Here is a 144,179-nt window from a genome sequence, read left to right on the forward strand (position 1 = left end):
TAAAAATTGAATGGTTTATTTTTAATTAACAGAGAAGTATTAATACAATCATAATTTTGGTCCACTAAAAATTGAATACTATTATAATGAAACAAAACTTCAGACTGCAAAGAACCAACACTGTCTCTCTTGACATAACAGAACTAATTTGATCCTAACCATATCTATGGAAATGAAACAGAATGAGTATTATTAAGTTTAAAATAAGGAAAAATAGGCTGAAGCACATAAAAATCCCCAAAACCTGGCTACAGCAAGTGAAAAAGTGGAATCTTGTTTCAGGGATTTTTCTGCTTCATAGTGAGTGTTCTGTTCACAGACTAAAATTTCATCCTCCACAAGAAATTTCCATCCTTATATTTATGGGGACCACTATGGGGTCTAGTTAGACTTCTGATGCAGTTTTAAAATTACAGTTATTTACATTCTAGTTGGCATGGCTGCTTTCTCTTGGGGATACATGGGGCAAAAAAATGCCCAAACTGCCAAGGGACATGCATGCATGGAGGAATGATAATCAGGGGCAATTCCCTGAGTCTCCTGATCTTTATCCCCTAGTGGAAACCTGTTTGTTGACATTTGTATTTATCATCTTCAGACTTTTCTCACTCAGAATTGGAAATTCTAACAGGGAAGAGAATCAGTCACCCTCCCGTCAGCTCATCATTATTATTTTGAGCCAACTCAATAATTGGCTGTGTTTAAAGATCAGTCTAAGACACCATGTGTGAAATACAACTGTGTGTCATATTTAGAATGAAGAAAGTGGCCCCGAAACTATGAAGCAAATGAAATTTCCTAAACCATAAGGTGAAATGAAAAAATCCTGTGCAATTCACATCCCCTCTGAACATCAGCTCATGAAGGATTGAACTGAAATCATGACAAAAGCCTCTCAAACTTGTCACATAGCATGTGAATTTTTACATGTGTGCTTTGGCAGATTGATTTATCAAGTAACATATTAGAAGTTAAAAAAAAATGTGTTTCCCTTCCTTTTTTTTTTTTACTGAGGAAGTGTTGAGAGCCACAGCCAAAGGGACCCCAGCAAACTTCCAGCTGCCGGCTGATGATTGGTTCACAGCGGCCCCAGCAACATCTAGCTGATTGGCTCCTCTGCGGTGATGTTCACTGGGCTGTTTCCCCGCCCTTCAGACTGCAAAGCTGATGATTGGCTCACAGCGGCCCCAGCAACATCTAGCTGATTCGATCCTCTGCAGTGATGTTCATTGAGCTGTTTCCCTGCCCTTTCAGACCACGGAGCTGCTCATTGGGGGACTTCTTTGGCTCCTCCCATGCGACCCAGCCAATCGGCCTCAAAAGCAGGAGGATTGTGGGAGGTGGTGAGGCTTGTGTGGGTGAGAGGCTTGTGGGAAGCCGGTGGTGGCAGTTGGGCTCTGAGGGTTTTTTCCTGAGGAGCTGTTTTGTTTGGTGTTTGTAGTTCTAAAAATAAAGTTCGTTTCTTTTGACAAGTGGCTCCTGAATTGTGCCCAGCCAGACTGTGGCAAGGAAGGGCAATCAAATTCATTACCTGAAGCTGTACTTAAAATAATGTTTTTATAGTGGCAGTCAGACATTTTTCCACCCCTCTATCTTTGGTATTCCCAACATATTTGAGGCAAGCCCACACACAATCCTCAAAGGATAGAATTTGGAAGGCTAACTAATGAGTTGAAAATAACATCCACACTCATAATCTACACTTGATCTCTTCTCTTGTTAAACCTCATAGCAACTTTCATAAAGAATAAATTTGTGACAAGCAGGAAAGTGTTGTCTATAATGTAAAAATATTGAATTAATGTAGTCTTGGCCTTCTTCTGAATAGAAACACATTTAAAATGATGATCATTTTAGTTTTTAAACAAAAATTTTATTTCAACTCAAAATCACTGTGTAATTTTCATCATAAACAACAACTGCCAAAGGATGAATTTAGCTCAAATGTGTACCCAATGGCCAAGAGTCTAGAAGTCCAGCACCAAAGCATGTTTAGTTTACTATCAAAATCACTGATAACACACCACTCAAGCCCCTCACATCTCATCCATCCCATTCCATCCTTTTCAACGGGGTCACAGAACAGAACCTCATTCCTTCCCAGTCTTGGCTCTGCCCTTGTTTATTTTAATCAAGTGCTCTAACTTATACTTCTCATGACTATATTCCTCGTGCACATTCCTAAAATCAAAATTCACACTTTCCTAGAAAATACCTGAAATACCTATGATTTTATCATTAATGTTCCAACTCTGCAAAATAAGTTGTATTCCCTATTTAGTGATTGATTCATGCTTACACTCTGAAACATTGAAAAATCATTTCCTGATGGCATTAGTGGCAATCACTGTATTTTCTGAGGAGCCTTAATGAACAATATTTTCCATCTAGTGGAAAACTTTTACTGTAGAGAGCTTGAGGTATCTTCAGAGCAAAGGAAAATTGGTCTCTGTCCCTAATTTTGCTCAACTCAATTTTCCATAGACAGCCACAAACAGGATGTGAGCCTCTAGCATGAAAACAAATCTGGACTTGATATCTGAAGCAAAAAAAAATCTAAATTAGTTTTATGATTTCCCTTTCTATTCCTTGGGTACCAATATTACACCTGAAATAAAATCACTGAAATGCGCTTTGGAGCATGTGTGTGTTTGGGGGGGGGGGGGTATGTGCATATACAAATTTATCAAGAAAGCAAATTGTGTTATAATTTTTTTTAAAGAAAGAGTGGAGAGAGAGAGAGAGAGAGAGAGAGAGAGAGAGAGAGAGAGAGAGAATTTTTTTTTAATATTTACTTTTTAGTTCGCGGCAGACACAACATCTTCGTTTGTATGTGGTGCTGAGGATAGAACCCGGGCTGCACGCATGCCAGGCGAGCGCGCTACCGCTTGAGCCACATCCCCAGCCCATAATTTTTTAAAGTTGTGATTGTGACAGTTGGACTTAATTTCCTTCATAATTAACATATTTGGAATATTCTATATTGGTTATATAAGTAAAGATGAAAAGAAACAAAGAAATTGAAGCAATCAATACAATGAAGATGAAATTATATTAATAAAAAACAGTGAAACGCATGAATCTGCCACCTGAACTTTGATGGCTCTCACATTTATCTTTCTCTCAAGAAGGTGCCATTGTTAAGTCATGACCTCAAAATCAGCAAGCCCGAGAGGAAAATTTTTCACCTCATCCTTGAGGCGCATTTCAAAGTGTTTTTCTAAGCAGGATACCAATAAGCATTCATAATAAAAGAAAACAGTGATAATATAAGATGGTGAAACTCCAGGTAAGTCAAGATTCTTATTTGACAAATTGCTCAGAACTTGAGTACATTCATGTATATTATAATTCCTCAAAGGAAGAAAACAAACACTATGAGGCATACCCCCTACTCAAGAATCCTTTTCTCAATATTGTACCTTACAGTATTATGTTCCATGTAACACCCTTTAGAGACCAGGTCATAGAGAATTATAAGTCCATTATAGACTGAGAGAGGGAAAAAAAGTAAATAATTGAGATGCTAGAATAAATTAGGGATGAAAAGTGGAAATAGGTGAAGTTTTCCAAATTTATAAGCTAATAACCCTATATATAATGTCTATAGGAGACTGAGGCAATAATCATCAATGGCTGCTGATACTATTAAGACAGAAGCTGATGGCAAACTTTATAACAGATCAGGCTGGCAACATCTGAACCCAGGGATAAATCTTAACATCTTAAAGAGAGGAAACAGACATTGTGTGTGTCACATGAGAATGCAATAGGAAACATACAATACCATCCATGAAGATATTTTCATGTCAGAAAAATAAAACTTGGATTGCATCCAATCTCTGTTTCCAAATACCAGTTTATAGGAACTAAGGAGGAGAAGAATACATTAAATGAAACCATGGGAATGTAACCAGAAAAGTCCAGAGTATGGGAATATTTTTAGAAAAATAAACCAACGACCTGGTCTTTCAACAAATGAATAATGTAATCTTTTCTGCACATAAATTATAAGATTAAAGAAAAGAGAACATTAAAGGTATCTTAAGAGAGACAGCAACCAAACACAATGTATGAAATTATTTGGATCCTAATTTAAAGAAGCCAAGGGGAAAAGGCATTTGTGAAACAATCAAAGACAAGTACTGACAGCATGATTTTAAGTAGCAATTATCAATATCATTTTAGATATGATAACAATATTATGGATATGTTTACAAAGCAAGTCATACTTTTAGAGAAAGATACTGAAGTATTTTGGGGTGAAATTAAAAGATTCCCTGGATTCATTTAAAGATAACTCAATATGAAAGAGATAGAAAAGGACATCCACTCAAGACTGGCTGCAAGTTGATAATTGTCAAGTTCAGTGTAGGCAGATGGGATTCATTAAATTATTTTGCTTTTGTATGTTTGAAATTTTCTATGATAACATTTTAAAATCAATGGCCTTCCATACATTTGGACTACGATATTATAAAGGCTTCTCTGCTATTCCAACAATGTAGCTTCTATACATCTGATATAAATGGAACACTGTGGTGATAAATGAGAGGCTTCCTTCTGATGCTGAGCATGTTTGTATCAACTTTAAGGCAACTGTATGACAAGTCATTGGCAAGTGTGTCTATAGGCTTCTATCTATGTAGAAAGATACTACAAATAGTGTATAAAATGAATATGGTTCATTTGAGTTTATAGCTACGATAAAAATGATACTGATTTAGGTATAGTTCTTGCTCTTGTCTAGAAAATACAATAATACCTTCTAGGTGATTCTAAAAATAACTTATTTTATACCCTGGGTGTATTTTCCCTTAGCAATAAATTGATAACGTTGTTTTGGAATTTTGGCTTTTAAAGTTTGAATTCATTTAAAATTTATAAGTAACATTTGAGCCAGGTGCAGTGGTGCACCCCTGTAATCGCAGTGGCTTGGGAGGCTGAGGCAGGAGCATCACAGGTTCAAAGCCAGCCTCAGCAACAAAGTGAGACTACAAGTAACCTAGGGAGACCCTGTCTCAAAATTAATAATAATAATAATAATAATAATAATAATAATAATAATAAAAAGAGTTAGGAATGTGGTTAAATGCCCTTGGGTTCAATCCCTGGTGCCAAAGAAGTAACATTTAAGAAATAAAATAGTACAGCTAGTTCCAACAATATATATTGTCAAATGAGTGAATGAGTTGTGAATATTTGGCTCAAAAATTCTATCTACTGTGGTGAGAGTCACAGGGAATCATTAATGTGGAATTATTATGCTTAGAAAAGACCTTAAGAACAGGTAATTTCAGGCTGCCGTTCGCCTGCGTCTCGCAGACAAATTACTCAGGCGCAGGAAACTGCTTCTTGGGGCCTGCTCCTATCAGAACATACACGGAGCCCGGGGCAGCCGAATTCTGGCTCCCGGAACTGCTCTGGCCCAGGGCTAAGGAGCCCGCGGAGGCTGCTTCTCAGTCCAGATCCTGCTGAGTGCTGTGGGGGCCAGAGGGGCAGAGCAGAGCTGCAGCCCGCGTCTGGAACAGCCCCAGCAACCCGCCAGCGTGGTATCACTTCACCCCAACTGCGGTGGTGGCTGAGCAGAGCTGCCGCCTGAGCCCGCAAGGTAGGCAGACCACCGGCCGATCGGCAAAATGGGCCCAGTGGTCTGCCAGCGTGGTAGACACGTCACACCAATGGGAGTAGGGGCACAGCAGAGCCGCCACCCACGCCCGGAGTGGGCCTAGTGACCCGCCGGCGTGGTATCGCTTCACCCCAACTGCAGTGGGGGCTCAGCAGAGCTGCCGCCCGAGCCCACAAGGTAGGCAGACCTGCGACCTACTGGCGGGACAGGCCCAGCGGCCTGCCGGCGTGGTAGACACGTCACACCAATTGGAGTAGGGGCAGAGCAGAGCCGCCGCCCACATCCGGAACAGACCCAACGACCTGCGGGCGTGGTAGTCACGTCACCCCAATTGGTGTAAGGGCAGAGCAGAGCCGCCGCCCGTGCCTACAATGTAGGCAGACCTGCAACCGATCGGCAGAACAGCCCCAGGGGTCCACGGGCGTGGTAGACACGTCACACCAACTGGAGGAGGAGCACAGCCGCTGCCCTCCCTGCAAGGGAGACTTTTCAACTATACAAGAGTAATATAAATATATAGGGGGAAAATTTCAAAAACACAACAGTTTCACCAAGCAGAAAGAAATGCGAGCAGTATGAAACGACAAGGAAAGAAAGGACCACAAGCAATGCAGGTCAACTCAACTTTAGAAGAGGTAATAGCTGCAGCAGATGGAATGTCAGATAAAGAATTCAGGATATACATGCTTCAGATGATCTGGAGTCTCAAGGAAGACATTAGACAACAAAATCAGACAATGAAAGATCACTTCGACAATGAATTACATAAACAAATCCAAGAAGCAAAAGATCAACTATACAGGGAGATAGAGGTAATAAAAAACAAACAAACAGAAATCCTAGAAATGCAGGAAGCAATAAACCAACTTAAAAACTCAATTGAGAATACTACCAGCAGAGTAGAACACTTAGAAGATAGAACATCAGACAATGAAGACAAAGTATTTCAACTTGAAAAGAACATAGACAGCTCAGCAAGACTGTTAAGGAACCATGAGCAGAACATTCAAGAAATATGGGACAAGATAAAGAGACCAAACTTAAGAGTCATTGGGATACAGGAAGGTATAGAGGTCCGAATCAAAGGAATGAGCAATCTATTCAATGAAATAATACGAGAAAACTTCCCAGACTTGACGAATGAGACAGAATCCCAAATCCTAGAAGCCTACAGGATGCTGAATGTGCAAAATCAAAAGAGATCCACACCTAGACACCTTATAATGAACATGCCCAGCATACAGAATAAGGAGAGAATTTTAAAAGCTACAAGGGAAAGGAAGCAGATTACATTTAGGGGTAAACCAATCAGGATAACAGCTGATCTTTCAACACAGACTCTGAAAGCTAGAAGATCCTGGAATAACATATTTCAAACACTGAAAGAAAATGGGTTCCAACCAAGAATCGTGTATCCAGCGAAATTAATCTTCAGGATGGAAGATGAAATTAAAACCTTCCATGATAAACAAAAGTTAAAAGAATTTGCAGCTAGAAAACCATCTCTTCAAAACATCCTTGGAAAAATATTTCAGGAAGAGGAAATGGAAAACAACAATGAAAACCAACAGTGGGAGGTAGGACAGTAAAGGGGGGAAAATAATCAAAGAGGAAAACAAACCATGTTTAGTAACATAAATAAACAAATATGGCTGGAAGAACAAACCATATCTCAATAATAACCCTAAATGTTAATGGCTTAAACTCACCAATTAAGAGACACAGGCTAGTGGAATGGATCACAAAACAAGATCCAACAATATGCTGCCTACAGGAGACGCATTTGATAGGAAAAGATATACATAGACTGAAGGTGAAAGGTTGGGAAAAATCATATCACTCATATGGACTTTGGAAACAAGCAGGAGTGTCCATACTCATATCAAATAAAATAGATTTCAAGCCAAAGTTAGTCAAAAGGGATAAAGAGGGACACTACATACTGCTCAAGGGAACCATACACCAACAAGACATAACAATCTTAAATATATATGCCCCAAACAATGGTGCAGCTATGTTCATCAAGCAAACTCTTCTCAAGTTCAAGAGTCTAATAGACCACCATACAATAATCATGGGAGACTTCAACACACCTCTCTCACCACTGGACATATCTTCCAAACAAAAGTTGAATAAGGAAACTATAGAACTCAATAACACAATTAATAACCTAGACTTAATTGACATATATAGAATATACCACCCAACATCAAGCAGTTACACTTTTTTCTCAGCAGCACATAGATCCTTCTCAAAAATAGATCATATATTATGTCACAGGGCAACTCCTAGACAATATAAAGGAGTAGAGATAATACCATGCATCTTATCTGATCATAATGGAATGAAACTGAAAATGAATGATGAAAGAAGGAAGGAAAAATCATGCATCACTTGGAGAATGAACAATAGGTTACTGAATGATCAATGGGTTATAGAAGACATCAAGGAGGAAATTAAAAAATTCTTAGAGATAAATGAAAACACAGACACAACATATCGGAATCTATGGGACATATTGAAAGCAGTTCTAAGAGGAAAATTCATTGCTTGGAGTTCATTCCTTAAAAAAAGAAAAAACCAACAAATAAATGATCTCATACTTCATCTCAAAATCCTAGAAAAAGAAGAGCAAAACAACAGCAAAAGAAGCAGAAGGCAAGAAATAATTAAAATCAGAGCTGAAATTAATGAAATCAAAACAAAAGAAACAATTGAAAAAATTGACAAAACTAATAGTTGTTCTTTGAAAAAAATAAATAAAATCGACAGACCCTTAGCCATGCTAACAAAGAGAAGAAGAGAGAGAACTCAAATTACTAGCTTATGGGATGAAAAAGGCAACATCACAACAGACACTTCAGAAATACAGAAGATAATCAGAAATTATTTTGAATCCTTATACTCCAGTAAAATAGAAGATAGTGAAGGCATCGATAAATTTCTTAAGTCATATGATCTGCCCAGATTGAGTCAGGAGGATATAGACAACCTAAACAGACCAATATCAATTGAAGAAATAGAAGAAACCATCAAAAGACTACCAACTAAGAAAAGCCCAGGACCAGATGGGTATACAGCAGAGTTTTACAAAACCTTTAAAGAGGAACTAATACCAATACTTTTCAAGCTATTTCAGGAAATAGAAAAGGAGGGAGAACTTCCAAATTCATTCTACGAGGCCAACATCACCCTGATTCCTAAACCAGACAAAGACACTTCAAAGAAAGAAAACTACAGACCAATATCTCTAATGAACCTAGATGCAAAAATCCTCAATAAAATTCTGGCAAATCGGATTCAAAAACATATCAAAAAAATTGTGCATCATGATCAAGTAGGATTCATCCCTGGGATGCAAGGCTGGTTCAATATACGGAAATCAATAAATGTTATTCACCACATCAATAGACTTAAAGATAAGAACCATATGATCATCTCGATAGATGCAGAAAAAGCATTCAACAAAGTACAGCATCCCTTTATGTTCAAAACTCTCGAAAAACTAGGGATAACAGGAACATACCTCAACATTGTAAAAGCAATCTATGCTAAGCCTCAGGCTAGCATCATTCTTAATGGAGAAAAATTGAAGGCATTCCCTCTAAAATCAGGAACAAGACAGGGATACCCTCTCTCACCACTTCTGTTCAACATATTTCTCGAAACACTCGCCAGAGCAATTAGACAGACGAAAGAAATTAAAGGCATAAAAATAGGAAAAGAAGAACTTAAATTATCACTATTTGCAGATGACACAATTCTATACCTAGCAGACCCAAAAGGGTCTACAAAGAAACTATTAGAGCTAATAAATGAATTTAGCAAAGTGGCAGGATATAAAATCATCACGCATAAATCAAAGACATTCCTGGATATCAGCGACAAATCCTCTGAAATGGAAATGAGGAAAAACACTCCATTCACAATATCCTCAAAAAAAAATAAAATAAAATACTTGGGAATCAACCTAACAAAAGAGGTGAAAGACCTATACAATGAAAACTACAGAACCCTAAAGAGAGAAATAGAAGAAGATCTTAGAAGATGGAAAAATATACCCTGTTCATGGATAGGCAGAACTAACATCATCAAAATGGCGATATTACCAAAAGTTCTCTATAGGTTTAATGCAATGCCAATCAAAATCCCAATGGCATTTCTTGTAGAAATAGATAAAGCAATCATGAAATTCATATGGAAAAACAAAAGACCTAGAATAGCAAAAACAATGCTAAGCAGGAAGTGTGAATCAGGTGGTATAGCAATACCAGACTTCAAACTATACTACAGAGCAAGAGTAACAAAAACAGCATGGTACTGGTACCAGAACAGGCGGGTGGACCAGTGGTACAGAATAGAGGACACAGAAACCAATCCACAAAACTACAACTATCTTATATTTGATAAAGGGGCTAAAAGCATGCAATGGAGGAAGGATAGCATCTTCAACAAATGGTGCTGGGAAAACTGGAAATCCATATGCAACAAAATGAAACTGAATCCCCTCCTCTCGCCATGCACAAAAGTTAACTCAAAGTGGATCAAGGAGCTAGATATCAAATCAGAGACACAGCGTCTAATAGAAGAAAAAGTTGGCTACGATCTACATACTGTGGGGTCAGGCCCCAAATTCCTCAATAGGACACCCATAGCACAAGAGTTAATAACTAGAATCAACAAATGGGACTTACTCAAACTAAAGAGTTTTTTCTCAGCAAAAGAAACAATAAGAGGGGTAAATAGGAAGCCTACGTCCTGGGAACAAATCTTTACTCCTCACACTTCAGATAGAGCCCTAATATCCAGAGTATACAAAGAACTCAAAAAGTTAGACAATAAGATAACAAATAACCCAATCAACAAATGGGCCAACGACCTGAACAGACACTTCTCAGAGGAGGACATACTATCAATCAACAAGTACATGAAAAAATGCTCAGCATCGCTAGCAGTCAGAGAAATGCAAATCAAAACCACCCTAAGATACCATCTCACTCCAGTAAGATTGGCAGCCATTAGGAAGTCAAACAACAACAAGTGCTGGCGAGGATGTGGGGAAAAGGGTACACTTGTACATTGTTGGTGGGACTGCGAATTGGTGCAGCCAATTTGGAAAGCAGTATGGAGATTTCTTGGAAAGCTGGGAATGGAACCACCATTTGACCCAGCTATTCCCCTTCTTGGTCTATTCCCTAAAGACCTAAAAAGAGCATGCTACAGGGACACTGCTACATCCATGTTCATAGCAGCACAATTCACAATAGCAAGACTGTGGAACCAACCTAGATGCCCTTCAATAGATGAATGGATAAAAAAAAATGTGGCATCTATACACAATGGAGTATTACTCTGCATTAAAAAATGACAAAAATCATAGAATTTGGAGGGAAATGGATGGCATTAGAGCAGATTATGCTAAGTGAAGCCAGCCAATCCCTAAAAAACAAATGCCAAATGTTGTTGAGAGCCACAGCCAAAGGGGCCCCAGCAAACTTCCAGCTGCCAGCAAACTTCCAGCTGCCGGCTGATGATTGGCTCACAGCGGCCCCAGCAACATCTAGCTGATTGGCTCCTCTGCAGTGATGTTCATTGGGCTGTTTCCCCACCCTTCAGACTGCCAGCTGATGATTGGTTCACAGCGGCCCCAGCAACATCTAGCTGATTGGCTCCTCTGCGGTGATGTTCATTGGGCTGTTTCCCTGCCCTTCAGACTGCCAGCTGATGATTGGCTCACAGCGGCCCCAGCAACATCTAGCTGATTGGCTCCTCCACGGAGCTGCTCATTAGGGGACTTCTTTGGCTCCGCCCACACAACCCAGCCAATCGGCCTCAAGAGCAGGAGGATTGTGGGAGGTGGTGAGGTTTGTGTGGGGGTGAGAGGCTTGGGGAAGCCGGTGGTGGCAGTTGGGCTCTGAGGGTTTTTTCCTGAGGAGCTCTTTTGTTTGGCGTTTGTAGTTCTAAAAATAAAGTTAGTTTCTTTTGACAAGTGGCTCCTGAATTGTGCCCAGCCAGACTCTGCATTAAAAAATGACAAAATCATAGAATTTGGAGGGAAATGGATGGCATTAGAGCAGATTATGCTAAGTGAAGCCAGCCAGTCCCTAAAAAACAAATGCCAAATGTCTTCTTTGATATAAGGAGAGTAACTAAGAACAGAGTAGGGACGAAGAGCATCAGAAGAAGATTAACATTAAACAGGGATGCGAGGGGGAGGGAAAGCAAGAGGGAAGGGGAATTGCATGGAAATGGAAGGAGACCCTCATGGTTATACAAAATTACATACAAGAGGAAGTGAGGGGAAAGGGAAAAATAATACAAGGGGGAGAAATGAATTACAGTAGAGGGGGTAGAGAGAGAAGAAGGGAGGGGAGGGGAGGGGAGAGGAGGGTGGATAGTAGAGGATAGGAAAGGCAGCAGAATACAACAGACACTAGTATGGCAATATGTAAATCAATGGAAGTGTAACTGATGTGATTCTGCAATCTGTATACGGGGTAAAAATGGGAGTTCATAACCCATTTGAATCAAAATGTGAAATATGATATGTCAAGAACTATGTAATGTTTTGAACAACCAACAATAAAAAAAAATCATAAGACTAAAAAAAAAAAAGACCTTAAAATCTCATTTTGTTTGATCCTTGTTCTCTTGGCAGAATCAAACTGAGATGTAACAAAGCTAGAACTGCATAATCAGGCTTCTCCCACTAAGCTACTACTATTGTTTGATCTTAGGTAACCATATAGTGAACTTTCATGTCCTTATTTCTCTACTGAGGCATGTGAACTAGGTGGAAGGCCTCAAATCTCCCCACAACACGGGATGATGTTCACAGCAGAGCACACAACCACATATTTGTTGAAATTATTGGGGGTCCCACACATAAAATAGGTCACAAATTATTAGTAATTCCTGAGCTACTAAGTACATCAGGATGCAAGTGAGAACTGCTCCTGTAAAGGCAAACCTGAATTTTCTCCAACTTCAAATGATACATGTCAAATGTCAATAGTTTACAAACTTAAGCAATTTCTCCATTATTTCTAATGTATTATTCAGGCTACTTTTCACAACTGATCAAAACAGATGAAGGTTTATATATTTTGAACTGAAAAATTTCTTAGATTTCTCAGAATGCTAATGTGGTTTATGTTTTCATCATTTTTCTCCTGTAAAGTCTCAGTATTTACATTTATTTTTTAAGGTACTTCAAAGTGATCTATAAATATCCAGGCATGTGAAAAGCCTTTAAAATGACAAAAAAATTCATTGAGTACTTGTTAAATTCCAGGCACTCTTCTACATGCACACATCTCTTATACAAATGGTAGGTATACTATGGAACATGGCAGAGGAAGCCTAAAATAAACACAGACAAATCCAACTAGAAAAGTCAAGAACACAACTCAAGAATGTGGAAAGCAAAAGGAAATTTCCCCAAATCATAATTATTATCTTCAAAGAAATATTTAAGAGAACTTTCAGCCACAAAACAAGATTCTGTAAAATACTGACCCCTAAGAAACAAGGAAAATGTCTTAGAAATTAAAATTACAGTAGTGATTTTTTCTTAATTGACGGAACAGCAGAATGTTCAGGAGAAAAAAAAGAGCTGGGGTTGTGACTCAGTGGTAGAGTGTTTGCCTATCACATGGGAGGTCCTGGGTTTGATTCTCAGCACCACATATAAATAAATAAAATAAAGGTCCATAACTAAAAAACAAAAATGATAAAAGAATAAATTTTTTAAGAGAGAGTGAGAGAGGAGAGAGAGAGAGAGAGAGAGAGAGAGAGAGAGAGAGAGAGAGAGGGAGGAGAGAGAGAGAGAATTTTTTAACATTTATTTTTTAGTTCTCGGCGGACACAACATCTTCGTTGGTATGTGGTGCTGAGGATCGAACCCGGGCCGCACGCATGCCAGGCGAGCGCGCTACCGCTTGAGCCACATCCCCAGCCCCAGAATAAATTTTTTTTTAAAAAAAGGAGAAAAAGCGTGCTACCGCTTGAGCCACATCCCCAACCCAATCCTTGGTACATTTTCTATCTACTGCAGGCATGCTGCCAAATGTTTAAAAGCTTTCTACTTTGAAGCACAAGGCAATAGAAAAAGATGGCAGACACACAAAACAAGTAAAAGAGAAATACTTCTCTTAAACAAAAGCTGAATGTGGTTAAACTCAAACTGAGCTTTTGAATTATGTCAAAGCCAGGATGCAAAACCACACTGGAAAAAACATAAAGCCCTGTAAGTAGCAAGTTAATGAATCAGAAGAGCAAAGCAACATGTGCCTAGAAAAAAAGCACCCTGAAACATTTTACTGTCAGTGATTTATTTCAGGTCTATGTGGCCAGCCATTTGTTTATTCTATTGCATATCATCTGTTTTTCAGTAGAGAGGTTTCAAGTTCTTCTCATTACCTACCTCATATCCAACAGAAAACAATTTATGATAGACATAGATTTAAATCATCTGGATTCACGTTCAGTTGGAAACTCGAGTTGCCCCTCCTTTATATTTGGCAAATGCTTTAATGGGATTAGCAAATTGTGTTATTATGAGGTACTTATGGAGAGACCTTTTTTTACAATGACAAATGATGTTAACAGTTTCATTTTGGGTGTTTAATAGCAGTACAGAAGATTTCTCTAACATTACAGAAATTGCTGTGATAGACCATAAAGTCTTATTGCAAACACTGTTCATATCTTTTATTTCTGAGAGTCAATGGATATGTGTACTGGGATATAGCAGGGTCTACAGTGGGGAATAAAGAACAAGTTGCTTCACTTTTAAGGGGACATGACCCTTTGGGCCATGGGCCTAAAAACCACCTGGTTCTTATGTGTTTGTCTCATTTCCTAAACCCCACAATTGTGGCTTTGTTTGTCTAGATGCTTCTGAGAGAAGGCCATCCCCAGACTTCCCCACAGAAAAGTGTGTGCTACAGACTCCAGCTCATCATCACCAATTGACTTCCATATTAGGGCTCACTTTGATTCAATCTACAGAAGAGCCAATCATTCAGAGAATACAATTTCTTGTTGAAACTACACAGGCGATGTGTAAGGTATTAATTACCATATTTATAAGAATCCTTGCTGCTTTCATGGAGAGGAGGTATCTGATGATAGGGCCCAACAGCTGTCCACAGTTCATGGTTGACATCTGAAGGCTGAGAAACTTCCGTCTTGAGGTTTACTTGATTTTCACTAGTCCTCACCAAATCAGAATTAGATATATTTGGGGGGGTAAGTGGCATCCTCGTGGATGTCTGATGGACTCGGTTTACTGAAAGTGTTAAGTGACATTTGTACTAAAGCTTCATGGATGAGGAGTGAATTTTCATGACACAAACCCTCAGATCAATTAAATTCCATTGCCTGTGTAAAGAAATACAGAAAAAGTACTATAATTTATCCAGCAACTTAAACAAATGTAGTAAAGTGTTTATTTCTACTAGAATCTCACAATCAAGACCTCAATAAGAGTGACATCAATAAGAATATCACCATTTACTCTTTCTTCTCATTCCATTTAAATGAGCTAGAAACCAAAGCTTTCAATTCTCACTATGTACAATGTATTTTATAACAAAGCTGAAGTGTCCTAGACTATTAAAGAGTTTCTACTTTATTTTAATCAAAGACAGAACATTTTAATTTTTACTAAATAAAAATTGAAAACATATCCATATATACATAAGGAATTTGCAATAAATGTAATTTAGCAAACTTGAAAGAAAAATCAGATGCAACACAGTTCTTATATACTCATTAGCTTTTACAACTTCAAGCATTACAATAAAAAGCATACATGCAACACATATAGCACAGAAAACTAAACTCCTGGGATAATGGAATTGCCAAGCCTTGTCAGAGAGCATGCAAAGAAAACACATAATCTTCTGAGAAAGATTTCATCCTACTCAGACACATCCTATGTCATTTATTAGCATTGAGGCAAGATAGAAAAGATAGGTAGAAAGGAAACAAAAGGGTGAGGAAAAGAAACTGTATCTTTAACTCCAGAGCCTATGGGAAAGCTCCTCTCACCTTTTATCCTCAGGCCAGTTTCTCCTCCACACCTGGAGCAAACTGAATCCAGCAAAGTAGAAAATGAATAATTACTGACAAATGTATGAATTGTAGAATTATTATCCTATAAGAATAGATTATATAAACAGGGTCCTTCAAATACTGGAAAAATGGCATGGTCACAGTGAACATGCTTCTAAGGCAAACCTGCCCTCACCTCACTGGGTCAATCTGATTCTATGTTCCTTCCTCAGGGGGTGTCTCTGAATACAATGATCCAATAGAACCTTGGTCTTTAAAATTTCCATGTTTTAAGCCAAGACACATGCATTGCTTCTGAAAGCTCCTAGCTTTTATTATATACCAATTTGAGACGCTTTTGTGAGCTCTTACACAACAATGAGTAACACCAGTGTTTGTATAGCATCCTGGGAGGACTGAGCTTGCCTTTGAAAGCTGCTTTGACACCCTGGAAGAGCCATACCTCCTTGCTTCCTGGTGGAAAGGCTGCTGGGAGTCTACTCTGCCAGCTGTGCTTCCAGAGACACTGCAGGCCCTGTTGGGTGCCCATGGTCTCTCTCTCTCCCTCTCTACCACACTCTGGCCCTCACTCAGCCACTCCAGGTTTTGCTGGTACTCCTGGAGCTGATGGTCCAGCTCACTGCAGTTCTTCAGCAGAAGCTCCTCCTGTGTCTGGCACTCCCATTCCCTCGCCTGCAGCCAGCTCTCCTTGGCCTCCTGCTCCTGCTGATGCTGGTCACACCTGCGGTGCCAGGTGCCAGGTGCCAGCGCTGCTGTTCCTACTGGAACTGGTGTTGGAGCTTATGGATGTTAGCCAACTCCTCACGCTGCTTCTCCAGGTTGCGGGACTTTTCCTGGTCTTGGAAGGAGCCACCTCGCAAAGAACGGCTGGGAGCCAGGCTCTCCTGATGGAGAATCAGCTTGTGGATCTCAATGTGGCTATCCTGAATGGTCAAGGAGGCCTATAGGGCAGCAGAGGACAAATGAATAAACAAGCTTGTGTATTGTTTGCCTCTTGGGTTGGAAGCATCCCTGAACACAAAATGTATAATCAAACTATTTCTCTTAATATTCTGTGCTTTTTCCAAATTACATGTAAAGACAGACTTTGGCATTTCAAATAGGTTTATCTTTAGTTCTTAATGACATTATCTGGGAAATTACAGAGAGAAGAAATCATGCACAGAATCAATATCATTTTTCCTTAGTGTCTGAGGGGATTGGTTCCAGGATTCCCTTAGTGTTTGCACATAACCTACACACATCCTCCTGCATACTTTGAATCATCTCTAGATGACTCATAATTCCTAATACAATGCCCACATATCACTTCATGTGCACAAAGCCAGTGTAATACTCAGCAAGATGCAAACTCAAGTTTTGCTTTTTGGAACTTTATGAATTTTTTCCCTACATTTTCTATCCTATGTTGTTTGAATCAAAGGATGCATAAAATGTGGTTACAGAAGGTTCATTTTACTCAATCCCTTTTCTGGAAATGTCATTGGTTGCCAGCTGTTGGATAATATTTAAGTAAGTCTACTTAGTAATAATACAGTACATAAACACATAAGACTCTACATTCTCATTCTAGACCTCATTCTCTTTCTGAGTTCTCCCTATTAATAAATTAATAGTCACATTAATTTTAAAATCTATGTAAACCTAGTAATATCTTTTATTTGAATCCCAAACCAGAAATTACTTGAGTCACATAGGTTGCTTTCATAAAGACATAAAAATAAAAGTCAACTATTTTGAGAGATTTGATAAATATCTCTTTATAGCATAATGTTTAAGGATAGCAAGTTAATGCTATTTTCAGGATATATGTAAATGGCTGAATAGTCTACTTACTGTTATGTCTTTTCATTTTCACAGGAAGGTCATATGTAAAACACTAAGCTGAAATTCATTTGTTTAATAGATTGCTAACAGGAGGCTGGAATGATTAAAATAGATACTCTAAATCCCAGAGGACTTAACAAACATATTTTTTAAAAAAAACATTTTGAGTTATGGTATCTGCCTATGAAAAGTTTGGCAACATCACAGAATATAATTGCCAAGATTTGGATAGATACCACTAAGCCAAAAAATTCTCTGTGAATGTCCTTGGAAGTTTTTCATTTTGAAAGTTCCCATTTAAAGTGCAAAGATGTACAGAAGGGACAGATTGAAAATGGACACATACTGGGTATCTGGGTATGTGTGTGTTTTGGCTCATATGAGAAATCATTACTCTCTATTTAGGAATAAATTCACATTTTTCCTTTCTAAGAATTTTTTAAACAGTCCATGTAACATATGCTGGGAAGATGGGGGTTTGAATATTATTAGTTCTTTGTTAGTTCAGAAGTTTTCTATACTTTTGAAAGTTAGAGAAGTAAAATATATTTTAAATGTGTACCCATTTTAGAGTAAGACTCAAAAAGACATTAATGGGGCCTTTTGAAATGAAATTCATATTTTTAGATTTGAGAATTATTTTTAAAATTTCAGGCTCCCTTGAATATTTGGTTAATGACCTTTAAGGGCTGTTAGAGAACAATGATTATCATTGAGAATAGATGATATTTAAAATGCTCTTTAAATATGAAATAATTAGCACATAATAAACCACTCAGGACTCGCTGACCTGGCAGAACACGGGCAATGATAACTCTCATGTAAGGATTATCATTAGAATAATTCAGCATGAATATGAAGACTTCTTTGTGTCTACTTATCATTTGGGATAAGACTATTTTCTTCCCTAACACAGAGGTGGGATTCAAAGATTGGATATTCATTTCCCAAATTAAAGTTTGCACTTATATTTAGGAGAGAACAGCACTTTTTTAGGAATCCACAATTTATTCTCTCTTTACTTATTTTGCCAGAATATCTGTGCCTTTTCCTTTTTTCACTCATTCTACCTATTTTCTGACCCTATTCTCAAATGATCAAATTTCATTTTCATCTCATTCAGACACGCTTATAACATTAAGCATGGATAAGAAATTCAGCTTCTAAAGAGATGACTGTACCATGAACGAAAATCTTTCAGAGACCATATCCTTATTTTTTTATCTTTATTTATTTATTTATTTATTTATTTATTTATTATTAGTTGTTCAAAACATTACATAGCTCTTGGCATATCATATTTCATACATTTGATTCAAGTGGGTTATGAACTCCCATTTTTCCCCCCATATACAGATTGCAGAATTGGGAGGGAAAGGGAGAGAGAAGGGAAATTGCATGGAAATGGAAGGAGACCATATCTTTAGAGCAGCCAAAAAGTTTTAGCCTGGTTGAAAAAGTCTACTGTAGACTTTGGTGTTTCCCACGTGGCTTCAACCTAATGCATTGAAAAAATGAGGTCATTTAGGTCACAGGGCATTTTGAAACTTGAATCCACTTGGGGCTGCATTCAGAGTTGAATAGAAGAGAGATGAACTTGTATTTTACCAGGTAACACAACCCAGGATGCTCAAGTTTTTTCATTCCTTAGTTGACATTTAAAAGAAAGCATATTTTTAAACATATTTGTTTTACATGATAGATTCATCTCTAAGAACACCTATTCCAGATCAGCATCTCTGATGTAAGACACTAAAGGCAATCCCACAAACTGTGAATAAGGAACTTACTATCACCACTGTTAATTAACAGACTTTCAGAAGTTTCATCTGAAGCAATAAATTAAGAAAATGAAATTGATAGGACTATTAAAGAACAGTTAAATAACTAATATTTTCAAATTTTTATTTTCTACCTGGGATATACTTTAAAGAATCAATGGGAAAACTATTAAAATAAAGAAGTTAATTGAGTAGACCAGTTAAAAAATAAATACATAAATATCAATACCTTTTCTTACAATCATTAGGGAAACATATATATAGTGCCTATATGAAGATATTCTAAGCTTTCTAACAGAACATAAAATAAGAGATAACTGGCCCATGTTCTTAGACAAGAGGACTGGTTATGGCAGAAGTTCCAATTCTCTCCAATTTAATTCACAAATAAAATAAAATTTTGATTTTGTGGCCTTGGTAGGAAATAATTGACAGAGTGATTCAAAAGTTCTGGTAAAAGTATATGTAAATATATGGAAAAATAAGAGGAGACTAGCACTGTCATATATTCAAATGTAATCCAAAGTTTTATTCATTAATCAATGTGATAATAATGAAGTCTTGATGTAATTGGGTTGAAGTATAAATAAGGACACAGCAAATGCAGTATGATTTAACATTTTTTGGTGACAAATTAGACTTAATTTCTTTTAAGATTCAAAAGGTATACAAATTGAAATATGAATGAATAATAAACCAGGAAGGGTTAAGAAGTTTAGTCTCACTAGTAATCACAGAAATGCAAATTAAAATAATCAGATTCTTGACCCATTTTCAAATTGAAGAGAGAAAGACAGAAAGAAAGAGAAAGAAAAAGAAAATAGCTCTAGTAATTTATCCTGAAGAAACTGGATAAATTATGGCTACAGAGATCAACGTACAAGGATGTTCACATTTTGTGTTATTAATAGTACAAAAGTGTAGCTAATCAGTGATTGCATAAATTTCAAAGACTTGAATATTACATATTCATTGAAAATCATGCTGTTGCAGGATAGAGGATGGCACAGACAGGTGTTGCTAACATATATACACAAAACAATCCAGAAATCTGGAGGGATGTGCACCAGATGATGGTGGTGATTCCTCTCCACAGACTCACAAGCCATTTCTTTTATCTATTTGTATTTCCAAATTTCTTCAAATCCTTTTTACTAGATAAACATTGATTTTATAGCATTACAATTTTTTAATCAGTAAATTAAGCAACTGGGTACCCTGACCTTCTTTTTTTGTGTATGACCTGAGGGATCCCTCGGCACTCTAATCCTCAATTCAGACATATTTTTATGCTTATTTTTCCTTGAAAAAGAATAAGACCTTTGAGACTAGTCTTGTGGTCCTTTTGCTTTTGTGGACTTAACCCTCAGCACAGTGTCCAGCACAGACAGAGGGGATATTCAAAAAATGTTAAGCGATGGGGAAGGGAAAAAAAAAAAAACAAGACAGCGGATGGATTATTTAACTCCTAAGTGCTCCTAAGGCCACATGTGTAAGTGAAAAAGTTTAGGTGTGGATTTAAGTTTTCACCAGAAAATGTGAAGTCATGCTACACTCACCTAAGAGCTTCATTGTAAATGTAAATCCAGAACATATTCATCACTATTTTCTAAAGATATGAACTGTTTTATGGTTTCAGAGAAGAATGATACAAAATGTAGTAGTGGTGTTGCCTCATGATTACAAAACCAGGTGAAGTTCAGCTCATCTGGCTGGCTTACTCTTAGGGGGTTGGTATTCTTCTGAGATCACTTACTACCTCTCAAGATATTCTAATTTCTAAAGTCTGGGAATCATCAAAGTGAATTGCATTAAGAGAAACATTCACAAGGTCAAAGATTAGCAGTAGGTCGTTACCTGAAGGTTATATAAAAGACAGGTTAAATTCTGTATAGCTTGTATAATCTGAAAAATAAGATGATATATATCAAATTCTTGAAAACCTTTCATTAGCTACAATCAAAAAAGCATAGTCATATATTTAAAGCATACATAGCTTATCTCTGTGAAGATTCTGAAAAGCGTCTATATTCCACCTACAAAACATAAAAACATAAGAAAATGAGCCACTCTACCATTTGTAAAAGCTGTTCTAAAATGCATGACCCGCATCCTCTCTAAACTCAGTTACCTCATCTATAGTGACTCTGAATCCTCCTAGGAAGGAAAACCTATAGGAACCCCCACTTGAAAGCAAGAGCCTCCCTCATGCAAACTTGGTGTTAGGGATGCATGGCAAGTTTTACCAAGCTAGGTCTTAAAACAAGGGAGGACTGAGAGGAAGTCTTGCAAGGGACACATATTTACTGCATGCAGACCACATTATAAACTGAGCACTCTGTGCCCAGGTTGAAGTTGTCTCCTGAGTCAGACTGACCCCTTATATCCTAGAGGCCAGATTTAGAAGACAGAGAACATTCTATCAGGCCTCCAGCTCCCTGCCTCACTGGCTAAAATAGTCCCTGGTTGGGATAAGAAAATTGGTCTCTCCCAGAGCCTGCCTCAATTAGACTTCACTGGGCCAGTGCAAAGACTATAAATGAGGCCACAGGAGACCATCCATTCCTTGGGAAGTGGGTCTATGCTTCATTCTTTGTCCTGCCCACAGCACACATTAATGGAATATGTGGATACTGAGGGTTTCCAGTTTCCAGAATTGAATTAAATTTTTGCTTATTCATCTATTGTCTTTCTTCTCAAATTGTATGTAAACCAGTGAGTATCAGGACTTTGTATATTCAATATTATATCTGCAAACCTAAGAATGATGTCTGGCATGCAACGAACACTTGAATTTGATTGCACTCCACTCAATAAGTACTGATCACCCACTATTGACTCTGTGCTTTATCCTATGGGAGATCATTTGACTCCCTGATCTTCAAGAGCCTACAGTCTCAAGTATGCTTCTTATTTTCATCTGAGAAGATCTAATTTTAAGTGTAAAAAACAGTCAGCCATGGTAATGTTTTCAGGTAACTTTCAGCTTGTTAAATGCAATCATTTCAGGTTGATGATGAGCTAACCAGATCTTCTCTTCCCCCATATGGCAAATTAAAAATTTCATTACTGAGAAGCCCCTCCAATAGAGAAAAGACAAAGCCTGAATAAAGGAGATGAGATTTAAAAGGCATTAGATCTCTGCTCAACCCTTTGGAAGATAACAAGGACTAAGTATCTCCATTCTTTAGTGAGTTTTGGAGTTTTTGCTTTTCTACTGCTTCTGTCCTTGCCCATCCAAATTTTATTATTTTTGTAGCAAGAAATCCAATGGTATAGAATTTTTATACTCTAAAAATTAAACACATAGAAATGAGTTGCCTTGTGCTACCCAAGAACTACCATTACTAGTGAGAAAGGAAATTGCACATTATCCTTTTAATGGAGTTGGTCTGCCACCTTGTGGTTCAAGAGCATAACTGCAATTGGTGATTAACAGGATTTCTGCCATTGGGTTTTTGGAAGGGGGTGGTGGTGTTTTGTTTTTTTATTTCTTTCAGTAATATGTTTTAACCTTACCTTATTAAGTGAGATAATGGGAAACTATCCATTATACAATTTTTAAGAGTGTTATTTCAAGTGGTACCTCAGCGTAGTTCCTCAAAATGCCTTATTAAGTGCCAAATTTTCTAGATAGGTTAATACAAAGAGGAACCTGGACACTTAATCTCGATTATCCTCCTGTGACTAAATAATGGATGGGAGCTGCTGCAATGGCTTTCCATTCAAGATTAAACTATCACTGACCAACTCTTCCTCCCTCCCTCCCTCTTTCCTTCCTTCCTGATAACACGAAAACAGTTAAAAGCTACAAAACAGATTTAAAAGTGAAGTCTGTACTGAGAAGGATGAAAAGCAGAAACATTTTAAGACACATAAGTTAGAAAGTTTACAATCAGAAAACATATATATATATAATGTTTTATTTGTTTTGTCACATTCACTTTCCTTATAAAGTTTTAAAATTACAGTTGTCTTTCCTATGTTTTTTTTTAAATCTTTGAACTTTTTCTCCTAGCCATATGTAATACATACATCACCTTACACTAATTAAAGCTAGACCCTTTGAGGCCCTTTCACACATAGTATTTCAATGAAACAATGTCTAATCAGGATGCTGATGAAAAAGATATTTACTTTGTGGTGCTGTTTATAAAATTCTTTATTTGATGTCATATTTTTTAAGAGAGAGAGAGAGAGAATTTTTTTAATATTTATTTTTCAGTTTTCGGTGGACACAACATCTTTATTTTATTTTATGTGGTGCTGAGGATCAAACCCAGTGCCCAGCGCATGCCAGGCGAGTATGTTACCACTTGAGACACATCCCCAGCCCTTGATGTCATATTTTATACCAAATACAAAATGCTACGTTTACCACATATAGATGACATACACGTTTATGTTCTTTCCTACACTGGCACATGCTGATACTTGATAATGGGCCTCATTCAGTGCAATATCTGCACTTTGCCCCTCTGATGCCACAATCAGAGGTCTCCCTTTAAACCACAAGTCAAGTGGTTTGTCACTTGGCCTTCTCACTTCCTTCATGTCTGCTTTCATAGCATTATATCAAAGAGGCCTTCCCTGGCCACCCTATCTAAAATGGAACCATTCTAAGTCTGTCACTCTCTATCTCTTCTGCCTTGCTTATTTTTCTTTATAGCACTTGATGCAGCCTCCATGTTTATTTCTTTATATTTTGTTCTTCCTAAATTTAACTTCTTGGAGAGCAGGTATTCATGTCTTGTTCTACTATATCCTAGCACCAAGACAATGGTACACAACATATAGTAGGTACTCAATAAACATTTTTTTCATTTGTCAAAACAAATCCTTTACAATACAACCTTCCTTCTTTTTGTGCTGCTGCCAGTAAAGAGGCTGCCTGAGGAGGCTCTCCTGGATCAGGCTTAATGAGGAGGTAAGGTTCTAGATGGACATCCTCAAAGCCACTCAGCTCCCCCAGTTCAGCATAGATATGCAGCTTTTCCTCCAAATATGTGCAAATTTGCTGGTCTTGATTACTGAGTATTTCTATGGAATAGAATTTACCATAGAAGTTTATCACTACCATGAATACAACAAATTATATAAATATTCAAGTTAGGAGATAAATATGCTACTTAGTGAGTTGTGTGATCTAAAAGGTAAAAGCTAATGCCATTGGGTAGGACAGACCCAGGTTCAAATATTGCTTCTTCCACTTAGTGACTGTGGCCCCCAGCAAGTGACTTATCAACACTCTCAGCTTCCTCTGCACTTCATTCCCCTATTTCCAGAAAACCCTGCAAAGTTCTTCTTTGTTTATGCAAGCTGTTTCCTATTAAGACTAGACACCCTGCTCAGGAATAAAAATTGAGGCAGCCCTGTCCAGAATGAGCAAATGCCCACAGGGGGAAACAACACAAATAGACATGCAAATAAACAACACAAATAGACTGAAACTCCTCAGTCCTCAGCCAGTCATGGTCAAAACCAAGCATGCTGGCTTATTTCTTTGTTTCTAAACACCCAATTTCTGGGACCACCCTTGCATGAATCCTTCTCTCCTGATTTCACTATGTTACAAAATTCTTAAACCTAAGAAAACTTAACCAAAATCTAATCCAGGAGTTCTCAGCCCTCTGTGCTCCTCAAGATTACCTGGGGGAGTTTAAAAAATACTCAGGTCTACTCTGCACACCTCACTGATTCTGAGTCAGTTGGTTGAGGATGAGCAACCTCCTCAAGTGAGCTAATCTTACTTTACAGACTTGTATTTGATGGCCAGACCTATTGGGTTCCTTGTGCAATCATAAAACTACAATATGACAGTGTTGGACCTAAAATTAAACCATCAGGAAGCAATTCCGACATTCATCAGTACCACACTGCCCAGTTACTGTTTCATGCATGCATTTCTGTGTGTTTTAATCATTTAGGTAAAAGAAGGAGATTGGATAGTATCAGGATGTTTTCCTGGAAGGTGGTCAGTGCAAGCCTCAGAAACACACAGTTAACCTTCCATTCATGACACCAGGGTTTTCCCAATACCCAACTAGCACACCATGACCAGGGAGCCAGAAGGGCCCACACCATACCTTGACATTGCTGAGTTCTGGCCACTCTGGCTTCAGCTTTCCACTTCTCTTCATCGGATTCACTTGTCCTTCCCCATTCTTCTTCTGGGCAACTTTAAGAGACAATAGTCAAGGGACACAACTGAAACTAAATCCAAGTATGTGTAGGATCATTAGGAAAACATGGAAACTTGGTAATAAAATTAATTTATAAAAGCAAAAAAAAAAATCAGCATAAAGAGAATTAGTGATGCTCCCTGGCCAAGAGCTTGGTTTTCTTGAGAGAAAAGGACTATGAAAACTATAACATGATTCTCAAAGTCAGCAGTGTAGGATGACTCAAATATTCACACACACACAAACACACACACACACACACACACACACACACACACACACACACCAACACCCATGTTTGGTACAAATAAGATAATAATTTTTATTTTTTACAACATTTGGGTGTTTTAACAGGTGAGAGTAAGAGCACTGGGGGATGGAATTAGGGAACCATACTGAGTGGATACAGTGGAGATAGAGAAATTTTACATAATAGTAAAATCCAACTAATCAAATTACCATTAAGAGTGATGTCTTGCACCCACATTTACACAAACTGTCCTTGAGTACCCAAGAGAAATAGATTGATTTAGAACCTTTAGATCCACTAATCTAAAAACATTTATTGAATGATTCCTCAATACAAGGCACCCAGAGGTACGCATGACATGTCCCTGCCCTCAAGGAGCTTCCAATCTGATGAAATAAGCACATACATATGTACATACATGTAAAAGATAAGATCCACAAGCACCAGATAAATGCCTTAGAGAGCAAGTGCTAAGGCATTCTTCATGAAGCAGGCGAGGACAGAAGCTGTACCACAGTGCACAGGCAGAGGGAAGGGGAGGGCACTGCATACAGAGAGGAGTGTGGACTACAGACCTGCAGGTGACGCGCTGTCACTATCACAGGCAGGTGCAGGGGCAGGGAGCAGACCATTCTGGCTGAAGCAGCATTTTCATGCAGGGGAGACACGATTTTAATATTTTTTCCCAATTGAACAAGCACATTCCATGGACCAAAGACAGAAGGAAATGTTACCTTTCTACTGCCTGTTGGATCCACCTCATCCAGTTATTTCGTTCCTCCTTGGAATTGGTGTGAATTTCATACATCTGGGGACCAGCTGATGAAGCACTGATCAGAAACATTCCTCTCTCCTCATTAGCAACTTCTCTAGCAATAAGCTTCTGAAGGGAAATAACGGATGGCTTCTGATTCTACATAAAATAGGAGGATGTGCAGATGAACCCGTGTCCTTTCTAAGGGTCACACGGAACACATGAGCCATGGAAACACAGGACTAGGGAAACCTTTATTTCACTTCCCACTTTTCAAAGGAGCTGAAGAAGTTGATAAGATCTCTAAGGGAGAGGGTATGGAGAAGAAAGAATGGAAAGAAAAGGTTTAGGGGAATGTTCGTGCTTACCAATTAGTGGTTTAAAAAGTCAACTTTTTAAAAAGAGAGAGAAAAGTCAGAGAACTCATTTAAAAAAAAATATCAAAATTCTGTGGTCGGGGATGAGGGATTTTTCTATGAGGATATGAAAAAGGAAGCAGTCTCTAAAACATGACAGATGGAGAAGGATGATGGACCTGAAGAGTCCCTTGAATTTGGCAGTTAATAGCAATATAGTTTCAGTGATTATTTAATGGGCACAAATCCCCAGAAATCAACAACATTGACTATAAAAAAAAAAAGGTAAGAAAGAGAAGGCCAGACCTTACATTCCCCAGATGTCACCAGCTTCTTCTGCTATTGTCCTATACAACCCAGCAACAGAACTGCTACAGTTCTATCTGTAGGCATCTCTCCTCACCAGCCAGATAAGCCGATTAGTGGACAGCGTGTCTAATTCATCTTTCTGTGCCAGGCACACTGTCTTGCACACAGCAGGCTCACAACAAATATATTTAACATAATTCCACTGGAGAGAAATAGGAGGAAAGCCTAAAATGTGAAGCCACACTGTGATTCAGCCACCTGTTCTATGGACATTCACTGTAGTCCTTAGATGCCTCACGTGCAGCTCTGGAGACCCAAAGATGAAGGGGACCCAAAGATGAAGACAACCCTGATTGACACTGACTTGGACCAGGAGCTGAAATAACGGCCAAAAGAATGCCTGCCACTGAGCAGTGTGGGGGTGAAAATGAAAACTTGGCTTTGGTTTGTGGCTCTCGACACTGTTTACAGAGCTGGCTGCAGCGTGTGGTTTTCTTTCTCCCTCACGGACTGAGTGACACCTTTACCCAGAACATGCTGCTCTGTGCACCGCTGCTGGCTCCTTGGCACTGGCTTGTCTGCCCTCCTGACACTGCAGTCATCACTGCCACACCCGGAGTTCTGTGCCAGGGGGGACCTGGAGTACCTCCTCCATGTTTTTTAAAGTAGCATGAAAATATAAGATGGGACAGACAATTGGTCTACCTGGTTCTGTGCTTGGCCTCTAAAAATGGAAGCAAAAGCAATTTTGTGGCAAGCCTTCTCCAATATGGCCTTCTGTAATGAGGAAATGTCTTCTGAGCATTGTTGTTCTATTACAGCCCTATTATCTGAAGTATCATCTGCCTCCCTTGATTCAATGTACTGTTTCAACTTTCTCAGATTACAAGGTTGATGGTGTCTATATGTAAAAATTCAGGGTGGGTTTAAATTGCTTAAAACATAAGGAAGAGTGAAATCACTTGAGTCAGAGTTATTGGGGGAGGGGCACTGGCAGAGTAAGATTTTGTTTTGTTTTTATTTTTTTGTTTTTGGTGTCAGGTATTGAACCCAAGGGCATTTAACCACTGAGCTACATCTCTAGCACTTTTTATTTTTTATTTTGAGACAGGGTCTCACTAAGTTGCTTAGATCTTCGCTAAATTGCTGAGTCTGGCTTTGAACCTACGATCCTCCTGCCTCAGCCTCCCAAGCCACTGGGATTACAGGTGCCACCTCACCTGGCATGATACGATCTTTAAAAAGTGAAGAATAGATAAAGGGATGTAAAGTCTCACTCATTAAATAACATTTAGGCCAGAAGATACCGAGGCAAACCCATCACTACTCAGTAATCATGTGAACCACTAAGCTGCAAACAAGAACTCAAATTCCTAGGAGAAAAGGCAACATGGCTTCTCTGGAGACAGATATTAAACATTGGTAATGCAAAGATGTTTATTTGTGCCATAGCATTTAAAAACAATTTCTTACAAAATAAGTTGCCAACATTTAAAAATGGAGAGATTCTACCATTAAAAAAAAAACAAAAAACAAAAAAACACCTCTAGGATTCTGTGTGCTTGGTAAAACAGAAGATTGGCAATACTAGGTACATATTCTCATTTAAAAACAATGACGATGGCTGAGTATCGGCTCTGCTAAGCTGGAATGTGTATTCACTAGTTGACAGTCTCCATCATTCTCTGCTGCCTCCGCCACACTGACTCCTTGATGCTGAACTGGGATTCACTCACTTCCATTCCTGCCCAATCCCTATGGACATACAAAGCTAAAGACCAATGATGCAGGGAAAGACAAAAAGGAGCTGCTCCCTTTAGTTCTGTTGTTATATCATATCCACTTTGCACTGATTCTGTTAGTGACTGATTCCAAGGGAATGAAAAGATTTAAGATTGCTTCATACTTTGAACTTGAACTAGCTGATCTACATGTTCATTGTCGTTTTTATTGTTTAATTTAGAAATTGTCTTATTTAATATTCAAGGGATGCTTCTTAGACTCAGTATCTGAGGACTTAGTGAACTTATCTATACATTTTGTAGGTTTGGTTCCCACTCATTCCCAGCTGAGTCCTCTTTAAAAACAAATAAACAAACAAACAAAACCATCTGGTAAGGACACTACTCTATCTTCTTACTACTTTCAGATGCTTAGCTTCTGGCTGTTTCCCAGTTCATCATGTCTTCTATAACATGCAGCAGGATAAACATCTTAGTACTAATGAAGGTTTTTCTAAAGGGCACAAGGAATGAAGAATCTCTCTTTTTGATCTGAGTGTGAGAATAATTTTCTGAAACATTAGGATGGGAACTAGGAAATGAGGGTATCTGTGTACCCCTAGCTAATGCTTCAATTCTCCAAGATGTTCACTAAAAGAGACTGATGGCGCAGGGACAGATATAAGAGATGTCAGACAGATGTAACTAAAAGGTCTATGAGCAAACAGCAGGGTGCACTTGACACTAAGAATAAAATCCTGCTTTCTCTTTTACTCCCTGGTATCACCCTTATGATATGAATGTAGAAACAATATTAGCAACATTTTACTATTGTTCATGGCCAAACACATTTTACCAAAAACTAAGTAGTGGCTGCCTTCATTCTGATATTTGACTAACTGCATTCCAAACTGCCTGCTTGTGTGGTCTATGGGTGGTCTATGCAGATCATGTGAGATAAGAGGCCCAGATCCATATCTCAAGTCATACTGTAAGTTGAGCATCATGTGGGAGGGAAAGGGAGAGAAAAGGGAAATTGCATGGAAATGAAGGGAGACCCTCATTGCTATACAAAATTACATATAAGAGGTTGTGAGGGGAATGGGAAAATAAACAAGGAGAGAAATGAATTACAGTAGATGGGGTAGAGAGAGAAGTTGGGAGGGGAGGAGAGGGGGGATAGTAGGGGATAGGAAAGGTAGCAGAATACAACAATTACTAATAGGGCATTATGTAAAATTGTGGATGGGTAACCGACGTGATTCTGCAATCTGCATTTGGGGTAAAATTGGGGGTTCATAACCAATTTCAATCTAATGTATGAAATATGATATGTCAAGAGCTTTGTAATGTTGTGAACAACCAATAAAAAAATTAAAAAAAAAAGAAAAAAAAAAGTTGAGCATCATGGCTTGACCTGCATCCATATGCTTTATTGCCCAGAAAACACAACGATCATACTGTATCTAATTCTTGATTAATCTGCCAGTCATTTGGCTTGAAATACCACCCAAGAAGCAGGATTTGCTTCTCTTTCTGGCCTTCAGTTTTGAAGAAATCTCAGTTTCTATTAAGATATGCTGAGATTTTCCTTCTTCCAGCCTGGTTTTCACCATCCCATGGATTAATCAAAACTGTTCCCTTCACTTGCCATTTTTTTTCTCTATATTCCTTCAGAATATCCCAGATACCAGAGAGGCAGCTGGAAAAATCAGCAAGTTTTCATGAAAGTTGCAATAGTTACAATGCAAATGCATCAGGGACATGGGGCTTGTTGAAGGCTTCATGTCATCCTCTGCTTTAGCTCTGTGAAAAACATTTCACCTTTGAACAACTCAGCATGGCTGAGCAGAATGAAGAAGCCTCTCTAGCCAACTGACATGTACCAGCAAACACTGCTCCAGCCGCCTCACCCGAGAATCTCATCACCACAGACACGCTTCTTTGTTTTCTTGGAACAGCAAGATAGAAACTTCATTGAGCTTTGAATTTTCCAAAACCAGATGGAATCAATGCTATCTGCTAATGTACCAAATAGCATGTCATTCAATGGATAATAGATACATTTTACAGAGCCATCACTGTACTGCCCCTGTCAGTATTGTCTCTTGGATTCTTCTTGTTAACAGAGCCTGATGCTCCATGATGCCCATAAGAAGTAAATGGATGCTATCTTCCTTCTCCACACCATTTTGGACTACATAGATGTTATGTAAGAAATGTGATAAAGTGTTGGCTTTCACTAAACCTAATTACGACTCAATAATAAGATTACACATTACAAAGGTAAGTGTTATTCACGACCTTAGTCATCAGAATCGGTTGTAGTAGAAATAAGAAAGAATCTTCTTCAGATGTCAGGATGGTGTTCACTTGTTTGGCAGAGGGAACATTATAATGACAGTTACAAATGGGGCCAGCAAGCAGCACAACAAGGCAATCCCAGTAGGAATAGAAGGAGCAAGATGCTGAAAGTGACCCTTGGTTCCTAGCATTTAACATTTCAGTCATTAGATCTGAGAGAAGGATATGGGGTTTGGGGATAAGAGGAAAGACTAAGATAGACATAACAGAGAAGTACCCGGGGTTGGGGGGCAGGGGGCCTCAGGGAAGTGCCTATTCACTATCTAGTACCAAAGTACTACAATTTCTTCACAATTCAAATAGTTACTAAATCAGCTGTAAAATCACTAATAATAATGGAACTATATGAGGTGCATTTTATTTCACTAAGAATTTCAGGCATTTTTTCCCAAGGAAATGCAGAAAGAAGTCTTATTAAAAATATGCATCATATAGTCATATACTTACTACCGCTGCAAAGATGTATGTCTGGTCTTTTTCTTGTAAAAAGCACAGCACATCAGTTAGAAGTAGAGCTAGGATATCTTCAAAGAAAAAGAAAACATTACTAATGTTAGTGATGCAAACCATATTTCAAATGCCTTTATTAAATATTCTAATTTCATGCTTCCAATTTAAATAAATTGAATAAAAATTAAGTGACTCAGATTAGTCTAATTATAAAACTTTTATTAAATCCCCAGTATTTTGATCATGAAGGATATACAAACAACTTACTAAAAAGCCAATTTTAAGTGTGCATGTTTGTATGTACAACTATACGTATACATACAGAATTTAAATTGCAGATTTCAAAATGGATGAAAAATATCTTACAGAAAGAAAGTCATAATAGACTGGAGCAAGCCCTTACATTTAGGGGAAAACCATGCTCAATTAAAAATGTAAAAAGGGGACTGGGGTTGTGGCTCAGCAGTAGAGCACTCACCTAGCATGTGCAAGGCCCTGAGTTAGATCCTCATCACCACATAAAAATAAATAAATAAAATAAAGGTATTGTGTCCAACTACAACTAAAAAATAAATATTTTTAAAAAATATAAAAAAGCAGCTTCCACATCAACTTATACATGAAAACCTGCTCCTTTGTTTCATGGAGAGTTGAGTGAAGTTTGAGTGTTTAGATTTCTCTTGCAAATTGTTTACAAAAGCCCACCTTCACTGGAACCACTGCACACACAGGCTAACCTGCACAGTGAATCTGTTAAAGGGACAAGGAACAATCAGATCTATGGACAGTGGTTAATGCTTTTTCAATACAACATTGCACCTATCAAACAACAAATCCCATTTCAGACATTAGCTGAACTTCCAACAAAACCTGATCATCCTCCTGTGGATAATGACCTTGATTTAAACAATTTAACTAGAATTTAACATTTTCTTCCCCTTGTTGATCACCTGAGAACATTACTATGATGAAGTGTTAAAAACAAGGAGACCAGGCCAGTAGCTCTTATTCCTGGCTGCAAAGCAGACTTACCTGGGGAACTTTAAAACATCCCTCTGAGCTGGTTTTCATCCCTTCACTGACAAAATCAGAATCTTGGGAGGAGACTTAAGCATTATTGGGTTTTTTTTTTTTAAGCTCCAGGGGTGATTTTAGCATGTAGCCAGAGTAAAAAAGCCTGGGTCAGGCAAGGTCCTACCTATATGACCTCAAGAATGGAAATCAGCTGGTTTAGAGTCTAACCAGATTAAGAGAATTGAGTTAATGCCATGAGCAAAAGGTAGCCTGAGGAAGTACTTACAACAGGGCCAGCAAGCAGGTGGATGTGTGTTACAGTGCTCAATAACAAAGACAATATTCAGAGTTTTCTCACTTGCTCCCTTCACGGTCTGACAGCTTCAGGCTGACGTGGCACACAATGGACCCCTACCTGTGTAGGTGTGATAATACCTTGCTATCAACACAACTGACAGAATAATATTCCTGTGCCAATGATGAGCAGAACTCTCAGCTCCTTTAATTTTAGACATCACAAACATGCACATTCATAAAAATACATAGGAAAGTTGTTGGTCGGGACAGCAAATTCCCATCAAAGACATGATCACTGGTCACACTTGCCTATTGAACTTCACAACTTGATCTTTCAACTGAAAAATCAAGTGTCTGTGTATGCAGTCCTACCACTCAGAACCATCCTTCCTCTGAAAACCTGTCTTCTGTTGCCTGAAGAACAGGAATGAAGGGAGGAGTGTGTCTGGTGTAGCCACCTTTGAAACGTCCCGTGGTGGTTTTCTAGTAAACGAGGCCATCATACAGCAGGGTCCGCTCTGTACTCATCAGGTCCTGCTTTCTAAACACGTGGCCATTTTTCAGCATTGTGTACATTTTGTTTTCGATCTTACTTAGGATCTCAAGCCATTTTTGTTTTTTCTCATATTCGTTGACTTTCAGATCCATGGCTGCAGTCATGTCTTTAATTAAGCAAAGAGCTTTGCATAAGTCTTTATGTTCTTCAGTTCTTTCTGCATGGGAAAAAGAGAGAAAGAACACCATACAATAAGCCACTGAAAGAACACCATCCAATAAGAGCACTGGAAAAGAAAGGGGCTTTTTTCTTTAGTTTTTAAATATAGTTATATCCAAATAGCAAAAACTCCATGGGAAAAGTGCTGGATTAAATTCAAATACTACATTATCACTCTGCACTTCCCACCCCCCAAAAAGAAACATTAAGATACTTGATTATAAAAGATTTGCTTTATTAAACATGTTTTCAGGGACAATAAGATAGCTGAGTTCTATTCCCTGTAGTAGGAAATGTGTCACAGCCAATTCAGGGCTTCCTTACACCTTCCTAGACATAGCAATCCAATAATTACTGCACCAAGTTTCTAAGAACTGAAGCCAACCGTGGCATCTAGTCTCCATCCTCTTATAAACGCAGCCATGGGTAACCTGAGTGAACTTCAGATTTATTTGCCTTCCTGGATCCCTTCTTCCATAAAAAATAATATTCAAAACTGTGTTTTCCAGCCATGTTGGCATACCTATGAACATTATAATTACAATATTTTCTTTGAGGTGGATGTGTGTTAGAGTGCTCAATAACAAAGATGATGTTCAGAGTTTTCTCACTTGCTGTGAAATAAATTAATCTATTTTTAAGAGCTCCAAACAGTGCTTAATAGGCAAGTCAGTCATGCTCATGTCACCAGAGCAAATGATTATCAATTCCAGTAGTTACACTTTCAACCGCTGGCCACATGCTCTCATTTCTGTATCACCTTAAGAAAGTACTCTGGAGGAGTTTCTGAAATAGCCTCCTGAAGATGCACAGAAATGAAGTGAGCTCTTTTCTGTATTTGATGATAAGGTCACCTAAATGATGTTTATGAGGTGACTGGAACTCAAGGGCTAAAGAGAAGATGACAAAAGAGAAACTGGGAGAGAAACCAAAGACTCTCTAGAGGCTAGAACTGAAGAAATATATCTTAGAATGAGCAGTCAGTGGAGAATGGGAATCAACCCTCAAAAGGGTCTAAATATTTCCAGGATCTAAACATCTTCATAGATTTGGGAGGGTCTGATCAGAAAACCTCAAGGAGCAGATCCTGATGCCCATCTGTACAAGGAAGATTTTCTCTCTCGCTGCCTGTCAAAGAACACACCTCACTTCTTGACCTGCACATAGCCCTTCCTCCACGAAAGGTTCTAATTTCTTAAAAGCCTGTTTTACTACTAGAAAAGCTAAGTAGAGAAAATCAGAGTTGAGTTACAAGGTCAAGGAAAGGTCAAGAAGAGGCTCTGTTTTGACAAATTACTTCTTGCAAAGCTTAGTTACCCAAAGAGAACAGCATGGGCCTCCCTGGGAATCCTGTTAAAAATGCTTGTTTTGGGCTCTGCCCCAGACCTACTCATTCAGAATCTGCACCTAAATAAGGTTTCCAGGTAAAGGATATGGCTAATATAGTTTGAGAAACACTGCTGTAACAGAGTCATGGAAACTAATGTCCTCAGAAGCTCAGGGAGTAACTGACCATTGGTAAGGTCTGACCTGAGAAGGCTTCCATTTGGTCACCATGCCACTATGACAGAAGGGCCATAACTTACAGCTTCTAACATACATTAGTTTATTCATTCTACCAGAAATTTGGTGTGGGATTATTCTTGGAGTAACACTAGTTGACTACCATGATCTGACAGATTTTAGTTCTCATACTATTATAGTAAACTTAAGAGAGAATATATAAACTAAATAGCCTTAATTTTGCTTTCATTCCTTTACTGAGAACAAAATTTATGAGGCTTTTCTTTTTGTATTATTTTTATATTTTTTTGTACATTAAATTATAGAAAGTAATAACAATGAGACATAAGAAACAAACACCATAATTTTTGCCTGGACTTAGTTCTAAATGTGACTGATAAAATGCAAAGAATAAATTATGTATGTCTGCTCACCTAGACCTCTTCCAAAAAGAAAAGTTGAGTTTTGTAGAGTGGGTATTTAAGATCTCATTACCATTTCAATTGTTTCTAAGTCAATTGGTAATAATAATAAAGGCTATAACAACAGGTTCCCTTTATTGAGCACTTTGCTTTTGCCAGGTTCTTTCTGCTGGGCACTTTCCCAGACAATCTCACTTAGTACTCACAACAATTCCATATGGCTAAGATGATCATTCTCAGAGCACATTGCAGAACCTATAACAGAATGGTTTCAACTTGGTGCCAGACTCAGGCTGGTCAAGCAGTGGAATGCTGCAGGGCCCAGTGCAGTGAAACTCCCAGGGTGGGACCCAGGGCTGGGATATAAGCATGATCCAAACACTCAGCTTATAACTATCCATTTCTCTACACTCCCCTGGTGTCCTTATTTCTTCCTAACCAGCCCAGCCTCCAGGCATGTCCATTAAATGTATATTTTTGCTTCCCTCATCCTTTTGTCTTGCTCACCCTTGCAAAACCCAGACCCAGTAGGCTCTTCTGTACTTCACCAAGCTGAAAGAGAAACAGGCATGGCCTACATTCAGTGCAGCCCCAGCTCAGTCCACAACAATCCATCACCCCATGACCACAACACTCCATCACTCCGTTTCCATCACCCCAGAAATGGAGCCATATGCACTCATTCTCTGGTCTGTACTGACAGAGATTCTTGGCTGGGCCAAGTAGTAGTCAGGTCCCTTAACTCTCCTCTAAGTTACTCTGTGCACTTCAATATCAAATCCAGACTGAGAAGATCTCCAAATCTGATCAGGCTCCTCAGCCTCTGCCATGCCCAGGTAACATCTCTGATCACCTAGGTCTATCTGCAGTAGAATCTTTGGTTGGTTGACCCATAATAATATCTCTATCTCCTCTTAATTCATTTTCTATCCACTGTTCCCCAACCTGCTTTTTGACTCTCTATCCATTTGTTTTTGCTGTAGGCACAGATTAGCCTAATCTCTTTTTCCCATGTGAATGGTATTACATTATAGTGGTCCCTATACCTAGTGCATCAACTGATCAGGAATAAAGTCTTTTGTGCCATGTTTTAAGATGTGTTGTAGAATTGTTTCTTTACTTAACATCACAGTCTTTCCTACACATTCCCCCATATTCTGGATCAACATCCTCTTTAGCCTAACTTCTTCACTGATGGTGTCCTCTCACTCTATCTTGAGCTACCCTGGTAGCTGTATCTTTTCCTTCAGAATACAACATACTGTGAGGCTCCTCGTCTAAAAGCCAATAGTCATGGCACCCCACTTGCACCTTATTCCTGTACTTTTCTATCAGAAAATTGTCTGGACATGGTTACCTACATGAGCTTATCTTCTCATAGCCCTCCCTTGATGTTGACTTTGTTCAAGCTGCAGTCTCTGGGCCTGTATTTTCTGGGACAATGGTCCCCTTCTCCCATCTGCACCTGCTTAGCTGATGGTCACTTTGGGCTAACCCCTCCTCACTGGCTCTTCTCTCTCTAATCCATGTACCTTTCTTGTCTCCAATTCTAAGCATAGGTGAATAAAGGCTACCACCCAGTTCATTCTGCAGAGATTCCTTAGATCCCTGCTTCACACCACCACTCACACCACTTCTTTCCAGTGAAGTTCCCTCTAAGCTCTTGAATTGATACCCAGCAGGCCTCTTTAGGTTACTGTATGCCCAACAAAACTCTTCATTGTCTCCTCCCTACCTCTGCCTCTTCTTTAACAATCTCTCAACTACAAGTTTAGGGTAGTTTATGAAGGGCTGACTAAACTTTGAAGCCCTACATGGGTGCCTGTGCTACAAATTCAGACTACCTCACAGTAGAGGGTTGTGTTTGAGTCTGGCCAATAATTAAATGTACATTGCTAACATTTTTGTTGCTGTGACAAAACAGGTATAGTTTATTTAGGCTCCTGGTGTCAGATATGTTCAGTTCATGGACAACTAATACCATAGCTCTGGCCTGAGCTGAGGTACAATGTCATGGAGGAAGGATGTGGTGGGGAAAAGTAGCTCCAGACAAGGTAATCAGAAGGAGAGAGGGTGGGGAAGAGAGATAAATAATTTCATTTCATCAGGGACACAATACAAACCCCAAAGGAATGCTCTCAGGGTCATACTTTTTCCAACCACATCTACTTGCCTACAGTTTCCATGCAGATAATTCATGTAGTGAATTAATTCAATGTTTAACTCTCTCGTTATATAGTCATTTCACTGATAAGCATTCTTGCATCATCTCATACATGAGCTTTTGGGGGAAACGTCATATCTAAAGTACAATAATAATAATAAAATAGAAAAATTAAAAAATTACATTGTAATAAATTTTAGGTGATTGTTCTCTCTCTCTCTCTCTCTCTCTCTCTCTCTCTCTCTCTCTCTCTCTCTCTCTCCCTCTCAGTATCATATTATATTTTACTCACTATTCTCATTACTCTTGTGTTACTTAATCCTTGGAAATTGAAACCATGAATAGGGGGAGAGGTGTGGATACTACTGTATCAAGAGAGAGAGAGACACAGAGAGAATACAGCAAGGGACAAAGGACAATCATAATGGTAGCAAATAAAAGTGTTCAAAAGCCTAGTGACAACTGTAGTTAAATGATCTTAAAACAGTGGACAGCCTGTCAGGGTGAAAATGAGCATGAGTTGTTTGTATTATTTATATGATGCCCCACAAGCAGTCAAATGTAAAGAGAATCAAAAGGAGACAGAAGCAAGGTACAGAGGCAAAGTGGCAGAATAGCAGGATGGCAGAATGGCAGAAAGGCAGAAAGCCCTTGCCCAAGCTGTCAGCCTTATTCATATCAATAGTTTATATTAGGTCAATGGCATTAGTAGGACATTATTGTGCATTGTGTCATTAGGCAGGTTACAGAGTTAGCAATATCATGAAGCTTATTCCTCAATTACATACTATACTTGCAATGTGCAATGTTAGGAGATTTGTGTAGCTCTCAAGAAAGTCCATTGTTTAAAGTTACTGTTATGCGGACAGGTTCAGGCACAGCATAGCATGGTGAAACATTGGGGTTGTCTAACAAGAGAGTTTCTTTATTTCCAGGATCTGAGTGCCTGAGGTCAAGGTCAAGGGTGATAAGACTCTAGCACAGAGCCTCCTTATGAAGGCAATTGCCACAACAGCTAGGCATTGCACATGCATTTGTTATCTTACTAGTTCCTGGGAGAAACTACAAAACATTCCAAATGTGGAAAACAGGGTGCCCCCAAGAGTTTGCTTACCAGAGGAGCACTTTCCTATACATTTCCACAGTTAGATCCTTACAGTCTAATTAGAGATGAGTTTTCATATGGGAAGTTCTATGCATAGAGACCAAAACTCATGAAACTCTGTAATAGACTGAAACGTCTATGGGAAGCTGGGAGGGGCTTTCTTCCAGCCAGATGTCTCCTCCTGGGGTGGAGGCAGTACCTGTGGCCTGCCTTATTTCTCCTTGACCTTGCAGGGCCTGCAAGGGGGTCAAGGACTTCTCTCAGGCCACAGTGAACTTATTCAGCCCCAGGCTGTACTAAAATTTGTACAAGCTCAATAAAATGGCCATTTCTGGAAACATCTAGAAGCTGTACACCTAAGAGCTTGAAACTAAGTCATAAGAAGGGAACTGCCATATAAGTGATTAGCCTGTTACATAGACAAAACCATTGGTATTGTGACTATTATTTTCATTTCTAATTTGGTCTCTCTTTTTCTGATTGGTGTGAGCTAAAGAGAGTTTTTTAAAACTTGCTCACTGATAAGTGGGAAAAAAAGAATTTCTAATTAAAATCCAGAGTACAACATGGAGAAACCTTTGTGAATGTTGTGCATACATGTGTGTGTGTGTGTGTGTGTGCATGTTTCACTTGTAGTAGGAATCATCACCATCTCACCATTGCTACTTGAATTTGAACAGTAATCTATGCTCCTAAATTTGAACTAAGTTTCAGAAAAGTTACAAAATGAGAACATACCTTTGTTAGATGAGAAGAAGTGTGGTACTGTGTCTGTCTTTACAATCTGTAATGTTCCAGATGAAACCATCCATAATTCAACTGATAGCTTTTCATCCTCAAGGAATGCTCTTCACTTAAAGTTGTTACAGCTATGCTGAAATTGCTGTAAATAGGTGTGCAATAGTGAATGCATACAGATTGATTTCAGGTACTTGAATGATCACATTTCTCTCAGTAGTCATGTGGAAAATTTGTGAAATATATTCTGAAATAGTTCATTAGAGTAACATTGTATTTCTAGATATGAGAAACAGGGGATGTAGGAAGTTTACACTTTGAAGAAATAAAAGCACTGAGAATAAAGATATTGCTGTATACAAATTATTACTAATGGAGATTTTCCCTCAAGAAAAGCATGAATAAAGACTTAGGTGGAAAAGGAATCCAATTTTATGTAATATATTACACTTAAAGTTATGTTCCTCAAACTTGAATTGGCAAAATGTGAAACAACAAGATAAAAAAGTACCATTATCTTATTTTTATTATGCAACTTACTATATTCTTAAACAAAAAAATACTATATATACATAGGGAGATCAATTATATAAAATTCCATTTCTCAATGTATAGCTGTTATACTAATTATGTTTTTTCTCTTTTTAATTTCATATTGCATTTCTCTTACAAACTTTAAAACTATAGTTCATTAATGCCTATACAAAGTATCAATTCTAATATAAGAATGAAAATTAATTGAGGATAATAAGGCTATTACCTATAGAACATACAACTTGTCAAACTTAACTTTCAACATCTATATAGACTCGCCTTTATTATTTTGTTGCTTAGCCTATTATTAGAGACAAAATCAAATTATACATTTGGTAAAAAACAAGGCTTTCTTTTACTGTGATGCCCTTTTCAGCTCAATAACATTGACTTTAACAATCTTCACAGGTATAACAAGTAACTTTTGACAATTTTCTTGGCCAAATAAAAATCTTTATTAAGTAAAAAAAAAGTACCATTAATAATGAAATAAACTAATTTTATTAGCTTAGCAAGAATTTTATGAATAAATTAGAAATAGTTTTATTTTAAAGGCCCTAATTATTTTGCTTCATTTTTATTATTTGTGATATTTAATAAAATATTTAAAAATCTATTTGATAATCTCAAGGTTTAAATGATAGCCACATAACAATGCCCAGAAAGACAAAGCCTTGCTTCATTTAGGTGAACTTTTATCATAAAATATCCACATCAAGTCAATGTATTCTTTGGGATATATATGTATATAGATAGATAAATAGATATATACACAAAGACACACTTACACACATATTGAAAGGGTAAAGTTTCTAAGCTGCAAAGCCTGAGTTAAAATGTAAAGGACTAGGTATTGTAAAGTTTCTGAACTGCACACAGAACCTGAAATTCCTGAGGCAGTTAAGACAATGCCCGGTACTGCCCACTTAGTTTTTTAATAACCTAGGACCCTGTGCAGCTTGGCACATAGGCACCTCAGGACCCAAACCAATCAGTTTGAATGTACCCCCCTTCTTAGGACTGACCTATCACTCCTGCCTGACCTGTTCCCACCAATGAATGGACTAATCATGTTTGAGAGTTGTCGTTCAATTTTCCCGCACCTCATGATGATTTGCTCCAATGTATGCAAAGCCCCCGCCCTCCCCAAAAAGTGTACTTAAGCACTGCTCAACCCCTGCTCGGGGCTCTTGGCCACTCTCCCTTCTTGAGTGAGCCTGGAGCCCCAGCGCGCTGGATTGGATCCTCAGTAAACCCCCTTTTGCTGTTGCATGAGTCGATCTCTTGGTGGTCTCTTCCTCCGACGTTCGCCGGACCCTTATAATATCTTCTATGACAATGCAGAATTCCCACTATTACCCCTATTGCACTGATCTTTCAAACAGATGGGAATTAGCAGCATTAAATGAATTAAAATAGTCCTAATAGAACCTTTTTTTTAATGCACCAGTTCCAAGTACATCTGGCTAAAGAAAAAGCATAGTGAGTGTTTGATCTGAGCGTTTAATCTTGTTTTGATTTTCCAAATTCATCTATGGGAGTTTGTTTGGAGATAATGGCTGTTGCTTTCAGTAGTTTCTTCTGGTTGTATTTCATGATTCTACTTTGTGTGTTTGTATGTGTGTATGTCCATGTGTGTGCAAATACACTTGGAAATAGAATTGACCAGTGTACAGTTGTAAGTGCTGAAAGCCAAAATACTTTTCAAATTCAGTTCTATAGCAATTTGTTTAGAAATTTCTGTAATTGAACAAGTCACAAGTTCATATTAATGGAAGTAACAGAATTGATGGAAAAGAAAAATTCCACAGTTCCCACTGTATTTAGTGACTTCTTTTATTTGCATATCCTTTTATTACTGCCCCGTTTATATCTCTTTTTCTGTGTATTTAGTTATAATGTGAACACAATCTTCTTCCTACTTTTTAAATTAATATTAAAACATTTGCCTGGCTATCCCACTTTGTCTATACCCAAAGACTTAAAATCAGCATACTCTATTAGCTCAGCCACATCAATGTTTACAGCAGCTCAATTCACAGTAGCTAAATTATGCAACCAAACTAGGTGCCTTTCAGTTGATGAATGGATAAAGAAATAGGTATATAGACACAATGTAATATTACTCAGCATTGAAAGAGAATAAAATTATGGCATTTGCAGGTAAATGGATGAAGTTGGAGAATATCATGCTAAGAAAAGTAAGTCAATCCCAAAAAACAAGAGGCTGAATGTTCTGTATGCTAAGTGAATGATGATCTGATCCATAATGGGGAGGGGGGCATGAGAAAAATGGAGGAACTTTGATTGGGTAAAGGGGAGGAAATATTGGGAAGGGGCATTGGGGTAGGCAGGAAAGATGGTGTAATGAGATGGATATTATTAACCTAGGTAAATGTATGACTGAACACATCATGTACAACCAGAGAAATGAAAAATTGTGCTGCAATTGCGTAAAATGAATCAAAATGCATTCTTCTCTAATATACACCAGAAAAAAATGGGGTGTGTGTGTGTATGTGTGTGTGTGTGTGTGTGTATACCAGCTATTGAACTCTGTATACTCAACCTCTGAGCCATATCCCCATCCTTATTTTGTTTTTTTTTTTTAGAGACAGGGTCACACTGAGTTGCTTTTGCACCTTACTTTTGCTGAGGCTCTCTTTGAATTTGTAATATTCCTGCTTCAGCCCTTTAAACTGCTAGGATTATAGGTATGCACCATACACACGCTAAAAATTTGGTTTCTTCTGATTATTTTCTGCAACAAGTACAAATATTCCAAGATAATTTTAGATATCTTAAAATCAGTATACTAACGAAGGTGTGAAATTTTTTCCCCATCATATGCCATCACAGAGAAATGGGGCTTTTACAAAAATTCATTTCCCTTAGTTTTTTTAAAAAATCTTGTATTAAGAATATTTTGTAAGCAGAAGTAATAAGAACCTGAGTGAAAATATGGCTTTTTGGAGCTGAGGTTGTGGCTCAGAAGTAGAATGCTCACCTAGCGTGTGCAGGGCCTTGGGTTCAAAACTCTGCACCATGTAATAATAAATAAGTAAAATAAAGGTATTGTGTCCAACTGCAACTAAAAAATAAATAATTTTTAAAACTATGGCTTTAAATATAAGTGTATATTTCTGTGGCTCAAATTCAGGACTGAATAAAAATTACAGAAATTTTTTTGTTTCTTTCTGAGGATAAATACCGAAAAATTAAGAAACACTTTGTTACAATTCAGGATCTCTCCAATGATTAGGAGAGATACCAGATGGAAATAAATATTTTTGTACTTACAAATTGGAGTCAAGCATTGAAAGAGAGCCCTGTGTCTAAACTTTTATTGGGTTCAAGGAATTATCCAAACAGGTGTCCTGTGGGGAGTTTTAATTAGTGGGTTTAAAGCAGGCAGGCAGGAGTTCCAGGTGATCACACTGTGACTGAGTGATGGTCACTGTGACAGATTTTCACTGTCTGTGTAGGCTGTGGGGCTCAGTGGAGAGCTTCAAATAGTTGTATCTTTCTGTCCCATGGGGAGATGTTCACCAAGAAGTGGTTGTGAGTCAAATATCTAGATAGACCCCTTTGAGGATCTAGGAGGATTAGGAGGTCTAGGAATTATGTAAAGGGTGAATGAGCCCTGATTCTGACACAAAACATTTAAACATATTTAAAATAGATGTACAGACAACAAAAAAATAAATAAAAAAATGACCCAGACTCAGTGGTCCATGCCTATAATACCACTACTCAGGAGGCTGAGGTAGGAGTATCACAAGTTCAATGGCAGCCTGGGCCATTTAGTGGAAACCTGTAGCAAAATAGAAATTAAATTTTGGGAAATTTGGGGATGTAGCTCAGTAGTAAAGCATTTGCCTAGCATACAAGTAACCCTGAGTTCACTCCACAGTACTGAATGTGTGTGTGTGTGTATGTGTGTGTGTGTATGTGTGTGTGTGTATAAATTCACTACAAACTTTAATTAGCACTGCAATTTTTAAAAGCTCAGTGTAGAATGCAGAAAATAACATGAAACTTTTATTTTTAAACCTTTTTTGTGGTAATTACTAGAAGTCACAAAATTTATAAAATAATATACATTTTTAGCAAGCAGAGCTGGGATGTATAGTAAAAATGAAAGACAAATAACATGAAACTATAAGAAACATGAAAATTTGTAAATCTCCAAAATAGCAATTTTAGCTCTTTTCTCACTCAAGCCTAGTAACTTGACAGACCAGTGAAAGATCATAGAAGTGCTAAAAATCATAAAATTATTCTGCCCTTAGGTGTTCCAAATCCATTGCAAGAAAACATAACTGGCTGTAATTTGTGTAACTACTGATAGAAAATAATTCATCCTCAACCAATTCCACATTTTGACAAAATTTTCACTTTATAACACTGTGTATTTGGCCTTTTCTGCTCATTAGTAATCTTGTATATACTGGGCCTTTCCAGGCTGATCCTTTGAAACCAAATCTCTTGTGTTTTTTTGGATGATTCTATTGTAAATGTCACCCCCCAATTTACAAAGGTTTCACTATCTGCTGACCTAAAACAGCTTAGATATTGTAAAGGTAAAATTTCTAAGCTGATTCTAAGCCGCAAAGGCTGAGTTAAAGTGTAAGAGACCGGGCATTGTAAAGTTTCTAAGCTGCAGGGCCTGGGTTAAAAAGTAAAAGACTAGATATTGTTAAAATTCCTCTGCTACCCCTCAAACCTGTAATCCCTGTAGCTGTTAGGACAATACCCAAACTGCCCAGTAAATATTTCCACTGTTTCCACTGGTTGTTTAATAACCTGGGATTCTGTGTAGTATTTCACGTAGTCCTTTAGGCCCTAAGATCAATCAGTTTGAATGTGTACCCCGCTTAGAAGTGACCAATCACCCCTGCCCAGTCTGTTCCCGCCAATGAATGTACTAATGTTTCAGAGTTGTTGTTCAATTTTCCCGCGCCTCATAATGATTTGTTCTGATGTATGCAAAGCCCCCCGCCCTTTCCAAAAAGTGTACTTAAGCTCTGCTTGACCTCTGCTCTGGACTCTGGGCTGCTCTCCTTTCTTGAGTGGGCACGGAGCCCCAGCATGCTGGTTCAATAAAACTCCCCCCTGCTTATTGCATGAAGCTGGTCTCTTGTGGTCTCTTTCTCCGACGCTTCGCCGGACCCTTACAATATAACCTTAAATATTAAGCTACTATACAACATGGAAATCTTCACAAAAAGAAAGATTCACATAAATTATGTCACAATTAATTTTAAATCTTCTTAATGAGAAAGGGACATCATTGTTGAGGTTACAATTTGTTATAACTTTTACATTCTTCCAACACCTTAGCCTCATAGCTTTATTTGACCCTAAAAAATAAGTAGCTCTTTTTGGTTTTCCTAGTATGTTTTCTGAAGTTCATCTACAAATTTCTACATCATGGATTGACCCCTGGGCTTTGTGAAAGCCACAGTTGTCTTTAGTAATTGAAAAAAAAAACAACATTAAATTATACATAAAAACAAAAGTTAGCAACAAAAAGCCTAAAGTGATTGTCATTTAAAATATATTCTGGATAGATTTACATGTGAAATGGTGATCTGAAACAATGTATATAGAAATAAGTGTAACTTAAAGTTTTAAAATCAATGCACATGCCCTAAAGGGGCTCCCCTCCCTATCTTTTTGCCCATTTCACTTAAATGCAGCCAAATGGGCAAAAAGATAGGGAGGGGAGCCCCTTTAGGGCATGTACATTGATTTTAAAACTTTAAAACCTTCTCCTTCTTCTTCAGGACCCCTTATTTTCCACATCAACTTCCTTCCGCAATAGGCATACTTTTTTTATCTTACATTCCTTTCTCCCCTTTCCATCCCCTTGTTTGCCCTGCTCATGAAAGAAATTGTAAATTTCAAAATGCATTTTACCAGTTCAATAGAACTATATATTTTTATATTCTGCATAAAAGAGTAGTTATATTTTATTATGTCTCAAAATAATTTCTTAAAACATGATTCTGTTTAATGCTTATGTATGTAATGATAAATATTATTTTCCTTTGATTCAGTGACCGTGAATGGTTACTGAAAGTTTACCCACCCCCTTTGTGTATTGGTGACTTTAGTTCACTCTACACATGGTGGTTTTGTTGTTTTGTTTTTTGTTGTTTGTTTTAATTTCTATAGGTCAGAACTTAGGCTTTGTGTTCAAACATAAAACCAATCTTTGAAATAGATGATTCTTGTAGATATAGACAATTTTAAATGCTCTATTTTTAATTGTGATTGTTAAATAATTTCCTTTGATAGTATTTTCCCCATCTAGTATTGTGAACTCTGATGTTGGCTGCATTGAGTCAGTATAATTCTCACCCTCTCATGTGAGTTTTCCTAATCAGAGTGAGTGGAGACTGTAGCTCCTAGTGAACACTGGTGAATGGGAGAGATGTCTGTTGGGATTGGGAAGAGGGACAAGGAAAACAGTTGCATTCCAAGCAAGTTTTTTTTAAAGAATGCTTTTACTTTTAATTTTTTTCAGTTGTATATATAAAAGGGTGAAGTTTCTAAGCTGCAAAGCCTGAGTTAAAATGTAAAGGACCAGGCATTGTAAACCTGCTTCTAAACTGCAAAGCATGGGTTAAATTCCTGAGGCAGTTAGGACAAGGCCCTACTGGCCATTTAGTGATTTATGGCCTGGGGTCCTGTGTAACTCCTCACGTAAGCATTCAAGACCCTGTGCTGCTTGTCACAAAGACATTCAGGGTCCGAACCAATCAGTTTAAATGTAACCCCCTCCTTAGGAAAGACCTATCACTCCAGCCAGCCCTGTTCCCACCAATGAATGTACTAATCAAGTCTAAGAATTATTGTTTGATTTTCCCGAGGTGTAAGGTAATTTGTTAAAGGAGACTGTGATGTATGCAAAGCCCCCAGTCCTCCCCAAAAGGTGTACTTAAGCATTGTTCAACCCCTGCTCTGGGCTCTGGGCTGCTCTCGCTTCTTGAGTGGGCCTAGAGTCTCAGCGCGCTGAATTGGGATCCTCAATAAAAATCCCCTTGTGTGTTTTGCATGAAGCCAGTCTCTTGTGGTCTCTTCCTCCGACGTTTCACCGGTCCCTTACAGATAGACTCAATATCTTTATTTTTTAAATCTTTTTATGGAGTGCTGAATATTGAACCCAGTGCTTCACACCTGCTGGGAAAGTTCTCTAATACAGAGCCACAACCCCTGTCCCCAAGCAAAATTTTTGAAGAGAATGCCATTTCAACTCTTTTTCAGACTATGGGTTAATATATACAGATATATTATAATCTCCAGAGAAAGTTCTGTGTGTATCATGGGGAAGCATCAATGGTAGGTAGGTATTCTTCTTGTGAAGCTGGTTGCCTCTGGAGCAGGGGAGAAACTGGAGAAATACACATGCTTCCAATGCTCTGGGTTTAAAATTACATGTAATCCTAAGTGTGGATCTTACTACCTCAATTGGCACAGATGACATCAGAATCAGACATACCGTCAAGTCCACCATGGCATTCAGCTGAATTCCTGCCTTTTAGAGACAGGCTTTTTCTTCAAAGGGAAGGTCTTAAATTAAACTCTGGGTATCCAATTTTTAGGAATCAACAAGGATTTATGATTGATAGAGGAGGAGGAGGTCTGGACATGGACAATTCCCTTCCACCTGCTTTGAAAGAGGCAGCTGGAGGGAGTAATTACAACCTGCTCGAAACTTGTCTCCTATTTCATCACCTCCCATTTCTCACCTACCCTGACTTCTAGGGCGTGGGGATTACTTGGTACCTCAATAAGCAGGTAAATTACTGGTAGACGGAACAGCCCCTGCAAAAGCCTCACCTGACAGTTAACAAAACAAGGCCCAAGGTGCTTAATAAGACCAACTGTGCTGGAATTTTAACCCCACAAAGCCACTAAAAATTTATTTTGTCCCCCACCCTATCACTGTTGCTGAAAATCAGCTCTAAGACCCTATTCCCTACATTTTTTATCTATGTTTACCCCAATTACTCTACCTTTTCCTAGCTGTGCCCTGTGCTAGCAAGCACCACAGGTTCCAACTGTGAAAATGTTCCCATACGCACCATTTCTGTTTTGGGGCACTAGAATCTCCTTGAAATGCTTTGGCAGTTTGTCCATAGTCTGGACATAGCTTCACACTTGCTGTCTACTTCTGGGTCTGGCATTGCTGCCTCCTATAAGTCTGACTGAGTCAACTTCTATTGGCACCTGATGCTGACTTAGCCTCAAATGTAACAGAGAAGTCCAGACTGTACCAGTCATTTCCCTGCATGCATCTCTTGTAATCAGGTGGCTGAGACATTTCAGCTGCAATAGTGAGCTATGGAAGGCTCTGAGAAAGATCAAGTGTGAAGATGTGAATTGTACTTAAAGGACACCCACTGCCTGGAGTGCAATGCTGAGTGTTTCCTTCATTCTTTTACTGGCAGTGTTCTTCAGGGTCAAGAAGGGGATGCTCCAGGCACTTCTAGTGGTTGTGAAGTGGCACCCGCTTTCTCCACAGAAAAGCCCTCTTCACCATGGCTAATTTTAGGACTGTCAGCAAAAGAGTCCATTGTAGATAAACTTCCTATTTTGGTGTCACCCTGTTTACTTGGCCACTGGCCGAGAAGATACTAGCACTCCAGGTGCTGGACACCCCCTTACTAGTTCTCACAAACGTATCCAGTATAATACTTTGAAGAAATGTGCAAACAAGGCCTCTGGCCTTGAGCTGGGCTTCACAGAGATGTCTACATTTTTAAGATAAGTTACAAATGGGCCCATGGTAACAGCTGGCAGGGGGAGGAAAAAAAGGGGAGATGAAGCTTTCCCCTTCTCAGGTGTTGTCCTTGAAGAGTTAACTTGCCCAGAACAGTGAAAGCAAAAGCTGCTTTTATGTGAACTTCTGCAGACTGTGAACTTCTGATCCCCTCCCCTTACACACTGGGTATAAAACTCTTGAAACTCCCTGAACTCGGGGTTGAGGGGATTGATTGATTACAGCAAAGGCTGTACCCTCTGAACCTGGCTGCAGCCAAATTAAACTGTTTCCTGCTATCTTCGGTGCCTTGCCCCGTTTGTCCCTACAACAGTTGCAACTGCCCAGGAGAAGTGAAAATGTCTGGCTGCCAGCACCTCTCTAGCCAGCACCTAATGTTGGCCTGTGGGTCTCTTCTCTACCTGTGAGCTGCATCCTGTGATGCAGACATCTGACATCAGTCCCAGCACCAGGCTTGTGAGAGCCCATAGACAGTGACTCAGAGAAATGTGTGGAGGTCAGGAGGAACTCATAAGGGAATGAGAAACATGCTTTCTTTTAGAGTTGATCTGAGAGTGACCCTGTGCCTAAGAGACTGATAGTTATCCTGCTTAGGTCCCAGGATTATCTGGGTGGGATAGGGCCATTGCTGGAAAAGACACCTGTGAACTTAACAGGTTCATGAACCAGAGAAGACAACTTTTTTAAACCTGTTTGATGGGGTTCATGTCACTTGCCATGCAGAAGACCCTCATCAATAGAGATCACCACGAAGCCACTAAAAATTTACTTTGTCCCCCACCCTATCCCTGTTGCTGAAAATTGACTCTAAGATCCTATTAGCTACAATTTCTCTGTCTATAACTGTCATGGGGGGGGGTATTGTGAAGTATTCAGTGCTTTATTCACTCAAACTACTCAATACAGTTTCACTCTATAGGTTCTGAATCAAGAAAATGACAATCCTTAATGCTAGGCACTGCAATATACATAATCAATTCACAGAAAACAATTCTAGATTAATTATAAGCACTGCAAAACAGGCTTAATCAGGATAGGCTAATGACAGACATTCCCTCTGCATGCTAAGTTCAAAAGTCTTAAGCCTTAGGCTTTATGTCCAGCAGATTCACACTAACTCAGACTCCGGTGACCAGGTCCGGAACCAAGGCAGGCTTTTTCTGGCTTGGAGGGGATGACCAGTTGAGGAGAGGGAGAAGTTGCAGCTCTCAGAAAGACCGGATGAGGCAGTAGAGGTTGAGAGCACTGAGGATCCTGTAGAGGCTTAGGAAATGATGACAAGTGATGGAATGTCAGGTCCTCATCAGGCTCTCCAGCTCCAGTTCATCCTTGTTTCTGCTGGCTGAAATTCTGTTCATTTGCTCTATTATTTATACTAAATTTGGGGGCTTTTGACCCCCCCCTTCAATCCTTATCAGCTGGATTACTCAGTGACATTATTTACCTTGGGGTCAGAAACAACTGTCTGGTGGTCTCCACCCTAATCTTCTCACCTTACCCTCTTATCAGATGAGGACAGCCTGCCAGGGGTTTCACTCTGTTTATCTGGGTGAGGGGAAGTAACTTGTTTGTGGCTATACTGGAGGGCTCTGTGGGTGTGCCTGGTGAAACTGCAGGTTTCAAACTGGAGTTTTTAAAATGGAGTTGCTTAGGTTAAGGCCTAAGACCATCCAAACAATACCCCAGGTACTCTACCTTTTCCTAGCTATGCCCTGTGAACATTGTGTGCCCTGGGTGGGAGGGTCCTCCCAGGTTTGAACCTACCTGGTGTGTGTGTGTGTGTGTGTGTGTGTGTGTGTGTGTGTGTGCGCGCGCGCGCAGCTCAGGCTGCAGGGATGCGAAGAAACTCAGCAAGTTTCACATTCATAGAACCCTACACATCTGGATGTACTTTACAACAACTGCATAATCTATGCTGTAATTCCTCTAAGATCCTTCAGGACCATGGCCATCTTCAGTATTTGTTCAGCTTCAGGCATGAGCTCACTGCCTTCTGAGACAACTTGCTTTATTCAGCTGATTTACTACACATTATCTTCTCTGATAGTGGGGGCACAGCCCATTGTGGCTGCTGAAGTCTTCCTTGCACTTAACCCATAGAAGGTGAGAGAATCAATCCCCTGACAGACATGGCTGGTAGGCCATATGGGTCCTTTCTGAGCACAGTATTCCTCTCTGATGGCTCAGCATCAGCCACCCAGAACCAGGACAGGGCTAGGGACCACAATGGCTTTGGTGCCAGTAAAAGATCCAGGCAAGAGTGTTCCTTATTGGAAAATTGAAACTTTCAAATACCCAGCTTGAAGTGCTCCTGAGAGCTGCCTTTAAGCTGTCAGCTCTACAAGCCACAGGAAAGAGCATTGCATGCCCTCAAGGCTCATCCTGTGGCCTCAGCTCCTGCCCCACCTCTCTGAGCTCTGGCTTCTTCTATCTCTACTTCCTAGGATTTGGTGAATGCTCAATAAAATACTGCACATAAAGTGTTAGCACAGGCGTTCACTTAACACAGGCTGCACAGGGTAGCTTCTGTCATTGTTATTTTTATTGAGGACAACAAACATCACCTGCACAAGGGTATAAAGTGGGCAGATCAGGAGTACAACTCCAGTTGTGTTGCTTCCTGAGAGAGGTAGGACAAGCCCCAGTACCTAGGAGCCCTGCTTCCCTCAAGGTTAGAGTGGGTAATTGGAGGGTGAAACATCAGCAATCTGAGTCTTCCTTCAGGGCTCTCTGCCTCATTCCTGCAATAGCTCCATTGGTAGATGGCCTCCCAAAGCCAGCAGGCCCAGGGGCTGGTGGAGGGGGATGGTTACAAAAATTTGAGAGCTGTTTCCAAGTACAGAATCCTAGAAAGGATGGAACTCAATAGTGCCCATCAATAGCTCCTTACCCCAAGCAGTAGTACCACATCATGCTGTCACACCTAGTGGTAACTGATGTCCTTCCTCAGAGGTGAAGCATTAATTTCCTTTATGGGTACCAGTTTGATCATGAGATGGCTCAGAGTCTGAGGATCCTCTACAAGAGATAGAAAAGGCCAGTCCTGGATCATTTGTGACAAGGTCATCAAGGGTCCATTCCAAGAAAAAGAAGGAAGACAACCTCAGAAAGAAACACACACTGTGAGGGATGCATTGGGAAGGATAGTACAAACTTGGGGAATTTTAATGTGTTTCCTGTGCAAGGAGGTGTGGGTTCCTGCCAGGCACCTACATTCCTGTGGTGTGAGCGATTTAAGAAAATTGGCTCTCAGTCTATAGGGACTCTCACAAGTGTGGTCTTCATCTACTCCTACACTGCAGATTTAAAGAGGATATATTTATTCAAAATCCTGATTTGAAATCCATGTTTGTTGTTGTTGCTTTAATCAATCTGTTTTTATGCTAGTTTTCATTTGTATCTCCTACTTATTATGTTGATATTTGAAGTAACAATCATCCAGCCAAAGAGAAAGATAAAGTGAACTAACCAGAGCTACAGAAGTCATGACATATTCCTTTGAAAACAAAGGGAGCTCTTAAGAGAAGCCAACATGGATTTTCTACTAGATACAGATTGAAGGGAGATAAATATTTGCCAAATGGAAAAAGCATGCTACTGAGGAAAGACAAACTCTTTTTCAGCTTCTCAAAAGCCATGCAAAATAGAAACCAAAACCAACAGGGAATACATTTAAAGTCTCACTTTTTGGGAGTCCCATAGAGGGTTTGAAATTTAACACAAAATATATCATTATTTTTTAAGCCTTCATTTTTAGAGATTGTTAACTCTTCCAGTTGATTTTTCAGGTCATGGAGAAAGCTGCTAGTAATTTGAACCCTGCCTAAAGAAAACAGATCATTTCATTTGTGAGCAAACATTCATAGACTTGGACAACAACACTACAATAGCCTATTAATCTTAGAATAACATGTATCCCTTTCAAACTCTGCAAATTTTTAAATAAGAGTTAGAATTCAATTAAAGATAGTTGACTATATTGTAATCAGATGGCATTGTAATCACATGACATTCATACTTAACTAGAGCACATAAAAATAAACTTTGTTACTTTAAAGACTTTTGTACACTAACAGAATAATATAATTTAGCTACCCATTCTAAACATGCTGAATGCTATTAATATTGTATAATATCCTGGAAAGATTACCTCTTTTTTGGAAGAGAGACTAAACATTTTTATAATTGTTTTGCATATAATTTTAATATTTTTGTCAAAAATTTAGATATTTAATTACAAAAAAAAAAAAGAACCAAAACTTTACTTTGTATGGCAATACAGGAAATAGGGTATTGATTTTAAACTTTATGAAGCCAAGCAATTAGGCACATTTGTAATACAAGTCAATTAATCTATAAAATGAATTAAGTTTCATCCTGCATGCAGAAGCTACCTGTACATACTATTTCATATTTTCTCTTTTAAGTTGCTTTCAGAAAGGAGATATTCAACCTTGATGAGTGCTACATCTCATAGACTAGTGGAAAAGATGTGAATTGTGTGGTTTGAGTTGGAGGCTGTTCTGGGAAACTCCTGAAAATTCAGTTTAAAACTGCTATGGAAATGCAGACAATTCCAATTGTATGACACTTTTATGAGGGGTTTTTAATAGAGATAATATTGTACTTAGTGACCACACACGCCTATGTGCACATAGGAGAAATGTGGAAATTGTAAAGTAATGAAAGTGAATTCTCTAAAGCCCGGTTGAAAACTAATTGTGAAACTTCCAGTGGAAATGCACTGCAATTGCCATTTCCATTTAAAATGAACAGCAGTACAAATGGCACATGTGCCTAAAGACTGAGAACTTGCCCACATGATCTGAAATGAACTCATGGATCATAATAGTTCATCTAGGGACTAATTTCAAGGAGCACATTGATAAATAAAGTACATCATCAATTGAAGCTGCCTGTAGGTACTGTTACAGTACTGCTCTTTCAAGTTTTTCTCAAAAAGTACATATAAAGTTCTGTTGATTTTTTCATCTAACAATTTGATAGGAATAATTTTAACAGTTTGGCATTATTTTAGTGGGAGATGAGGGTCAGGAAACTGAGATATGAAATCAACAGTTTATTAATTGCACCAGCTGCTCAGAGGGATTATTTCCAAAGCCTGAGCCCTGAGCATAGCAGAGCTTTTACTTCTATACATAAGTTACTCCTTAGAAAAAGAGAAGGTGTATAAAAAATACTTATAGAAATGAGGGCTGGAAACTTACCAAATTTGATATAAAACAGAGTCATCTTGTTTCAATGCTTCCCCTTCGTAAAAGGGTATGTGGGGGGAAGGTGGATATATTGGTGTGTGTGTGTGGCGGGGGTGATGGGCATAGGTGCGACACATGCAGTTGAGGAGAGAAATAAAAAATGTACATGCACTATGCTATTTTCAATGCTTTATTCACTCAAATATCTCAATATAATTTCACTCTATAGGTTATTTTGTCTTTCAGTATTTAATTTAGTTGTACTTGGATACAATACCATTATTGTATTTTATTTTTATGTGGTGCTGAGGATTGAACCCAGTACCTCAAACGTGTTAGGTGAGCCTTCTACCACAGAGAGACAACTCTTGCCCTTCTACAGGTTCTTAATAAAGAAAATGACAATCTTTAATTCTGGCCACTGCAATAGACATAATCAATTCAAAACAAACAATTCCAAGTCAATTCTAAGCACTGTAAACATACTTAATCATGAAACATTTATTACAGACATTCCCTCTGCTTGCTAAGCTTAAGTGCCAGATCTAGAGTCTCAAGTCTTGGGCCTTAAGTCCAGCAGATGCACACTCACTCAGACTCTAGTGATCAGGTCAGGAATCCATGGAGGCTTCATCATGGCATGGAGCTGATGAGTGGTTGAGGAGATATGATAATGAGAAGTCCTTGTTCTCATCAGGATCAAGATGTGGCTGTGGAGTTGGAGAATGGTGAGGAGGAAACAGAAGATCAGGTAGATAATGAAAAGAGTTGGGATGTCAGTCCACGTGTCCTCATCAGGCTCTCCAGGATGGGGGCATCAGTGTGGCTTGGTTGAATGTCTCTTCATTTGCTACATAATTTATATTAAATTTTGGGGTTTCTGCTTGCTCTTTCAGTCCCTATCATATATGACTGGGTTTCTTAGTGATGTCTTTCACTCTGGGGTCAGGACATCTGGTCTGGTGGTTTCTGCCCTGATCTCTCACCTGTGACTCTTATCAGACAAAGGCAAATGACAGTGACTTCACTCTGAGTTTTATCAGGGTTGTGGGAAGTGACTTATTTTTTTCAGGCCATGCCTCATGAAAATATTAGAGGGCTCTGTAAACTTGTCTGGTAGGGACTCCAGTTTTATTTTAACAAAGAGTTTTAAAATGGAGTTGCTTAAGCTAAGGCCATCCTCACACTGTGTGTATAGACATGTTCCCAAAATTTCTCTTAAAGTTTAACTTACGCTAATTTTACAAACAAAAATACTAAAAACATACAAAAATGTCTCTTGAGGGTTATTTCAGTTTTTATACTTAAGTTTTGTAAGGTTGTAATAATAATGTATCAATTTGGTTTTTTTTTTTTTTGGCTAAACCCTTTAGATGAAGAGAATAAAATAAAATTGGAAAAATTTTATTTAAAATTAGCATAGGTAAATAAGCATAAGAGAAATTTCACTTCTTTGCTGAATTGATCAAGGCAAGAACATATTTATGGAAGAGTTGAAATTTCAAAGAGAAGAGATCCTGAAAGTAATAATCCCAGAGAAATAAAAATTCCAAAGGTAATAAGAATTTTCAAACGCTATGAAATTGATGGATCTCAGAGACCTACAAGGAAGCAGGTGATGTCTGGTTTCCAGGAGAAAAGAATATTGAATAGACTGAGGTCTTCTCTGACAGGGTGAACAAGTGGAGTTGGAAGGAAGGATCTAGAAGGTCCAGGAGGATGGAGGACATGTTGGCTGGAGGGCAGGGCAGAGGTGTGGTGCTGACTCTTCTTCTTGTCCTTCCCCAAATGACAGGAGTCCTTTGTGATGAGAGAGCACAGCTCTGTGACATGGGCCTGGGCCCTACTTTCCATTGCTTCAGACATTCAGGACTCACTTGTCCAAGTGACATAGTGCAATTTAGATGATGGAGAATTCTCTCTTTCCTCTAAATAGCATGAATGCCACTTGGCTGAATCCCAGCTTCACCACCTGGGCAATGGATATGATCCTGGCCTTTGCATGTGGACTGGGCATCTTTCTCCTTTTATTGCCCTGCCTCCAAGGTAATCCATCCTTCCCACAACCAAGGGAAAAAGAAAAACTCAGGAAGGTAAGAACCCTCAGGTCACACCCAACAACAACAAAAATGATTCTCCTTTGTCTACTTTCCACTTTTCCAAAATAGGTAGACACACTTCACAAGAGAAATTTCAGGATAGAATAGAGAATCATTCTGGGGTAGGCAGGGCAGGGCATGGAGAGAGAGTGCACTAGGATTTCTCCTATCTGAATGTCTCAGACCATATAGAGAGGTCTGGACTCCTGAGAGTGCTGGGTACCTCTAGAGAAGGACAGGCCCTGAGCACTGCTCCGTAACCTTCTCCTGGTAAGTGTCTCTGGAACAAGGCTTCCCTCTGTATTGGGCTGATGTGGGCCTGAGGGCCTCCATCACAGGCTCTCAGGTCACCTCTGGCCTTAGGAAATAGAACCATGCCTGGCAGCTGAGAAGAGCCTGTGGAAATGAGTACATTTTTAAGCAGAAGATCAGTGACTGACAACATTAATGGTGTAGTTTATTCAGAAAAATCCCCTTTTCTGCTTTCCAAAGAAAAAAAGAAAGTATTTTGCCTCTGTAATAATGTTCTCTGAATAAAAGGGTTTCCACTAGGTAACTGTAAAAGTTCTGCTGTTTAGAAACATGGAATGTCTACAGCTGGTCTAGGAGATCACAGGGAGAACTGGGCCTCAGCCTCTTTTTCTATATTGTCTGTCAGCATGTGAAGGTGAAGAAGGTGCTGTACAAGAACAGGAAAAAGAGTGGAACTCTGAAAGGTAAGGTACCCCAGAGGTGGTTGTTGTCCCCTTTCTCCAAGGGTCCAGATCAGTGCCCCAGAGGATGTTGGTGGCAGAGACCTGAGAGGGAAGATGCTGGAAAGGAAATTATCATACCAGAGACACTTCTCAGATTCTGTTCTTAGAACGTGTGGTGGACGAGAGATGTGTGATGTCCAGTACGGTGGTGTTGGTGGCACTAGAGCAGCAGTGCCTAGATATGGAGGTGGGACGGTCAGGTCCAACGGAGGTCAAGCTGTTTCATTTTGTTAAGGCCAATTTCTCTTTGAGGTAACCAATCCTTTCCCACGATAAGGTGCTTGTGAGGATCATGGAGGTGGATGGAGGTAAAAACACCCTGCAAATGATAAAATGTGGCTCTTCCCAGAGTCTTTATATGACTCTCACTGGTCATTTGGACTTGGACACTGAGGCTTAACCTCCAGTTTCATCTCTCATGATCTCCCCCAAGGGGGCATTGCACTTAACATCCTATAAAATCTGGGATCCTACCTTCTCTACCCAATTCATTTTCCATTTTCAGCTTCAGGCAATCGCCTGAAGAATCTGATGGAGATTCAGAATCTGATTTTACTCCTGCAAAGGTGAGGAACTTTCCAGTTCTCCAGTGTTTTTTCCATCAGGATCTGTTATGTGATCACTGGGGTTCAAGGCTGATTTAGTAGGAATACTCCAGGTCATAGTGGAATGTGACTGAAGTCCTGGTGGTAGGAATAGGAAGAGTTTGGTGAAGACAGTGTGTGGGGCAGTCGAGGGTCCATAGGCCATAGGTTTTCACCCCTGCCCAGCCTCTTGGTCCTTCCTGCTCCTGGCTCTAGCTTGTGCCTCTTGTCTCCTGCAGTCTCCTAGGGAAGCTGTGGGACAAGGACAGTTCTCCTCTACTGGTATTTGAAGATGCTGCAGGTGAGGTGTTCATGCAAGAGCCTACTGAAGTTCAAAAGCTACCTCATCAACATTTTGGAGATCCTTCTACCATCTTACCCCCATTGGGTTCTCCAGCTCCTCTGACAAAACACACTCTGCCTCTGGCCTCATCCTTATCAGAAGAACATGAACACAAGTCTAACTTCAATAGAATCTCACTGGACATTGTTCCACAGAGCTCCCTTGTAGGTCACTCATACTGGGCATCCCTGATCACAGCCATCTCAGGCCTAGACTGCATAAGCTATTCAATTTCATTCCTCTCCTGGTGGTGGGAAACTGCAAAGCTCTTATTTTTCTCTACCTGGGTAAACAAATCCAAGCAAGAACATCTTTTCCACCATCCTTCAGATGTCACACTCTGGGTAGACCCCACACGTTGGCAGGTAGAGTCTGGAGGCCTCTCTTTCATCAACTCTGATGTACAGATGCTGCTGGAAATGCTAATCACCAAAAGAGTGGAACTAAAAGTGTGGGAGAAAAATTCTAAAAACGGGTCCTCTTTCAAACAAATGAGTCCAGATTACACCCTGTATTCTCTGGGAAACATGTTGGAGTCACTGGGTAGCAAGAGAGACACCACTGCACAAACCTTCTGGAACACAAAAGAAAAACCAGAGAAGCTTCATGATTCTCAGAATTTCTTTTACAACAAGGTCTTGGGGGGGACTTTAGAGAAAAAATACAGCCAGCTGTTCTGGGGCCTGCCCTCTCTGCACAGTGAGTCCCTGGTGGCTACTGCCTGGGACTCTAAGAGGTCCTCTACCGCACAGTGTAAACATGTAGCATTCAACAAAGTCTCAGAATCTCTCTCAGTACAATATCAGGATGAAGAACCTCCACAGCTTTCCCAGGAGGAGCCCTTGGCCCAGGAAGAGGCCCAATCCCAACTTTTGACGCAAAACTTGTCCCCATCTGTGGCTCTGGGTCAGACTCTGGCTAGCACTTCATACACTTTTCCAAACTTACCACCTTCTTCATCCCAGATTAAGTCTGGCACAACTAGCAATAAATCTGAAAAGGAGGCACAGTCTTTCCTCCCAACTGAAGATCAACATTCAGAATGTCCCCTGCAGAACCGAAGGAAATGGAAGAAGGTCTTATTCTCTGAGATCAAAAAGACTCTGGAAGTCATTAACCAGCCAGCTCTCAACCTTCCCCAGGGAAGTGGGGCCTCCCAAATTTCCAACTCTGTCTCCATAGTTGCTGGGGATTCTGCCAACCAGGAGCTAGAGAAAAGACTCCAGCAACATATTCAAGGAGAGTTAATCAGTGATCAACCACAGCTAGACATTCACTGTAGATTTCTAGCATCTCAGGAACAAATGCATCCTCAGGATAAATTTTCCGGGAAGAGTCAGTGCCAGAAAAATGACAAGCCTGGCTCCTCACAGCCTAGCCAGTCAGTAATTACTGATAATGATCTGCAGAAGATGGAGCAGCCCAGCCAGTCAGCACTTGCTGGTAATGATTTGCAGAAGATGGAGACTAAGCACTCTGAAAGACTCTCTACAATGGGCTCTATAACATTCAAACTAGATTTCCCAAACAAGGGTCTAGAACCAGAACTCCAGAAGCAGCCAGTAGATTTATCCTGGAGCTCAGGAAGCACCTCAGGGAAGGCTCAGAATGATAATAAGGAGGTTTCAGAAAGTTATTTGAGGAGGACTAGGAAGGATAGTTCACAAAGTGACTTAGCTATAGGCCTAGAAAAGAAAATTGTGGAAAAAATCCTGCAAGACCATCTGAGCAGAAAGTTAGTGCAGATCAAGGAGGGCATGATCCTAGTGTGTGTGCGTGGATCCTGGCTTGCTGCCAACTATGCTCTTCCAAAGTACACAAAACCCATCTATCTAGCCTCCTCCAAGTACCAGCAATCCTATGTAAACACTGTTAAGCAGCTTTCCTTCCTTGACCCCGGAACTCACCTGAAGCTAGAGACAGATATTATGAGGTCTCGGGTGAGGCACAGATGGAATCCATCACTGCAGGCTCTTGATGCCATTAATCGCAACTTAGGTGAGGCTCAAACCTCACCCCTTCCACAGCCTGCTATTTCCTCCTCAGCCTCCAGTGACTACAGAGCCAATTCCATTGCCAAAATTGGCAGTCTCCTGGAAGAACTTCCTCAGAAAGGTGTGGGAAAGAGGATAATAAGAAAAATTTCATTTCCCACTTTACAGAATCCTCTTCCTGCACCCTCACCTTCAGAGGTACAGAGTACCATGCAAGGAACCCCACTGGGTGGCAGTCAGAGGACCTCAGATGCCTGTATGCCTTCTCGAACCTATAGCCATCTGCACATAAACCAACAGAGTAGAGTTATAAGGGGGATTGGAAAAGCTAGCCTGGAGCCCAATCCAAGCCTGGATATGACCAGGATTGAGACACAGAAAGAGACTAAGGATGTGGCCTCAGAAGACCCATGTTCTGGTGTGACAATGCTGGAAATTAAAGTAGGGACCCAATCATCAACAGCTGGAAAGACCAAGGAGACAGATGTGGAGAAGAAGAAATCATTCGAATGGGAAGTGACTATGGGAGCCTCTGTGATGGCAAACTCTCAAACCATCAATTTGAATGTGAAGAACATAGGGTCTCTTGGAAACATGAATAGCCCCTCTCCTTCTAGAATTTCTATTTCACAAGATCCAGGAGACCAAATCCTGAAAGAAAATATAGGTAATGTTGTTCAGCTCAAAGTGGAGTTTGAGTCAGAGGAGCAACCCCAAGACATGGTCACTGGAGTGCTGCAAGATTGCCACACTAATGAGCTCTCCACCACAGATATTTTACCATCTCAAGTGTCCCTGTCCAATTCCAAGAGCTTTTTCACGATTCACAAGTCAATTTCCCAAGTTCTATGTGATGATGAAATGAAGGCAGGGAGCAGCCAGGAGCAGGAGGAATCCAAAGTCACAAATGTTGAGGTTCCTGGAAAGGAAGACACTGAAAAGATTTGTATAAATGAAAGCCAAGAGAGCTTTGGGAGGTCCAGACCAAAAGAGGAGGAAGAAATTTCCCAAGACTGTGGGTTGAGTCCTTCTGACAAAGTCCAGGAAATAAACACTACTTTAAGCAAGTCCTTCCCTTGCCTTCCAGAAAAGGGACAGAATCCTCCAGTAAGCTATGGTAATATCAAAATGAAGGACTTTATGGAGTCTTTTAACAATCATCAAAAAGGAAAAGGGAAGGAAAATTCCTTGAATAAAGTCAACCTCCTGACAGCTACCACCCATACCCAGAAATTAACCAAAAGACAAATATCCAAAGACAGTGTAGTGGTTGAACCCCAGGCCCTCATAACAGTTGTAGGACAGATCCTGATGGATAAGCTGGGACTTCAATGTAGAAGTGGTCCAACAGAGGTATATGGGCATAAAGAAGAACCCCCGACCCTATTGGGTAGGCAATTCTGTCAACCCAGGGGTTCTTCCTACCCAGATAAAAGACAAATGTTTAGAGAGATTGCCTCTCGTCCCCAAGCCAGCCCCAGTGTCCACAGCCCCAAGAACAAGTGGATCAGAGACAATAATTGGACCTTCAAGTCTAGGAATGTTGAGCCTCAAGCCACCAGCTTCCAGCTAAGGCCAATTGGGGTGAGCACTTTGAGCCACCTTCACCATTACCCAACATGTTTTTTTCAAAATGGTGATGTTCATGGTCAACCAGGTCTTGTTTACCATGAGTTTCCTGGTGAAAAGCCTTTCAGGAAATATTGAATTCACAGAGAGGGGAAATGTTTTGTCATCATGCGAACCCATTCTCTAAGGACGAATGTCTTCTTCCCTTTTGGGATTTCAATTGCTTCCCAATAAATTTTTTCCTTTTCTCATCAGATATATTGATTTTTGTCTGTATCCTCCTGTGGGGTATGAAGGGGGTTGGTGTCTGCTCTTCCTCAGAGTGGCTTCTAGAAGGGACAGGACATTCAGAGGAACCACCCTCATCTCAGATTATCTCATTGTACCTGAAGGATTCCTCATTCAGTCATCACAGAAACAAACAAGAGCATGCCTTGAGCCTTCTCAGGATGAGGCAATCCTGTGAAGACCCCACTCCACAGTCTGACTCCATCAGTCTTTTCCTTGCTTTCCTTCTCTCTGGAACTTTATACAGCTTTGGGGAATGGGTGTATAAAAGTGACAGATTCTAGTAACTTCACATATTACAAAGTAGGCATGGGAATGTTGGGGGGAAATTAGTGTGTTGGTCTTAGAGTCAGGAAAACCTTGCTCCTTAGATTTTCTACTGAGAAAAGAAGTGTGTTTGATGGGGAAGCCCCTTCTCTCCCTGATAGTGTTTGGAATGTAGATGGGACCTGTCAATCCCTCTTAGCTCAGCCTTAATTACATGGCAGTGTCACTCAACTCCACATCTGCTTCCACCATTTTCTATAGCAGCAGCCAAGATAGAACTTGCAGCTCTGCATCTAGGTGGGGCTACAAAGTGCTGCTGAGTGCTGCATGCCCCCTGCCCATGGTCACCTGTCTTCTCCTCTAGAAGGGACTGTGCATACACTAACCAACTGATGGTAGTATATGGTAGATCTAAAGTGGAATGTGTAGAAGAATTGATGTTTAGAGCCAAGACAGGAAGAAAAGTGGAATTGGATGCCATATAGAGTGCCATGGACAAGAAGCCACTGCCTTCCCATGCTAACTGCCAGGCTAGCATGAGGAGACCAGATGGGCTGAGGTTTTCACTGGTTCAGCCTGGACCAATACCAAGGTCAGTCTGTTGTGGTTTCCCAGACTGCAGGACTGGAGAAAGATCTTTAGCTCTAACACACACTAGAGAGAAAGCAAAAGACTTCAAGCAAGGAAGGTTAAATTCCTAAGAGAAAATTTAGTAAGTCTGCTTCTGTCAATCTTTGCCTCTTAAATTCCAGAACAGATGACCTGACATTTGGTGGAGTATCCAGGACTAGGGAACTCTGGCTGAGACTCAGTCTAGGGACCTTGACACATGCACATGGCCTTAGCACTGCTTCCATGGACAAATTGGGTATCTAAAAGGGTCGAGGACCTGGCATAGGGTTTCAAAGCAGTTTTCTCCAGGCTTCTAGAATTTGCTTGTCCAAAGACAAATGGGTGAAGAGATGATTTGACAGAATTTGTATATACAAATAAAAGTGACCTGTCCAAAATGTGGGAGTTGACTAGACTGGAAGGCGATAAATATTGGTTTCTGCTGGGCCTCAATCTTCTTCTAGGAGAAGTTTCCTCTTTCAGGGGTCATCCACACAGAAAACCATGATGGCTGTAAAACAGTGAGAGGAGTTATCATTTCCCTGGGCCATTCCATACTATTCCACATGCTTATGTGGGGTGGGCAGTGGGCTTCACCATAGTGGTCTTATTTATTCCATGGTGGAGATGCCTGTGCCAGGAAGTGCCACCAAGGAACAGAATACACTCATAGGTCCAGTCTCCACACCTGTCGGGATTCTGAATGTGGGACTAGGAGGTAAGTTGGGGTATGGATTGCAAAGTTCTCTGCTGAACCAGGCCCTGTGTCTCCTGAAAGGATGAGTAGTACAGAGGGCCACGTTGATAAACCAGCCTGAAACAGCAAAGATCAAATCCTGTGACTACTGGTGGTTCTGCTCTATGAAGGGCAGTAAGGTCAGTGAGAGGGAGACCCCACAAAGACCCCCTGGAGACCTCCGCACAGATCCCACACTGAGACCTCCAGAGACTCCACAATATCTTCAGAGATTCCCACAGAGACCTCCATAGATACTGTCACTGAAACCAACAGAGAGGTCCCAAAAGAAGCCCCACAAATCTCTCCAACTAAGAGATATTCATAGTCTACAAATGAGATCCTTAAAGAGATTTCCAACACATACCCACATCAAGAACAATTTCTCAAAGACACTTGGAGAGAAACCTCAGAGACAACACACTGAGAAGACAGACCTCCCACAGAGAACTCATATCCATTCTTAGGAGCCTGTGCAGCCACACAAGAATAGGTCTTTTGCAGTGCACCTTACCAAAGTGGAATTACAGGAAGGAGATCTTCAGCTGAATCTAGCTCCTTGGAATGCCCACATATTTGTGTATTTGAATAATGTCATTTTTCTTCTAAAAAAGCGTTAGTTTCCACATGCAAATCTGTAAAATCCTTTCCTAAAGATCTGTAAATTATTTCCTAGTTTTTCATTAGCTTGAGTACTGACCCCAAATTTAAGGAATCACAAACTTCAAAAATGAGTAAACGTCTGCCAACATCTCATCACAGATAACAAAATATTTTGGTGGTGATGGGAATGGAACTCAGTAGGCGTGTCTATGGAGGTCTTGTAGGTCTCTGGAGGTCTCAGCATGAGGGATTTGTGAAGTCTCTGGAAGTCTCAGTGTTGATCTTTGTTGGTGGCTCTGTGGAGGTCTCTGATGGGGACTCTGGAAGGTGTCCCTGTCACTGGCCTGACTGTCTTTCCTGGACAAGTGCACCAGAATTTACAGTCAGATGGAAACTTCTCATATTATGCAAATGTCCTACCACTGAGCTATACCCAAATTCCTGATGAGATAAATGTTTTATTTTGTATAATTTTAGTAATCAACCATCAAAATGGCATAGAGGACTGCATTTTTGTTTTATTGGGGACAAGTCCTGAACTCAAAATTACTGAGTTTTTAGGTTGGAAAAATGATGAAGTGGATGCTCAGTAAAAGCACTTGGGAGCAAGATGAACCAGCAGACATAAAAACTGACTCACTCTAATTTACTTTCACCTGCACAAAGGATTGTGGTGGAAAGGATGGATTATCCTGGAGGCAGGGCAATAAAAGGAGAATGAGCTCCAATACACATGCAAAGGCAAGCATCATATCCATTGCCCAGGTGATGAAGCTGGGGTTCAGCCATGCAGGATTAACACTATTTAGAGGAAAGAGAGGATTCTCCATCATCTAAATTGCACTATGTCACTTGGACAAATGAGTCCTGAAAGTCTCTTAAGCAATGGAGAGTAGGGCCCAGGCCTATGTCACAGAGCTGTGCCCTCTCACCACAAAGGAATCCTGTCATTCAGGGAAGGACAAGAAGAGGAATCAGCACCACACCTCTGCCCTGCCCTCCAGCCAACATGACCTCCACCCTTCCTGGGCCTTCTAGATCTTTCCTTCAAACTCCACTTGCTCACCCTGTCAGAGAAGACCTCAGTCTATTCAATATTCTTTTCTCCTGGAACACAGACATCACATGCTTCCTTGTGGCTCTTTGAGCTCCATCAATTTCAAAGTGTTTGAAAATTCTTATTATCTCTGGAATTTTTATTTCTCCGGGATTATTACTTTCAGGATCTCCTCTCTTTGAAATTTCAATTCTTCTATACAATATGTTCTTGCATTGATCAATTCAGCATAAAAATGAAATTTCTCTAATGCTTATTTACTTATGCTAATTTTAAATAAAAGCTTTCCAATTTTACTTTACATTTATAATTATCTATTCACAGCACAATTTTTATAACTTTATATAAAGTATGTTAATGCCAAATTATGCTATTATACATGAACTCTCTCATTATTTTTTGCATTACAATACTTAATACACTTTTATACCACAATTTATCATATGCCTGTTTGTATATAAGATATGTTGGCACCAAATTCACATCTTCATACGTGTATTTTTTATAATAATGACCATCTCCTTCCACCATCCTTGCTATTACCCTTCTCCCTCCCTTTCCCTCCCACCCCTATTCCCTATCTAGAGGTAATCTTCCTCCCATACTCTCCACTGGCTCTAGGATCAGTGATTCCTTTGACACAGAATGTACAACTTAAAAAAATTCTAAAGGAAGGCTTTGGAATGGAAGAAATAGTTCATTTTTTATGGGCCAGAATATATGTGCCTTGACCAGGCAAACTTCATTTTACCCTGACACTCCATTTCACATAAGAAATGTTTCTCCCATAAGAAAATCCACCTCAGCCACCCTGATCTTGCTTAGCATACTCTGCTTAGAAATGCACAGCCTTGGAAAATATTTCTGTTAGTCTTATATAATGCAATTGTTCTCTTTTTAGTTCTCATTTGTTTTCCACTGTTCCCTGACTGTGCTGGGTCATTCTGACCCACTCCCTTCATTGCTATGGTTTTGACTCACTGGTGGCTTTTTTTTCGCTATAAGACTGTACCCTACCTTCTACAAAGGGGCCAAATGTTGCTACAAGGTCTTCTAATGTCCTTATGACCCACTAATGAATACAGGTTCTATGGCTTGCTCCAAGACTTACCCGCTGATTTATTTCAAACATGCCACAACACATTCTTAGATTTGAGAACACTGGATTTATTTCTAAAAGGGTGTATGAGGGTGGGGGATTATATTTGGGGATTTCTGTGTGTGTGTGTTTATGTGTGCATGTGTGTGTCGTGATGGGCAAAGGTGCGACATAGGCAGTTGAGGGAAGAAATAAAGAATATACATGTGCTAGTGCCATTTTCAATGCTTTATTCACTCAAATCACTCAGTACAACTTCACGCTATAGGTTCTCTTTTTTTTTCAATATTTTGTTTTAGTTGTAGTTGGACACAATACCTTTATTTTATTTTTTGTGTGGTGCTGAGGATTGAACCCAGGGCCTTGCATGTGCTAGGCAAGCACTCTACTACTGAACTACAACTCCAGCCGTTCTTAATCCTTAATGATGGGCACTTCAATAGACATAATCAATTCAAAACGAACAATTTTAGGTCAATCCTAAGCACTACATACATACTTAATCATGACAGACATTCCCTGTGCTTGCTAAGCTCAAGTGCCAGATCTAGAGTCTCAGGTCCTGGTCCTTAAGTCCAGCAGATGCACACTCACTCAGACTCCACAGTGATCAGGTCAGGAATATATGGAGGCTTCTCATTGGGTGGAGCTGAAGGCTAGTTGAGGAGAGGGTCATAAGGAGAAGCTGCTGTTCTCATCCAGGGTCAAGATGTGGCTGTAGAGTTGCAGAGTAGTAAGGATGATGCAGAAGATCAGGTAGATGATGAGAAGAGTTGGGATGTCAGTCCACATGTCCTCATCAGACTCTCCAGCATGTAGGCATCAGTGTCATTTGGCTAAATATTTGTTCATTTGCTACATCATTTATACTAAATTTTGGGGTTTCTGCTTGCCCTTTCAGTCTCTATAAGCTGTTGCTGGGTTTCTTAGTGATGTCTTTCATTTTAGGGTTAGGACATTCTAGGGTCTGGTCGTTTCTGCCACAATCTCTCACCTCTGATTTTTATCAGGGTAAAGGCAAATGACAGTGACTTCACTCTTGAGTTTTATCAGGGTTGTGGAAAATGACTTATTTTATTAGACTCTGCCTGATGACAATATTAGAGGGCTCTGAAGGTTTGTCTGGCGGGAATTCCAGTTTTATTTTAACATGGAGTTTTAAAATGGAGTTGCTTAGGCTAAGGCCATCCTTACACTGTGTGTGTAGACATGAATCCCAAAATTTTCTTGAAGTTTAACTTTTACCGATTTTACAAAAAAACCCTACTAAAAACATACAAAAGTATAGCTTGAGAGTTTATTTCAATTTTTGTACTTAATTTTGTAAATTTGTAATAATCATGTATCAATTCTTTTGTCTAAACCCTCTAGTTGGAGCATTAGACCCAACATGGCGGCCAGTGAGGAGGCAGCACTTTCAATGCCTCCGCGGTAACGGGATCAGAGAGACTCATCAATACACCTACATGCGTCCTGCTGAGAAACTTCTAGTAAAATTCCGCTGAAAGGAGACCTGCCGGGAACTAGTAAGTTTAATTGGAGGTGTCAGCTTGTCCCAGACAACTGAATCTCGGCAACGCAGAGCAGGGGCACAGTCCCGCCGGCCGCCGCCAAATGGCTGCAGCCCACACGTTGCAGTGAACATAGGAGCGGGCGCTGCCTGCCTGGGCCCACGCCAGCCTGGCTCTGTGAACCGCCGCCGGCAGATGCCCACACGTTGCAGCGAACTTGGGAACAGGCGCTGCCTGCCTGGGCCCACGCTGGCCCGGCTCTGTGAACTGCCGCCGGCCGCCGCCGGAGGGCCGCTGCCCACACGTTGCAGCGAACGCGGGGACGAGCTCTGCCTGCCTGGGCCCCCGCCCGTCCGGCTTTGTGAATTGTCACCGGCCGCCGCCAGGTGGCTGCTGCCCACGCGTTGCAGTGAGTGTGGGAGCGGGCGCTGCCTGCCCGGCCCCTGCTGGCCCGGCTCTGTGAACCGCCTCTGGCGGTTCGGGGCTCCAGACGACCACCCCTCACCTGCCAGCCCGGCGCTGCAAACGACCCCCGCGCTGCAAACGACCCCCGACGGGCTGTGCAAAAGGCCCCACCTACACGGTGAACAGCAGGAGTGGAGACCCGCCCAGTCCGGGAGGAAGAACTGCTGCACAGAAATTGACTCCCGCCTACTGAGAGGAGAAACTTGGCCCGGTGGGCATAGCTCCATCTACTGGAAGAACAGTTAATCAAACGCTAGGTCTGCATTTATAATTTTTTTTTGCTGTCTTTTTAAATGTTTTTTTAATCCATTTTATTTTATTTTATTTTATTCCATTTTTTAATTTCATTTTTCATTTATATTATTATTATTTTTCTTTAAATTATTTTTAATTTTCTATTTTTTTCTCTTTCCTTCTTTTCTTCTGTCTTTACATTTCTTTTCAATTTTCTTATTCCCCCTTCCTTGAATTCTACCTGCTTACTCTCATTCTCTTTAGTTACTTCCTCCCTTCCCTTCTAATACCTTTCCTCCCAAGCATGAAATAAATTTATAGGAGTAAACAGTAACTCAGCAGTCAAACAGAAAAAGAAGCAACATGAGCAGCCTGAAAAAGCAAGGAAGAAAAGGAGTGCAAACAATGCAGGGCAGCCTAAATATTCAGGAGGATATAGAGTCATCAGAAAAATGGTCATATAAAGAACTCAAGGAACACCTTAGACAGATGGAACGGAACCTTAAAGAGGATACGAGACAGCAAATTCAAGCAGCGAAAGAACACATTGAGAATGAATTACATAAACAGATAAAAGAAGTTAAGCATCTTTATCAGGAGATAGAGATTATAAAAAAGAATCAAACAATAATCTTAGAAATGAAGGAAATTATAAACCAAATTAAAAACTCAAATGAGAGTATCACTAATAGAGTGGAGGAAGTAGAAGCCAGAACGTCAGATAATGAAGACAAAATATATCATCTTGAAAAGAGACTAACCAACTCAGATAGGCTGGTTAAAAATCACGAGAGAAACATCCAAGAGATATGTAATAACATAAAAAAATAACAAATTTAAGAGTCATCGGGATAGAGGAAGGGATAGAGATTCAAACCAAGGGAATGAGTAACCTGCTAAAAGAAATAATTACAGAAAACTTCCCAAAAATAAAAAAGGAAACAGATATACAAATTGTAGATGCATACAGGACACCGAGCACACAAAATCACAGTAGACCAACGCCAAGACACATTGTTATGAAGATATCCAATATACAGAACAAAGAGAAAATATTAAAAGATACAAGAGAAAAGAGGCAGATTACATTTAGGGGTAAACCAATAAGGTTAACAACGGATTTTTCCTCACAGACGCTGAAAGCGAGAAGATCCTGGAACAACGTATTTCAAACACTGAAAGACAATGGATGCCAACCAAGAATTCTGTATCCAGCAAAATTAAGCTTCAGGTACGACAACGAAATAAAAATCTTTCATGATAAACAAAAGCTAAAAGAATTTGCAGCCAGAAAACCAGCATTGCAAAGCATCTTGAAAAAAACACTACACGAGGAAGAAATGAATAACAATAACCAAAGCCAACAGTGGGAAGTACCTCAGTAAGGACAGACGGTGGGGGGAAAGCTAACCATGGAGAAACAAACTAAATTTAAAGAAAAAAGAGATAAATAATCAAACATGGCTGGAAATACAAAACATACATCAATAGTAACTCTAAACGTTAATGGTTTAAACTCTCCAATAAAGCGAGATAGGCTGGTAACATGGATTAAAAAAACAAATCCAACAATATGCTCCCTCCAGGAAACACATCTGACTGGAAAAGACGTACACAGGCTGAAGGTGAAAGGTTGGGAAAAAATATACCACACACACGGTCCTCGCAAGCAAGCAGGGGTGGCCATCCTCATATTGAATAAAATCGACTTCAAGACTAAATTAATCCAAAGGGATAAGGAAGGACATTATATACTGTTAAAAGGAACCATTCACCAACAAGACATAACAATTATCAATATTTATGCACCAAATAATGGTGCTGTGACGTTCATAAAACAAATTCTCCTCAAGTTCAAGAATCAAATAGACCACAACACAATAATTATGGGTGACTTCAACACACCTCTCTCACCATTGGACAGATCCTCCAAACAAAAGTTGAATAAAGAAACTATAGAACTCAATATCACAATCAATAACCTAGACTTAACTGACATATATAGAATATATCAACCATCTTCAAGTGGATATACATTTTTCTCAGCAGCACATGGATCCTTCTCAAAACTAGACCATATATTATGCCATAGGGCAACCTTCAGTAAATATAAAGGGGTGGAGATAATACCATGCATTTTATCTGATCATAATGGAATGAAACTGGAAATCAATGATAAAAGAAGGAAGGAAAAATCCTACATCACATGGAAAATGAACAATATGTTACTGAATGATCAATGGGTTACAGAAGACATAAAGGAGGAAATCAAAAAATTCTTAGAGATAAATGAAAATGCAGACACAACATATCCGAAAATATGGGACACAATGAAAGCAGTTTTAAGAGGAAAATTCATCGCCTTGTGGTCATTCCTCAAAAAAGAAAAAAACAACAAATAAATGAGCTCACACTTCATCTCAAAGCCCTAGAAAAGGAAGAACAAAACAACAACAAATGCAGCAGAAGGCAAGAAATAATTAAAATCAGAGCAGAAATCAACGAAATTGAAACAAAAGAAACTATTGAAAAAATTAACAAAACTAAAAGTTGGTTCTTCAAAAAAATAAATAAGATAGGTAGACCCTTAGCCATGCTAACGAAAGAGAAGAAGAGAGAGAACTCAAATCACTAACATACGGGATGAAAAAGGCAATATCACAACAGATGCTACAGAAATACAGAAGTCAATTAGAAATTATTTTGAAAACCTATATTCCTATAAAATAGAGGATAGTGAAGACATCGATAAATTTCTTAAGACATATGATTTGCCCAGACTGAGTCAGGAGGATACACACAATTTGAACAGACCAATATCAATGGATGAAATTGAAGAAGCAATCAAAAGACTACCAACCAAGAAAAGCCCAGGACCGGATGGGTATAGAGCGGAGTTTTACAAAACCTTTAAAGAAGAATTAATACCAATACTTTTCATGTTATTTCAGGAAATAGAAAAAGAGGGAGCCCTTCCAAACTTATTCTATGAGGCCAACATCACCCTGATTCCGAAACCAGACAAAGACACCTCAAAGAAAGAAAACTACAGACCAATATCTCTAATGAACCTAGATGCAAAAATCCTCAATAAAATACTGGCGAATCGGATTCAAAGGCACATTAAAAAAATTGTGCACCATGATCAAGTAGGATTCATCCCTGGGATGCAAGGATGGTTCAATATACGGAAATCAATAAATGTTATCCACCACATCAATAGACTTAAAGATAAGAACTATATGATCATCTCAATAGACGCAGAAAAAGCATTTGACAAAGTACAGCATCCCTTTATGTTCAAAACATTAGAAAAACTAGGGATAACAGGAACTTACCTCAACATTGTAAAAGCTATCTATGCTAAGCCTCAGGCTAGCATCATTCTGAATGGAGAAAAATTGAAGGCATTCCCTCTAAAATCTGGAACAAGACAGGGATGCCCTCTATCACCATTGCTATTCAATATAGTTCTCTAAACACTGGCCAGAGCAATTAGACAGACGAAAGAAATTAAAGGCATAAAAATTGGAAAAGAAGAACTTAAATTATCACTATTTGCGGATGACATGATTCTATACCTAGAAGACCCAAAAGGGTCTACAAAAAAACTACTAGAACTAATAAATGAATTCAGCAAAGTGGCAGGATATAAAATCAACACACATAAATCAAAGGCATTTCTGTATATCAGCGACAAAACTTCTGAAATGGAAATGAGGAAAAACACTCTATTCACAATATCCTCAAAAAAAAATAAAATACTTGGGAATCAACCTAACAAAAGAGGTGAAAGATTTATACAATGAAAACTACAGAACCCTAAAGAGAGAAGTAGAAGATCATCTTAGAAGATGGAAAAATATACCGTGTTCATGGATAGGCAGAACTAACATCATCAAAATGGCGATATTACCAAAAGTTCTCTATAGGTTTAATGCAATGCCAATCAAAATCCCAATGGCACTTCTTGTAGAAATAGATAAAGCAATCATGAAATTCATATGGAAAAATAAAAGACCCAGAATAGCAAAAGCAATACTAAGCAGGAAGTGTGAATCAGGCGGTATTGCAATAACAGACTTCAAACTATATTACAGAGCAATAGTAACAAAAACAGCATGGTACTGGTACCAAAACCGGCAGGTGGACCAATGGTACAGAATAGAGGACACAGAGACTAATCCACAAAGTTACAACTATCTTATATTTGATAAAGGGGCTAGAGGCATGCAATGGAGGAAGGATAGCATCTTCAACAAATGGTGTTGGGAAAACTGGAAATCCATATGCAACAAAATGAAACTAAATCCTCTCCTCTCACCATGCACAAAAGTTAACTCAAAATGGATCAAAGACCTTGATATCAAATCAGAGACTCTGCGTCTGATAGAAGAAAAAGTTGGCCCCGATCTACATATTGTAGGGTCGGGCTCCAAATTCCTTAATAGGACACCCATAGCACAAGAGTTAATAACAAGAATCAACAATTGGGACTTACTTAAACTAAAAAGTTTTTTCTCAGCAAGAGAAACAATAAGAGAGGTAAATAGGGAGCCTACATCATGGGAACAAATTTTTACTCCTCACACTTCAGATAGAGCCCTAATATCCAGAGTATACAAAGAACTCAAAAGATTAGACAACAAGATAAGAAATAACCCAATCAACAAATGGGCCGAGGACCTAAACAGACACTTCTCAGAGGAGGACATACAATCAATCAACAAGTACATGAAAAAATGCTCACCATCTCTAGCAGTCAGAGAAATGCAAATCAAAACCACCCTAAGATACCATCTCACTCCAGTAAGATTGGCAGCCATTATGAAGTCAAACAACAACAAATGCTGGAGAGGATGTGGGGAATAGGGTACTCTTGTACATTGCTGGTGGGACTGCAAATTGGTTCGGCCACTTTGGAAAGCAGTATGGAGATTCCTGGGAAAGCTGGGAATGGAACCACCATTTGACCCAGCTATTGCCCTTCTCGGACTATTCCCTGAAGACCTTAAATGAGCGTACTACAGGGATACTGCCACATCAATGTTCATAGCAGCACAATTCACAATAGCTAGACTGTGGAAACAACCCAGATGCCCTTCAATGGATGAATGGATTAAAAAATGTGGCATCTATACACCATGGAGTATTACGCAGCACTAAAAAATGACAAAATCATGGAATTCGCAGGGAAATGTATGGCACTAGAGCAGATTATGCTAAGTGAAGCTAGCCAATCCCTAAAAAACAAATACCAAATGTCTTCTTTGATATAATGAGAGCAACTAAGTATAGAGCAGGGAGGAAGAGCAGGAAGAAAAGATTAACATTAAACAGAGACATGAAGGGGGAGGGAAAGGGAGAGAAAAGGGAAATTGCATGGAAATGGAGGGAGATCCTTATTGTTATACAAAATTACATACAAGAGGCTGTGAGGGGAATGGGAAAATAAACAAGGAGAGAAATGAATTACAGTAGATGGGGTAGATAGAGAAGATGGGAGGGGAGGGGAGGAGGGATAGTATAGGATAGGAAAGGTAGCAGAATACAACAGTTACTAGTATGGCATTATGTAAAAATGTGGATGTGTAACTGATATGATTTTGCAATCTGTGTTTGGGGTAAAAATGGGAGTTCATAACTCACTCGAAGCATATGTATGAAATATGATATGTCAAGAGCTTTGTAATGTTTTGAACAACCAATAAAAAAATAAAAAAATAAACCCTCTAGTTAAAGATAGTAAAATAAATTTGAAAAGCTTTTATTTAAAATTATCATAACTAAATAAGCATAAGAGAAATTTCAGTTCTATGCCAAGTTGATCAAGGCAAGAACATATAGTATGGAAGAGTTGAAATTTCAAAGAGAAGAGATCATGAAAGTAATAATCCCAAAGAAATAAAATTTCCAGAGATAATAAGAATTTCCAAAACCTTGAAATCATGGAGCTCAAGCAGAGATTTACAAGAAAGCAGGTGATATTTGGGTTCCAGGGGAAAACAATACTGAATAGACTGAGGTCTTCTCTGACAGGGTGGGCAACTGGAGTTGGAAGTAAAGATCTAGAAAGCTCAGAAAGACAGAGGACATGCTGGCTGGAGGGTGGGGCAGGGGTGTGGTGCTGCTTCCTCTTCTTCCCCATTCCCCAATGACAGGATTCCTTTGTGATGAGAAGGCACAGCTCTGTGACACAGGCCTGGGTCCCATTCCCCATTCCTGAAGAGAATTCTCAGGACTCATTTGTCCAAGTGACACAGTGAAATTCAGATGAGGGAGAATCCTCTCTTTCCTCTAAATAGTGTTAATGTCCCATGGCTGAAACCCAGTTTCATCACCTGGGCAATGGATATGATCCTTGCCTTTGCATGTGGCCTGGTGATCTTTCTCCTTTTTTTTTTTTTGCCCCACCTGCAGGGTAATCCATCCTTCCCACTACCAAGGAAAAAAGAAAAAGGAAGGTAAGAAAACCCTCAGGTCACATCCAACAACAACAAAAACAATTCTTTTATCTAATTTTCTTTCCACTTTTCCAAAATAATTAGACACACTTCTCAGGACAGAATAGAGGATCATTATGGGGTAGTCAGGGCAGGGCAGAAAGAGAACGCACTAAGATTTATCCTATCTGAAAGTCTCAGACCACATATAGAGGTCTTGACTTCCAAGAGTGCTGGGAACCTGTGGAGAAATAAAGGCCCTGAGCACTGCTCCATCAGTCACCTTCTCCTGGTAACTGTCTCTGAAACAAGGCTTTCCTCTGAATTGGGTGGAAGTGGGCCTGAGAGCCTCCATCACAGGCTCTCAGGTCACCTCTGGCCTTAGGAAGAAGAACCTTGCCTGGCAGCTGAGAAGAGCCTGTGGAAATGACTCTATTCTTAAGCAGAGGATCAGTGACTAAGGACATTCAGGGTGTAGTTTATGGATAAAATCCCCTTTTGTGCTTTCTACAGAATAAAAATGAAGTATTTTAAAACTTTAAAATTGTTTTCTGAATAAAAGGGTTTCCATTAGCTAACTGTAAAAGTCCTGCTGTTCAGAAACATGGAATATCTACAACTGGTCAAGGAGAGCATAGAGAGAACTGGGCCTCAGCCTCTTTTTCTATATCATCTGTCAGCATGTGAAGGTGAAGAAAGTGCTGTACTAGAGCAGGAAGAAGAGTGGACCTCTGAAAGGTAAGGCTCTGTGCTTTTACCCCAGAGGTGGTTTGTAGTCCCATTTCTCCAAGAGTTCAGAGACCCAGAAGATTTTGGTTGCAAAGACCTGAGAGGGAGGATGCTGGGAAGGAAACCATACTGGAGACACTTTTCAGTTTTGTGCTCAGAAAATGTGGTGGGCCAGGTGTGGATGACTTCCAGTAGGGTGGTGTGGGCGGCACTGGAGCAGCAGTGCCTAGATATGGAGATGGGACTTTCAGGTCCAACTGAGGTCAAGCTGTTTCATTTTGTTAAGGCCAATTTCTCTTTGAGGTAACCAATCCTTTCCCACGATAAGGTGCTTGTGAGGATCATGGAGGTGGATGGAGGTAAAAATACCCTGCAAATGATAAAATGTGGTTCTTCCCAGAGTCTTTATATGACTCTCACTGGTCATTTAGACTTGGACACTGAGACTTAGCCTCCAGTCTCATCTCCCATGATCTCCCCCAAGGGGGCATTGCACTTAACATCCTGTAAAATCTGGGATCCTCCCTTCTCTACCACAATTCATTTTCCATTTCCAGCTTTGGGCAATCACCAGAAGACAATGTGATGGAGATTCAGAATCTGACTTTACTTCTGCAAAGGTGAGGAATTTCCCAGTTCTCTATAGTGTTCTTCCCATCTGGATCTGTTATGTGATCCCTGAGGCTCAAGGCTGAAGCTAGTAGGAAGACTCTACTAGCTTAGAGTGGAATATGACCAAAGCCCTAGTGTTAGGAAAAGCAAGAGCTTGGTGAAGCCAGTGTGTAAGGCAGTGGAGGGTCTATCGGCCACAGGTTTTCACCCCTGCCTAGCCTCTGGGCCCTTCATGCTCTTGTCTATAGCTTTTGCCTCTTGTCTCCTGCAGTCTCCTAGGGAAGCTCTAGGACAAGAACAGTTCTCCTAAACCACTACATGAAGATACTCCAGGTGAGGTGTTCATGCAAGGGCCTGCTAGAGTTTAAGTGCCACCTCATCAACATTTGGAAGATCCTTCTACCATCTTATCCCCATTAGGTTCTCTAGTTCCTCTGACAAAACACACTCTGCCTCTTGCCTCATCCTTATCAGAAGAACATGAACACAAGTCTGACTTCAATAGAATCTCACTGGACACTGTTTCACAGAGCTCCTTTGTAGGTCATTCATATTGGGCATCCCTGATCACAGCCATCTCAGGCCTAGACTGCATAAGCTATTCAATTTCATTCCTCTTCTGGTGGTGGGAAACTGCAAAGCTCTTATATTTCTCTACCTGGGTACATAGAAAATCCAAGCAAGAATATCTTTTCCACCATCCATCAGACACCACACTCTGGGTAGACCCCACACGTTGGCAGGTAGAGCCTGGAGGCCTCTCTTTCATCAACTCTGATGTACAGATGCTGCTGGAAATGCTAATCACCAAAAGAGTGGAACTAAAAGTATGGGAGAAAAATTCTAAAAACGGGTCCTCTTTCAAACAAATGAGTCCAGATTACACCCTGTATTCTCTGGGAAACATGTTGGAGTCACTGGGTGGCAGGAGAGACACCACTGCACAAACCTTCTGGAACACAAAAGAAAAACCAGAGCAGCTTCATGATTCTCAGAATTTCTTTTACCACAAGGTCTTGGTGGGGGGCCTTTAGAGAAAAAATACAGCCAGCTGTTCTGGGGCCTGCCCTCTCTGCACAGTGAGTCCCTGGTGGCTACTGCCTGGGACTCTAAGAGGTCCTCTACCGCACAGTGTAAACATGTAGCATTCAACAAAGTCTCAGAATCTCTCTCAGTACAATATCAGGATGAAGAACCTCCACAGCTTTCCCAGGAGGAGCCCTTGGCCCAGGAAGAGGCCCAATCCCAACTTTTGACGCAAAACTTGTCCCCATCTGTGGCTCTGGGTCAGACTCTGGCTAGCACTTCATACACTTTTCCAAACTTACCACCTTCTTCATCCCAGATTAAGTCTGGCACAACTAGCAATAAATCTGAAAAGGAGGCACAGTCTTTCCTCCCAACTGAAGATCAACATTCAGAATGTCCCTTGCATAACTGAAGGGAATGGAAAAAGGTCTTACTGTCTGACATAAAAAAGACTCTGGAAGTCATTAACCAGCCAGCTCTCAACCTTCCCCAGGGAAGCTAAGCCTCCCAAATTTCCAACTCTGTCTCCATAGTTGCTGGGGATTCTGCCAGCCAGGAGCTAGAGAACAGACTCGAGCAACATATTCAAGGGGAGTTAATCAGTGATCAACAACAGCTCAGCCCTCCCTATAGATTTCTAACATCTCAGGAACAGATGCAGCCTCAGGATAAATTTTCCGGGAAGAGTCAGTGCCGGAAAAATGACAAGCCTGGCCCCTCACAACCCAACCAGTAAGCACTTGCTGGTAAGGGTTTGAAGAAGACGGAGTCCAGGCATACTGAAGGACTCTCTACTATGGGCTCTGCAACATTCAAACTAGTTTTCCCAAACAAGGGTCTAGAGCCAGAACTGCAGAGGCAGCCAGTACATTTATCCTGGATTTCAGGAGCACCTCAGAGAAAGTTTAGAATGACACAATAAGGAGGTTTCAGAAAGATACTTGAGGAGGACCAGGAAGGGTATTTCAGAAAGTGACTTATCTACAGGCACAGACAAAAAAAATTATGGAATAAATCCTGGAAGAACATCTGGGCAGAAAGTTAGTGCAGATCGAGGAGGGCATGATCCCTGTGTGTGTGCATGAATCCTAGCTTGCTGACAACTATGCTTTTCCAAAGTCCTACATGCCACAAACCCCATCCATCTAGCCTCCTCCAAGAATCAGCAATCTTATGTGAACAACTTTCAGGAGCTTTCTTTCCTTGAACTTCCAGGAATTCACCTGAAGCTAGAAACACATATTGTGAAGTCTTAGGTGAGGCACAGGTGGAGTCCATCCCTCCAGGCTCTTGATCCCATTAATCGCAAGTTAGGTGAGGCTCTAGTCTAACCCCACTCACAGCCTATTTTTCCTTCCTCAGCCTCCCTTGACTAAGGGGCCTTTTCCAATGCCCAGGTTGAAAGTCTCCTGGAAGAAATTCCTCAGAAAGGTCTGGGAAAGAGAGTAATAAGAAAGATTCATTTCCCACTTTACAGAATCCCCTTTCTTCATTCTCACCTTCAGAGGTACAGAGGAGCTAGAAAAGAACCCCAGTGGGTGGCAGTCATAGGACCTCACAGGCCTCATGCCTTCTCATACCTATAGCCTTCTGATGATGAAACAGCAGAGCAGAGTTACTAGGGGGATTTGAAAAGCTAGCCTGGAGTCCAGTCCAAGTGTGGATATGGCCAGGTAAGAGACACAGAGAGTAAAGATGTGGTCTCAGGAGACCCATGTCATGGTGTGACAATGCTGGAAGTTAAAGTATGTTCCCAATCATCAACTAAGGAGAGAGAGAGGTGGAGAAGGAGAAATCCTCTGAATGGGAAATGACAGTGGAAGCCTCTATAATGGCAAACTCCCAAATCATCAATGTGAATCTGAAAAACTTAGGGTCTCTGGGAAACATGAAAAGCTCCTACCCTTCTAGAATTTCTATTTCACAAGATCCAAGAGACCCAAATCTGAAAGCAAAGGTAGGTAGTGGTGTTCAGCTCAAAGTGGGGTTCAAATCAGAGAAGCAGTCCTAAGACCAGGTCCCTGGAGTCCTGAAAGATTGCCACACTAATGAGCCCTCCACCATTGATATCTTGCCTTCTCAGGCATCCCTGCTAACTCCCAGAGCTTTTCCAGGATTAACAAGTCAACTTCCCCAGATATATGTTATGATCTAATGAAGGGAGGAAATAGCTAGGGGCAGGAGAAATCCAAAGTCACAAATATTGTGGTTCCAGGAAAGGATGAGAATGAAATGCTTTGTCTAAATGAAAGCAAAGAGAGCTTTGGGAGGTCCAGACCAGGAGAGGAGAAAGAAAGTTCCCAAGACTGTGGGTTGAGCCCTCCTGACAAAGTCAAGAAAATAGACACTATTTCAAGCAAGTCCTTCCCTTGCCTTACTGAGAAGGTACGGTATCCTCCAGAAATCTAGGTCAAGAACAAAATGAAGAACTTTCTGAAGTCTTTTAACATTCACAAAAAAGGAAAGGGGAAGGAAAATTCCCTGAATAAAGATAAGCTCCTGACAGCTACAACCCATACCCAGAAATCAGCTACAAGCCAAATATCCAAGGACATTGGGATGGTTGAACCCGAAGCCCTCACGACTGTTATTGGACAGATCCTGATGCACAAGCTGGGACTTCAACATAGAAGTGGTACAACAGAGTTATTTGGGCATAAAAAGAACCCCATACCTTATTGGGTAGGCAATCCTGTCAACCCAGGGGTTCTTCCTACCCAGAGCAAAGGCAAATGATTAGAGATTGCCTCTGGTCCCCAAGCCAGATCCAAGGGCCACATTGCCAAGAACAATCGGACAGTAATTAGACCTGGAAGCCTAGGAATCCTGAGTCCCCAGCCACCCACTTCCAGCATAAACCAATTGGGGTAAGCACTTCAAGGCACCTTCACCATTACCCAACATGTTTTTTTCACAATGGTATCCTGCATGGTCAACCAGGTCTTGTTTACCATGAGTTTTCTGGTGGAAAGCCTTTCAGGAAAAATTGAATACATGGGGAGAAAAATTGTTTGTCATCATGTGAACCCATTCTCTGATGACTAATGTCTTCTTCCTCTTGGGATTTTTATTTATTTTTCAATAAATGTTTCTTTTCTTTCTTTTTTTCTAATTAGACATTTTAAATTCTCTCTGTATCCTCCTGTGGGGGTAGGGAGGGGTAGGGATCTGCTCTTCCTCAGAGAAGCATCTGGAAGAGACAGGAAACTCAGATGCCCACGCACATCTCAGATTCTCTCATTGTACCTGAAGGATTCCTCATTCAATCATTACCAAGAACAAACAATAGAATGCCTTGAGACTTCTCAAGATTAGGCGACCCGGTGAAGGTCCCACTCCACAGTCTGACTCTGTCAGTCTTTCCCTTGCTTTCCCCCTCTCTGGAACTTTATAAGCTTTGGGGAATGGGTGTAAAAAGGTGCCAGAGAGTCTAGTAGTTTCACATATTTCAAAGTAGGCATGGGAAAGTTGGGGGTGAATTGATGTGTTGATCTTAAAGTTAGGAAAATCTTGTTTCTTAGATTTTTCTAGTGGGAAAAGGAGTAGGTATGATGTTGCAGCCCCTTCTCTCCATGATAGTGTTTGGAATGTAGATGGCACCTTCCAACCCTTCTTAGCTCAGCCTTAATGACGTGGCAGTGTCATTCAACACCACATCTGCTTCCACCATTTTCTAGAGCAGCAGCCAAGATAGAACTTGCAAGAAAGCACTTGCAGTGCTGTTGAATGCTGCATGGCCCTGCCCATGGTCACCTGTCTTCCCCTCTAGAAGGGACTGTGCATACACTAACCAACTGATTGTAGTGCATGATAAATCTAAAGTGAAATTTGTAAAATAATTGAAATTTGTAGCCAAGAAAAGTGGAAGAGTGAAATTGGATGCCATAAAGAGTGCCACAGACAGGAAGCCACTGCCTTCCCATGCTAGCTACCAGGTAGCATGAGGAGACCAGATGGGCTAAGCTGTTCACTGGGTCAGCCTGAACTCATTCCAGAGTCACTCTGCTGTGGTTCCCAGACTGTAGGCCTGGAAATGAGCTATTTCTTTATCTCTAACACACACTAGAAAAAATGCAAAGCATTCAAGTAAGGTAGGTTAATTTCCTAAGAGTAAATTTAGTAAGTCTGCACCTGCACATCTTTGCATCTTAAATTTCAGAACAGATAACCTGACATTTGGTGGAGTACCCAGGACTAGGGAACTCTGGCTGTGACTCAGTCTGGGGACTTTTACACATACACATGGCCTTAGCACTGCTTCCATGGACAAAGTGGGTATTTAAAAGGGTAAAGGGCCTGGCATAGGGTTTCAAAGCAGTTCTCTCCAGGATTCTAGAATTTGCTTGTCCAGAGACAAATGTGTGAAGAGATGATCAGACAGAATTTGTACATACAAAAGAAAGTGACCTGTCCAAGATGTGAGAGTTGACTAGACTGGAAGGAGATAAATATTGGTCTCTGCTGGGCCTCACTCTTCTTCCAGTAGAGGTTTCCTCTTTCAGGGGTCATCAATACAGAAAACCATGATGGCTGTAAAACAGTGGGAGGAGGGATCATTTCTCTGGCATATTCCATACTATTCCACATGTCTATGTGGGGTGGGCAATGAACTCATATAGGGGTCTTATTTTTCCCTGGTGGAGAGTCCTATATCAGGAGGTGCCACTAAGGAACAGAATACACTCATAGGTCCAGTCCCCATATCTGTCAGGACCCTGAATGTGGGACCAGGAGGTAAGTTGGAATATGAGTTAGAAAAACCTCTGCTGAACCAAGTCCTGTCTCTCCTGATAACCACTGTAGCCTCTAGGGTGGACCCAGCAACAAGAATGGAGCTTGGGACAAGAAGGACTGGAAAGGATCTGGAGTCTTTAGCCTACCATTGCTGGATTATCTCAGGGATGCAAACTGTAACTTAAAGGAATAAAGGGGCTGAACATGAACTTCAGAGTTCCTGAAAAGATTAGTGTTACATATGGCAATGTTGATAAACCAGACTAAAACAGCAAAGAACAAACCCATGGCTTCTGCTACTGCTCCTCTATGAAGGGCAGCAAGGTCAGTGAGAGGGAGACACCCCATAAAGACCCCATGGAGATCTCCAGAGAGCCCTCCATTGAGACTTCCAGAGACCCCACAAGATCTACAGAGATTCCCACAGAGATCTCCATAGATACTCCCACTGAGACCACCACAAAGGCCCAAAAGAGGCCCCATAAGGGCCTCCAACTAAGATATTCAGAGACCCAAATGAGATCCCCCTAGATATTTCCAACAGAGACCCACATCAAGAACAATTTCTCAAGGAGACTTCAAGAGAAACCTCAGAGACAATACACTGAAAAGACAGACCTCCCAAAGAGAACTCATATCCACTCTTAGGAGCCTGTGCAGTCACACAAGAACAGGTATTTTGCAGTGCACCTTACCAAAGTAGAAACACAGGAAGAAGATCATCAGCTGAACCTACCTCCGTGGAATGCTGATGTATGTCTGTCTGTATTTGTACAATGTCATTTTGCTCCTGAAAAAGCTTTTCAGATTCCATGTGCAAGTCTATAAATTCCTTTCCTAATGATCTGTAAGTCCTTTACTAATTTTTCATTAGCTTGAGTTCTGATCCACAATTTAGGGAATCACAAACTCCAAAAATGAGTATACTTCTGCCACTATCATAACTGATAACAAAATATTTTGGTGGTGCTAGAAATGGAACCCAGTGGGAGTGTCTATGGAGATCTTGTAGGTCTCTTGAAGTCTCAGCATGAGGGATCTGTGGAAGTCTCTGAAAGTGTTGGTCTTTGTTGGTGGCTCTATGGAGGTCTCTGATGGAGACTCTGGAGGGTGTGCCTGTCACTGGCCTGATTGTCTTTCCTGGAGAAGTGCACCAGAATTTACAGTGAGATGGGGCCTGCTCATGTTAGGCAAATGTCCTACCACTGAACTATACCTCAATTCTTGATGAGATAAAGGTTTTATTTGTATAAGTTTAGTAATTAACCATCAAAATGGCATAGAGGATTGCATTTTTGTTTTGTTGGGGACAGGTCTTGAACTCAAAATAGCTGACTTTTTACGTTGGAAAAATTTTGAAGTGAGTGCTCAGTAAAAGCACTTGAGAGCAAGGTGAACCAGCAGACATGTGACTCGCTCTCATTTACATTCACCTGCACAAAGGATTGTGCGGTTGCCAAATTTTCTGAAATATATGATATCTTTTTAAAAATAAAACAAGCCATGCTCTCAAACATAAAACTTTTCAGAAATAAGACATTAAACTACAAATCCTAATGCTTTAATAATACCCTCAGTGGTACTAAACACTGTGACCCTAGGCTGTGAAACGGTACACCATGACCAGTGCCAAACCATAGCAGAGGGTGGGCAACCCAGGGGTTGGTAAGCTGTTCTTCTTGAGTCTTCTGAGGAAATTGTATGCACAGTATAGAAGGGTCCTCAAGTGGTGTTGAGCAGTTTCAGTTTCACTTGTTTCCCATTCCCCAAAGACAATGATGACGTAAAAATGTTAAATGGAAAATTTCAAAAAATATGTTTTCAACAATTTACATATATATTTTTTTCTATATAATTATTAGTTACTGTTACTATCTTATGTCAAACTTATGTCAATCTCTATCATAGATGTGTGTATATATGTATATGTGTATGTATGTATATATATATATATATATATATATATATATATATAAATATACATATGGAATATCATGGGAAGATTTTTTAGATCATGTAAGCAATTCTAGGTAAAGAAAAGATGACTCAAGACAAATATAGTGGCTTGACTAGAAAGGTGCGAGTGTTAAAATGTTGGACAAAATTAAACATTAGATCAGTATCTGACATGCCAGTTTAAGCCTGGAAATATAAGAAACATTTTCTTCCACTGCATTACTTCAAGGATTCTGAGAGATTATTTAAGTAATAATGCAGTTTGACACAAGGCAACACCTGAAGTTGTTAGTACTTGTCACTTAAGTATGACAAGTTGAGAAGCAGAAATATTTCAGTTTTGATTTAAAAAGAAATTTCTTAGACACATCTTAGATACAGACAATGTGGTAAAATAAAAGCCTACCGAAGTCAAACCACTGTAAACTACCTTCCTTACCCTTAATTAATCCCATCTGGGATTAATTCCACTGATTAGATTAAAGCTGTAACCCATTTGCGTCTCCTCCAAACATTCTTATATTGTCTCACATGTGAACTTTTGGGAGACACCTCACATCCAAGCCATAACACAAACATTCAAATATTATAAATGGTTTCTTCATTTTATGTTATTACTCATTGATACTATACTGTTTTCTTCAGGAGTTATGTTGTGGGGCTGATTAGAATCCTTGGCCCACCACTGGCACAAGAAATTTCACGACCAATAGAGATAAGGAATATTAAATGAATGGTAACAGTAGGCCCAAGCTGAGACAATTTGAAGGAGGGAGAATAAAACAATCAAAATCTTATCAGTGAATATAATATTGATTAATTTATACATTATCAAAATATATAAAATTTGGGAGTAGGAGAGTTAAGTCAATATTAGAAAATGCATTCAAGTTTGCAAGGCACTTCACTCCTGGTCTGTTTATTCCCTCAAGTATTGACTGAATTTGATTAGGAGATCTATAAGTTTTCAATAGTTTCTCAAACTCTAGATTTATGTCTCCCAATTGAAGCTAAAGGTTTCCCCCCAAGGCTTCATTTTTTTTTCCCCCACTGGTGAGTGGAAACAGAACATAATATGCAGTGATAGATAAACAGAAATGGGACTGGTACTCACACCAAGATGTGAAAATATAGAGCAGTAATACAGCAGTTGTCCATAATCTTTGATTTTGCCTTAGATCTTTCAGGTATCTGTGGTCAATCATAGTCTAAAAACATAGCATAGTACAATAAACTACTTTGAAGAACAGAGATAGCACCACACCCACATAACTTTTATTATAATATTTTCTCATAACTATTCTTATTGCTTAACAATTGAACTTTATATATGTGTGCAGATACACACACACACACAATTAGTATATGTATATATGAACATGTGTATGTTTTAGCCTCCTTATGATTATATTGCCTAATTCCAGTTTTACTTGGAAAATACTGGGTTTTTTTTGTTTTTTGTTTTGTTTTTTATTCTGCAAAAGATGGTACATCATAATTATACAGGAGATTTGAAGCCTGAGTCTCTCTCCAGAAGTTTCTGCTAGGTCTGCCTGTCCTTGAGTTGGGGAAATTCCCTCTGTGTTCAACTACACTGAGAATATCTTCAGCTGACTTCAGATCCCCCTCACTCTGTCTCTAATATCCCTGAATTACATGAGACAAAAGAGTTAGCCCCTCAGGAAAACCCTGGATGTTTGTACTACTGATCCACTATGGCTTTGTAATGAATGATCAAGCATGTGATTTGTCTGAGAACATGAAGAACCTGAAGGGCACATTGGATATTTTTCTTTCTTCTCAAGAAAAAGTGAAGGTACACATTGACCTATTAGTAAAAATTGAAACACATTTAAAGGTACTGGTAAAAAACAAACTAAGAACTCTTTGTCTAGTTCTAGATTCCAAACATTTTCTCCTAAGTAAATTTTTTTTCTAAATACTTTAGAATCTTACATGTTATATTCAAGTCTGTGATCCATTTTGAGTTAATTAATGTGAAAGATGTTAGGGTAGGTTGAGAAAATTAAACCTTTAGTTTTTTCTTACGTACCATGTGTTGAAAAGATTCTCTTTTTTTTCAAATAGTGTTGTATCTTAGTTAAACAGGAATTGAGCATATTTCCATGGATTCAACCTGGAGTTCTTTGTTTCACTCTTCTGCCGATTTCTTTACCTATATCACACTGATTGTTAAAGTAACCATAATGTAAACTCTCACTGTCCCATAAGATGACTTAAGTACTTTACTCTTTTTCAATAATTGTCTTAGCTATATGAGGTGTCTTTCTGCATACATGTTTAAAAGCTTATCTATATGCACAACAATTTTGCTGAGATTCTGATATAAATCCCATTAACTTCATTAAGAACTAACATCTTTACTTTCCTGATTCCTCCAAACTATGAAAGGTTGTCTGAATTTAATTTAGATCTTTTTTTTCCACCTACTTCATGAACACTGTTTTTTCATCCTACAGATTCTGTACAAGTTTTGACAGACTTATGACTAATATTTTATTTCCTTTGGAACAATTATCAAGGTCTTACATTTTAAATTTCAGTTTTTGTGAATTCATTGTTGGTATGTAGAAATGTGATGGGTTTTGAAATGGAAATCATGTATCCTGTGAACTTGCTGTAGCTTAATTTATTATTTCTAGTAGAGTTTTGTAGATTCTCCCTGATGATCCATAGTTAATCATGTATCTTCTAATTTGTGGAAATAGCACTAATGAAAGTGGACATCATCTGAGAATGAGCACATCCTCTCTTCAACTGTTAAGCATGATTTACCTAGACACTTTTTGTAGTTAAAGCACCTGATAAAGTTCAAGAAGTTCATTCTATTTCTGGTTTTCCAAGTTTTTTTTTTTTTTTTTTTTTTTTAACCACGAGAAGGTGATATACTTCTTTGTGCAATGCTGTTTTTCTGCATCAATTTACATAGCAAATATTTTTTAATCTTTTTTGTATTTTTTTTTAAATTTTGAAACAGTGCCTTACTAAATGGATGAGGCTAGCCTTGAACTTGTAATCATCTTGTTTCAGTAGGAAACAGGGATTGCAGGCATGAGACATCACACCTGATTACAAATTATTTCTTCTTTAGAATGTTAATATAATGCATAACACTGAAAGTTTTGAATACTTAATATCTAGAATAAATCTCATGAGCAATCTCGATCCCTATTTCCTTTTAATTCCCCTTTGTGTTATTTTTATCTGGTTTTGATATCAGAGGAATATTGTTTCTTTAAAGAATTATTTGGGGATTGACTATTTTCTGCTGTAGTTTGTGGAACATTGGTGTTAATTCTTTGAATGTTTGGTAAAACTTTCCAGAGAAACCATCTAGGCCTCGAGATTGTAGGGGAGAGAGTTCTGTAATTATAAATTTAGCTTCTTTAATAATTATAAGAGAAAACTCTTCAGGATATCTATAGACTTAGATTTGGCTACCTGTGGTTTGTGAGAAATTGTTCCATTTCTTATAAGCCATGGAAATGATGCATGTAATATGTAGTATTCACTAGTTTTCATTTTAATGGCCCCAGGGACAGCTATATCTTTTTCTCTGATTTTTTATTTACTTCAAATATCACTCTATTTTACCCTTCTCAGTATTCCCAGCAATTTGCTGGTTTTATTTTTAAATTTATTTTTAAGGAACCTGCTCCTTATTTTATATTCTTAATTATTTTTCTGATTTTTTAATGTCACTGATTTCCACTCTTATATTTATTTTTTTTCTTCTTATGCCTGTTTCCAGTTTATCTCTTTTTTATCTAGATTCTATAGGTAGAAAATGAGACTATTAGTTCGAACTTTTCTTCTTTCATAATGTAAGCAATTAGTGCTACAAAATGTCACACTAGGCTCAGTTTAGAAATGTATACACATTCTCTTGTGCTGTTTTCATTTTCATTCAACTTCACGTATTACATAATGATAAAAGGACCAATCGAGCCTTCCTTTGAGCCCCTTCCTCTTCTACCTGTACTTAGTAAAATGGATGTTGTTTAATCCTGAAGTGTCTCAAAATTTTTGTATTAGCTTTTTCATTAATTTCTAGTTTGAGTTCAACATTAACTGTAAATCCACTTGTATTTTAAAATTTCTTTCAAAATTGTCGTGATATATTTTGTGACCTAGAATATGGCCCATCTTGGTAAATTCACCATGGATTTTTGCAAAACTGTGTATTCTATTGTTGGGTGGATTGTTTCATATATATCAAGTAGTGTTGGTTGACTACTATTCAGCTGTTATACAACCTAGCTTATTTTTCTGACTACTAGCTTGATAAAATGGAATATTGAAGACGTGAACTGAATTGGAGGCTAATCTATTTCTACCACCAGTTTGTGCTTCTTATATTTAGAGGTCATGTTGTCCAGGATGTAGACATTTAAGCATGCCACATGTCTTTCTTGTCGATTGGTCCTTTTATCTTGAGTAGTTAATTTTTCACTTATGTGTACATTAACACTAACAAAAGCCAATCCTACTTGTTAAGAAGTTTAAGTTGGGGGGCTGGGGATGTGGCCCAAGCGGTAGCACGCTCGCCTAGCATGCGTGTGGCCCAGGTTCGATCCTTAGCACCACATACAAATAAAGATGTTGTGTCGAGACCCAACATGGCGGCGGGCGGAGAGGCAGCGTTTTCAATACCTCCCCAGTGATGGGATCATAAAGACGCATAGATAACGCTTAGATGCTACCAAAGGAGAATCTCCTAGCAAAATTCCACTGAAGAGAGACCAGCTGGGAGCTACTAGGATTTTTTTTGAAGCGACAGATTGCCCCACGAGATGCAGAGGTCCAGATCCGCCAGCCACAGTCCACGTGCCGCAGCGCATGGCTGCAGGCCCGTCCGCCTGCAGCAAAAGCAAACACAGCAAATGTGACTGGGTCCCAAGCCTCCGAGACGCAGCTTGGCAAGAAGAAGTCTTTAGCCAAGCCTTCATGAATTAGCGAGCTGGGAGCTGAAGCCAACCAGGACGGACCAGTCCCACCCCTCCCTTCAGACACTCTGGCAAGAAGCCTGGGGCCTGCCATAGCAGAGAGGTGACGTCATCAGAGTTCGGCCGAAGGAATTCCTTCCCAGCAGAATCCACTTTAGCAGGTGTGTGACTCCCTCCCCATCCAGATACAAGCAGCCAGAAACTTCAGGGACCTCTCAGGGGTCGTGTCTGTAGGGAAGTAGAGGGGATCCCCGACCCCCAACCCCCCATATCACCAGCGGTGACTCCCAAGGTCCTAGCCACCAGTTTACCACAGCACTGGGGCTTAAATGGGACACGCAGTGGGGCTGCAAGTGTAACTAGATCTCTGGGGAACCGCTTCTGGTGAACAGGACCTGGTTGGCTGGCTGACAGGAGGAAGGGGAGTGAGGGCCGGAGAAGTGAAACTGCTCTGAACTGACAAGTCTGAGAGACTCCCAGGAGACGCCTTACAGGGATTGCTATGGGCAGGTAGAGAGCAGAAGCTCCGCTCGGAGGGCACAGCTCCGCCTACTGGAAGAGAAGAAAATGGATCTCTAAGACTTCAATATTTTTTTTTCTTCTTCTCTCTCTGTTCCTTTCTCCCCTTTTCCTTCTCTCTTTCTTTCACATTTCAAGTTTTATTGTTCTTTTCATTCTCCTCTAAGAAGAGGAATTGAAAAATAGTGCCCAAAACTAACAGTGGGAGGTATCTCAATAAAGGGGGAGAAAAATAACCAAAGAGGAAAAACTAGCCAAACTAAAATAAATAAAAAAATAAACATGACTGGAAGCACAAACCATATTTCAATTGTAACCTTAAATGTTAATGGCTTAAATTCACCAATCAAGAGACATAGGCTAGGAACCTGGATTAAAAAAACAAATCCAAAAATATGCTGCCTTCAGGAGACTCATATGATAGGAAAAGACATACACAGGCTGAAGGTGAAAGGATGGGAAAAAATCATACCACTCACATGGCCCTCGGAAGCAAGCAGGAGTGGCCATACTCATATCAAATAGAATCAACTTCAAACCTAAGTTAATCAAAAGGGATAAAGAAGGACACTATATACTGTTAAAAGGAACCATCCACCATCAAGACAATTGACAATTTGTATGCACCAAACAATGGTGCTGCAACGTTCATAAAACCAACTCTCCTCAAGTTCAAGAGTCAAATAGACCACAACACAATAATTATGGGGGACTTCAACACACCGCTCTCGCCATTGGACAGATCCTCTAGACAAAAGCTGAACAAAGAAACTATATAATTCAATAAAGCAATCAATAACCTAGACTTAACCGACATATATAGAATATATCAACCATCATCAAGTGGATACACGTTCTCAGCAGCACATGGATCCTACTCAAAGTTAGACAATATATTATGCCATAGGGCCACTCTCAGTAAATATAAAGGTGTGGAAATAATACCATGCACCATATCTGATCATAATGGAATGAAACTGGAAATCAACGATAAAAGAAGGAAGGAAAAATCCTACATCACATGGAAAATGAACAATATGTTACTGAATGATCAATGGGTTACAGAAGACATAAAGGAGGAGATAAAAAAATTCTTAGAGACAAATGAAAATACAGACACAACATACCAGAATCTATGGGACACAATGAAAGCAGTCTTAAGAGGGAAATTCATTTCTTGGAGTTCTTTCCTCAAAAAAAGAAAAAACCAACAAATAAATGAACTCACAGTACACCTCAAAAACCTAGAAAAGGAAGATCAAAACAACAGCAAATGTAGTAGAGGACAAGAAATAATTAAAATTAGAACAGAAATCAACGAAATTAAAGCAAAAACAAAAAACATTGAAAAAACTGAAAAAACTAAAAGTTGGTTCTTTGAAAAAATAAATAAGATCGACAGGCCCTTAGCCATGCTAACGAAGAGAAGAAGAGAGAGAACTCAAATTACTAACATACGGGATGAAAAAGGCAATATCACAACAGACACTACAGAAATACAGAAGATAATTAGAAAGTATTTTGAAACCCTATATTCCAATAAAATAGAAGATAGTGAAGATATCGATAAATTTCTTAAGGCATATGATTTGCCCAGATTGAGACAGGAAGACACACACAATTTAAACAGACCAATAACAAAGGAAGAAATAGAAGAAGCCATCAAAAGACTACCAACCAAGAAAAGCCCTGGACCGGATGGGTATACAGCGGAGTTTTACAAAACCTTCAAAGAAGAATTAATACCAATACTTTTCAAGCTATTTCAAGAAAGAGAAAAAGAAGGCGCTCTTCCAAATTCATTCTATGAGGCCAACATCACTCTGATCCCAAAACCAGACAAAGAAAGAAAACTACAGACCAATATCTCTATTGAACTTGGATGCAAAAATTCTCAATAAAATTCTAGCAAATCGAATACAAAAACATATCAGAACACTTGTGCACCATGATCAAGTAGGATTCATCCCTGGGCTGCAAGGCTGGTTCAATATACGGAAATCAATAAATACTATTCACCACATCAATAGACTTAAAGACAAGAACCATATGATCATCTCGATAGATGCAGAAAAAGCATTCAACAAAGTACAGCATCCCTTTATGTTCAAAACATTAGAAAAACTAGGGATAACAGGAACTTACCTCAACATGGTAAAAGCTATATATGCTAAAGCTCAGGCTAGCATCATCCTAAATGGAGAAAAACTTAAGGCATTCCCTCTAAAATCTGGAACAAGACAGGGATGCCCCCTATCACCACTTCTATTCAATTTAGTCCTTGAAATACTAGCCAGAGCAATTAGACAGACAAAAGATATTAAAGGCATAAAAATAGGAAAAGAAGAACTTAAATTATCCCTATTTGTGGATGACATGATAATATATTTAACAGACCCAAAAGGGTCTACAAAGAAACTGCTAGAGTTAATAAATGAATTCAGCAAAGTGGCAGGATATAAAATCAACACGCATAAATCAAAGGCATTCCTGTATATCAGCAACAAAACTTCTGAAATGGAAATGAGGGAAACCACTCCATTCACAATATCCTCAAAGTAAATAAGATACTTGGGAATCAACCTCACAAAAGAGGTGAAAGATTTATACAATGAAAACTACAGAACCCTACAGAGAGAGAGAGAAGAAGATCTTAGAAGATGGAAAAATGTACCCTGTTCATGGATAGGCAGAACTAACATCATCAAAATGGCGATATTACCCAAAGTTCTCTACAGGTTTAATGCGATGCCAATCAAAATCCCAATGGCATTTCTTGTAGAAATAGATAAAAGCAATCATGAAATTCATATGGAAAAACAAAAGACCCAGAATAGCAAAAGCAATTCTAAGCAGCAAGTGTGAATCTGGAGGTATAGCGATAGCAGAGTTCAAACTGTACTACAAAGCAATAGTAACAAAAACAGCGTAGTACTGGTACCAAAACAGGCAGGTAGACCAATGGTACAGAATAGAGGACACAGAAACCAATCCACAAAAACACAACTTTCTTATATTTGATAAAGGGGCTAAAAGCATGCAATGGAGGAAGGATAGCATCTTCAACAAATGGTGCTGGGAAAATTGGAAATCCATATGCAACAAAATGAAACTGAATCCCTTTCTCTCGCCATGCACAAAAGTTAACTCAAAATGGATCAAGGACCTAGATATCAAATCAGAGACACTGCATCTGATAGAAGGAAAAGTTGGCTACAATCTACATACTGTGGGGTCGGGCTCCAAATTCCTTAATAGGACACCCATAGCACAAGAGTTAATAAGAAGAATAAACAAATCGGACTTAAACTAAAAAGTTTTTTTCTCAGCAAGAGAAACAATAAGAGAGGTAAATAGAGAGCCTACATCCTGGGAACAAATTTTTACCCCTCACACTTCAGATAGAGCCCTAATATCCAGAATATACAAAGAACTCAAAAAATTAAACAATAAGATAACAAATAACCCAATCAACAAATGGGCAAAGGACACTTCACAGAGGAGGACATACAATCAATCAACAAGCACATGAAAAAATGCTCACCATCTCTAGCAGAGAAATGCAAATCAAAACCACCCTAAGATACCATCTCACTCCAGTAAGATTGGCAGCCATTATGAAGTCAAACAACAATAAGTGTTGGCGAGGATGTGGGGAAAAGGGTACACTTGTACACTGCTGGTGGACTGCAAATTGGTGAGGCCAATTTGGAAAGCAGTGTGGAGATTCCTGGGAAAGCTGGGAATGGATCCACCATTTGACCCAGCTATCGCCCTTCTCGGACTATTCCCTGAGGATCTTAAGAGAGCGTACTATAGGGATACTGCCACATCAATGATCATAGTGGCACAATTCACAATAGCTAGACTGTGGAACCAACCTAGATGCCCTTCAATAGATGAATGGATAAAAAAAATGTGGCATCTATACACAATGGAGTATTACGCAGCACTAAAGAATGACAAAATCATAGGCTTTGCAGGGAAATGGATGGCATTAGAGGAGATTATGCTAAGCAAAGCTAGCCAATCCTTAAAAAACAAATGCCAAATGTCTTCTTTGATATAAAGAGAGCAACTAAGAACAGAACAGGGAAGAAGAGCATGAGGAAAAGATTAACATTAAACAGAAACGAGTGGGGGGAGAGAAAGGGAGAGAGAAGGGAAATCATATGGAAATGGTAGGAGACCCTCAATGTTACACAAAATTACATATAAGAGGTTGTGAGGGAAAAGGGGGGGAAACAAGGGAGAGAATTGAACTACAGCAGATGAGGTAGAGAGGGAAGATGGGAGGGGAGGGGGAATAGAAGGGGATAGGAAAGGCAGCAGAACACAACAGTCACTAATATGGCATTATGTAAAAATTGTGAATGTGTAACTGATGTGATTCTGCAATTTGTATTTGGGGTAAAAATGGGAGTTCTTACCTCACTTGAATCAAATGTAAGATGATATGTCATGAGCTTTGTAATGTGTTGAACAACCAAAAAAAAAGATGTTGTGTCCGCTGAAAACTAAAAAATAAATAAATATTAAAAAATTCTCTGTCTCTCTCTCTCTCTCTCTTTCTCTCCCCCCCCTCTCTTAAAAAAAAAGAAGTTTAAGTTGGGGTAGTATATCATTTTTCATCCTTTTACTTTCAAGCTATCTATGCCATTGTATTTCAAGTGAATTTCTATTAATAGTGTATTTTTGAATCATTTTCCTTTACACCCACATGGACATTCTTTTTTACAGTTATAAACATATGCACTTTATGCTTATGGTAATTTTTATGTGTTAGGACTTAAGTATGTTAATTTATTTTATTGTTTCCTGAATTTTTCCTTTCTTGTTCCTAACCTTCTTATGGGTTACTGAAATACCTTTAGGTTTATATATTGATCTTTGGGCTTTTATGTAATCCTCTTAATTATTTATTTAATTTATTAGCATTACATATGTAACTTACCAGAGTCACCTGATATTGATGCTTTATCACTTCAAGAAAAGGGGTCATTAAGGTCTCTTTATCCTCTCTACATTAAAAAATGGAAATTACTTAACTCCTATATAGGCATTGGATGCCATATCAGATGTTATTTACAATTTTCCTTCAAATGTCAAATAGGATTTTTTCTGTTCAGATGTGGTTCAGCAATTCCAAACACAGTATTTCTCACTAAAGCAAACCAGATAGCCCCACCCCAAAGACCCTTGCTGTAATTAAGTATCTACTCTTGTTAGATCAGAAGGATGTATACAGAAGTTATTGTGGTTGGTAATTTCCACTTTCTGCAAATTCCAGATCCGCACACAAAAAGGTGTGATGGAAAGTCTGTAAGATTGTTGTTCAAAAGATATTATCTCTATTTTCTTTGTAAAGACTTATAAGACTATTGTCTGGCCTTAAAAAGCACTTTCAGAGAACACAAAGAAAAAAATATTTTTATGTAAACCTCCACTTGCCACACAGACATTCTGGGTATAAAGTTCAAAGAGTTTCCAAAATTTTTGTTTAGAGGAAGAATACTTAGGCAAGAACCACCTTTGAACCCTGCAGTCAATAAACGTGGTTCCTGACAATTCTTCAGGTGTCCAGAATCTTCTGACGTATTTCATGATTAGTTTAAAAAGCTATTTACAAAAAGTTTTATTCTACTACTTTTACTTTTAAATATATTGAGCACTTCTAAATATATGAAGGACTAGATATTCCACATAAGGATTATCCACTAGTCGCACAGCACTGGTAAGTAAAATTGCACATGTAGCAATGGTTATATTCTGAGGTGTCTCCTAATATGATCTTTTTGTCCTTAAACCTTCTCCTCCGCACTTCTCTCTACTTTCAGTCCACTGAACAAATGCAGTCCTATGTAACAGACATGGCTGAATAAATTCATATCCAAAAGTCATTTACAGGGGGCAAGTTTTCTATGAATTTCAACACAAAATGTACAAAATGTGCTAATTTTACTAACTACTTGTTCATACACTGGCAACCTCTTTAATACCTGGAGAATAGATGTTGCAAAATTAGGACTCATATACACTATATACACAGCAAAAAAAAAAAAAAAAAGGTACAAAACACAAAAAACTGATGTCTGAAAATATCCAAGTATAAACACACTTATTACCTTTTGCAATTGCTTACCTCCCACCTCCTCCACATCACTGAGCAAGTACAGACAGTACTCTACTGCTCATAGAGGTTGCTTAACAGTTCCATTCCCAAAAGAAAATATTTAATATGAATTTTTGCAAAAAGATATTTACACAGTAATATTCTATTACCTCTACATTTAACATACATCTTGGCACTTCTAAACATCTAGACAGATTAGATTTTTAAAGTAAGGACTCAATTTGTCCAGTACGTACATGTCAGTCTTGAGTATGTGCACACTGTAACAATATTTCTAATTTGAAAGTGTCTTCAAAATATGAGAATTCTGGTCCTTCACCACCCCCCCAGTGGGCTATATAATGTTCAAATTTTCAGAAGACAATCCTTCCCAGGAATTTTAACAAAAAACATACAAAATTTGCTTACTAATTCTACTTTTGTCATACACTGACAACCTCTTTAACATCTAGAAAGACTACAAGAAGATTAGGACTCATTTATCCTTTCTATAAACTACAAATACTGCAAAGTAAAACAAAATCCATAGATACAATGGACAACTCTTGCCTCAAAGTAAGCACATTGGCATGGTGCTCCCAAGGAACAGCACACAACTCTGTACTACTCAACAGGGAGTTGCACCCCCCCCTCAAAAAAAAAGTTCATAAGAACTTTAACAAAAAGAAATTTATAAAATGTGTGCTATTTTCCAACTATATATACAGTAAGGAGGGATGAAAAACATACACAAAACAATGGTTATTATATGAAAAATGTCATCTACATAACACCAGTCTGGCACAGGACCTCCTTCTCAAAGCCAAAGTCTTCTCGAACTCACTGAAGAAATATGGACAAGTGTCACTCCTAGAAGTGGTCTAACAAATCCATTTCAAAGTCACTTCCAGAAGACACTTGTGTTTTTTTAAACAAATGGGAGTTTACAAAACATTATTCTAACTCTGTCATATATTGGTAACCTCTTTACACTTAGAAAGTGCAGATGTAGCTCAAGTTTTAAAAGTTTGTGTGTCGGGGGGCAAATTGAGAACAGCTTTTTCATATCATATACACAGGCCTCCTATAAACTGCCAGTAAATATTACCAAAGGATGATGGGCATTTCCAATCAAATTTGGTATATTTCTCTTACCTTCTCTGTCTTTGGTATCAGGAGCACCAATCACCCCAGGCCACTAACCCTTCCACCTTTCGCAGTCTGAGGCTTCTGCTCACCTTCCAGGGAGTTCAAAGCCTTTGTTTGCCTTGTGGGGTCAAGATGTGGTCTAGAGAAGCCAGCACAGAGCCATCATGGGGGTAGGGGCGCCCTAGTCTAGGCAGCTCTACTTAACACATGGTCTAGCTCTTGGACGGCCCTTCGCCTTCTTGGGAACTGAAGCCCCGGCCGGCCTCCGTGGCCTTTGGGTGGCCATCGTTCTTGCCATGCCAGGACAGGACCGCCGCCACCCGCCCCCCAAAGGCGGCACGCGCCCAACAGCTTCTTCAGCTGGGAGAGACAGGATTGGGCCAACAGTCCCAAAGCGGGGTCCAACAGTCGCTTCGCTATCAGGTCATCTAGCCAGGGGGTTAGGCTCACCAGCTCTTCACAGCCTGGACCAGCCAGTGAACAGTTATAGTGGGACCTCCAGGGGGTCTACAGGGCAGACGCTATGGCTAGTCCCCGAGCCCCCAGCTCGCCCTGGGGCACGAGGGCTCCAGAGCCGCCCCTCCCCCCTCCGTGTTCTCCCTTACGCCCAGTCCGCACTCCATTACTCACCATGTCAAATAGGATTTTAAAAACACATGAGAAGGCGCGGCCCCCACCACCCACGGCCTCCTCCACCGTCCACGCGCGCGCTGCCGTGAGGGCTCCCAGTACCTGACGAGCCGACCTTGTGCTGGGAGTACTGCAGTCGCCTTCGCCAGTTGCTCCCTCCTGGGCCGGGGCTTCCGGGGGGTCGGGCCGGGGCTTCCGGGGATCGGGCCGGAAGCGGACTTCAGCTCCTCGCCAGAACCGCCGCCTGCTGGAGGGTCGGGGAGGAGCCGCCGCCTCCTGTGCAGACTGCCGAAGATTCCGGGCCTTAAAGGGATGGGAGCAGCGTGTGGCGCTGAGAGACCCGGTCCCTGGGGCTGCGGGACCCCCTTCCCGTCAGCACCCACGTCTAGACCCAGCGCTTGGAGCCTGGTGCAGGCGGCGAGGAAGACCCGACGCGCCCTGGGCCCGGGGACCTGGGGCTGCTGAGACTGGCCGGAGACTCAGCCGAGAGTGCGACCGCGAGCCACCGGCAGCCCCAGATAGAGAGCCTGGGCCAGAGGGTCCCGTCCTGGTGCAGCTGGCAGTTCGAGGCCCGGCGACTCAGGAGCAGTAGGCGACGCAGGTCCCTGAGCCAGTTCCACCCCAGCCCCGGAGGGATTCTCAGGTCCCCTCCCCACGGCTCGCAGACTTCCCTCTGTTTTTCCCTTGTGCTTTCTGGAGGATTTTATCTCTAGCTCTAGAACTGCCTTCCGCTAACTCTAGGTTTGCTTTGGGAGATAACTTGTTTTGCTCCAATCCGCATTCCCTTTCCTTGACGCTCATCAATCGGATGTTCTAGATGACTGAATGGAGTTTTGAGTTGGACTTTTGTGTCCCCTCCGGAATGGGGCTTGATCCTAGAGCACTGGGGGTCGGGTGGAGGTGTTACTGTAAAATGCAAGTTGGATAAAAGGAGGACCTCTCATCTAGAAAGGTGACAATGGATTTGGGCTGACAGTCAGTGGAGACAAGTTCAGTCTGTGAAAGAAGATGGAGCAGCCATGTGGGCTGGAGTACAGACAGGTGATTGAATCATCAAGGTGAATGGAACTCTGGTGACTCATTCGAACCATTTGGAGGTCGTGAAACTAATCAAATCTGGTTCTTATGTAGCTCTCACTGTTCAGGGACGCCCTCCTGGGTCGCCCCAGATTCCACTTGCTGAATCTGAAGTAGAACCATCAGTTATTGGACATAAGACTCCCATCATGACATCCCCTCACTCACCTGGAGCATCTGGGAATATGGAGCAAATCACTAGTCCTGTGCTCATGGGGGAAGAAAGTAATGTGGTTCGTAACCAGAAAGTAGAAATTCTGAGAAAAATGTTGCAGAAAGAACAGGAATGGCTACAGTTATTGCAGGAAGATTACAGCCGATCGCCTGCCCAAAGATTGCTAAAAGAGATACAAGAACCCAAGAAACACATTACTCAGCTGAAGAGCAGTTATCCAGTCACAAGCTCTGCTCAGGATGGAGCTGTAGTTACTCCCTCCAGGCCTTTAGGTGATGCCTTAACAGGCAGTGAGGCAGAAATGGAACCTGGAGATGGACTGGGCAGGACTGACTGGAGCAGTGGAGATGCATCTCGGCCTAGTAGTGACAATGCAGATAGTCCCAAGAGTGGCATGAAAGAGAGGATTTATCTAGAGGAAAGCCCAGAGAAAAGTTAAACAATTCAGGACACTGACACACAGTCACTTGTTGGGAGTCCCTCAACCCGTGTTGCACCTCATATAATTGGAGCAGAGAATTATGATTTTGGTACTGAACATGAAAAGATCAATGAGCAGTGCAGCTGTTTCCAGAGCATTGAGTTGCTAAAATCTTGCCCTGCTTACTTGGCTGTTTTCTTACACCATGTAGTTTCACAGTTTAACCCAGCAACATTGCTCTGTCATCCCTATTCAGACCTGTACAAACAGACCAATTCCAAAGAAACTCATCACATCTTTCTTGAGTTTCATCAGTTCTTCCTGGATCTATCTGCACACCTGAAGGTTTCTGTTCCTGATGAAATATCTGTAGATCTAGAAAAGAGGAGACCTGAACTTATTCCTGGGGATCTACATCACCACTATATCCAAACTATGCAAGAAAGAGTCCACCCAGAAGGTCAGAGGCACTTGGAAGATTTTCGGCAGAAACGTAGTATGGGACTGACCTTGGCTGAAAGTGAGCTGACTAAACTTGATGCAGAGCGAGACAAGGACCAGGTAATTTTGGAGAAGGAGAGGGCATGTGCAGAACAGTTCATTGCCAAAATTGAAGTGTTGTTGACTGCTCAGGCTGTAGAAGAAGAAAAAGAGTTCCACAATGCAGTATGTTATTCTCCTGTATATGAAGCATTTGGGAGCAAAAGTGAAAGAACCTCAAAATCTGGAGCACAAACGGGGTTGGATTGGATTCCTTCCAAAAATCAAGCAAAGTATGAAGAAAGATAGAGAAGGCAAAGAAAAAGGGAAGCAAAGAGGATTCCCTAGCATCCTAGGACCCCCAAGGAGACCAAGTCATCATGACAATAGTGCAATTGGAAGGGCCATGGAACTACAGAAGCCACTCCACCCTAAACATTTATCCATGCCTTCATCTGTGAGTCTGGAACCCCAGGACTCTGCTAAGGTGCGGCCATGTGGCTTAGAAAATGAAGGAACAGACTGGATACCTTTCTGCCAATTCTGTATCCTCTGTAGCTTTAGGGTCCACTCTTTCCCAGGAAGTAGGGAAAGAAAATGATATAGGATCAAAACAAGTTGGAGAAACACCAGCATCTGGAGACTCATTGGATGGCACACCTCATATTCCCAATACCATATTTGATTTTCCCACCTCCTGCATTAGTCCAAGTGCAGGAGGAGGAGTTTAAAGTAGAAAGGGTGATGGAACCTGGGAAACCAAAGCCCTTTAGAAAGTTTGACAGCATAGCCTTTGGAGAAAGTCAAAGTGAGGATGAACAATTTGAAAATGACCTAGAGACAGAGCCACCCAACTGGCAGCAGCTTGTTAGTAGAGAAGTGTTATTGGGACTCAAACTTTCTGAAATCAAAAACAGGAAGTGATTAATGAATTGTTCTACACCTAGAGAACTCATGTTGGAACATTGAAGGTTCTTGATCAAGTATTCTATCAGTGAGTATCCAGAGAAGGAATTCTTTCACCTTCAAAACTACAGAAGATTTTTTTCAAACTTGGAAGATATTATTTAACTTCATGTTGGACTGAATGAACAAATGAAGGCTGTTTGAAAGAGGAATGAGACCTCTGATATCGATCACATTGGGGAAGATCTGTTGACCTGGTTCAGTGTACAAGGAGAGGAGAAGTTGAAACATGCTGCTGCTACATTTTGTAGTAATTAAACTTTCGCTCTGGAAATGATCAAGTCTCTTCAGAAAAAGAAATCTCGATTCCAGACATTTGTGCAAGATGCTGAGAATAATCCACTTTGTCCTCAGCTGAAAGATATCATTCCCACCCAAATGCAGAGGCTAACTAAATACCCACTTCTTTTGGATAACATTGCCAAATAGAATAGCCAATGGAAAGGGAGAAGGTGAAGAAGCTGCTGATCACTGTCATAAGATCTTAAATTATGTAAATCAGGCTGTCAAGGAGGTAGAAAACAAATAGCACTTAGAAGATTATCAGCATCACCTTGATGCCTCCAATATGAAGTACCCAAATGTTGAAGAACTCAGGAGTTTGGATTTAACAAAAAGGAAGATGATTCATGAAGGACCATTGGTTTGGAAGGTGAATAGAGACAAAAGTATTGATCTGTACACATTGCTGCTGGAGGACATTCTTGTTTTGTTACAAAAACAGGATGATAGGCTGGTGTTAAGGTGTCATAGTAAGATTCTGGCATCTTCAGCTGATAGCAAACACACATTTAGCCTGTCATTAAGTTGAATACAGTGTTGGTTCGAAAAGTGGCAACAGACAACAAAGCTTGATTCGTCATCTCCATGTCAGACAACGGAGCCCAAATTTATGAATTGGTGGCACAGACAGTCTCTGAAAAGACTGTCTTGCAGGACCTAATCTGAGGAATGGCTGCCTCAGTGAAGGAACAATCCACAAAGCCAATTCCATTACAGTCGCCAGCTTTTGAAGGAGACAATGATGAAGAAGAACCACCAAAATTAAAAGTAGAACAGCATGGCATTTCAGTCACTGGTCTACAAAGTCCTGACAGAGATTTGGGATTAGAGTCTCCCTTACTATCATCAAAACCTCAGTCTCATTCACTGAGTATCTGGGAAATCAGAGGCAGATGATCTTTTTGTGACTGAGACAGTTTGCCAAGGAACTGCATACAGATGGGACAATAAAGGTAAGTTGAGAAAATTATAACAATCCCAGATCCACACTTGCCTGTCTCATAAGAATGGTGGGCATTGAATATACTAAGGAATTTGGGTCTGTTAAAGCAGTTGCTGGTACAGCAACTTGGTTTGACTGAGAAGAACATTCAGGAAGACTGGGCCACATTTCCCAAGTTATAGGATAACCTCTCAGGGGTTGCAGGCAGATAGTGAAATCCAGAACTCTGAAAACACAAAGGCTTATCCTGGTGAATGACAGATGCCCTTTAGAACTGGAACTGCTGACATTGCAGCTTGTTACAGTCCACGGACTTCAACTGAATCTTCTGCTCCATGGGATTCAGTGGTACTGGCATCCCAAGATAGCCAGGCAGGTAACATTTTAGTAAGGGACCCACATGATTATGACCCCAGAGATGCCTGCCACAGAGCCAGAAGAGGGTCTTGATGAGAGTGGAGAGCACTTTTTTTGAGGCCCGTGAAGCACATAGTGATGATAATCCATCAGAAGGTGATGGAGCAGTTAAAAAGGAGGAGAAGGATGTTAATTTATGCATCTCAGGAAACTGATCCTTGATGGCTATTAAACAATGCAGCAGAGCTCCACAGCTCAGGAGGTTGCTTCCTCATTTACGCTGAAGCCAGTGTCAGGCATCCCTTCTATGGACTCCATTCACCATCAGCAGCATTCTCCCCAGAATGCTCATTCTGATGGGGCAGGTTCACCATTCACCCCAGAATTCCTGGTCCAGAGGCATTGGGGAACTATGGAGGATTCCTGTTTTGAGATCCAGAGCCTCTCCTCTTATACAGATTCACAAAGCCAGATCATGCAGTACATTCATAAGATAGAGGCTGACCTTGAACACTTAAAGAAAGTGGAGGAAAGTTATACCATTCTTTGCCAAAGGCTGGCTGGATCAGCCCTCATAGACAAGCACTCAGATAAAAGTTAAAGCTGAGTGTCCTGGAGGTGACTGCAGGTTGTTGGATTTTGAGCATTTGCCTTGTATCAACCACATCCTGGTTCCAGTGTGGACACAGAGAGAGTGTGGCAGAGGATCTGCCTATGAACCACTTGGGGTTAGCCATGTCCTGAAGTGCCCAGAGCAGGACTAGTTCTTCACAGTCTGGCAGCTGCACTGGTCTGTCAGTGAGGGAATGTCTATTCTCTCACTCTCCTCTCCTCACTGTTGGAAAGTTGTTTTTATTCAGAACAAAAACCAAATGTATGGAGCTTTGGGTGTAGGACATGAAATTGTACTTAGACATAAGAAAAAGAAAATCAGATGTATTTATTTCACTTCATTCCGTATTTAAAAGCACATTTTAATTTTTGTTTTGCCTTGTTTTATTTTAATTTAGTAGTGAGAGTTCTAGTCCTTTGTATTTAGTACACCCAAGGATCAATTGCTCCTGAAGTGAAAAGGTCAGGATGTGGTATTAGGAGGTTGCGTAGAGAGGATATGAAGCAGAGGGAGGAAAAGCATCCCATATTCACTAGTTGTGTTCCATACCCTCTGCTGTGCAGCAGGCTGATTTTCTGAGGGTCACCCCAAAGGCATGGTGGTCCCTATGTACAGAAGATGTGAGCTATGTGCTGCCCAGAGGTTAGAGAGTAGTGGGCTTCCTCTCACCCTAATGCAAGCACTGCTTCTCTGAAGCTGGGATATACCCCCAATTAACAGGAATCCTCAACATACTAAATAGCAGGCAAATGGATGTATTCTCTTCTGTTGTCATCTTTTCTAATGAGGGTTGGGATTTGGGAGGGAAAGGAAAGCAATTTTTTTTATTTTCTTCACTATAAATTTTTTATTCTTGGTATTGTTTCATTTTTATAATTCTACATTAGACTTTGGCATTTGTAAAATCATTCCTGCAGATAAGGCAGGAAGTAAGAACAAATAAATGGAAATGCTTCAGTGGTGGTGGGGGTTGCTAAGGAATGTTTGGAAGGTTATCTAAAATGAATCTACTGAGTTGATCCATGGCTATCATAAGCCACGGGTACTGCTGGATTATAAGGCCAGTAAAATATTAGTACCCAGAGGTTTGACTCTAATTTTTTGTACTGATGGTGTCAAAGGGCTCTTTGAGTCACAAGGAGAGCCAGGGTGGAGTGAAAAAGATGTGGTGGAGAAGGCAGACTGTTCACACAAGCTCCAGCATCACTTCCTCTGATCATCACTGCCACAACTCTGTCCATACTGGGCCATGACTGACCTTAGGAATTGCAGACCAGAGCATACACTGGATACTGTAGGCAAAGTGTTTGTAACTGCCTGCTCTAGGATGAATAGCAGTATTGGCAGCACCTACAGAGGATACATATGTCAGAATTATAACTTGAGAACTCCTTCGTTTATATTGGCTTTCTGTGGTTTTCTTTGTACATTAGGTAAATGTATTTTTGGAGTACTTTGCTAACTAAAATGAATTCATTTGTCAAAGTTGTAAATTCTGTTAATAAAGAAGGAGTTCACTCATTAAAAAAAAAAAACATATGAGAAGCATCATCTATGACATATATCCCCTTTTTGCCCCCTGGCATTCCTTTCTTTTTGAAGTTCAAAGATGTCTTCTATTATGAATTTCTTTTTGTTTAGAGAACTTAATACATTTTTAAGAATTAGTTTACTAAAATCAAATTCAAACACAAATTCCTCTTCATCCCTGGATGCCTTTCTTTCTTCTTCCTTTCTGATGGTTCTTTTCCTTTAGTACTTCCAAAATGTTAGGTCATTTCCTCCTGTTCTCCATGTTTCACAGATGAGTAACCTAATTTATGTCACCCTCTAAATACACATTTCTCTAGGGCATGCTTTCCAGAATATTTCTTTGATTTAAGCTTTGTTTATAGCATCTCGTTTTTCATTTTTAACTTTGAAAAAAATGATTTTGGTGGTTTAATTGAATTGTTTCTACATAACCTATGAAAATAGCAGTTTTAAAATAAGTAAATGGCAATTTGTGGATAAATTTATGTTAAGTGATTAAATGTCTTTGAAATTGGTACAGGTTCAAGGTTAACCAAGGAAGTTTAGCAAAAAGATCTCAGCTACTGAATCCATCACTATAGAGCTGAGCACAACTTCCCAAGCACACTGATGATTCTGAGAGTACTTGATCTACCCATGGTTCTGGGTCATTTTGGAGGGTGCAACATGATAAGCTGAGATTCCCCAATTCTGAAACTTATCTGGCTCTGGAGCAAAAGAAATATCAAGGCATCCATATTTAGATCTCTATTGTTTCAGAAGAAATTACCACAAATTTAGTGATATAACACAATACCTCTTTACTAACATATAATTCTCAGCATGACTGGATTCTCTGCCTGTGTATCACAAATATGAATTCAAAGTGTTGGCCCCATGAAGCCCTTATCTGTACATTCTAGAGTAAAATATGCATCCAAGATCATTGAGGTTGCTAGAAAGTTTTTTCTTATTATGACAAGATGTTGAGGGCCATAGCCAAGTCGGGATGATGCATGGCATTTTTGCCAGAAGTAGTGGTTGAGAGGTGATGCCAGCGAGTTCTCACGGAGTTCCCGTTGAGTTCCAGTTGAGCTGTCACGGGGATTCCCACAGAGATCCCATTGGTTGAGGAAGTGCCCGGAGGAGGGATATTTCCGGCTGCTGGTTGCTGGACGAGCCGCGTGGTGTTCGGGAGAAATTCCCGGGGAGCGTGTGTGGAGTGTTCTGGTGGAGTTCATAAATAAAGTTTGTTCCTGCTTCAGTGGCTCGTGATTTGTGCCCAGCCAGACTGCGGCATTTGGCGGCCCGTGCAGGGAACGCATGAAGCTCAGGGGTAAGTGAAATTGCTCGCCCCTAAGGGAAGGCGAGAGAATGGGTGACCATTTCAAAAAACAATGTGTTCTTGTTTTGATTTGTTTTGTTTTTGTTTCAAGCTGTCTATCCCTAGAGCTTTCTCAGGCAAACTGGGAAAAATGGTTGGCTCAAGGTTTGAAGTTGTTCGTCCCTGAGGAATAGATAGAAATAGACCACAAATGCACATGTCAAGAAAAGAGGAAAATTGATACAATGATTTTTTTGTTCCGTTTTTGTTTCATTCTGTTTTGGTATTGTTTTGTGTTATCTTATTGGGTTGTGTTATCTTTATAGTAGATTAGAAATTAGTAAAAAAACAAACCAAAAGAGTGTTAAGTAAATTGTTAGAGGTTCAGACCATGGAGAAATACATTTTAGATCAAGCAAAAGAGAAGGTCTCTCAAGCTAGTCAGATAGAGGAAGAACATTTAAAGGAAAAGGGGTTATTAGGGAAAAAGCTACAACAGGAAGCTGCTACTAACACCGTTCTATCACCAGAGGGCATAATTCAACCAACAGATCCACCTATGGAGACAGCTGAGTGGCCCTCAACCCCCTTAGTTGATAGATGGGATCCTGAGACAGGACCTCAAAGATTAGCATGCCCTGTACTTGAGCAGGCAGGAGAACAGCGAATTCACCATGCTTTAGATTTCAAAACAGTGAAGCAGGTAAAGGAGGCTGTAACAACCTATGGTCCCCAAGCACCCTTCACTGTAAGCATGGTTGAATCGATTACCAACTTGGACATGACGCCACAGACTGGGCTAGCATGTGCAAATCTGTGCTAAATGGAGGACAATATTTGTTATGGAAAATTGCCAATGAGGCATTTTGCACAGAGACCTCTAGGCGAAATGCAGCAGCCAGATACCTTCAAAGAAATCTAGATATGTTGTTAGGAAAAGGACCTTATGAGGGTCAACAGCAACAAATTAATGATCCTGCTATATATGCACAAATGGCTGCAGATGCAGTTAGGACATGGAAAACTTTACAAGGACATGGAGATTTACAAGGTCAATTATCTAAGGTAATACAGGAAGCTAATGAACCTTACACTGAATTTGTAGATAGGCTTATTCAAACAGCTACCAGAGTTTTTGGGGATACAGAACAAGCAATGGCATTAATTAAACAACTGGCTTATGACCAAGCAAACCGTTGGTGCAGAGAGGTCATTAGACCATGGAAATATAGAGATTTAAACACGTATATTAAATTATGTAGAGACATTAATGAACAAGGGCAAGTCTTGGCAGCTGCAGTACAACAGGCTTTAAATGCCAGGCCAAAAACATGGTACAATTGTGAACAAACAGGACATTTTAAAAGGAATTGCCCCACAGGAGGAAGGTTTAACAAAACTAGGTATCAAAGGAATACAATACTGGGGATTTGCCCACGATACCATAGAGGGAGACATTGGGCTAATGAATGCCATTCTCAAACCACCATAGAGGGTACTCCATTATCAAAAAACGATCAAGGACCAGATGTTTACCCACAATATCGTGGAGAAAGGCATCAGGCTCCATTGCAAAAAACGGACAGGGGGGCCCAATGCTCCGGGGCCCACGACCACATATATATGGGGCACTGGAGGAACCCAGAAACACCATGGAGGAACCCAGCAACACCATCAGGGTAATGCCCAGGACACATTATCCATCAGATCTCTCATCAGACGAACCAGAGGGAGCGTAGGGTTGGACATCTGAGCCTCCGCCAGAGCAATACTAACTCCATAGATGGGAGTTCAAATCATTCCCACAGGAGTAAAAGGATCTCTTCCCCAAGGAACAGTAGGCTTACTATAGGGATGCAGTTCTTCTACTCTAAAAGGACTTATGATAAGTCCTGGGGTAATTGATCGCGATTATGAAGGTGAAATAAAAATTATAGCTAGTTCTCCAAAGGGTATATCAGTAATTTCACCAGGAGATAGAATAGCACAATTATTAATAATACCCAGCCTACATGATAAATTTTCCAGTTGTAGTATAGAAAGAGATTCCAGGGGATTAGGCTCCACAGGTGTAGAGTAAGCTATGCTGTCTTAAAATTTAGATTCTCGCCCAATGCTAAAACTAAATATTCAAGGACATGAATTTAATGGGCTACTTGATACAGGTGCAGACCTTAGCATATTATCTCATCAACAATGGCCAAAACATTGGCCATTACAACAAGCCACTCAAACGCTTCAAGGCCTAGGAGTGGCGACTAATCCCCATAGAATTGCAGTGGTATTAGATTGGAAGGATCCTGAAGGGTGTGAAGGAACTATACAGCCATATATATTGGATCATCTTCCTATAAATTTATGGGGACAAGATGTTCTAGATCAATTAGGTTTGATATTAACAAATAACATCAATCCAAATGTACCCACTATTAGGGCTAGACAAGGTTTCAGGAAAGAAAAAAGATTAGGAGAACAAGAACAAGGTATAGCAGCACCAATTCAAATAGATCAAGGAATAAATAGACATGGATTGGGTTTTCAGAAGGGGTCACTGAGGCAATAAAAATTACTTGGAAATCAGAAAGACCAGTTGGGTTCCTCAGTGGCCCCTGACTATAGAAAAGAAACAAGCAGCCCATGACCTGGTCAAACAACAATAAGCGGAGGGACATATACAATCTCCCGTATCTCCCTATAATACTGCCATTTTTATCATCAAAAAGAAATCTCGTAAATGGAGATTATTGCAAGATTTAAGAGCCATTAATAATGAGATGGTTATTATGGGACCTGATCAATCAGGGATTCCTCAATTGTCTGCTTTGCCAAAAACCTGGTATGTTTTAGCTATAGATATTAAAGACTGTTTTTTCAATTCCAATTCATCCCGAGGATAGTCCAGGTTTTGCATTTACTATCCCTGCACAGAATCATGAAGGTCCTGATCAGAGATATGAATGGAAAGTACTCTCTCAAGGGATGGCTAACAGCCCAACTATGTGTCAAATTTATGTTAACAAATCAATCCAGCCACTTAGAAATCAAAATCCTGAACTACAAATATTTCACTATATGGATGATGTATTATTAGCACATAAAGATAAAAATACATTCCTAGAATGTTATGCCACACTTACAAATTTATTAAAAATTATAATGTAGAGATAGCAATAGATAAAGTACAATTAAAACTTCCAATTAATTATTTAGGAGTTCCATTATCCTCAACCATGGTTCGTCCACCAAAAATTCAAATACGATCAACTCAAATGACTTAACGACTTTCAAAGGTTATTAGGAGACATAAATTGGATAAGGCCTTATCTAGGCATACCAACAAGAGAGTAGGGACCTTTATTTGATATCCTAAAAGGTCCATCAGATCCAAATTCACCCTGCATGTTAACGCCAGAAGCAACAAAGGTATTAAAAATTATTGAAACATATATGGAAAATATGCATTTGGATAGAATTGATATCTTTGCCTTTATTATTTATTGTAATACCAACAAAAATATTCCTACAGGAGTATTTTAGCAAGATGGTCCATTATTGTGGATACATTTATCTTATTCTCCTAACACTATTCTTACTAGGTATCCTGAGGCTGTAGGACAATTAATACTCAAAGGAATAAAAGCAGCAAAGGGAGTGTTTGGAATTTCTCCCAATAAAATTATTACTTCATATACTATGGATCAAATTGATGAGTTAGCTAATGAGTTAAATACTTGGGCAATAATCATGTGTAAATCTAATGTTTCATTTGATAATCACTTACCACCTAATCCTTTACTGTCTTTTTGGTCTTCACATCCTGTAGTTTTTCCAAAAATGACAAGAAAAACACCTATCATGAATGCTCCAAATATATTCACTGATGGGTCAAATAATGGTACAGCAGCAATAGTTACCCCTGATCAGACTTTTACATTTTTAGTACCCAAACAATCAGCTCAAAAGGTAGAGCTTAATGCAGTATTACAAGCTTTTGTGATGTTTAAAGATTCTGTATTTAATTTATTTTCTGATAGTCAGTATATAGTTAATGCTATAGTATCCCGTGAAGATGCTTGTAGGATTTCCACTTCCTCTACTGTTTTCTCTTTGTTTTGCACTATACAAAGTCTAATCTGGGACAGAAAAGATCCATTCTTTATAGGACATATCAGAGCACATACAGGATTGCCTGGAGTGGTTAGTTTGGGCAATGATTTAGCAGATAAAACTACACATGACATACATATTTTCTCTACACTAGAAGAAGCTACAAATTTTCATAAAAGGTCCCATGTCAATGCTAATACTTTACAAAAACATTTTAAAATAACTAAGGAACAAGCTAGACAAATAATAAAACAATGTCAAAATTGTGTGACCTTTTTACCACAAGTTAATCTTGGAGTCAATCCTAGAGGATTGATACCTAACCATATTTGGCAGATGGACATCACACACTTGCCAGAATTTGGAAAATTAAAATATTTGCATGTTACAGTTGATATTTCTTCTGGATTTTTGATGGGCTCCCTTCATGCCAGAGAAAAAAACTAAATATATTATAGCTCATTGCTTACAAAATTTTGCTACTGTGGGCATTCCAAAACAGTTAAAAACAGATAATGGTCCTGGCTATACCTCTACCTCTTTTAAACAATTTTGCTCATCATTTGGCATTACTCACATAACAGGAATCCCATACAATCCACAAAGACAAGGCATAGTTGAAAGAGCTCATCAAACTATTAAAATGTACTTGTTAAAGCAAAAAGAGGAAATTGGAAAGGGGTGTTTATCCCCCAAAGATAAACTTAAAATAACCCTTTTTACTCTAAACTTTTTAAATTTGGATTAATCAGAGCTCAGTGCTGCGTAAAGGCATATGTGTCCAAAAAATGTACATAAGCCTAAGGTACTTTGGAAGGGTATTCTAACATGACAATGGAAAGGTCCTGACCCAGTGATCATCTGGAGTCCAGGTTCTGTTTGTGTGTTTCCACAGGGAGAATAACAGCCAATTTGGATTCCAGAGAGACTAACCAAAGTGATTTCTACAGACCAAAAAGAAGATGCTTTGACTCAAATCCATAACAGCTGATATCCAGAGCTCCAGCTTGGCTCTTCTTACATCTGTGACAGTGATTAACCAGGATGCTTTTTTTCAATATCTATTTTATTATTGCCTTTTCCCACATCATAAAGTTCTATTTTATTTTTTGAGCTCATACAGACCTAGGTTAATGTTTTTCTGATCAGTTTTATTTTTTGACTGTAGAGTTTTTAAACATTGCAATGGAGATTTCACCTGTGTAAAGCTACAAGGCCTTTACTATTGTCTTATGTGTTGTATGTTTGTGTGCATACTTGTATTTTGTGTTGTGTGTCTGTATGTGCGTATGTCCATATATCATATATGAGGAGCGCTCATGAAAAAATGGATCCGAATTTTTTTTATTCACGTGATTTAAATGGTTTAATTTAAATTGGGTAAACAGCTGTTGAGGATTGTTTTAATATGTGAACAAATAAGGAGGTTAACAGATCTCTTTGTTTACTTTCACCTTTCTTTTCATTATATTTAATAATTCTGTTCAGTATAATGTAAATTGTTCAGAAAATTGTTTTCTTTGTACCTGTTGGAATGTTACATAATTTTTTTTTTAGCATCCTTGCCAGAATTCCTATCTTCATCCCAGTGCCGGTGAAGACAAAGATAAAACCAAACTACAGCTTCTTCGATAGTTATCACAACAAACTGTATAAACTGATGCATCAATGAATAATAATTCAACAAGTAATGCTCAATCAAGGAGTTGATTTACTTTGGGAGGAAATGGACATATTGATGGATTCCTCTGCTTTGAACTGCTTGCAGAACTTGTCTGGGCTATGTATCATTTGTATGCATTGTGAACTATCTGTTGGTGCAGTGAATTGTGGTAGTGCTGGCGTATCTTTGCTGATGATGTCACTGGTGATACAATTTTTCCAAAGGAGCCATCAATTGGCTTGGTGTCATGGCATTTCTGTATCCTCCACCCTTCTGCTAGTGATGGTATAAAATTTGGGGGCCAACAGAGGTGAGGCAAAGAACCTCACCCCCCCCACTGGCACCAAGGCCAAATTTGGGGGCCAACAAAGGTGAGGCAAAGAACCTCACCCCCACTGGTGCAAAGGCCTATCCACAGTATGGCTGTATCCTGGACCGGTAGTCAGTGATGGGTATGATCCAATTGCAGTGGTACCAACCTAAGACAGGAGGCTGACGCCTAGAGGTCAGCTCATCCGATGCTGGGTAAGAACCATGTGTAGTATTGGACAGCCTAACATGCACGGTACCTAAGCCACATTGCTTGTTGTTTAATTAAACAGAAGGGGCGAGATGTTGAGGGCCACAGCCAAGTCGGGATGACGCATGGCATTTTTGCCAGAAGTAGTGGTTGAGAGGTGACACCAGAATGTTCTCACGGAGTTCCCGTTGAGTTCCAGTTGAGCTCTCGCGGGGATTCCCTCAGAGTTCCCATTGGTTGGGGAAGTGCCAGAGGAGGGATATTTCCGGCTTCTGGTTGCTGGATGAGCCCCGTGGTGTTTGGGAGAAATTCCCGGGGAGTGTGTGTGGAGTGTGCTGGTGGAGTTCATAAATAAAGTTTGTTCCTGCTTCAGTGGCTTGTGATTTGTGCCCAGCCAGACTGCGGCAACAAGAGTGGGATTCTGCTTCTTTGTTCACTTTCAGTCATGGTCCAATTTCAGTATCTGAAACCTATGTGCCCCCCCACCCCCACATTTCTTCTCCTGTGTTCTATCTTCAAGCCAGCAATGGGTTATCAAATCATATTTCCTTCAAATCTCTCTGACTTTTTCTTGTGCTGTTCATGTCTCTTCTGTCATAGGACACAGATTTGACCTTCTGCTTAAAATATGAAAAATCATCCCTATTCAAACAATAATGTCCAAAGTCCTCACCATGGTGAAAACACTGGATACCCCCTTTCCCTCAGCGCTTCCCTCTTACCACATTCTTACTCTTCTCTCCCCTGCTCAGTTTACCCCTCTGCTCTGTCTTAAAGATGTCATGGTCTCACCTCAGTTTCTTTATACTTGATGTTTTTCTGTTCTTGGATTTTTGACTTGGACATTTACATGACCCAGGCTTGATTTCCTTCTGCTCTGCTAGACAGATGTCATGACCATAAGAACTTCACAGAATGTCTTACTAAAACCAAAACAGAACCATACCCACCTCCTTATTTTTCATTCTTCATTCCCCTTTCTACTTTTTTTCCTTTACTTTTTCTTTTAATAGAATATATATATATATATATATATATATATATATATATATATATATATATATATATTTCTTTTATTTAATAGAAATTATATATTATATATATGACAAAGAAATACATTACAATTTTTATTACACATATAAAGCACATTTTTCATATCTCTGGTTATATACACAGTATATTCACAACAATTAGTGTTGTCATACCTGTATGTTGGATAATAACAATCATCACATTCCACCATCATTAATAACCCCATGCCCACTCCCTTCCCCTCCAAACCCTCTGTCCTATCTAGAGTTTGTCTATTCCTTCCATGCTTCTTCTCCCTATCCCACTATGAATTAGCCTCCTTATATCAAAGAAAACATTTAGCATTTGTTTTGGGGGGGATTGGCTAACTTCACTTAGCATTATCGTCTCTAACTCCATCCATTTACCTTCAAATGCCATGATTTTATTCTCTTTTATTGCTGAGTAGTTTTCCATTGTGTATATATGCCACATTTTTATTATCCACTCATCTATTTAAGGTCATCTAGGTTTGTTCCATAGTTTAGCTATTGTGAATTGTGCTGGTATAAACATACCCACTTTCCTATTTTTCACTTTTCATTCTCCTTCCCACTTTACTCTATTTTTAGTAATTATTTTGAATTTTTTTTTATTCTAGGAAGAATTCTAGAGGGAGTATATTATTGGTATAATTTTATTAACTAAACTTTTCAATTAACTTGGATTTTACTATTTTACACTCCTGGTTTGTTTCAGTTTCATTATTCACAGCAGCAAAGGAGGGGCATTGTTTTGTAATAGTCATCATGATTCCTTCATCTCCAATAATTTATGGCAATCTCTCAGCTGTCCCTTGTTTTTCATGATCTTGACCTTTCAATGAGTACTATTAGCTAATTGTAGAGTGCTGTATGTAGTATCTGGGGGATAAGGAGTATAGAAGTGAGATGATCTTTTTATCACAGCATATGGGGAGGAGGTATCACTGAAGAAATTAACCACAACTACTTGGTAAAGTATGGGACAATGGTCAGCATCTCACAGGGGGGTTCTTCCTGCCAAGGAGGGTGTAAGCCACAAGAAAAATTAAAGTCTAGAATATTAGTGAAGAACAAAATACCAAGAGTCAGAAATATATTTTTAAAAGCAGAACCTCTGATAGATTTAATCCACATGGGTGCTGGAGCTAGACAAAAGAAGATACTCCAGTGGCTTATTGAAGGGAGTACATAAAAGGCAGGGATAAGATTTTAAGGGCATAGTTTTGCATCATGATGTTTTGCAGTCAGCAGGTTGATTGGCATCTTGGCAGAACACCCCCTTCTCAGAGGGGCTGTGTAGCTACAGTAGGTCACCCAATCTCCAGTGCTGTGTGGGACCTTTGGCAGAGCTTGAATAGGGCTCACAAAAAGTCAAAGCTGTCAACTAAAGAAAATATTCACTTTACCTCTTCTAATGTTGTATTGTCTTGCATTGTTTGTGGTCCTTTCTTTCCTTTTCTTTTTATTTTGCATGTTTCTTTCCAGCTCTGTTATACTGTTGTGTTATTGTTTTTACCCTATAGATTTATAATGGTTTTGTATATTTCTGAAATCTCTCCTATGTGGGGAAAAACAATGTTAACAGTTCCCAATATCAACAATACATCAACTATGAGCAAATTTTCATTATTAAAAATTTATATTTAGTCTCTATGTCTAGAGATGTTGTATTCAATTATTATTTAAAATATAGTCATAAGTTTTATAAAAGGCATACTGTTTCTGGTGATGTTTAGAGAACTGAAGGTCGGGCATAGGACATTATGTTAAGGGGAAAAGGTGTGAGGGTATGGGGTTAATCTATCTTAGCAACTTTGGAGAAAAACTCTAATAATAGACAGGAGATAGTTTATGAAAGAATGCATAAAATCAAACTCCTATATGTATTTAGAAAATTATCCAAATTAAAAATAGTGTAAATTAGGATGTTGAAAGTGGGAGAGAGGGTGGAAGAAAAAAATATAAAGGAAAGAAACAGAGAGAAAAAAGAGAGGGAGAAAGAAAATAAGAGAAAAAAGGGAGGAGGGGGGCATATGCAATTCCTCTATATTATAATATTCTGGTATTTCAGTTCTTTTTTTTTAAAGAGAGAGTGAGAGAGGAGAGAGAGAATTTTTAATATTTATTTTTTAGTTCTCGGCGGACACAACATCTTTGTTGGTATGTGGTGCTGAGGATCGAACCCGGGCCGCACGCATGCCAGGCGAGTGCGCTACCGCTTGAACCACATCCCCAGCCCCGGTATTTCAGTTCTTAAAGTCCTATTTCATGCAAAGTTCTTGGTTTCACATATGTTGGGGTTGTGAAGATCAGAGGGGGAAATGTAGAGGAAAATAGATGAGAAAACAAAAGAAAAAAGAAAAAGAAAAAAGTCTCTTAGAATTTTGTTTTCTTTTCTTCCAGTAGGTGGTGTTGTCTATTCCAAGCTTGAGTCTCTGCCCTCAGGGTGGTGGAGGTAACAAGTGTGAGAGGGCCTGAGCTTCTGCCTGGAGCCTTCTTGCTCTTAGTCTCTCTGAGTCGGAAACCAGGTGCCTGTACAATTGTAGCTCTGCATTGATAGCCATGTCCCCCCAAGAGATTGTGAGGAAAGTTTTGAGTTATCACAGCTGGGGTGAGAAAGATGGCAACTGGGTACCTGATCAGCTGCTAGACTATGCTAGTAACTATGTCCACCTATAGATGGTGAGTAAGGTTTTCCAAGATGGATTCCATCTGTTTCTCAAGTCGGGTGTTTGGTGAAGTGGGGGGGTGCAGGGATGACCTTGTACTGTGGCCAGAGCTCAGTCTGGTGACTGGTAAGCAAAGTTTTTGTGTCACCACACTCAGCTCTGTACTTGCTCTGTGCCGCAGCACTCAGCTCCACAGCGCTCAGCTCCACCACTTGCTCTCACTGGTGTAAACCTTTAGACCTGCTTCTCCATCAGAGAGCAGCACTCCATCCAACCCCAACTGTTCTTCAAGATCTACATGTGCTGACTCTATTTCTTCCAATCTCCCATTGCCTCTTGCCAGAACCTCCTAGTTTGGCCACAATGGTCATGACAGAGGGTGTCAGGAGTCAAAGGCTTCAGAGTGCCTAAAACTGACTTCATCTCAGACATCTGGTAATGGCTTTTTGGTGTGGTAGTAGAATTTTGTTCATGTTGCCCTTGTGGATCAATAATATCTTAGGTCTCTAGAGGTCACCCCAAAGTTGCTGTGCTTTGGCCAACTGACCCTGGCCCTACACAAATCCCTTCTCCCATAGTCCTTCCCTCTACTCAAACAGCACTGCTTTGTCATGTTTTTACCCAGGAGACCAAAGTAAGAACTGATGGTGATTGACCCATTGTAATATGAAGAATCCCTGGGGCTGAGGACCACTGCAGTGGACAGGCAGAACTTCCTCAAGTGCTACAGGGGTCACAGAGGCCTGGACACTATGCTAGAGGCCACAGAACAGTTCATGTGCCTAGTGAAACTGGTGGTGAGGTACACCTCTTCACAGCCTACATTGTCCTATGCTCTCCCTGGTTTCATCTCCTGCAGTCCTCATCTGCTCCCTATACCTTTTATAGTCTATTTACTTGCCAGGTACTTCCACTGTTTGAGACTTGGGTGCACATTCATGTAAATATTTCACCCAGTTTCCACCAGGGGCACATTTCTGTCTGCCACCCTTGCATTCTGCACTGTTCCACCCCAAGTGTGGAGAGGGTTCTTAGCCCATGGTCTTGAAGTCTCCATGCTACCTTTCAAAGCTGCAACCGGGTGCTAGGAAGTGACTTTTCCAGACAAGGTCCATCCTTTATGCATTTGGCTGTAGGCCACAGTCTCCATGAACCCATTGGTGGGGTCTGCTTCTACTCCAGTGTGTGCAGCTAACTAGGTAACACTGCCCTCTGCAGCTCCTTTCATCTTCAGCTGCATTCTGCAGGTCTGCAGACAATTGGGCAATTCTTCACACTCTCTGAATATTCCATGAACCACCACTACCTTAACAGGGTCTCAGGCCCCTGCTTTGCTAGTCCCTTGCCTTCTACTGATGCTGCCTGGATGCCCTCCCTGATGCAGGAGTACACACTATGGGCTGTATCTGGAAGCACTCAACTGGCACTTAGAGTGCCTAAGAGTAACCAGAGAGTGGAAGATGAGAGGAATGCTCAACCAGGGTGGTACCACATTCTGTCACCTGACACATCTCATGCCTCTCCATATATTGTCCGTGGGCTGCTACTGGTTCAGGGAATGGCATGAAATGAGGACACATGTATCAGAGGATGGCATCTGACATCTGTTCCAGGGAAGGCCTGGCAATGCCAAGACCTTCTCCATAAGACTTGGTGGAGTGAGTCATGTCAGGTGTCACCTTTAAACTCCTCTTTCTTCGTCCTACATAATGGATTGGCACAAATTCCTTCCTTTTGGTTGGTGAAAAAAATTTCCCTAATGTATAGTGGTAAACAGTGCTGAACTCCAGTCTCTTTCACACTGGCATGGGGTTTTTGGGTCTTCCTGTGTAGACAGACCAGCATATCCAGAAGCCTCACAGTTCCTAAGCTAGGAAAATCAATATGAGTCAGTTGCATTTTAGAGGCAGATAGTATGATCTCCTCAACATTATCCACTTGGGGGAAATGTTTGCTTCAACTTTTTTTCTAGTCTTATTTATTGTCTGGGACACCTGTGGAGTGTGATAAGGCTAAGTTAAAGCCTCTAACTGGAATTTTTTTTATAAATCTGGGTAATGAGATAAGGGCTGGCTAGAACCATCCTGTAAGGTCTGAGAACTTCAGGGTTACTCCATAAGCCCACCCTATGTTTGCACATGGAGTGTGATCTTCTGATTTACCTATCTTAATTTCTTTTCCCAATTTCCCTTGTGGAAAATTATGAGGGCCCTAGGCCTATGGGTGTTTGGATGGGTTGTACAAGTCTTGCTTCAGCTCCCATCCAGCATGGGCCCCCTCAGGTTCCTTCTTCCAGGCTCAACCATATTATCCCAGTGGCTTGACACCTGTTGGAGTTGCAGTAGTGGGGGGCTGGTAAATAGATAATATTTCTGCAAGATAGGCATAGGCTGTAGAATGTCTTCACCAAAGAATCTGGTGTGTTTTTCCACAGGGAGTGTGTATGCTTACCTTCCCTGCTTGTTGGCAAGTATATTGGGCCTTTGGATGTGTGTTTAGAATTCTGATTGACTAAATACCTGGCACCTGACCTTGCTGCCACTCTTACTGGTCCTCTGGCTTGTAGGATGCCCTTGTTCAGCTGAGCATCAAAATCTGATGCACTGCACTTCTCTGTCTTTATGCCCTACTTCTCTGCCTCCAGTCCAATCCAGTTACTATAAAAATTTAGTGTCTTGTGGATACACCCAAAGTTGGTTTTAATTCTTTTTATTGCACAATTCATGAGTTACAGGGTGAAAATTTAATACATGTATACATTGTGTAATTATCAAACGCATTTTCTTAGTATCTATATTTCTCAAAATACTGTAAAATATTTCTTAATAGTCCATATTAAATCAAGTTGTGATATTTTAATACATGTATATATGTGATGATTGAATCACAGTAATTAACACTTTCTTCCCTTAATAAAGTATAAATCCTTAAAAACTACTGGGTCAAAAAAAAGTTGCATGGGAAAAGGTACATATGTAGACACCAATGAAAATACTACATATCAAAGCAGGAACAACTGCTGAAATGAAAGATTAGAGATAAAAATATATCTCAAAGTTTTAAATAATTGCACCTCAAGAATCTAGAAAAATATCTGAGTACATGTTAATCTAGTCAAAGGAAGATAATATTAAATATTAGAATAGAAAAAAATGAAACAAAGTATAAACATACAAAATCAATTAGGCAAAGAGATTTTTTAACAGAATAACACAATTCACAAATTCATAGCTGGATTTGCTTGGAGAAAAGTGAAATCTTATGACTAAAGTCACAAGTGAGAAAACATACAATGTATGCCACAAAACAGAACAATTACAACAAATAGCCTTGATAATCTTTGAAAGAATAGTCAAAGCATTCTTTGACTTTAGTAGTACAAAAAGAAATCATATATATGAATACCCAAGGATTTAGCAAGCAAAGGGAAAAGGAAATAAGCAATAATAAGTGTGTTGGTGAGTTTTCCATCACTGTGACAAAATACTTGAGTAAAGCTGCTTTAAAAAAGGAGAAATTTCTTTTTGCTTGGCCCTGTTGCTCTTGGCATAGGGCCTAGTGCAGCATGGTATCACATGGAAGTATCACCTAACAGAGGAAGCCTGTACACTAAAGAGTTACCAGAAAGCAAAGAGAAAGAGGCAGGTGTTGGGGGTATCCTAATATCCTCTCCAAGGGGAAGGCTCCAGTAAACTAATTTTGTCTCACTAGGCCACTCCCTCAAAGATACCATAACCTCCCAGTAGTGCTACATGCTAGGAATTACAACTTTAACACATGGAATTGTGGAAACATCTCAGATTTGAACTATAACAAGTACCAATATCAAGCAGTAGAGTAAAACAGATTAAGTCTGGAACATGTGGAGAAAGACTAAAACCCAGACAGCAAATATAGGCAAATAAGAGGCTAGGCTATTCAGCATAGCAGTCACAAATACTTCAGTAATTGTGGGACATGAACCAGAAATAGTTGTCTTTGAAAAAATACCACTTCACATGGAGTATCAGAATGGCCTTCGAAGATTGGCACAAATATGAGGAAGTTAACAAAAGCAGAAAAAAAAAACAAGAGTAGAACAATAATATGCAATACTACATTTCAATAAATAATATAGCTACAGAGAGCAGGAAAATTTTCTAGAAACCCAGTCAACCAAGATCAAATGCTTAAGGAACATAAAGTCTTAATAGAACAAAAATGAGATTGGGATTTGAACCATTATTCAAACCTCCTTTAATGTACATTTATAGACTAGATAGATTCATTGCTGATTACTATCACATATTTTAAAACAACTAAACCTAATTCCCCCAAACACTTACAAAACTTGAAAAGAAAAAAAAACCCTCAACTCAGTCAATGAAAACATCTTTACACTGATGCAATGACCAAAGTCATACCAGGAAAAGGGGAGTTTATATCATATACCTTATGAAAACTGATGCAAAAACTATGAACAATAAATTAATAAAAGGAGCTTAAGAACATGTTTACAAAATTATATACCATTTTGTAGATATTTTTTCTAAAATTCTAGGACAGTTCAACATGCAAAATTAAGAAATCTATAAAAGAGGGAAGTGCAAAGATGCATACTAATGTCAATTGATGCAGAAGAGTATCTGAGAGAATTCAATACTGTTGCCAAAACAATGCTAATATCAAATCAGCCCAAACCACATGAACCACTTTAATCACCAAATATTCCTTTACACCCTCAAACTCACCCTAAGCCCTTACCTCTCATTTGTCTTTTCTTTTCACTTGTAGATGGACACAATACTTTTATTTATTTATTTATTTATTTATTTATTTAATGTGGTGTCAATCTGCTTTAAGAAAACAATCTGTTATGACCTCCATGAAAAACTATTTTTGATGAAGGTTGGAAGTTCTTTCCCTTGACCCCCAGCCCACCAAGGATGGCAGGTGACCTTCTGTATCCTCTCAAATTGCTTCAATTTTCAAAGCCTGTAGCTGAGAGGACATTTGCTCAGCCACCTTGGAGTGGCATACTAAGGATCCAGGAGCATGTCCCAAGCTTAGCTGTGTGGACAGGTCAGAATGGGACTGTTCCTTCCCACACAGTAGAAGGAAGCTATTCCATACAATGTTCCCTGCACACAGGCCAACCAGAGTTATGAGGGTCACCATTCTTGTAGTCATTTCCTCAGGCCATCTCAACAAACATCCACCAGCAAGGATTTGGAACACTGAATTATTGTGGACAGACAAAGTGCCTGCAACTGTGCTGGGAACACAGGGAATTCAAGCATCCCAAGTTGGCAGACAGGGCAGTGCTTGCTCATCAAATAGAGGTGTGGGTGGCAAACAGTGGCAGCAAGTGGAGACAAATGTAGTAGAGGAAGGAAAGGAAGTAAATGGATGGCTGGCATGTGAATTACCAGGTTTTGGGAGTGGGATACTGGTAAAGGCATAGTTTTTGGTGCAAGGGAAGGGACATAGAAAAAAAAGGCAATATGTAGGAACAAGTAGGAATTCCCTCCCCAGCCTGTTTTCCTAATCCCTAGCAACTGACCTCAAATTATTCATGACTAATGAAATTTTATGACCTGAGCACTAAAACATCACCAATATTAGAATCCCAACAGCACCTTTTTCATTGAGAAAATCATAGTCCCAAAATTTATGGTCTAATCCTAATTTAACCAAGAACATACCTGAAACTCAAATTCATTACCATCCTAACCACCACAAACACTTACCTTCACCCTAATCTCCAGAAAGAATAGTCTAATCAGAGACCTGATGGGAGGGTCAGCAGCTTTGGGAGACTGGAGTTCTCTGGTGGCCCAGGCTTCCTGCACCCTGATGGTGAGTGACCCCATCCAAAAGCCCCACATATCCAGGAGGACCCTGTCAATGCTTCCCAGCCTGAGCCATGGTAGACAGAACTAGTACTACTGTTGTAAGGGACAGAGGAGGCAGAGCACTGAAGATAGCAGGAAAGAGTTTTATTTGCCTGCAGCCAGGTTCAGAGTGTAAAGCTTTTGCTGTAATTGATTAACCCCCTGAACCCCGGTACTTTTCAGAACTTTATTCCCAGCATGTAAGGGAAGAGGCTCAGAAGTTCAAAGCCTGCAGAAGTTCACATAAAAGCAACTTTTTCTTTCACTGTTCTGGGAAAGTTAACACATTTAGGATAGTACTTGATAAGGGAAAAACTTCTTCTCCCCTTTCTTTTCTCCCCATGCCACCTGTTACCATTGAGCCCAATAGGTAATTTCCTCTTATCATAGAAATGTAGACACTTATGTGAAGCTGCAGCTCAAGGTCAGAGCCCTTGTTAAATTTTTTTTTTTTGTATCACATTTTTCACTTGTAAACACACTTTTACAAACTACTGTACTGGATAAATGTTTGTGAAAAACTAGAAAAAGGTGTGTTCAGCACCTGGAGTGCTGATCTCTTCCAGACCAGTGGCCAAGTAAATTAGAGCAACAGGAAAATGGGAAGTTTAACTATATTAAACTGTTTTGTAGAGACTCTTTTGCTAATAGTCCTAAAATAAATTATGGTGAAAATTTCTGAAGAAACTTAATTAAGATTTTCTTGGATAAAGGGTGCAACTACACTTCCTTCCCTCACCTCTCTGAGCCTTATCCACAACCCATAGTAACCACTCTGTGGCCTTCCTAGGCACCACCACTAAGTCCTCAAGCAATGCCTCCTAGGCTGAGTTTCACTGGACATTCCTGATCTGGTTCAAAAATCCCCTGTGCTGACAAGCTACATCTTATCACATAGACTTCCCCAATGTCCCACCATATGGCCCCACTCCTGACACACAGGTGCAATCATAGGTACACAGTCCACCAGCTACCTGAGTTGTGAGTTCCTGCGGCCTTATAAGTCACTTCCTGGTAGTGTGTTAGGGCTTCTGCTGCTCCTGTCCCTATCTTTGCTGCCCTCTTGGAAGGTGGAGCCACCACCCTCTCAATGCTGTCCCAGTTATGCTTGGCCTTGCCATAGTGGTCCCCTGGCTTCCACAGCTATGAATTGTTTCCCCTGGAGCCCCAGCCTGGAGCAGCAAGGAGAGCCAAAGGTAGTAAAGCCCACTGTGCAGGGATGATGTGTAGGTGGGCACCCTGACTGGAGAGGTGTTAGGGGACCACTCAGTGGGGTAGTGCATGAGGAAGGGGGAGGAAAAAGATTAGGTGGGGGATTTGGGTGGAGAATCTGGTGGGGGTGGGGGCCCTGGACCAAATGAGAGAGGGGTGTAGTAAGAAAAGCACAGCATGGGGATTATAGATAAATTTACTTACATTATTAATGTGTAAAGGTATTGTATATCTTGTAAATATGAGGAAGCAGAGATGAATTCTATATATACTATATTCTATATATATATATGCAAATTTACACTGAAAATTGAAAATTTAAGTTAAAATGCACATTAATTTTATATTCTTGTTGCATTGGGTTTTAATATAGAGGTATGAAAAGGAAAATACCAAATTTTGTAATGGCCTAGGGTTAGGGTTAGAGAATTAAGATATGGGGACATATGTATATTCATAACAATGTGTTTGAACTTATTTGTGAAAACACAGAAACTTATAAGATCTGAAACAGAAACAAGTAAATTGTGAGTCATATGAATATATGTTTGTAATTATGGGATCACTTGGATGAAATCTATATATGACATATTGTGATGTGCATTCAAATTTAATATTAAAATTAAAATAAATGTCATAAGTCCTTAAATTTATATTCTTGGATATATAAGCAAGTCTCATTAGATTTATATAAAAATTATGAAAAACATAATAAAAATATACTACTACATTATGGTTAAAATTAGAGAATTAAAATTAATATGGAAAAATGTGAATATTCATAAGAATGTATTTGTTACTATTGCTCTATAGTATAGTTTAAAATCTGGAATTGCAATACCACCAATTTCACTCTTCCTGCTTAGAATTACTTTAGCTATTCTGGGTCTCTTATTTTTCCAGATGAATTTCATGATTACTTTTTCTATTTTTGCAAGGAATGTCATTGGGATTTTGATGGGAATTGCATTGAATCTGTAAAGTGCTTTTGGTTATATGGCCATCTTAATAATATTAATTCTACCAATCCATGAGCAAGGTAAATCCTTCCATCTTCTAAGGTCTTCTTCTATTTCTTTCTTCAGGGTTCTGTAGTTTTCATTGTATAGATCTTTCACCTCTTTTGTTAGGTTGATTCCCAGGTTGTTTTTTTTTTTTTTTTGAGGATATTGTGAATGGAGTAGTTGTCCTCATTTCCATTTCAGAGAATTTGTCACTAATATACAGGAATGCCTTTGATTTATTGGTATTGATTTTATATCCTGCCACTTTGTTGAATTTATTTACTAGTTCTAGAAGTTTCTTGGTTGAATTTTTTGGGTCTGCTAGGTATAAGATCATGTCATCAGCAAATAGTGCTAGTTTAAGTTCTTCTTTTCCTTTATTTATGTCCTTAATTTCTTTTGTCTGTCTAATTGCTCTGGCTAGTGTTTCAAGAACTATGTTAAATAGAAGTGGTGAGAGAGGGCATCCCTGTCTTGTTCCAGATTTTAAAATGGAACCACCATTTGACCCAGCTATTCCCCTTCTTGTACTATACCCAAAAGACCTAAAAAGAGCATACTAGCGGGACACAGCCACATCATGTGTTTATAGCAGTATAATTCACAATAGCTAGAGTGTGGAACCAACCTAGATGCCCTTCAATAGATGAATGGATTAAAAATGTGGCATTTATACACAATGGAATATTACTCAGCACTAAAAGATAACAAGATCATGGCATTTTCAGGCAAATGGATGGCGTTGGAGCAGATTATGCTGAATGAAGTTAGCCAATCCCTAAAAAACAAATGCCGAATGTCTTCTCTGATATAAGAGGGGGTGACTCAAAATGGGATAGGGAAGAAGAGCATGAGAAGAAGACTACCAGTAAATAGGGAAGAGAGGTGGGAGGGAAAAAGAGGGAGAAGGGGAGTTTCACTGAAGATTGAGGGAGAACCTCATTATTATACAGAATACATATATGATGTTGAAATGAGAAAAAGAAAAAAAACTGTGTCACATTAGATTGGATAGAGAGAAAGGATGGGAGAGGAGGGGAGGAGTAAGGAGGATAGGAAGGGCAGCAGAATAGAATAGACAATATGATTGATGTATGTACATTCCATGTATGCATTATATGTCAAAATTCATTCTGCTGTCATGTATGACTAAAAAATATAAAGAAAGAATAAAAAATTTTAAAAAAAGAATGTATTTGTTACATCATACATAAAAATATAATGGTTCTGACACAGTAAAAAATGAAGTGTGGGTTTTATAAATAAATATTCTAGAAATATGTGCATAGATGAATGAATTGTATATATAATATATTGTGATAAGTATGCAAACCTAACATTGAAAATAGAAAACAAAAGTCAAAATATACTTTACAATTCACATTCATGTGCATTTATTTAAGTCACATTAGGTTTGAATATAAAGGTATGAAAAGGGTAATATCAAATTTTGTTTTTGGCTAGGGTAAAGTTATATTATTAAGATTAATATGGGAAAATATCAATATACATAAGAAAGTACTTATGAAATATGTGAAGACATATATATATGTACATATGTACAAGATCTAAAACAGGGATAATTAAAATGTTTATCATATATATATATATATATATATATATATATGATTGCATGACTCATAAATATGATATATTATGTATCAAATTTAACATTGACTATTAAAGCAAAAGTCAAAATACAATTTAAAATTTATATTTGTGTACATGAATTTAAGTCACATTAAGTTTAGATGTAGAGGTATGGAAAAGGTAATATCAAATTTTGTACTGACTAGGTTTAGGGTTAGAAAATTAAAGTTAAGATGGGAAAATATAAATATACATAAGAATATGCTTGTAAAAAATATGTGTAAAAATATATATGAACATACAAGATCTGAACAATGGAAGAGTGTAAGTCCATTATGTCCAATGTCCAATGCTGGGGAATTTTAGTATTCAGTAGCTGCAAGATTTGGAATGTATGCAAATAAAAAGTTTCCTTTTGTGTTTTTGGGAAATTATCCAAAATCTGATTCACTATAGTGTAAAGCAAAAATGGGTGCATCAGATCAAGAACCACAGAATAAGAATGAGGCAACAAAAGAAGGTTTATTAGGGAGAGTTCCTGGGCAAGGTTCATGGGTTCCTAAAAGGGTGAGGGCCCAGAAGTTGCAGGCAGGAAAGACAAAAACAATGCTAATAAGGAAATCTGGAGGTAGGAGGGCCTAGGCCATCTAAATTGCAGCTACCTTCATCAGGTTGGCCAAGCCGAGTTTAGGGGGATCATGTCTGTTGCGAGTTGGTCAGGAATGATGTGAGTTGACAGGGCGATTGCTTCAGTCAGCAGGAACCCGTGGTTGTTGGGGTCTGTTGCCATGTCAGTTTCTGATTGGCCATTTGGGTTTCCTCAGCCAGGTGGAAAGTCCCCAACCACAAATGCCATAAAAGGAGAAAGGAAAGGGAAACCTATGGACCTACCACATTGTAAATATGTAAATTATTTTCTTATTTGTCCCTCTGTAGATCATACAAAATCATATATATTGTAATTCCTAATTTTAGATATAAAATATGAGTTTGAGAAAAGTTATCCATTTGGGACACACAATTTTTGAGTGCCACAGGCTGTCCAAAGAAGAAATTATTACCAACAATTTGGTCTACTCAGTTAACCCCTATTTGAGATTAATTCACTGATTGGGTTACCATCTTACATCCCAATTCTTTCTTCTCTGAACCTTCTGGCATTGCCTCACACATGAGCTTTTGGGGGACACCTCACATTTAAACTGGAACACTAATAGAACCAACTTTTAACCCACTTTGTTAGAAGAAATCATGACAAATATTTTAAAACTCACAGATGATATATTCAACATGAGTGCTCTGATGTAATCCTGAGCATATATTATCTTATTATAGAAGGAGGAAATTGGAAGTGTGTTGAAACTTACTAGGAAGGAAAGAATGATTTAAAATTATTTTAAGCCAATCCACATTCTCACATCAACCTGTCTACATTTGTCTTTAATCTTCCAGATGTTAATACTAAGGTGTTCTTTAACAATGAGAATAAGTCTGATGAAATAATGTGCCCACATTATGAATAATAAAGTTTAACTGCTTAATATTTATTATATCACCTTCTGTTGGAACAGTAAAAATGGTGATTCTGAACTTCTATGGGGAACCTCCTATGGGGATGACTAAAACATTACCCATCTCTGTAGTATGTCCCCAACAGGCAGTGAGAAGTTTTCCACAGGAGATAAAAGAACTCTTGCAGAAACCAGAGTACAATTTATAAGGAGGAGCTGCATTTATTTAAAGCTAATCTTGAACTTCCAGCATTTTATTTTAGGTAGCTGTCATCTGAAAAACAACAAAAAACAGAAGTAAAGTTATTTCATTTTCCTACACTAAAGTTGAATATTGAAAAGTTACATAACATTCTAAACAACTTTTTTAAATCTATTTTTGTAGATTTAAGTCTCCTGAATATTCAAAACACTAACACTAAAATCTCCATCAACATATAACATATATTCTCTCTCTCCCTCTCTCTCTCTCTCTCTCTCTTTCTTTCTCTCTCTCTCTCTCTTTCTCAAGGATTTCACAAATTATCACTACTAATGGTCACATTCTGAAGATATTCTAAAGTGTTGTTGATCTCTCTAATATCCAAAAGTTTTCATGCCAGAAATAAAACACTCCAGGTTACTTGTGCATTTCTTAGTACTCATTGTACGAATGTCCTAAGACTACTAAAAAATTAATATTACTTTAAACTTTAAGTAAATGAGTCTCTTCTATATGCTGATATACATTTTGTCATTATAGTAAATGAAAACTTAGATATGTAAGAACCTCATATTTTCCCCAATATTAATGTTTGCAATTTTATTTTATTTCTCTTGAAAACTGACTACATTCTAAGAAGTTCAAATATAATAACAGTCAAAATCACGTGCTTATTACAAAAGTTACAATATTACAATATTATTTATTCATTTACTTAATTATTTATTTTTTACATACATGACAATACTGAAATGCATTACACTCATGATTGCTTATCTACAGCACAATTATATAAAGTATGTTCACCCCAAATTATGCCATTATACATGTACTCTCTTTTTTTGTATTACAATTCTTAGTACATTCTCACATCAACCTGACTACATTTGTCTTTAATCTTCCAGATGTTAAGACTATACCACAATTTTTCATATCTCTGTTTGTATATAAGGTATGTTGACACCAAATTCAAATCTTTATACATGTATTTTGTATAATGATGACCATCACATTCCACCATCCTTGCTATTCCCCTTCCCCCTCCCTTTCCCTCCCACCTCTCTTCCCTATCTAGAAATAATCTTCCTCCCATGCTCACCCTCCCTACCCCATTTTGAATCACCCCCCTTATATCAGAGAAAACATTCAGATTTTGTTTTTGTTTTTTTGGAATTGGCTAACTTCACTTAACATAATCTTCTCTAATGCCCTCTGTTTACCTGCAAATGCCGTGATCTTGCTTTTTTTTTAGTACTGAGTAATATTCCATTGTGTATAAATGCCACATTTTTTATCCATTCATCCATTGAAGAACATCTAGATTGGCTCCACAGTTTAGCTATTGTGAATTAGGCTGCTATAAATATTGATCATAGACAAATCCGTGTCTTATTGACATTTCCATGTCTTATTGACTGTTGGTAAGCTTATTAGACAATAAGAATAAAAATAAGAAAGTTGTAATTATTCATTTCCCAAGAAGCAAAAATTCACCTCTATCAGGAGATAGAGGTTATACAAAAAAACTAAACAAAAATCTTGGACATGAAATAAATATTAAACCAAATAAAAAACTCAAATGAAAGTATCACCAGCAGAGTAGACCAATTAGAATATAGGACATCAGACAATGAAGACAAAGTATATTATCTTGAAAAGAATATAGCAAGCACAGCGAGACTGATAAGAAACACAGAATATCCAAGAAATATGGTATAACATAAAGAGACCAAATTTAAGAGTTATTGGGATAGAGGAAAGTATAGAGGTCCAAACCAAAGGAATAAGCAATCTGTTCAATGAAATAATATCAGAAAACTTTCCAGACATCAAGAATGAAAAGGAAATCCAAATCCAAGAAGCCTAAAGGATGCTGAATGTGCAAAATCACAAAAGATCCACACCAAGCCAAATTATAATATTCTTTATAGAGCAATTACAATGAAAAGGGTTACTAGATATCAAACTTGCTGCTTTTATCATCATCATCATCATTATGTTTTTATTCTTATTTACATTTCCAGGTCTTGTTGACTGTTAGTAAGCTTATTAGACAATAAGAATAAAAATAAGAGAGTTATAATTATTCATTTTCCAAGAGAAAACTAGGCTACAATATTTGACCCTAAGGAAATGTTCAGATACTAATAGAATGATTTTCTCTTTCACAACTAAGTATTCAGATTTAGTAATATGTAAGCTAACTATCTGGAATGTCCCACTGTAATCAACAAGGATGCCATTGTTGAAAAATCTTTGCAATGTGTTAATTAACTAGCAGGAGAGACAACTATTTATTCAGTAAATATGGCAACCCAGATGGAGCCTCGGATCAATTTTGTCATGCTAAGACATTTGCTAAACAATACCATCTTTGGGTTGGGTTTTCATGGCCTCAGAGTACATAGCATGCCCAAGTTGTAAGATGTATTAAGAGTGGCTTAATCCATAAAACTGGAAATACAAAATCTACAAAATTACTAGAAGAAGGAAAACAAAAATACACAGATAAAAACACAAGAAAGATCTGTTATTTTCAATCTACAACCTAAAAAGAACAGAAAGTGGGGGTGGGAGGAGTCAGCCTCTAGAAAACTGGAACAAATGAGACTTTATCAAATTTTATGTCCAAATATACATTCATCACCTGATGTTTAAAAATAGAAAAAAAACTGTTTGAAAGTGATCTAGTGCTAGTATACTCTGAACCCTTAAAAAAAGCAATGTAAAGCTCTAGAGGAAAATACTTCTGTTCTGTAACTCAAAGGTAAAATTTGATTTATAGAAAAGGGTTACTAGGATATCTAACTTGCTGCTTTTTTCTTTCATAGAACTCATATTGGCACTGTGCTTTAAAAACAATTTTATTCATGAATCCCAAATATCAGAATGCATGTTAAGACTAGAAACAAATTGTAATATATTCATTTCCTGCTTATAGTTCATTCAGATTCCTCATTATATTTTTTTAAAACAAACTCCTGGCCAACATCTGAAAACAAAATCAATAGTAGCATCTTGATACATAGCTATGTTGTTTATTACCCAATATTGGATAACTTTCTACAGAATTAACTTATCTTGGTTTGAATATTCACAGATTCAAGAAACATATGTGAAATCCTGCTATTTACTAAATTTATATTTCCACTCCAGACTACTTCCTTCAAATCCAGGCTTGTATGATTTCTGCTTATTGGTCTTCCACTATGAAAGTCTAATAAGCATCTCAACTTATGTCCTATATTGATCACTTTCCTTTCCATAAGTTCCATTTTCTCAGGCTAAGATGTTTGAATCATTCTTTAGTCCCATCAGTCTTTCATGTTGTATGTTTGATGTGTTAGTAAATGTCATTAGCCCTGCTGTTTTCTGTTATTTACGTAACTCCATTGGTACAGAACTTCTCAAAGCAACTAATATAGCTCACCTGAATTAAAGTAAAGCTAATCCTGAACCTTCATCCATTCTTGGCTCTAGAATTTAGTTTCATCACAATATGTAAAGTGATAATCATAAAATGAGTAAAAACGTTATTCCTTAGGTCAAAGCTCTTCACTGGTACCCCATTGTCCTTACTATAAAAGCCACTGTGCTTTCAGAACCTCACATGCCCTACATAATCTCACTTACCCAATACATTTCTGAGCTCATCACCAACAACTTTCACTATTAAAAGCTACCCTTGCTTCCTCTATATTCCTTGAACATGCCAAACAGTTATCTACCTCAATGCTGTTATTTTTATTACTGTCTCTGGCCAGAACCCGTTCTCTTTGATAGTCATAAGACTTATTCCATCACATCTTCAAGTACATGCTAAAATATCCTTGTTTTTGACATTTGAACAATAAACCCAATAAGAAAAATGTAGAGGATGAAAAGTTTATTTTGGTTCATAATTTCAGAGGTTCAGTGCATGGTCATCTGACTTCATGACTCTGGGCCTGGGGTGAGACAGAACATCAATGCAGAAGGGCATAGCAACAGAGAGCAGCTTGCTTTCTTTCACTACTCTCTTCTTCCATGATTTTCTGCGTTTAGACTAGAGCAATGGAGTGGCTGGCTATGGAATAAAACCTCTGAAACCATGAGTACCAAATAAAATTTTCCTCCTCTAAAATCATTCTTGTAAGGTCTTTTGGTCCAAGTGGCAAAAAACAAAAACCTGACTAAAACAGAATGTTTGCCTAGTATCCACAATACCCTGATTTTAATCCCCAATACTACACTTACACACTTGTGTGTGCATGCACACACACAAACATACACACACACACATGCATACACACACAGACACATACACACACACACCATTGTCAAAAAGGCAGAAAGCTCATTCAAAGAGATAATAGCAGAAAATTTTCAAAACAATAAAGAAGTATACAAATATCAAGGTACAGAAAAGTCATTTTTTTCAGATTTTCAGTTTTAATTCAACCAATTCTACTTTAGTACATCCTGTAATAAATTCTCAAAGAAAAAAGATAAAGAGAACATTCTCAAAGTAGTTTGTAAAAAGAAGCAACATAAAATTCATTCCCATTGTTCTGACAACAGATGATTCATCAGAAACCTTGTAAGCCATTAAAGAGTAGTGGGTTAGTCAGCTTTGCAACACTGAGACAAACATCTGACAAAAATATTTTAAATAAGAAAGGATTTATTTTTGCTCACAGGTTCAAAGGTTTTAGTCCATGTTTAGTTGCTCCATTACCATTATCCAAACCATATCAAGTGGCATGAGATTGATATAGCACTGAGGAAAAGAAAGCAATCAAACAAAAACAGAAAACTGGCAACCCAAAATACTGTACCCAGCATTGTTATTCTTTAGATGTGAAAGATAGATAAAGCCATTTCCAGACAAACTAAATCTGAGAAAATCTATTTCCATCAGACTTGTCCTACACATAATGCTAAAGGGAGTTCTTCAAACTAAAAGAGATGTTAATGAGAAAGAATAAAGCATCATAAGATATAAAACTTACTAGTAAGAGTAAATATATAGACAAACTTAGAATGTTCTAATACTATAAGCAAGGTACTCTAAACATTCATGCCTTTATTATAAAAATTAAAACAATTAAAAATAATAACTGAATTAGTATCTTAAAAGACAATATAGAAAGACATAAAATGGGTCATCAAAAAATTAAACATGTGGAGAGGAATACAGGGGAAATGGGAAATTTCTTATAAGCATATTTCTGATTCTTTTAAAAATTATTTTCTAGTCTTTACAGGCATGCTAATTACCATCATTTCAAAATAACTTCTTATAATTAAAAAAATGTTATTTATGAACATTATGGCAACTACAAAATAAAAATTCATAAAAACAAATAAAAAATAATAAGGAAGAAGAAATTAAACACACTACTAGAATAAATCACTTAACCGCAAAGGAAGACTATAAAAATAGAGAAAATAAATTACACTAAAACTTGAAAACTAAAAACAAAATTGTAGTAGCAATATCTTGCCTGTCAATAATTATCTTAAATTTCCAACTGAAACACATAGATATACTTATTTTAACAAGACCCAACTATGTATTGCTTACAAAAAAAAGACTTAGTTCACCTTTAAGAAATGTATAGAGTGAAAATGAAGAGAAATAAAACCCCAAAGGAAGCAGGAGCAGCCATACCTATATAATTAAAAAAGACTTTAAGTCAAAAGCAATAAAAAGAATGGTTATGTATTTCACCAGTTACAAAAATCTGCTCAAAATTGGTTAAATACAGCTTTAATACCTGAAACAAACAAAACACAATAAAAATAGGGGAAAAACTTGAGGACATGGGAAGGGGTAACTTTTAAACAAGTAATTTTCTCATGGGAGAAAAAAAGCAAAAGTAAAATAATAGTATTATATCAAACTAAGGAGTTCCTGTGAAGAAAATAATCAACAGAGTGAAATGGGAGAAAATATTTGCAAACTACACATCTTTAAGGGGATAATACCCAAAATAAGTAAGGATTTCAAAAAACTTGATAGCAAAAAAAGTAATTGTCCAAGCTTTAGAAATGGGCAGTAGATCTAAATAGACATTTCTAAAAAGAAGACGTAGGAATGATCAACAGGTCATGAAAAAATTATCAATCTCACTAAGCATGAGGGAAATGCAAATAAAACAAAATTAGCTACTACCTCAACTCCAGTAAGAACTTATCATTAAAAAGACAGAAGATAACAAGTGCTGGTGAGAATGTGGAGAACAGAGAACAGTAGTACCTTGTTCATGGAGATATAAATTAATACATCTATTGCGAAAATTAGCCTGAAAGTTTTTTTAAAAGTTGAAAAATAGAACTACCATGTTATCCAGCAATCCCATTACTGGGTACATCCAAAGGAAATGAAATCAGCATATTGAAGAAAGACTTCTGCACTGGTGTGTTTGTTGCAGCATTACTCATTCTAATCAAGAAGTAGAAACAAGCAAAGTGTTCATGAGCTGATACAAGGACAAGGAAAATGTGGTATATATACACCATAAAAAGTATTAAATTCTGTCTTTCTTGAGAATATAGATGGAACTGGAAATCATTATATTAAGTAAAATAAGCTATGCACAGGAAGACAAGTACCACATGATCTCATTCACATATAGAATTTAAAAAATGTTGATCTCATAGAAGTAAGAGCAGAATGATGGTTGACAGAGGCTGGGGAGATAACAGGGTAAAGATTAGAGGAAATTGATCAACAGTACTAAGTTACACTTAGATTGATGCAAGAATTTTTCATGTAATATTGCATAATAGTGTGACTATATATGACAATGATTTACTATGTATTTCAGAAAGTTGCAAGAAAGAGTTTTAAAGATTTTAAAACATAAAAAATGATAAATGTTTGAAGAGTCAGATATGTTTCACCTGACTTTAGTCATTACACAATGTACAATGTATTGATATATCACATGATATTATAGTGCCATGAACAATTTTATGTTTTATTTATTTAAAAAATTAATTTTAAAAGTAAATTATATACTTTAAAATTTATAAAATTATAGAAATCATGAACAAATTGATCATTGTCAGAGATTTGGGACAAGGAAATGGTTTGGGTAAAGGGAAGTTTCATTATAGAAGGGCAAGTGTAGTGGAAATTGATATTGATATATTCCAGTGAATTTGTACTGTACTTCCCCAGTTTTGCATTTTCTCATGTGTTTGTGTGTGTGCATGTGCATACTTCCGTGCAACATTTTTACATCTATAAGTTTATATATCCATCACTACAGTTAAGGTATATATAAGCTGTATATAAAAGAGAATAGTTACATCATCACAAGGTGATGAAATTTCCTCCAAGAGACTCTCTGCTAAGGGCAATCACAAGTATCAGCCCAAATCTCAGCCATTCAAGAAATCCCACATTAGAAATTAATTTCTAATTTCAGTTCACTAAAGAACAGTTTTGGTTCATCTAGTCATTTTATTTTTATATCTCTATGATATTTTCAGGAAGTATTGTTTTATCACTTAATAATCATTTTTAGTTACTGGAAAAAAGTGATGGCTTATCACTACTTGTTACTTACCACCATGAGGCACGTGTAGTATTTTGTTTTCGTTAACATAGACACAAATGTATTTTTGCTAGTAATAAAATTTAGTCAATAAATTTTTAATTTAAAAGTACATATGTATTTATGTATTTAAACTTATATTTAAGGAAGAATATATTTAAAGTATCATTTTCTTAAAATTTAGATGAATTAAACATTGAAATTAAAGTTTGTAAAAAATCTATTTTATACATTTATCCAGTTTTTCAGCACAACAGGTTAAAAACATTTAATTTTTCTCAGAAAAACAACTTGACACTTTGGGCAAAATCAAATAATTATAGAAATGTGAGTCTATTTCTCATCTCAATATTTCATTCTATTGGTGGTGCATTCCTATACTTATTCCTCTACTACCCATAATAAATATTCCACTACTACACATAATTTAAAGAAGTACTATAGTTATAGATGTGTGAAGTGTCTATTATACTCTGGATTGGTATTTCAGTCATACAAACTCCATGAAATAATTATAAAACCTGGAATGAAAGGATAAACTTGCTTTGGTATTTGTATTAAAGACAAAAGAAGAAAAAACAACTTATAAATGTCAGTAGTTTTGTTTTCCAGAATAATATTGAATTACTCTCTCATCTATCTAGAGTATATATACCGAATCAGTAATAAATAATTTTTCAACATATGAGGAAATAAATTCAATTTTAAATAAAATTGCCAAAGTTGAATAAGATCCCTGAAACATTAGTTTTAATCTGGAAGTATCATCATTATGGACCCATACTTTTTTGTGTATATATATATATATATATATATATATATATATATATATATATATATTCATTACTTAGAAACAATAAAAACTCATTAGCAAATGGGAATGACTAGCATCCAGATTATAATATCAACCTAGAATTTTCAACAAAACAAATGAGAGTTTTTGGAGGAATAGCTAATTTTAGTACTGTAATAGGAAAGGAATAAAGTGAGCCCATGAAATTAGGAACAGAGAGCAAAGATTCAAACAAAAACTGATGAGATTGAATCAAATGAATATCAAAGCCCAATTCAATGGACCCCATTGGCCAACGATGGGACAATTCAAACATCAAATTCATGGTTTTCAATAATTGAAACTCAGATATATAAAATTTTATGAGTTGCAATAGTACCTCAAAATAAAAATTCAATATAAAAATGTAAAAAGGAACTCAAAACCTAATGTTTAGGTTTTGTTGCATAAAAGCACATTCTGAAAATCTGCATAAATCTGAAAATATAAGCATTAATCCTGGTTTTCTACATTAACTTCCCATAGAGGAACAAAAAGTGTGGTAAAATAAAATTATTGGTAGGATAATCCCAGTTAAAAAATGTCAAGGGGCTGGGATTGTGGCTCAGTGGTAGAGTGCTCACCTAGCACAAGCAGGACCCTTGTTCGATCCTCAGCACCACGTAAAATAAAGGCATTGTGTTGTGTCCACCTACACCTAAAAAAATAAATATAAAATTTTTTTTAAAAGTCAAGGATTATGAAGTATCTGAAAATTTATCTTTTTTTCAGGGGCGCAGGATCTGGAATTGACAGTCTACTTTTTCTTTTTTCAATGTACATGCTTGGGATTTTATTGACTTTTCTTGGGGAAATTTAAAGCAAAAGGGCAATCTGTTGGCTTTTTCCCAATTCCCATTAAATTTTTATAGGTCACTACATAAGCTTTCAACATATTTAAGCCACAAAAAGCATAATTAACCTTTTGGGCTACATCTACCCTAAAATCAAGCTTATTTATTCTAACATGTACCTCCTTCTCTCTAAATCCCACTCTAATTCCTCTTTGCCTTCTACTACTTAGCTCATTCTGAAATACAATATCTACCTGAAAAACATCCTTCAAAGGCAGTTAAGATGGAGAAGTTAAACCATTTTAAACAAAACTTATAAAAACATTAGTGTTCACTATTTTAAAGTTCTAATTTGCCACAGTCTGGCTGGGCACAGAATCACGAGCCACTCAAGCAGGAACAAAACTTTATTTTTGAAAATGCCGCCAATACCCTGTGCACGTCCAGGAAGAAGCCGGTCCACCCACGCGGCGGTGTTCTACTGGAACCCCAGAATAACTTCCTGCCCTGGAATTCCCTTCTACTGTACTTCCCCAACCAATGAGAACTCTCCAGGAGTCCCGTAGCAGGCCGAGGGGAACAGCAGGAGTCCAATATCCATATGAATGCAAATCTTAACATAATCATATCATCTCAATGGCTAGCTGGCATCACCTTACAACCAAAAGTGCCATGCATCATATTACTTGGCTGTGGCTCTTAGCATCTGCCCCCTTCTGTTTAATTAAGCAACAGGCAATGTGGCTAGGGACCGTGCCTGTTAGGTATGTCCAATTCAACATATGGTTCTTACCCATCATCGGAAAATTGACCTCTAGGCATCAGCCTCCTGTCTTAGGTTGATACCACTGCAATTGAATCATACCCATCACTGACTACCGGTCCAGAATATAGCCATACCTGGGGATAGGCCTATGCACTAGTGGGGGGTGGTGAGGTTCTTTGCCTCACCTCTGTTGGCCCCCAAATTTGGCCTTGGTGCCGGTGGGGGGGTGAGATTTTTTGCCTCACCTCACTTGGCCCCCAAAATTAGACCATCACTAGTAGAAGGGAGGAGGATACATAAATGCCACGACATCAAGTCAATAGACGGCTCTTTAGGAAAAATTGCATCACTGGTGACACATCAGCAAAGATATGCCAGCATTACCATAGTTCACTGTATCAACAAATAGAGCACAATGCATACAAGTGATACATAGTCCAGGCAAGTTTTGTAAGCAGTTCAAAGCGGAGGAATCTATCAATATGTCCATTTCCTCCCAAAATAAATCGACTCAGTGATTGAGCATTACGTGTTGAGTTATTATTCATTGATGCATCAGTTTATACAGTTTGTTGTAATAATTATTGAAGAAGTTGTAGTTTGGTTTCATCTTTGTCTTCACCAGCACTGGGATGAAAATAGGGATTTTGACAATGATGTTAAGAAAAAAACAATGTAACATTTCAACAGGTATTAAGAAAACAATTTTTAGAACAATTTACATTATCTTGAACAGAATTATTAAATATAATGAAAAGGAAAGGTGAAAGTAAACAAAGAGATCTGTTAACCTCCTTATTTGTACACATATTAAAACAATATTCAACAGCTGTTTACCCAAATTAAATTAAACCATTAAAATCACGTGAATAATAAAAAAAATTTTGGATCCATATATTTATGAGCGCTCCTCATATATGATATATGGACATACGCACATACAGACATACAACACAAAACAGAAATGTGCACATGTAACATACAACACATAATAGTAAAGGCCTTGTAGATTTACCTAGGTGAAATCTCCATTGCAATGTTTAAAAACTCCATAGTCAAAAAATAAAACTGATCAGAAAAACATTAATCTAGGTCTGTATGAGCTCAAAAATAAAATGGAACTTTATGATGTGGGAAAAAGCAATAATAAAATATATATTGAAAAAAGCATCCTGGTTAATCACTGTCACAGATGTAAGAATAGCCAAGCTGGAGTTCTGGATATCAGCTGTTATGGATTTGAGTCAAATCATCTTCCATTCGGTCTGTAGAAATTGTTTTGGTTAACCTCTCTGGAATCCAAATCGGCTGCTGTTCTTCCTGTGGAAAAACACAGACAGAGCCCCGACTCCAGACTATCACTGGGTCAGGACCTTTCCATTGTCCTGTTAGAATATACTTCCAAACTACCTTAGGCTTATGTACATTTTTTTGGATACAAATGTCTTTCTGCAGCACTAAGCCCTGATGAATCCAAATTTAAAAAGCTTAGAGTAAAAAGGGTTATTTTTAAGTTTATCTTTGGGGGATATATACCCCTTTCCAATTCCCTCCTTTTGTTTAAATAAGTACATTTTAATAGTTTGATGAGCTCTTTCAACTATGCCTAGTCCTTGTGGATTGTATGAAATTCCTGTTATGTGAGTAATGCCAAATGATGAGCAAAATTGTTTAAAAGAGGTAGAAGTATAACCAGGACCATTATCCATTTTAAACTGTATTGGAACGCCCACAGTGGCAAAATTTTGTAAGCAATGAGCTATAACATCTTTAGTTTTTTCTCCAGCATGAAGGTAGCCCATCAAAAATCCAGAAGAAGTGTCAACTGTAACATGCAAATATTTTAATTTTCCAAATTCTGGCAAGTGTGTGACGTCCATCTGCCAAATATGGTTAGGTATCAGTCCTCTAGGATTGACTCCAAGATTAACTTGTGGTAAAAATGTCACACAATTTTGACATTGTTTTATTATATGTCTGGCTTGTTCTTTAGTTATTTTAAAACGCTTTTGTAAAGTATTAGCATTGACATGGAATCTTTTATGAAAATTTATAGCTTCTTCTATTGTGGAGAAAATATGTATGTCATGTGTAGATTTATCTGCTAGTTCATTGCCCAAACTAAGGGCTCCAGGTAATCCTGTATGTGCCCTGATATGTCCTATAAAGAATGGATCTTTTCTGTCCCAGATTAGACTGTGTATAGTGCAAAACAAAGAGAAAACAGTAGAGGAAGTGGAAATCTTACCAGCATCTTCAAGGGATACTATAACATTAACTACATACTGACTGTCAGAAAATAAATTAAATACAGAATCTTTAAACATCATAAAACCTTGTAATACTGCATTAAGCTCTACCTTTTGAGCTGATTGTTTGGGTACTAAAAATGTAAAAGTTTGATCAGGAGTAACTACTGCTGCTGTACCATTGTTTGACCCATCAGTGAATATATTTGGAGCATTCATGATAGGTGTTTTCCTTGTCATTTTTGGAAAAACTACAGGATGCTTAGACCAAAAAGACAACAAAGGATTAGATGGTAAGTGATTATCAAATGAAACACTAGATTTACACATGATTATTGCCCAAGTATTTAACTCATTACATAACTCATCAATTTGATCCATAGTATATGAAGTAATAATTTTATTGGGAGAAATCCCAAACACTCCCTTTGCTGCTTTTATTCCTTTGAGTATTAATTGTCCTACAGCCTCAGGATACCTAGTAAGAATAGTGTTAGGAGAATAAGATAAATGTATCCACAATAATGGACCTTCTTGCCAAAATACTCCTGTAGGAATATTTTTTGTTGGTAGTACAATAAATAATAAAGGCAAACTTATATCAATTCTATCCAAATGCATATTTTCCATATATGTCTCAATGATTTTTAATGCTTTTCTTGCTTCACGCATTAACATGCGGGGTGAATTTGGATCTGATGGACCTTTTAGAATTTCAAATAAAGGTCCCAACTCTCCTGTTGGTATGCCTAGATAAGGCCTTATCCAATTTATGTCTCCCAATAAATTTGAAAGTCATTAAGTGATTTGAGTTGATCTACTTGTATTTGAATTTTTGGTGGACGAACCATGGTTGAGGATAATAGAACTCCTAAATAACTAATTAGAAGATTTAATTGTACTTTATCTATTGCTATCTCTAAATTATAATTTTTTAATAAATTTGTAAGTGTGGCATAACATTCTAGCAATGTGTTTTTATCTTTATGTGCCAATAACACATCATCCATATAGTGAAATATTTGTAGTTCAGGATTTTGATTTCTAAGTGGCTGGATTGCTTTGTTAACATAAATTTGACACATAGTTGGACTATTAGCTATCCCTTGAGGGAGTACTTTCCATTCATATCTCTGATCAGGACCTTCATGATTTAGTGCAGGGATAGTAAATGCAAAATGTGGACTATCCTCGGGATGAATTGGAATGGAAAAAAAAAAACAAACTTTAATATCTATAGCTAAAACATACCAGGTTTTTGGTAAAGCAGACAATTGGGGAATCCCTGATTGAGCAGGCCCCATAATAACCATCTCATTATTAATGGCTCTTAAATCTTGCAATAATCTCTATTTACCAGATTTCTTTTTAATGACAAAAATGGTAGTATTATGGGGAGATATGGAAGGTTGTATATGTCCCTCCGCTTATTGTTGTTTGACCAGGTCATGGGCTGCTTGTAGCTTTTCTTTAGTCAGGGGCCACTGCGGAACCCACACTGGTCTTTCTGATTTCCAAGTAATTTTGATTGTCTCAGTGGCCCTTTCTGAAAACCCAATCCATGTCTATTTATTCCTTGATCTATTTGAATTGGTGCTGTCATACCTTGTTTTTTTTCTCTTAATCTTTTTTCTTTCCTAAAGCCTTGTCTAGCCCTAGTAGTGGGCGCGTTAGGATTGATGTTATTTGTTAATGTCAATCCTAATTGATCTAGGACATCTCGTTCCCATAAGTTTATAGGAAGATGGTCCAATACATAGGGCTGTATAGTTCCTTCACATCCTTCAGGATCCTTCCAATCTAATACCATTGCACTTCTATGGGGATTAGTTGCCACTCCTAGGCCTCGAAGTGTTTGAGTGGCTTGTTGTCATGGCCAATGTCTTGGCCATTCTTGACGAGATATGATGCTAAGGTCAGCACCTGTGTCCAGTAGCCCATTAAAGTCATGTCCTTGAATATTTAATTTTAGCATGGGGCGAGAATCTAAATTTAAAGACAGCATAGCCCAATCTACACCTGTGGAGCCTAATCCCTTGGAACCTCTTTCTACATTACAACTGGAAAATTTATCATGCAGGCTGGGTATTATTAATAACTGTGCTATTCTATCTCATGGTGAAATTACTGATATACCTCTTGGAGAACTAGCTATAATTTTTATTTCACCCTCATAATTGGCATCAATTACCCCAGGACTTATCATAAGTCCTTTTAGTGTAGAAGAAGTGCGTCCCAATAATAAGCCTACTGTTCCCTTGGGAAGAGGTCCTTTTACTCCTGTGGGAATGATTTGAACTCCCATCTCTGGAGTTAGTACTGCTCTGGCAGAGGCTCAGATGTCCAACCCTGCTCTCCCTCTAGTTTGTCTGATGAGGGATTTAATGGATAATGCGTCCTGTGCACTACCTTGATAGTGCTGCTGGGTTCCTCCATTGCCCCGTATATTTGTGGTTTTGGGCCCCGGGGCATTGGGCCCTCCAGTCCATTTTTTGGCAATAGAACCTGATGCCTTTCTCCATGATATCGTGGGTAAACATCTGGTCCTTGTCCATTTTTTGATAACGGAATGCCCTCTATGGTGGTTTGAGAACGACATTCATTAGCCCAATGTCTCCCTCTATGGCATCATGGGCAAATACCCGGTATTCTATTCCTTTGATACCTAGCTTTGTTAAACCCTCCTCCTATGGGGCAACTCCTTTTAAAATATCCTGTTTGATTACAATTATAGCATGTTTTTGGCCTGGCATCTAAAGCCTATTGTACTGCTGCTAAGACTTGCCCTTGTTCATTAATGTCTCTACATAATTTAATATATGTGTTTAAATCTTCATGTCTCCATGGTCTAATGACCTCTCTGCAGCAATGATTTGCTTGGTCATAAGCCAGTTGTTTTATAAATGGCATTGCCTGTTCTGTATCTCCAAATATTCTAGAAGCTGTCTGAATAAGCCTATCTACAAATTCAGCGTAAGTTTCATTAGTTCCTTGTATTACCTTAGATAATTGACCTTGTAAATCTCCATGCCCCTGTAAAGTTTTCCATACCCTAACTGCATCTACAGCAATTTGTGCGTATACGCCAGGATCATATTCAATTTGTTGTCTTTGACCCTCATAAGGTCCCTTTCCTAATAACATATCTAGATTTCTTTGAAGGTAACCGGCTGCTGCATTTCGCCTAGCTGTCTCCATGCAAAATTCCTCATTGGCAACCTTCCATAGCAAATATTGTCCTCCATTTAGCACAGATCGACACATGTTAGCCCAATCTGCTGGTGTCATGTCCAAGTTGGTAATAGATTCGACCATACTTATGGTAAAGGGCGCTTGCGGACCATAGGTTGTTACATCCTCCTTTAATTGCTTTACTGTTTTGAAATCTAAAGCATGGTGAATTCACTGCCCTCCTGCCTGCTCAAGTACAGGGCATGCTAATCTTTGGGGTCCTGCTTCAGGATTCTGTCCATCAACTACGGGAGTTGAGGGCCGCTCAGCTGTAGATGGAGCTGTTGGTTGAATTATGCCCTCTGGTGATAGAACGGAGTTAGTAGCAGCCTCCTGTTGTAATTCTCCACCTGATGGCTGTTTTTCCTCTAAGCTTTCTTTCTTCAAATTGTCCTCTGTCTGACTAGCTCGAGAGACTTTCTCTTTTGCTTGACCTAACACGTTTTCTACCATAGTCTGGACCTCTAACAATTTACTTAACAGTCTTTCGGTTTGTTTTTTACTAGATTCTAATCTACTATAAAGGTAATGCAATCCAATAAGATAGCATAAAACAAAGCCAAAACAGAACGAAACAAAAACGGAACAGAGAATGGTTGTATCAATTTTCTCTTTCTCAGGGCTGAATAAATTCAAACCTTGAGCCAACCATTTTTCCCAGTTTGTCTGAGAAAATTCTAGGGCTAGGGAGCTTGAAACAAAAACAAAATAAATCAAAACAAGAACACATTGGTTTTTGAAATGGTCACCCATTCTGTCACCTTCCCTCAGGGGCGAGCAATTTTACTCACCTCCAAGCTTCAGGCGTCCCCCGCACGGGCCACCAATTGCCACAGTCTGGCTGGGCACAGAATCACGAGCCACTCAAGCAGGAACAAAACTTTATTTTTGAAAATGCCGCCAATACCCCGTACACGTCCAGGAAGAAGCCGGTCCACCCACGGGGTGGTGTTCTACCGGTACCCCAGAACAACTTCCTGCCCTGGAATTCCCTCCTACTGTACTTCCCCAACCAATGGGAACTCACCAGGAGTCCCGTAGCAGGCAGAGGGGAACAGCAGGAGTCCAATATCCATATGAATGCAAATCTTAACATAATCATATCATCTCAATGGCTAGCTGGCATCACCTTACAACCAAAAGTGCCATGCATCATATTACTTGGCTGTGGCTCTTAGCAATGTAGAATGCTTAACTTTGTTATTGAAACAAATAAATTAAATAAAATAAAACCAGGCTGTAGAATTTTTAACCCCTTGACTGTGCATGTTTCATTTTATTGGTCCTCAAACTAGCCTGGGTCATCAGTCTCCTGTTGTTAATACCTCTTTGCCACAGTATTGATTAAAATTGTTTTTCTTGTTTTCTATTGCTATAACAACATCCCTAATGCTGAGTATTACAAAGAAATGAGGTATATTTAACTCATAATTTTGGAGGCTGAAAGTCCAAGATTAAGAGATTCAATTTATTCAGGCTCTGATAAGGGATCTTGGCTACATCCCAAGAAGGTAGAGAAAAGGAAACAGCCTTGAGCAGAAGAGGCCAAGTACATGGGTAGTTTTGTTTATAATAAGTTAGTTCTCATGAAAACTAACCCAGTTCATGAGACCAGTATTAATTCTAATGGGCATGTCCCCAATGGCCTAATCATTTTCCTTTTTTCCACTAGGCCCCACTTCTTAAACTGTCCACCACCTCAACATCATCATACTGAAGACCAAGCCTCTAACACATTGAACTTCAAAAGACACATCACACCCAAACTATAACAAAAATATAATGCAAAATTAGTAATTTATTTTATTTAATTTGTTGGAATATGATAAAATGCATGACCCATGCCCACTAGGTAATATTCTACCAGTGAGCCACACCCAGAGCTCCTTCCTGACCATTTTAATGT

At 39.0% G+C, this 144,179-nt stretch overlaps 1 protein-coding gene, 1 long non-coding RNA gene and 1 pseudogene across 3 annotated transcripts; 1 reads left to right on the forward strand and 2 right to left on the reverse strand.

Annotated features, from left to right (window-relative positions):
* Positions 1-23,740: 23,740 nt before the first annotated feature.
* Positions 23,741-31,729, reverse strand: LOC308631867 (rho guanine nucleotide exchange factor 28-like). The gene is made up of 4 exons (XM_081263415.1): positions 31,701-31,729; positions 26,484-26,662; positions 25,404-25,495; positions 23,741-24,357 (listed from the first exon to the last, which is right to left on the reverse strand). Exons 2-4 carry the CDS (start codon positions 26,591-26,593, stop codon positions 24,122-24,124), a joined length of 438 nt encoding a protein of 145 aa, XP_081119541.1. The 5' UTR covers positions 26,594-26,662; positions 31,701-31,729; the 3' UTR covers positions 23,741-24,121.
* Positions 31,730-52,459: 20,730 nt separating this feature from the next.
* LOC308631947 lies at positions 52,460-97,452 on the reverse strand. Its single transcript, XR_014018398.1, has 4 exons — positions 97,299-97,452; positions 96,675-96,807; positions 54,795-54,912; positions 52,460-52,809 (listed from the first exon to the last, which is right to left on the reverse strand). It is a non-coding gene; the product is annotated as an uncharacterized lncRNA (long non-coding RNA).
* Positions 97,453-98,317: 865 nt separating this feature from the next.
* On the forward strand, positions 98,318-102,648 carry LOC308632066 (rho guanine nucleotide exchange factor 12-like; annotated as a pseudogene). The gene has a single exon. The product of its transcript is annotated as a rho guanine nucleotide exchange factor 12-like (transcript).
* Positions 102,649-144,179: the final 41,531 nt, after the last annotated feature.

This window comes from Spermophilus citellus (assembly GCF_964194105.1).
Source record: "Spermophilus citellus genome assembly, chromosome: 12".
Lineage (NCBI taxonomy): Eukaryota > Metazoa > Chordata > Mammalia > Rodentia > Sciuridae > Spermophilus > Spermophilus citellus.

Bases quoted from the DNA above. Each gene is read 5' to 3' on its own strand.
- LOC308631867 (XM_081263415.1), bottom strand. From the start codon at position 26,593: ATGTTTCTGATCAGTGCTTCATCAGCTGGTCCCCAGATGTATGAAATT. The intron at 25,496-26,483 runs GTAACATTTCCT...TGTCTCTTAAAG, and splicing joins ATCCAACAGGCAGTAGAAAG to TTGCCCAGAAGAAGAATGGG. The intron at 24,358-25,403 runs GTATGGTGTGGG...TCTATTCCATAG, and splicing joins CAGAACTCAGCAATGTCAAG to AAATACTCAGTAATCAAGAC.